This window comes from Mirounga leonina, unplaced genomic scaffold (genome assembly GCF_011800145.1).
Source record: "Mirounga leonina isolate KUSES-001 unplaced genomic scaffold, KU_Mleo_1.0 Mir_101664, whole genome shotgun sequence".
Lineage (NCBI taxonomy): Eukaryota > Metazoa > Chordata > Mammalia > Carnivora > Phocidae > Mirounga > Mirounga leonina.
In genome coordinates this window covers 1,248,632-1,391,511 of record NW_023270175.1, presented here as the reverse complement: position 1 = coordinate 1,391,511, position 142,880 = coordinate 1,248,632, and the positions used below count along the sequence as shown (strand labels likewise).

The window sequence follows — 142,880 nt, the reverse complement described above, 5'->3', positions numbered from 1 at the left end:
AGGAAAACGCAGATACACTCCCATTGCAGGGCATTCTACAAAATAGGTGGTCTGTACTCTTCAAAATTGACAATGTCATGAAACGCAGGACTGTAGAACTATTTCAAATGAAAAGAGACATGAAAGCTGAGTGCTACTCGTGAATCGAGATGTTCTGCTATAGAGGACATCATTGGGTCAACGCATTCAGCGACATCTGAATTAGGAATTAGATCTGTACATTAGTAAATATCGTATCAATGTTAATCTCCTGATTTTGATCATTGTGACTGGGTCATGTAAGACAATGTCCTTATTACTGGGAAATATACTCTGAAGTATTGAGGGGTAAATGGCATATGTCTGCAACTTACTCTCAAATGGTTCAGAACAAAAGAGGGTGTGTGTGTGTGAGAGAGAGAGAAAGAGAGAGAGAGAGAGAGAACCAGAGGTGGGGGAGGGAGTGGGGAGAAGGAAGGAGGAGGTGGGGGTGGGAGAAAAGGATGAAGCAAATGTGGTAAAAAATGTTAACATTTGGGGAATCTGGGTAAAAGGCAAAATGGGCTTTTCTTTAAGTCTTACTGCAAGTTTTCTGTAAGTCTGAAATTCGGTCAAAATGAAAAGTTAAAAGACAAAGAAGTGATTTTGAGATGAAGAAGTGGAGGCAGCCATGTCTTCTCTGCTAGTTTCACTTTACTTTCAACATGTCTGCCAGTGAAGGGAGCCCAGAGGAAGGACGTGGTGGTCACGGTGGCAGCCGCCGCTATGTTACAGCTGGGACAGATGTATGCCAGTTTAGAGCCTCAGGTGAAACATCGAGAAAAATAGAGTAAAGATACAGAAGAGAGGGGATGTTGCCAGCATGGGGCATGTTGGCGGAGCTTCACATCGATGCGGCATTAGCCTCAGGAGAATGGAGAGATCCCACTTAAGGAGGAAACCATGAAACTGTGCGTATGTAAGTTAGTTTGTATGGAAGGAGCTGGCATGAGAGATGTCCCTCCTGATGGCCTATTGTCTTCGAGAGTAGGAAGCAAAGTCACGTACAAAGTGTGAGGAGAGAGGTACATAATACAGTAAGTAGTACATGGTCAAAGGAGCTGTTCTGAGGAATGAGAGAGGGAGCTAATTAGGGAAATGGCGAATTCCCCAGTATCTCTGAGGGCCCAGCTGAGGTTAGAACCCAACCACAAAAACTGGCTTCTTTGCCAAAGAGCGAACACGCTGATGGACTCACACTGTGTAAATGCTGTTGCCTCCTACTCTGCCCAAAGTTATTCCTTCAGCATTCACATGGATGAACCACCCAGATTCTCAGTGCCTTGACCTATCCATCTCCCATGGTCTTTTTCCTCTACTCCAACTCAGCCACCTACTCCCATGGCTACCCCTGAACATTATCATCACCAAAATTCTATCACCTCTCCCATTTTTATTTGAAACATCCCACTCCTCTACCACCCACCCTCACTGCCGGTACACACACACACACACACACACACACAGCCTCTTCAAGCCCTCCAATCTGTTGGCCATCACTCTTCTCAATATCCATCAACCGCCATTCTGACTTTATTTCATTCCTCAGCCAGTCCCAAATCCATGTTTCATCCTTGCAAATACAGTCAATTCCCTTGGCCCTCTCTCCCTCTGTTGACTCTTCTGGCAAAACTCCAATCCCAAATGAACTTAAACCTCCGGAGGGCACCCAGTCCCTACATTGTGCTCTGAATTCTATCCCTTTTCTTTACGTCAAGGAATCTTCTCTCCAGGTATCTCCTTTCTCTTCTGCAACATCAATCCTTCCCTCTCCTTTGGATCATTTCTGTCAGGGCTCAAGCATGCTCTAGTTCTACTGATCTTAAAAATAAGCATTCTCCCTTGAGCGTATATCCAACTTCCATCCCATTCATCTATTCCTGTTTATAGCCAACTTTTCACATATACAGCCCTCCACATATGCTGTCTCCACTTCCTGCCTTCCCATTCAATCCTCAATCCATTGAGATCAGATCTCCACCTCTACCATCCTACCAAAACAGCTCTTGTCGCCAATGAGCTAGATATTGCCAAACGTAACGGGCACTTATCTGTCCTCATTGTACTCACGCCATCAGCAACATTCAGCACTGTTGACCACTCCTTCCCCTGGAAATCACTTCTCTCTTGCCTTTGTTGACACCACAGTCCCGTGGTTTTCCTCTTAACTTCTTAGCCACTACTCATTCCCTTTTGCTATCTGCTCTTCCTTTAGCTAATTTTTAAGTATTGGTATTCTTCAGCAATCTGTCCTATACCCTCTTCCCGTTTCATTTCTACATTCTTTCATTGGCTAATCTCAGCCATTCCCATAAATTTAAGTGCCATTTTTCCTGCTGATCCCCAAATAAATCTCCCAGAGTTCTCTTCTGAGTTCCAGTTGTCCACTTGACACCTGTATAGAGAGATCACACGCATATATCACGATTCACATATCCAAAACTGAAGTCTGGATTCCCCAAATCATTTCCTTACTTTCAGCAGAGAGCACCACCATCAATCCTATTGCCTAAGCCAGAAATCTACGTGATCTTTGATTCTTCCTTTTCCCTTATCCTGTTCTTCACATCGTACTCATCAAGCGGGCTGTATCTTCAAAACATATCTTAAAGTTAGCCACACTTCTCTATCTTCATCACTCTAACCTGGCCACTTTCAGTTTTAGCTTAGATTGCAATATGACCTGATTTCTCCACTTGCATCCCCCCCCCCATCCTTTCTCCCACAGCAGTAAAAATGACCCTTTCAAAATGAAAGATCACATCACCATCACTCCATTGTTTAAAACCCTTCAGTGCACCTAGGGAAAACAAAAACAAAAACAAAAACAAATTCTTGACCAACTGGCTAGACCTTGTGGAATCTAGTCTCTGTCTGCCTCTCTGGCCTCATCTTCCTTGTTTTAGCTTCCCCGTTTGAAGCTAAACAGTGTTTGAAATACACTAAGCTCTCTTTCGAGTCAAGGTCTTTGCACTTGGTCTTCCTTCTGCATAGTACACTTTTACCACTATTCCTCTGTGTCCTTCAAGTCTGAACTCAAATGTCAACTCCTTAGAGATGATTTCCCTGGCCAGTGCATCTAAAGTATGTCCCTTGTGTTATTCTTCTTAGGCTGTTGTTTGTTCCCTTTGTAGAATCTACTATAATTTATAATTATTCTATAGATTTTACTTTATTTATTTATTTATTTATTTATTTTTTGCCTGTCTCCTCTTCGGGCAGAATTCAGTAAGGAAGTCTCATTTTTGTTCCACATGGTGTCAGATTGGACAGCTTGACAGGGCCTGGAGGATCCAAGATGGCCCCACTCACATGACTGGAGCCTTGGCGCTGGCTGCCAACTGGGACTACTTAATTCTTTCCCTCATGGTCTCTTTTTTCCAGCCAGAGAGTCTGGACTTCTCTAAATAACAACCACGTTCTAAGAAGTTAACTGCAAAAACAAAAGTTGCAGGATCTCTTAAGGCCTAGCATTGACAGCTTTATAAATAATTCCTATTCCATTCTATTAGTCAGAGCAAGTTGCAGCCCAGATTTGAGAAGGGGGGGCTGGAAACTCCATTTCTTGATTGGAGGGGTAGCAAAGTCACATTATAAAAAGAATATGCTGGGGCGCCTGGGTGGCTCAGATGGTTAAGCATCCGCCTTCAGCTCAGGTCATGATCCCAGGGTCCTGGGATCGAGTCCCTCGTCGGGCTCCCTGCTGGGCGGGGAGCCTGCTTCTCCCTCTGCCTCCGCCTTTCTCTCTCTCTCTCTCTCTGACTCTCATGAATAAATAAATAAAAAACATCAAAAAAAAAAAAAAAAAGAATATGCTGGAGGCACCTGGGTGGCTTGGTCGATTAAGCACCCGACTCTTGGTTTCAGCTCAGGTCCTGATCTCAGGGTCATGAAATTGAGCCCCACATCGAGTCCCATGTCAGCTCTGCACTCAGTGTGGAGACTGCTTGAGTTTCTTTCTTCCTCTCCCTCTGCTCCTCCCCCCCCCCATGCTTGCTTACTCTCCCTCCCTCGCTCCCTATCTCTCCCTCTCTCTGAAATAAATAAATAAATAAATAAATAAATAAATAAATAAATAAATAAATAAATAAATCTTTTAAAAGAATAAACATAGCATTACATATCTGTTCCCGTTATTCCTGGATCTAGATCAGAAATTGGCCCAGTGCCTTATCCTTACCCAGACAAACAGATAGTTCCTCTAGGACAGAATACAGCAAAGAATCCAAATATCTGACTAACTATACATTCCCTGTCCCCACCTTCCTTTGTGGGGGACAAGGGAATGTATAGTTAGTCAGATATTTGGATGGGGGAAAACCCATCAAGGAACATGAATTGAAAGAAAATGGGTTGGCGAAAGTAGGGTTGTAGGGAAGGCAAGTGTTCTGTGAGAAATTTTAACAGAAGAAAGCCTTCGATCTTACCAGAAAAGACACAGATAGAATAGCCTGCCTCTTCCTTTCTCTGCCCACCTCCAATAAGCTTTTTGTTCAGCATGATTTTTAACAGCTTTATTGAGATATGTCACATACCATACAATTCATCCATTTACAGCTTTTAGTATATTCACAGAGTTGTGCAACCATCACTATAATCAATTTTAAAGCATTTTTGCCACCCCAAAGTGAAACCTCGTACCCATTAACAATCACTTTCCCCATTTCTCCCCAGATCCTGGTATTAATCTACTTTCTGTCTTTATGGATTTACCTACTGTGGACATTCTATATCTGTGAAATCATACAATCTGTGGTCCCTTTTGACTGGTTTCTTTCAGTTAGCATAATGTTTTCAAAGTTCATTTGTAATGGAGCATGCACAGTTCTTCATTCCTTTTTACGGCCAAATAATATTCCATTGTAAGGATATGCCACATTTGTTTATACAGTCATCGGTAAATGGACTTTGGGCTGGTTTCCACATTTTGGCTATTATAATTTATGGTACTATGAACACTCGTGTACAAGTTTTTGTGTGGACATATGTTTTCATTTCTTTTGGGTATATACTTAAGGGTAGAATTGCTGGGTCATATGGCAACTCTTTATTTAACATCTCAAGGAACTCTTTCAGAAGCAGCCACACCACTTTATATTCCTATCGGCAACATACAAAGGTTTCAATGTCTACGTTCTTACCAATGCTTGTTATTACCTGACTTTTTGGTTATAGCTGTCTTAGTGTTTGGGAAGTAGCATCACATTGTGGTTTTGATTTGCTTTTGCCTGATGGCTACTGATGCTGGGCATCTCTTCACGTGCTTATTGACTATGTGTATTTCTTCTTTGGAGAAACGTCCATTTAGATCCTTTGCCCATTTGTAAGTTGGGTTATTTGTCTATTATTGTTCACTGTAAGACTTCTTTATATATTCTAGGTACAAGTCCCTTATCAGACATATAATTTGCAAAATGTTTCTCCCATTATTTGTATTGTCTTTCTACTTTCTTACTGGTGTCCCCTGAAGCACAAAAGTCTTTAATTTTGATGATATTGAAGTTATCTATTTTTTTCCTTTGGCTATTCATGCTTTTTGGTGTCATATCTAAGAAACCATTGCCTAACCCAAGGTCTTAAAGATTTATGTCTATGTTTTCTTCTAAGATTATTAGTTTTAGCTCGTTAAGTCTTTAACCATTTTAAGTTAATTTTTGTATATGGTGTGTGGTAAGGGTTCACCTTCATTCTTTTGCATGTGGATATCCACGCGTCCCAGCATCATTTGTTTAAAAGGCTATTCTTCATGTAGTGCAATTGCTGGATCATAGAGTAGTTCTATTTTTAACTTTCTGAGGAACCTCCATACTATAAGAGTGGTTGCACCAGTTTGCATTCCCACCAACAGTGTAGGAGGGTTCCCCTTTCTCTGCATCCTCGTCAACACCTCTTGTTTCTTATGTTGATTTTAGCCATTTTGATGGGTGTGATGTGGTACCTCATCCTGGTTTTGATTTGTATTTCGCTGATGATCAGTGATGTTGAGCATCTTTTCATGTGTCCGTTGGCCATCTGGATGTCTTCTTCTCCCCTTCCCTACCTCCCCCCTGATGACCATCAGTTTGTTCTCTGTAGTTGAGTCTGTTTCTTGCTTTGCCTCTCTCTCTCTCTTTTTTCCCTTTGCTCATTTGTTTTGTTTCTTAAATTCCACATATGAGTGAAATCATATGGTGTTTGTCTTTCTCTGACTGGCTTATTTCACTTAGCGTAATACTCTTTAGCTCCATCCATGTCATTGCAAATGGCAAGATTTCATTCTTTTTGATGGCTGAGTAACATTCCATTGTTATATATATACCACATCTTCTTTATCCATTCATCAGTTGATGGACACTTGGGCTATTTCCATAATTTGGCTATGGTAGATAATGCTGCTATAAACACTGGGGTGCATGTATCCCTCTGAATTAGTATGTATTCTTTGGGTAAATACCTAGTAGTGCAACAAACTGATTGTTACCAGAGGGGAGGTAGGGGGGGGAGGATGGGTTAAATAAGTAATGGGCATTAAGGAAGGCACTTGTGATGAGCACCGGGTGTTGTATGAAGTGCTGAATCACTATATTGAGCACGTGAAATTAATATTATGCTGTATGCTAACTAACTGACATTTAAATAAAAACTGAAAAAAATAAAAGGCTATTCTTTCTCCACTGAATCGTCTTGGTACCCTTGTCAAAAATAATTTGACTGTAAATGTGAGCATTTACTTCTATACTCTCAATTCTATTCCATTGATGTATGTCTACCCTTACGCCAGTACAACACTGTCTTTTTTTAAAAAGATTTTTATTTAATTATTCATGAGAGACAGAGAGAAAGGCAGAGGCAGAGGGAGAAGCAGGCTCCCCGAAGAGCAGGGAGCTTGGTGCGGGACTTGATCCCAGGACCCTGGGATCACGATCTGAGCCGAAGGCAGACACCCAACCAACTGAGCCGCCCAAGTGCCCAACACTGTCTTATTTACTATATATATACACTTTGTAGTAACTTCTGAAATCAAGAAGTGTGAGGTTTCCAACTTTGTTCTTCTCTTTTAAGATTGTTCTGGCTATTTTATTACATTTCCATATGAATTTGGCGGTCAGTTCTTCGGTTTCAAAAAAAAAAAAGACGTCTGGGATTTTTGAAAGGAATTGCATTGAATCTATAGATCAATTTGGGAGTTATTGCCCTCTTACCAATATTAATAAGTCTTCCAATCCATGAACCACAGGATATCTTTCCATTTATTTCCATTTATATCTTTCCATTTATTTAATTTCTTTCAACGTTTTGCAGTTTTCAGAGTATAAGTTTAGCACTTTGTTATATTTTCACCTAAATATTGTCTTCTTTCTGATGCTCTTGGAAATGAAATTACTTTGTTACTTTCATTTTGGATTTTTTTTTAAAGATTTTATTTATTTGTCAGAGACAGAGAGCATAAGCAGGGACAGCGGCAGCCAGAGGGAGAAGCAGGCTCCCCGCTGAGCAGGGAGCCCGATATGGGACTCAATCCCAGGACCCTGGGATCAAGACCAGAGCCGAAGGCAGATGCTTAACTGACTGAGCCACCCAGGCGCCCCTCATTTTGGATTTTTTAATTGATGGTTCATAGAAGTGTGATTGATTTTTGTATTTCAATTTTGTATCCTGCAACTTTGCTGAACTATTAGCCCTAATAGCTTTTTTTTCGTGGACTCCTTCTGATTGTCTTTATACAAGATCATATGACCTGTAAACAAAAATATTTTTATGTATTCTTTTCCAATCTAGATGTCCTTTGTTTTATTTTCTTGCTTAATTGTCCTAGCTTGAAACCTCTAGTACAATATGGAATAAAAGTGTCTTGTTCCTGATCTTAGGGGTAAAGCGTTCAGTCTTTCAACACTGAGTATGATGTTAGCTGTGGGGTTTTCATAGATGTCCTTTATCGGAGTGAGGAAGCTCTGTTCTATTCCTAGTTTGTTGAGCATTTTTACCATGAAAAGGGTATTGAATTTTTTCAAATGCTTTTTCTGTGCCTATTGAGATGATCATGTGATTTTCATCCTTTGTTCTATTGATATATTCAGTGTGATTTTGAAGAACATGGTATATTGTAAGAACTACTGGAGGACTCTTCTAGCCATACAGTATGAAAGTTTCTTTACTTAACCAAAAGCATGTTTCACAAGACATTGTTAAATGCTTTTTCTGAGCCTAGGAAAAGACATCCTTGGGAGCAATCCAAGTGGGGAGCCACTAGGAGGAGCGGTTGAGAGATATGCCAAGATGCTCCTCCAGAAACATTTTGTAATTAAAATTCAATTTTTAATCCCATGACTTTAAACATATCTTCTTCTATTTTAGGGAAGTTGCAAAGGGGGAGATCCTAAAAAGTTAGTGAACTCCATTACTGTATACAGACTAATCTAAATTGGCCAGAAATGCATGTCAAATGCTCCTTTTTCTCCCAGGGAGTAAAGATACATATGGCTGGGTGGTATTAGTGTTGAGCCTGAGTGATATTGGATGTCAAGGCAGAAAGAACAACGCACTCCAGAAGCTTGCTTGGGGCTGGCGGGGCGGGGGGGGGGGGGGGGGGGCGTGGAGAGAGAGCTCAGATACGATGTACTCAGTGGGATAATTTCCAGAGAAAAAGGAACCTCAAAGAGAGGTTTGGACCTAGTGACCTGACTGAAGGTAAGGGAACGAGACAAAAGAGTCCCCTGATTAGGGGCACCAGTTTTGACATAGACTCCCTTGCTCTGGACCCCAGCTCTACCATCTACTACTTGGTGACCGTACTTCCCTGATCATCAGTATCCTCACCCATGTCACAGGTACAGAGCTATTCAGAGTAAATGAGATTGTGTTTTAAAGCCTCTAGCAAAGTGCCCAGCCCATAATAGCCATTCTATAAAAACTGACATCCCCTTTTCCTCTCTTATTCAGGAAAGAATGTTACTGACCAGAGAGGATGACCTCGGGTCAGAGTGAAGGAGTCAGGAGCAAGAAGCTGATTTTTATCTAACTTCCCAGATGTAAGGTCGCGAACCCTGGAGATATATGTTTGGGCTCACAAGGGAGCAACTTAAATCACTTACACAAGAATATAATTAAGAAAAAGTATTTGGTGGGGCGCCTGGGTGGCTCAGTTGGTGAAGCGTCAGACTCTTGATTTCGGCTCAGGTCATGATCTCGGGGTCGTGAGATTGAGCCCCTGCATCCGCTCTCGGTACTGGGAGTCGAGCTTGTTTAAGATACTCTCTCTCTGACTCCCTCGGCGCCCCCCCTCCCCACTCAGCCCCCACTGCGCAGGTGCACTTGCACGTGCACTCTCACTCTCCCTCTCTTTAAAAAAAAAAAGAAAAAGTATTTGGTATCAGAGTGCTTTCAGGTACATGTTAACAAGCTGGCTTACACAATAAAATAATGTCTTACCTCACACAATAGAACCCTGAGAGTGTGTGCGGCAAGGTTAGTTGATTTCAGCAGCTGCACAATTTCATGAAGGGCTCAGTTTCATTGGCCCCTCCTTTAAAGTGTCCAATTCAGCCTAGGGCTGGTTTCTCCTGTGATTGTAAGAAGGCTGCTTGTAGCAATCACTATGTACAGACTTATTCACATCCAATGGGAAAGACATAAACTAAAAATCCTTCATTTCAGTCTTGCTGGCGTCCCCATTGGTCATCGTTTGCCCCTGAACTTATGAATAACTATCATCACAGGGTCTGTCAACTGTGATCGGCTTAAGCCTGGATTCCTAAACCAATCGCCAGCAAGAGGGAGGTTAATTGCCGTAACTGATTTACACTAATAATGGTGACTATGCAGTCTGGGCCCTAGAAGGAGGATGATCACTGAGGTGTGGAGAAGAACCCCCCAGGCAATCGGCAATGGAAATGTAGTGTGAGGATCAGACTTTAGTGACTGTAAGCCACTAAGGGTTTTGGGGATTATTTGTTACTGCAGTATAGCCTACCTTATGTAACAATAGAAAACATAAAGTGTTGTAAACTATATTGAGAGGATGGAGAGAAGTGAAAATGTGGGTGTAAGTGAACTAAATCTTCATCTATGAAAGCAGGAAGTCAGATGATTTTTAAAATGAAAATAAATAGTATATGCAGTCATGTTATTTAGAAATATGGAGGAAACTACCAGTAAAGGAACCCCCCCAAAAAAAACTTGTCAAAAAAATTAAGGGGCGCCTGGCCGGTTCAGTCAGAAGAGCATTTGACTCTTGATCTCATGGTTGTGAGTTTGAGTCCCATGTTGCATGTAGAGATGACTTAAAAATAAAATCTTAAGGGGCATGTGGGTGGCCCAGTCCGGGAAGCCTCTGCCTTCGGCTCAGGTCATGATCCCAGTGTCCTAGGATTGAGCCCCACATCGGGCTCCTTGCCGGGTGGGGAGCCTGCTTCTCCCTCTCCCTCTGCCTGCCACTTCCCCTGCTTGTGCTCTTTCTCTCTCTGTCAAATAAATAAAAAAATCTTTAAAAAAATAAAAATAAAATCTTAAAAAAAATTAAAAGTTATTGCCTAGGGAGTAGACCTGGGGTAGAAATTGGTGTGGCAAGAGAATTTTTGTTTCATTATAAACTCTTCCAGATTTTTAAATTTTTTTATGTTTTTTTATGTTAAAATAATGTGCCTTTATTCCTTTGATAATTGTTTTAATTTCCATTGATTTGACTTTATTTTATGCAAGCTCTTAGAAAAATCATTTCAGGCCCTGGAACCATGACCATAAAATCTTCCTGAAATGGTAGTCATGCTTTGGTTGACCCAGATACCTAATTTACACCGAATTTAGTCCTAACGAACCCTTCACTTTTGACTACTGGACCGCCAAACTGGTAACCTGACAACCAGCTTCAAAATTAAGACAAGAGCAAAAGAATGTTTTTGTTTGTGCCATTTAATAACATTTCAGAGAGGAAAAATACAACGAAAGGGTCTCTGCTCAGCATATAAAGTAATTTCAACTTGTTACAAAATGGATTATTTGCTGACCTGGTGTTGTTCCTTAATAGACTTTTCCAGGGGCCAGAGCTGCAGGTTTTTCACTAATGGATTCCTCTTCTATCACGGGCCTGAGCCTGTTTTCCAGAGCCACCTCTACCAACATCAAAATCTTCACAAAAAGCGTTTCTTACTTGGCCCTCAGGTCGGTGGCCATACTGTCTGCGCTCTCTAAAGCCTAGATCCCAATCTGTGTGGATAATACGATCATCTAGGCGGGTCCCTTTAGGAACCACATGGCATTTTCGGCATCAACTCTGTTATAGTACTCTACAAAACAGAAACCACATGCCTTTTTCTTAATTTTATCCAGGCCCATAAATACATGCTTGATAGCACCACATCTACTAAAGAGCTCATATATTTGCTCTTCAGTAGTATGAAAGGAAAGATTCCCCACGTAGAGTGTGGAGCTTTCCTTCAGTAATTTCTCCTGATCATCATTATCCCCATCAAACTGCCAGTCCCAGTACTCGCTCAGCTCCAGGGAGGAATTGCCTTGCAGAATTCTCAGATCGTTGGACACGGTGCCCAGTGGACACCGTGAGGGCAGCTGTTTGCGATCCATCTTAGCAGCAATGACACCACCAACAAACCCTAAATTAAATTTTACAAAAAATTAAAGTTACAGGGAAGGAAGCAGAAACACATACCTGTGTATATTTAAGAGGTTTGTGCCCTGATGCATAGACACCTTAGCTCTTGACTATGAGGATCATGTCAAGGCAAACCCAAAATGGAAAGTTCCAGGCCCCAGGAACATGGTCGTAAAATGCAACTTTGCAAGTCTTCTCGCAAGGGAACCTATGCTGTCTTCGATTGACTCAGCTCTTACATACCTAATTATTACCAAAGAACACATTTAATAACAGAATGCTCTTGGAAAGTATGGCATAAAACAGTAAAATGGATCAAGTTTTCATGGAGAATGAGCACTACCATCATTCCTAATGTAGGCCAGCTGATAAATCAGGTATATATATAATCAGGGTCAAAGCACAAATACAGTTGTAGTATACCCTCCCATAACTTAAAATAACAAATTTACGATTCAAGTCTATAATATGGAAATCGATATATCGCACTGTCAGGTTAGACAAAAAGTCCCTATATCTACACTATCAAGTGTACTTGGAGCTCTGTAAAAGAGAAAACTTTCCGGCGTCATAAATTTGCCCTAAATTGAGATTAGATTTTACTAGCAATAAATCTACTTTTCATCTTAGACTTTAGAAGGCCTTAGATGTAATGACTTGAATATTCCATCTATTTAAAAAACCTCCCCAGAGAATTTTAACTAATGCCCTTTTCCCCCCTTTACTAAATTTTCCTGCCGCGGTCAGAGGCATTAAAAATGATTCAGTCGGTTTTAGCTGCACTTTTCAAAAATAGGCATTAGTTCTACCCCCCTCTCCTGTTTTGTAACAGTTCCCAAATTTTAGTGTGCAAGAAATATCTGGAGAACTAGATGGAAATGCAGACTCTTGCAGCCCGCCCTTCAGAGATTCTGACTCAGTAGCTCTAGAGTGAGATCCAGGAACTCACGTTCAACATCTAACCTGCACCCCTCAGCCCTCCGTGATCCAGATGCAAGTGGTACAAGGACCACACTTGGAGGAACCCGGATGAGGACATGCTTTCTCTTAAACACTTAATGAACACTCTTTATTTGCCAGGCGCTACGCAAGGTGCTATGAATCCAACAACGAAAAAGACATGGCAGAAGTACAATGTTCAGAAATTATTTGTATCCCCAGCTCTAAGCATGAACAACGATCTGCACACACACAGTAGACATTGCAATAAATATCTGTCAAATGAATGCATGCATGAGTTCAGAATTGAGGGATGAAGCCAGACAAGTAAACAAGAAAATACAATATGGTGTGATCGACACCGGCGTAGAGATATCCATGGGGGAAAGGGAAGAAGGGAAGGAACATTTACTGGGGATCTACTCTGTGATGGGCACTGTGGGCACTTTCCACTACATTACACAGAAGGAGGAGAAGCAGTTACCCAGTGTGGGGGCATCAGAGAAGGCTTCCAAGGAGGGGCTGTAATGCACTGACTCTCAATGGACAAGGAGGGTGTGTGTGTGTGTGTGTGTGTGTGTGTGCGCGTGTCTGTTTGTGCACAAGCGCGCACATGCACGTGCAACACGCGTGTGTTTGGAAGGAGGATGTAGAAATTTCGGGAATGAACCAGACACAGAAAATATGTGCAAGAGCAGAACACAGTCAAAGAAAAATTAAATAGAAAACTGAAATAGAAGCCTAAATAAAACCAGGTGCAAACAACAGTGCTGTGCAATTCAAAGCAATGAAAATGGGGGAGCTCTGCCTATTTAGACGTCATTTGAAGAGCAGTAGGAAGCCCACTGCCCAAAAACCATCTTCCTGATGGCTTGTCAATGATGGCTGAAAGTCTGCCGCTAGAAACTCATTACTTTGAGTCATTGACAAATTGCCCCGTTAAAAAACAAATATCCCTCCCAGACTTCATTTCCTTTTTTTTTTTTTTTAATCTGGTTACTAGATTGGCAGATCAAAGAATGTGATAGCTAGAGTGGATTTCATTTCACCCAGGCATTGGACAAAGTTTCCCATTATTTTCTTGTAGACGAGATGGCAGGGTATAGGCTGGATGCTCCTATACCATTGAGATGTTGAGATGAGCCTGTAAACTAGTTGAATAAACGGAAGGGTTTGGTGTCAGACCAGAAGGGAAGTTCTAGCAGTGAGCCAAAGACTATTCCTGGCTGTGTCTTGTTCAGCTCGTTTATAATTTTGGCTTACCACAAACAAGAGCTTTTAAAATGGTCAAAACTGCCTAAGATGGGATGGGCTGCCTGGGGGAGCAGTGAGCACTAGGCACTGAGGATTTCAAGCCAACTTTGGAGAGCCCCTTGCAGAATAGTCAAAGCAGTGGAGAGGCCCCCTTTCCTTCAGTGTTGTGTATGAATCAAGCACGAATTTTGAAGTCCAAAGACTTCAGTTCAAATCTCAGCCTCACCACTTACTAGAAACGTGACCCTGGGCAAAGTGCTTAACCATACTAGTTTCAATTTCCACATCTGTAAACTGGGGATCAAAATATCTACCTTGCAGCATATGCTGCGACAGTGTCATGTATAAAAAAAAAAAAAAAAAGAAAAGAAAAGAAAAGCACCTAGCACAGTGGTTAACCCGTGTGGGTATTCAATAAATGGCAGGTATTAGACAAATTATTCCATTCTGTGATTCAGTGACTCAGAATAAGACATAAAAATACCTATCAACTCTTCCAGTGACTTGAGGTAGGAGGGACTTTGAATGGATCTGGGCAGCCTTGGGTGATGCTAAATCCAAACTGACAAGGTGATGGATAATAATAAATGTCAGTTATTACTTTTAGATTTGACACATGGCAAAGGGACAGAGGGAGAGAGATCTGGAAAGAACACAGGCTTGGGAGCCCTGTTTTATCATTGGGGCATCCCATACTTCATTTTTCCACTCATTTCTTCATTGGATAAACAGTCATGGATCACTGTGCTAGATCCTGGGGAAATAACAAGAGATAAGATACGCTTCTGCCCTCAAGGAGCTCACAGGCTGGGGGCCCAGACAGCTTAAAAGAGAAATAACAACCAACGTGATTATTTTACTTCCAGGAGCACATAGGAGGCCCAGAGGTAGCACAAAGAAGGGCAGGGGGGAATTACAGAAGGTACTGAAGGAAAGAATGGCGGGGGGACAACTTTCTAGAGAACATGACCCCTAGGTCTTTTTTTTTTTTTTTTTTTAACGATCACATTGTATTTATGTTTCAAGTAAGCAATTCAGATGTCTGGTACAAAGTACAATACATGCAAAAGGATGCGAAATGGAAGTGGCAAGCTGGCCTTCCACCTCTGCCCCAGCCACCCAGTTCTCTGCAGAGGCAAATTACTGTTACTAGTTTCTTGTGTAATTCTCCCGACCTACTCCAAGCTCAATTTTGAAAGTTGAATAAGAGTTTGGCGGGAGGACAAGGGGTCATTCTAGGCAGAGAGAACAGTGTGTCCAAAGGCATGGAGGCATTGTGGGGTGTTTGGTTTGCTATTCTCTGGGCACGAGGATAAGGAAAGCATTATAGGTCATCAGGAGGAGATAAGACTGGACGGGTAGGCAGGGCCAGGTTGTGAAAGCCCTTGTAAGGCATAAAGAGCAGCTTGGACTCTACCAGTAAACAGTGGGGAGTCATATCAGGCTTGAAGCAGAGAGGAGTGATGTGATGTGATTCGCATTACAGAAAACTTATTTTAGCCCCCAGTGTGGAGAACAGATTAAAAGGGGGAGTAGGCCAAGAGGCAGAAGACTAGTTGAGAAGCTATTTAAATAGTTTAAAGAAAGAAGATGGAGAGTCTGGATTAGCATGCTGTAGTAATATAAAGAAAAGACATACCGGGGCGCCTGGGTGGCTCAGTCGGTGAAACATCTGCCTTCGGGCTCAGGTCATGATCCCAGGCGCCTGGGATCGAGCCCCGCTTCAGGCAACCTGCTCAGCAGGGAGCCTGCTTCTCCCTCTCTTCCCTGCTCATGCTCTCTTTCACTATCTCTCTCTCTCTCTCTCAAATAAATAAATAATCTTAAAAGAAAAAAAGAAAAAGAAAAGACATACCAGAGACTTAGAAGACAGACTTAAAAGTCTTGGCAACTGCTTGAATGAAGAGTCTAGGGTGACTCCCAAGTTTCAGGCCTGGACAACTGTGTGGATAGAGGTCTGCATCACCAAGATGGCGGTAGTGATGTAGAGAGAGGATAGGGGGCAGATTTGAGTAAGGAAGATGAATTTGTGACACACGGAGCTTGGGTCTGAGGTACCTGTGGGACATACATGTCCCCACATGTTTAGTCACAATTGAGTGTTCAGGTTTGGAGCTCCCAAGAGAGGTCTGAGACTATAACTGTGGAGTAGGGAGTCATCAGCACGGTAGATAAGACCATAGGGATGGATAAGATGATCTGGGGGAAAGGTATAGAATGACAAAAATCCTGGCAAAGACCAACATTTAAGGGGTGGCAGAGGAAAAGTCCACAAAGAGGCACAGGAAGGAGTAACCAAGAGGAATGAGGAGAATCAGGAGAGGAACAGCATGACCAAAGCCAAGGAGTAGGCACTTTCAAGAGAGGCATGAGGACAGAAGTGGAGTGAGGGCAATCCTTTATGTTATCTGCAGCAGAGAGAGTTCCAGGAAAATCAAGACTTCAGATTGTTCGTTAGGTTTAGCAATCAGGATGTCATTGGTTTCCTTAACAAGAGCAGTTAACAGTGGTGTTCTGGGGTCAGAAAAGCCAGACTGGGTGGGGGAAAGGGCAGGGCTGAGTTTTGAATGGGAGGTGAGGAAATGAAGACAGCAAGTGTAGACTGCTCACTTTTGATAAAGCTTCCTTGACGATGGAAGGCAAGAAATAGGGTGAGTGCCAGTTGGGAACAGAGTCAAAGAAGAGTTTTGTTTGTTTGTTTAATGGGAGAAAGTCGAGCAGATCTAAATGCTGATGGGAAGCAGCCAATAAAAAAGAGAGAGAGAGTGGTTGAGGATATAGATGAGAAAGGGGATAACCAATGGAGAAAAGTCCCCAAGAGGTAGGAGAGAATGGGCTCCGAAGCATAAATAGATGGATTAGCCTTGAACTGGACAAGCTATGTCTATTCATGTAAGACAAAACAACAACAACAACAACAACAACCCAAAAAAGGAGATTAGGAGCTACGTGGCAGGGCGGGGTAAGGGCAGGAAAATGAAAGTGAGCATCTGATGGCCTTGATTCGCATAATGGAATACATGATGAGGTTATCTGTTGAAAACAAAGTAGATCACGGGAATGGGTTGGTGAAGTGGATTGGAGGTGAAGATGATTGAAAGAATAAAGTTTGTAGATGAGTCATTAAAATCACTCGGGATGGTAGCCAGAGTTGGGGAGACCATAAGTGAGGTGCTGACATCCTCACTAAGTGAGAGACCCGGAGGGCAGTAGGCAACAGGAAGTATGGGAAGAGGGTAGCTATACTATCTCCTGGCCCCACGGGGTCAGAGAGAACAGAGACCCTCCACCACTGAACCTTTGGAGAGGTCGCTTAGTAGATCTTAGGTACTGTAACTGACCCAAAGTAGGTGCTCAGTACATGTGAAGAGATGACTTCCTTTTTGCTTAAGCCAACAGAATCATAAAATCATATTAGAAGATCATAGGAAGGAAACGTCCTAATGTACTCAACACAGGTCAAACCACACAGGGAGCAGTATGTCCATTTCCAGGTGCCTGATTTTAAGATGAGGGTCAAGAAACCACTGCAGACTGAGGGCACCTGGGTGGCTCAGTCGGTTTAAGTGACTGACTCTTGGTTTCAGTTCAGGTCATTATCTCAGGGTCATGAGATCAAGGCCCATGTCAGGCTCCATGCTCAGAGGGGAGTCTGCTTGAGATTCTCTCTCCCTCGCCCTCTCCCACTCCCCCTCAACCCCCACTCCCCACACTCTCACTCTCTCAAAAATAAATAATTAAATCCTTAAAAAATATTGGGGTGCCTGGGTGGCTCAGTCGGTGAAGCTTCTGCCTTCAGCTCAGGTCATGATCCCAGGGTCCTGGGATGGAGCCCCACATCGGGCTCCCTGCTTGGCAAGGAGCCTGCTTCTCCCTCTCCCTCTGCTGCTCCCCCTGCTTGTGCTCTCTCACTCTCGCTCTCTCAAATAAATAAATACATAAAACCTTTTTTAAAAAGGAAGAAAAGAAACCACTGCAGACTGATTGGGAACTGGACATGTTTAGTCTCACAAAGAGATGGTTAAAAGAAGACAGGACAGCCGTCACGAAACATTCGAAGGATTCTTTCTGCTCCATATGGTAAAAGTAAGATTAATGGATAGAAGTCACAAAGGGAAGATTGCAAGTCCTTTTCAGTACAGTTTTTCATTTATCCAATCATGAAATGTGAACTTATCCAGTGTATTTGAGTGGAGGCTGGGCGAACACCTACCTGCAACAGGAGTTAGAAAGGCCACAGTTAGAGAAAGAGAAGATGGAAAAGCAATCCAGTCATTGTGCGCCACAGACCGTCAAGTTGATTTGTAGACACTGAGAGACTATTTCCTACTTTAGAAAGTAGAGCTTGGCTAGAATAGAAGGCCCTCCCTGACTTTGGCTATTGGGGAAGAATGAGTCAGAGACTCTAAAAATAGAAGAAAAACTTGAAGAATGGCTCAGAATGATCACGATCAAAATCCTGGGGGTGGGGGGAAGAGTAGGTGGCAAGGTAAAGCAAATAACCTTCCAGGAAACAAATTTTACTGGCCTTCTGGAATTGGCAGGAGGGCCCTGTGAAGAGCCTTTCCAATAGCTGCCTTAAACCAATGCTTGGTATTATTTCAACTATGCAGAAGAAATAAGCCAGGCTGTTTCCTACTACAGATGAGGGCAGCAGCTCTGAGAAAGGGAATTAGAAAGAGCTGGGATGTCAGGGTTACATGCTTTACCTTTATACAACTGTTCCTAGTGGAAGAGAGCTGGGAGCAGCTGTTGAGGCCTGGAACCCCATGGCCAGAGATCTAGCTTGTGCCAAGAGAAACTAATGCCTGATTAAGGCTGCTTAGAGCTCAGAGTGGCAGAAGATGCTCATATGTCTTTAATACCTGTATTTCAAAGAGCAGCTGAAGGGCACCTGGGTGGCGCGGTCAGTTAAGCGACCGACTCTTGGTTTCGGCTCAGGTCCTGATCTCAGGGTCAAGAGATCGAGCCCCACATCGGGCTCTGTGCTCAGCGTGGAGTCTAAATCTCTCTCCCTCTCCCTCTGCCCCTCCCTTCTAGGCTCACTGCCTCTCAAATACATCAATCTTTAAAAAAAATAAAGAGCAGTTGAGCATATGCTGCATCAGACGGGCAGACCCAAAGCAAGACAATGGCCTGGGGCCACCTACAGGAGAAAAGAGAGTCATAAAGTGGCTGTTCAGTGTAGCAGCTGATCCTGATTAAGTTAAGAAAGGGGTATTAATGACGTTTGATTGTTTTATTTATCGTTTGCACTCTGTGGCCTTGCAATTCAGTGTTGCCCTGGGCCCCAACAGGAGCGCATCACCTGGGAGCCTGTTAGGAAAGCAGGAAGCTCAGGGCTCCTCCCCAGGCCTGCTGAAGAGAAATCTGCATCGCTCCCATCCAATGGTTTGTATGCACAGTTAACAGTTTGAGAAGCACTTCTCCGTGCCTGAGTTCTTAGTTGAACTTTTGCCTTGCAAAACACTTTCCCTTCCTCCCTTCACCTCTCTTGATTGCTCCATTCTTTGTTTCCTTTGTGAGCTAACCAACAACTCTAACCATGGGTGATAGCCCTCGGTGTTCCGTGCTCCCTGTACCTCCTGATAAGGGAAAGAAAAGCCTGGCCAGGTACATATGGTAAAAGCCTGGGTTTGGGGAGTGGGAAATGACTGACCTGCTCTCCAACTGTACCTAGTAACCTTCATCAAGCTCACTGACCTTCCCGAGCCTCAGTCTCCTGGTCTGTAAAATAACACTGGTCATCACAGCGTTTACTTCGGATTGCTTGTGTGAGAATCCTCACACAGGAGGAGCCCAGGATATGGTAGTTATGATTACTGAAAACCGTCAGTTTTGAAGCGAGATTAGAAAAAACTAGTGTTGTGACCCCCGGCAGCCTCACAAAGTTGTCAGAAATGGCCCTAGAGTACTTCCATGAAAGGCTCATCTACCTCATCCAACTCGACTTCCTTGACTCCAGCTCCAGCCGTCAGTCCAGGCTGAAGCATGTCTTATTCCCTTGGATTGTCTTCCTGTTTTGGCTGAATGACCAAGATTTTCAACCTTTTCCTTGCAAATGGCCCACACCTCTAGTACATTAAATGTGTGTGTGTGTGTATGTGTGTGTTTATAGTGGTGGGCTAGCCTGGAAATCTAACTACCATTTATAACAATATTTTCTTCTCTCTTTTTTAAATTTTATTTCTCTGAGGGGGGGGGAGGGAGAGTACAGAGGGAGAGGGAGAAGTAAACTCCCTGCCTAGCAGAGAGCCCAACATGGGGCTCGATCCCAGGACCCTGAGATCAGGACCCAAGCTGAAGGCAGGTACCCAACCGACTGAGCCACCCAAGCGCCCCGATAATATTTTCTTCCATGGGAAAATGCATGTCACCTTGCAAACAATCGACTTCAGAATGAACTTTGAGATCTCAGCCTCTGTAGGAGTTGGAGTCTGCCTTTAGGTCAATATATGGAGTGGGGACAAAGGACTAGATAAACCAGGTCCAGAATTCCAGAGGTGGCTGGAAGGTAAATGAGAATGCCCCATGGAGTGGAAAGTAGGGCTAAGAGATCAATCTGAGTGCACAGTATCGGGATTCAGAAAGCTAATACAGGAAGGGAGATACACGTCGGGAAGGATATTAAAAACCAGCAACAACAACACAAACCATTTTTCTACTATATTAGGTCAGGGGCCCCTAATCAGTAGCTTGAGATCTACAAATGATGTCGAAGCCTTACAAGTTATCTCTGCAAGATAGTTACCCTCCTCCTGCCCTGCTCTCTGTAATGTGCCTGGGTTCTCAGCTCAGAGAGGAAGACAGAAAGCAATGTCCAAGGCTCCCCCACAACTCTCCTCACCCCCGCACCCTGACAGGCAGCCCCCAGGTTCATTCAGCCTCCTTCTACCCTTAACCTCCCTCTTGCCAGAGGAGATCAAAAGTTTCAGTAAAGTACACAGTTTTTCCTCACAGAAAGGCAGAGGAGTCCTGGATTGGGTAAAACGAGATGACTGCTAAAAACAGGCTCCCCAGGCTGGAGGGGCAGAAAACTAGTTCACAAAGGACCATGGAAAAAGCAAAGGACTTGGGGTGCCTGGGTGGCTCAGGCGGTTAAGTGTGTGACTCTTGATTTTGGTTCAGGTCATCATCTCAGGGTCGTGAGATCGAGACCCCACTTGGGCTCCCAGCTCAGTGGGGAGCCTGCTTCCTCCTTCTCCCTCTGCCACATGCCCCCTCCCTCTGGCACATGCTCTCTCTCTCTTTCTCTCCCTCTCTCTCAAATAAATCAATAAATAAATCTCTTAAAAAAAGAAAAAGCAAAGGACTTTTGTGCCTTCTTACTGAAGTCTTCCCTAAGAAGATTGATTATATCTGGGGCACTCTGGGTTAATAGGGCAGCAAGCTAGCAATCTCCAATATCCACCAGTTATAAATGCCCATTAGAATTCCCATGAAGCTCTGCAAAAACCGGAAGAGTTGCCCTGGCTAGGGAAACTGGAGAAAAAGTGACCACCAGCTGCTGGTGAGGAAGGAGTTGCTCTTGGCTTTTGTGGGGAGATGGGGTTGGAGTGAGGAGCATACTGGTGGCCTATGTACACCCTGCCCTCTGATCCAGAAAAATGAGCGTGCCTAGAAAAGATGGGGAAGGCTTTCGATTCACTTCTACCAGCTGTCTTCAGCAATACAGGGGCTGTACTCATCAGAAAACCGGAGACTATCTCTTTACTCCACAGAAAATATTTTCTGAGGCAACCAGGAGGCGACCACTTCTTCTCCCGTCAGCTCCGCTATGTTCTATACGCTTCTGGAGACTACAACATGAGCACACCGCATGGCTGGTGATGGTGGCAGTGGTGGTTGGGCCAGTGGTTGGGTTTTCTTAAAGATTTTATTTATTTATTTGAGAGAGAGAGCACAAGTGGGGGAGGCAGAGGGAGAGGGAGAAGCAGACTCCCCGCTGAGCAGGGAGCCTGACGTGGGGTTCAATCCCGGGACTCCAGGATCATGACCTGAGTCGAAGACAGATGCTTCACCGACTGAACCACCCAGGTGCCCCGAGCTGGTGGTTGTTATGAGGAAAAGTTTCCAAGGAAAAGCTCCGAACATAAGCATGCTTGGAGACATCATATCTGAAATAATGTAACCGGACAAACTGTGAAGTCAGACAACCCAGAAGATCAGAGACAGAAGATTCCATCTCAGTCTGGTAGATCCCCAAAATAATAAAACCACTACCAACAACCCTATCAACCCCCACCATGTACGGTGCATTTAATAGGTGCCTGGCACCATCTTTGGTACTCTACGTGCATTATCTCATTTATTCCTCATAGTGAACACAAAGTTGTCATTCAAATTTGTTTGAAAGGGTCAGGTAATAATGATATCTACTATTTATTCCTATGTGCTGGGCACTAAGTATTTTATTTTATTTTTTTAAGATTTTATTTATTTATTTGACAGAGAGAGAGAGACAGCAAGAGAGGGAACACAAGCAGGGGGAGTGGGAGAGGGAGAAGCAGACTCCCCACTGAGCAGGGAGCCCGATGCAGGGCTCGATCCCAAGACTCCGGGATCATGACCTGAGCCGAAGGCAGACGCTTAACGACTGAGCCACCCAGGTGCCCCATAGGCACTAAGTATTTTATTTTATTTTATTTTATTTTTTAAAGATTTTATTTATTTATTTATTTGTCAGAGAGAGAGAGAGAGCACAAGCAGGGAGAGAGGCAGGCAGAGGGAGAAGCAGGCTCCCCGCTGGAGCAAGGAGCCCGATGCAGGACTCGATCCCAGAACCCTGGGATCATGGCCCGGGCGAAGGCAGACACCCAACCGACCGAGCCACCCAGGCGTCCCTTATTTTATTATTTTTAAAAGATTTTATTTATTTATTTGGCAGAGAGATATATAGCGAGAAAGGGAACACAAGCAGGGGGAGTGGGAGAGGGAGAAGCAGGCTTCCCGCTGAGCAGGGAGCCTGATGCGGGGCTCGATCCCAGGACCCTGGGATCATGACCTGAGCTGAAGGCAGACTCTTAACGACTGAGCCACCCAGGCACCCCGGCACTAAGTATTTTAAATCCACTATCACATTAGGTAAACGCTTCCTGGGCACTAGAAAATGGGCTCAGCCTTCCCGATTCATCTTTAAGGCATCACCTCTTCCAGGAAGCCTTCCTTGACCTTTCCAATCTGGCTTAGGTATGCCCAACCTGTGTTCCTTCAATCACCACCCTGTGCTTCCATCTATCACACCCTCACTTCCTCTCTCCCTCTATCTCTCTCTCTCAGCTCCAGAAGAAAACACTGTAGATATTAGGATGCAATAATATATGACCTCCATGAAATAGTTCTATAAAGAGGGAGGCTAAGATAAAAGTTGTTCTCGGCTTGCAGAATTGTGGCTGAATTTTGAGGCTTCTTCATACCATCCTGCACCAACAGTTTCCTAAAATAATCTTGTATTACTTTAATAACACAAGTATTTAACTTATATAAGTACAACGTACTAATTTTTTGGCAAATGATAACACTAGAAAGTCCCTCTCCTTTACTCCTTTCCCCCCACACCTAATCCCACCCCCCCCCTTAGAGATCACCACTGTCAACAGTTTAGCTAGAATCCTTCCACAGGGGGATATATTTTAATTTCAGCAAGAGAAAAAAATGCGTCTATTTTGAATAGAGCAAATCCCAGCTGTAATAGGGGGATGGAAAACCAAGCTATAGTAAAATAAATCAGTATTTGAAGAATATCTAGAAAAACTAGAGATTCTTGAGTACCAGGGCTTTATATTACTACTACTTTTTTAAAATTATTAAAATGGGTTACCATTTATTGAGCTCTATGCAGAAGAGTAAAGTGGCCCTCAAGTGAGATTAAGAAACCATATATATGGGGGGACCTGGGTGGCTCAGTCAGTTAAGTGTCTATCTTCAGCTCAGGTTATGATCCCAGGGTCGTAGGATCGAGCCCTGCGTTGGGCTCTCTGCTCAGCAGGAGAGTTTGCTTCTCCCACTCACTCTCCCTCTGTTGTCCCTCTCAAATAAACAAAATCTTAAAAAAAAAAAAAAAAAAACTAAAAAGAAACCTGATACAAGTGCCCATTCACATACCCTTCTATATAAATCCTCACTCATATACAACCATATGCCAACATCCCCCACACGCATGCGCACGCACAATATCAACACTAGGCAAAGCTCCAGGTAGAAGTAAATACACAATCACAAAGACTCAAATATCCTACATATGTAGGATCTTACTTTTGTTTTCTTGTTAACTCTATCCCATTCACATCAGTTCTTAGTTCATGTTTTCTTGACACTTGCATATAAATTTGCACCTCGTCCTTTTTGATTATAAAAAACTAAAAGTAAGAAGGGATGGACATTGGGTTCATCAGGTCCAGCTCCCTATCTGCAAACAGAGGTGTCTATTTGAGACCTCTAACTATCTAACTTCTACTTGATGATCCTTAAGGACACTTTAAAAGTTCCCTCACTTGCTCATCTCCATATTTTATTTCCTCTTGGTCAATCAACAAATATTTATTGAGCATCAACCATGCCCAAGCACTGTGCTAAGAAAGTTTGTGGTTGGGAAAATAATAGCTCCTAAACCTGGCTGCCTATAAAAATCCCCTGGGGGGAGGAGGGGCACCTGGGTGGCTCACTCGGTTAAGCGTCAGACTCTCTTTTTTTTTTTTTTGAGGTGAATTTTTTTTATTATTATGTTCAGTTAGCCACTGTACAGTACATAATTAGTCCTTGATGCAGTGTTCAATGATTCATTAGTTAAGTATAACACCCAGTGCTCATCACAGCACGTGTCCTCCTCAATACCCGATTTTAGCTCAGGTCACAATCTCAGGGTTGTAAGATCAAGCCCTGCCACAGGCTCTGCTCTGGGCTTGAAGCCTGCTTAAGATTCTCTCTCTCCCTCTCTCTAAAAAAAAACCCAAAGCAAAAACAAAAACAAAAACATCTGGGGACCTATTAAAACTATAAACCCCTGGGGGCGCCTGGGTGGCTCAGTCGGTTAAGCGGCTACCTTCGGCTCGGGTCATGATCCTGGGGTCCTGGGATCGAGCCCCGCGTCGGGCTCCCTGCTCAGTGGAGAGTCTGCTTCTCCCTCTCCCTCTGCCTGCCTCTCTGCCTACTTGTGCTCTCTCTCTATCTCTCTGTCAAAAAATAGATAAAATCTTAAAAAAAAAAAAACAACAACCTATAAACCCCTGGTCCCCACTCCAGACCTACTAAATCTGAGTCCTTGTGGTTGGGATCTGCGATGCGCTATACTATATCCTCCCCCTAATCCAATATGTTGAAGTCCTAACCCTCCAGGACCTCAGAATCTGACCATATTTGGAGATGGGGGTCTTTGAAGAGGTAATTAAGTTAAAATGAGTTCATTAAGGTGAGCCCTAACCCAGTATGACTGATGTCCTTACAAGACAAGGAAATTTGGATTACGGACACAGACAGAGGAAAGACCATGCAAAGACACAGAGAGAAGGTGTCCACGTACAAGGCAAGGAGAGAGGCCTCACAACGCCTTGATCTCAGACTTCTAGCCTCTGGAACTGTGAGAAAATACATTTCTGTCATTCTCTTCCACTTGCCAGCTGTGTAACCTTGGAAAATTAATTCCATTTCTCTCAGAGCTATAAAACAAGGCTACCTCATAGGCTTGCTATGAGGGATAAATGGGAAATGGCTGTAAAGACCCAGCACAGTAGCTCACATGTACTCAAGGCTCGTTCGTGCTAGCTATTGTTTTAATATTATAAGGTGGTTGGTCTAGAGCAAGGATTCTTAAAAATTCAGAGGATAAATAAACTTCAGTGGAAAATGTTACATCTCCCTTTTCAGCAACCTCTAACTGAAATTCAGATTTCCTGCGATTACGGATGCGGAGAACAGATCACGGTAGCATTAGTAGCAGCTGTGACGTCATCGCTGGTGGCAATCACAGTTTTAGGTCACGTTACTGTTATTACAGGTGTCCTTCAAGACTTGTTACACTCATTACTTGGAAGTTACCATGGTTATCATAGCTGCAGCTAGATCTTGGCATTTACTACATGAATAACAAGCACTTTATAACTATATCACAACTTCCTGTTTTTGATCTTTGGATAATGGCATAACAATATAAGATTGATTTTATTTATTTATTTATTTATTTATTTATTTATTTATTTGAGAGAGAGAGAGAGAGAGCACTAGCAGGTGGAGTGGCAGAGGGAGAAGCAGACTCCCGGCTGAGCAGGGAGCCCGATGCGGGGCTCGATCCCAGGACTCCAGGATCATGATCTGAGCCGAAGGCAGATGCTTAACCGACTGAGCCACCCAGGCACCCTGGATAATGGTATAATTATGTAATTGATTTCCTTTGTAATCCCACATATTCTATTTTATGTATCTAAAGACATTGTTCTGAGAAAGGGTCCACAGGCTTCACTATACCATCAAAGTTGTCCTTGGCACAAATAAGTTTAAGAACCCCTGATCCAGGTTTTAAAACCCTTGCTGGCTATAACAATCTACAAATCTGTGATGAACAATTGTGAAAAGTTTCAGGAAGGGCAATCTGCTTTCTCAGTGAAGAAAGGTGAACAAAATTGAATTTCGAGGGTAGGGAAACGGGATTGCCTGAAAATCACTGTTTGTGTGCCTTACCTTGAACCTAGCTAGACTTCAAATGCCTAGATATGCTGGATAACCTCTCTGTGCCTCAGTTTCCCCGTCCCTTAAGTGAGGATGGTAGTATCTAATTCGCAGGATCGTTGTGATATATGAAACTAGATGGCGCCACGTAAAGCACTTAGCAAGGTGCCTGGCACATGGGAGGTGATCAAAAATTCAGCTATTAGAGTATTAATTATTATACCAGATTTGCCAGTATCCTTCCTGGCTCTCCACAATACAAATACAAATCCTTAAATATGTTAGTAAATTGTTCATGGCACCTTTTTTTTTTGAGGGTGCAATCTTCTTAAAAACAGCTGTCATACTTTGTAAATGTTTGATAAACCCATCATTACAAAGTCACCTAATAATTAACGACACAAGCTTCCAAATCAGAAGCTGTGGTGGGTTCAAATTCGAATGTCTGCCTTATGACGTATGTGACCTGAGAGCTTTTTTAACTTTCCCAAGCCCATTTCATCACCGGAATTTAGTACCTGCTTCACAGGGTTGTCATGAGGCTTAAACGAGATAATATATGTACAGTGCCTGGCATGGGATGCCTGGGTGGCTCAGTCCCTTGAGCGTCTGCCTTCGGCTCAGGTCATGATCCCAGGGTCATGAGAAGGAGCCCTGTGTGGGGCAGGTTCCTTGCTCAGCGGGGAGCCTGCTTCCCCCTCTGCCTGCCGCTCTCCCTGCTTGTGCACTCTCTCTCTCTGACAAATAAATAAATACAACCTTTAAAAAAAAGGAAATAGAAAAAGCTTTAAAAAATAAAAAATAAATAAAGTGCCTGGCACATAGCAGAGACTAAATAAATGATACCTATCCTTTTTTAAAAGGATATTTATTTATTTATTTATCTGAGAGAGAGAGAGTGCAAGCAGCGGGGGGAGCCTAGGGAGAGAAGCAGCAGAGGGGTAGGAAGAGCAGAGGGGGAGGGAGAGGGAAAGAATCTCAAGGAGACTCTGCGCTGAGCTCGGAGCCCGCCCCACACTGGGCTCCTTCTCATGACCCTGAGATCTTGACCTGAGCTGAAACCAAGAATCGGACGCTTAACCCTTAACCCACTGAGCCACCCAGGCACCCCCTATCCTTTTTAACACCTGCCAAATGCATGGCCAACTTGTGAAGTGAGAGGACCCCCTTCACGTCTCACGAACCCCTCTAAGACCTGGTCTCTCATCCTTTTCCAGCCTAACCTCTCACTATTCCATCTCTCATCTTGTTCTCCCAGGACACTGACCTGTTTTGTAATCCACACCCCTCACCCCACCCCACCCCAGCATACCTGCTGCCCTCAACAGTGTTCCCCGGCCCCTGTTCTCTGCTCTCTCCACCTAGATTGCCCCTCCCTCCTTCCAGAGCTGACACCTTCTCCATGCTCCCATGGCACTTGGTCCCACCACACACCAGGCCTTAATCATTACTGCCCATTTGTACTGTTTTTGTCTGTTGATGTATCTGTTTTGCCAGTGAGGCCATGAGTTCTTTGAGGGCCTGGGCTGTGTTTTATTTACCTGGGAATCTCCACTAACACTATGCCAGGCTTAGGCCAAGTGCAGAGCAAGTGACTCTTGAATGACCCCATCTGAGAACGAGATGCCCCTTGTCTTCCCTTCCTGCTCCACCCAGAAATCCACCATCAGCTCCATGTAGAACTGCCCCCTGCCCCACCTCTGCTCGCTGGGTTTACGCAAGAGCGTTTTGCAGCTTGGAGTGTCTCCATCCAACAGGGTATCTGTGAGCAAAGGGAGGCCTCACAGAGAGGAGCTGAGGGGGTCCTGTCCAGTCAGCCTTCCCGTGGAGGTATATTATGTGTCAATTCAAGCTGGACCTGTATGCAAACACACGGTAGCTTTCTGACCCTCTCCCTAAACTATCCAGATTTTTCTATATCTAAGTTATATTTGCTCTTGATCAGCCTGGATATAGTATGCAAAGCTGCACTGAATTATTAACAACACTGCTAGAGAGCAAGGACTACAACAAGGGAAATGTCAAGGGGACAAAATCTTGAGTTTAATGGTGCCAAATGCCAAGAAGGAAATACTTCCACCAGGGCCTCGTCCCAAGGTTATGCACAAAGATAAGAGGACTCAGGCAAGTAGAGAAGCAAAAGGCCCCAGCAGTTCTCAAAACACAACTTAAGTAAACATTTATGGAGCTAATATATTTTGTTATAATGTTTAACATAAAATAATTATAAACAAGAGGGAAAATCATAAACGCTGTAATTAAAAAACAATTCAGTAGGCTATAAGTCTGCACAATGCATATGAAATTTCATATTCTACTACCTCCTCTGGCTTTTACCCAAGAACACTAAAAAAAAAAAAGACAGGGAAGAAGAAGAAAAGGGGGGGGGGCGATTAACGCATCTGAAGCATTGGCTTTTGAGAGACCAAACTGAATCCTCAGCAGTCTGTGAGAGCATAAGGACCATGCTCTCAGTTCTGCAGGTCTGGTCAGTGACCTCCAAAAGCCTCTTTATTTCTGATCCTGGGATCTTGTCGGGAGCTAGAGATACAGCTAATTTCTGGTTTTCTGGCCCCTACAGCACAGAGAGCACTGCCCTCCCTTCTTCCCTCGGTCCCTCCATTTCCGCAAGTTGTGGGGCCCCCACACAAGACCCACAGGGCCCTGGGAACGGGAGTTATTTGGCTGCCCTTTGCTCCTAGTCACAGGGCTGCTGCTTGTGGCACCCAGAAGGAATTTCAAATGTGTGGAAAGCCCAATCTGCAGGGACTCAGGCAAGTGAAGCTCCACGAGAAAGAGGGTGGCTCTGGCCCTGACTGGTGTCCGGGTGTTCAGGTCGGTCATGGGGGCCCCCTTTTCGCGTAATGGATCTGCCTCCGTTTTCCTCCCGCTCACAGAACCAATGCAGTGTGGATTCCACTAGGAGGCACCTCTGCGGTCTCCCAGAGATTGAACTCCGTGACCGAGGCACGGAATGTTCCAGGGCTGAAACACAAGGTGGCAGTATACGCTACTCTATTGCGAGGGCCACGGGCTTGTGGAAAAAAAAAAAAAAGCGAGCCGGAGGGGGGGTGGGGAGCGCTGAGTGAAACTGAAATCCATTTGAGTTTTATGTGAAAACTGAACATCATGAATATTTGGAATTTTTTTCCAGGAGCCAATAATTATTGAATCCTCCCCATTTCAGAGTATTCCAATTCCCCGAGTCCTGAGCCACCCTGAAAGCCTACACTTGCCCACCCAGCCCTTGCCCACATCTCGCAAAGCCCGCGGGGGTATGACCCGAGGAACCATCCTGCCTTGCTCTCCACGGATTTGACCTTTCACCTTTCCTCGGCCCCAGAATCACCCTCTCCTCGGAGCCAAAAACCCCTCGGCTCGCAGTTTCACGCCACCCCCAGTGCCATGAGCATTTCCTCACCACAGCTCTCGAAAGGGTGAGGACAGAGACGAATTAAGGTGGCAGGCGGGGATCGGAAAAAGGGGGGCAGCGAGCTTGGGAAAGTAGGGGAAGATAAGTGAAGTGAGGAGAAAGGGACAGACCTGAGGAGAGAGCGGGGGTGCTGAGGCGAAGGACGCGCGGGGGGAAATCGAACGGGGGAAATGAAGGGGGGAGAAGACGGGGAATGGGGGAGAAGAGCGGGGAACTGGGGAAATGCAGAGAAAGAGAAAAAAGAAATAAGGAAAGGGGTGGCAAGAAAGAAAAGGAAGAAGAACGGAAACGGGTAAAGAAAGAAATACGGAAAAGAAAGAAAATGAAAGAAAGGGAAAAGAGTGGAGGAGAAGCGCCCAGAGACGGAAGGGCAAACGGAGACGCGAGCCCAGGCAGGGAGAAGGGGCAAGGCAGCGGGAAGCCGCCCGGGGAGCTGGCATTCCCGGAAGCCCGGGCAGAGATCGCCTCAGATGGGGTTCAGGGAAGAGAGGAGAGCGCGCGTGGGGGAAAGAGGGGACGATCAGTGAGAAGAAGGGGGGCAGAAGCCGAGGCGAGTTTGAGCGTGCTTCCGTGAGTTTCGTTTAAGGCATTGCCCCGGGCACCTCGAGAGCGTGCCGGGCACTCTCAGACTCCCCGCGGGGGTAACCGCTCTCTCTGTCGGCAGACCCCCCCCCCCCCCCCCCAAACGGGCGGGGGGGGGGGCGGCGGTTTAAGGCAGGGACGAGACGGGCCCGTGCGGGCGGCGTCTCTCCTGCAGGGGGACCCGTCCTCGGTGGGACGCCGAACATCTGCCCTCCCGCGGAGCTCGAGAACGGCGTGGCGCGGCGTCCCCGGCGGCCGCGAGTAGATTTCTGACGGAGGATGCGCCCTGAGCGGCCAGAGAGCCCGAGCGGCGGCGGCGGGCGCGCGGACGGGGGGAGAGCCGGGCCGGGTTCCCGGGAGCGCGGGCGAGGGTGCGAGCGGCCGTGTGGGCGCGAGGGTGCGGGCGGCGGGGGCGGGGGCGGGGGCTTGGGGGGGCAGGACCCAGGCGGCCGCCGGGGAAGCGGCGGAGCAGCGTTCTCCGCCGGCCCCCCTGGGGTAATTTACATGCTGTCACAGCCCCGTGCTGACTTCTGGCTCACTGGCTCCCTCGCTCCCTCGCTCTCGGCTCCTGCCACCGCTCAGCCGGCACAGCCCAGGGGAGCCCGAGAGCGGGAGAGCCAGCGAGCCGGGGAGGGAGGGAGCAAAGGAGGGAGGGAGCGAGGGCGCGCCCCGGCTCTCCCTCTGCCCTGCTGCCCGCCCTTCCTGCTGCCACAGGTCCGCCGAGCCCCGCTCACACTTGGGAAACTTGGGACTGCGCTAGGGCCGCGTGTGGCACCTGGGGGGGGGGGGGGGGGGGGGCAGCCCCAGCCTCTGGAGGAGGGGGAGGAGGAGGAGGAAGAGGAGGAAGTGAGCCCGAAGGATCCGCTCCGAGCTGTTTGTCCAGCTGTTTCTATTCGCACCCAGAGCAGCACAGCCAGGAGGGGGCCGAGCCGAAGGTGGCTGGCTTTGGGCGCTAATTTCCAACTCTTCTCACAGCTTGTGTTTTCCAGACACCCTGGAGTCCCCTCAGGCTAGCCCGGCGGGCGCGCACCTGCCAGCCGACCCTGACCTCGAGGGCCAAGCGGCCCCCGAGCCTGAGAAGATGGCCCAGCCCAAGACCGACTGCCGCTCACCTGTCGGTCTCGACTGCTGCAACTGCTGCCTGGACCTGGCCCACCGGAGCGGGCTCCAGCGCGACAGCAGCGGAGAGAACAACAACCCGGGCAGCCCCACCGTGAGCAACTTTCGGCAGCTGCAGGAGAAGCTAATCTTCGAGAACCTCAACACCGACAAGCTCAACAGCATAATGCGGCAGGATTCGCTAGAGCCCGTGCTGCGGGACCCCTGCTACCTGATCAATGAGGGCATCTGTAACCGCAACATCGACCAGACCATGCTCTCCATCCTGCTCTTCTTCCACAGGTGGGTAGCTGGGCATACGGGTGGGCACGCGGTCCCGGCTGGCGCCGGCCTCTGCTGGACCCTCACCTCTGACGGAAGGGGCGACCGGGTCGTTCACGGGGTGGCGGGGGGAGGAGAGCGCTGGGGAGGCGGGGCTCCCGGTGGCCGAGACCTGACTCGGACCCTTAGGCTACCTGGAGTCCGGTGGGGCAGAGGGGAAGCCCGGCACGTGGGAGCCCTATTTTGAAGGGTGCCCGCAGAGACTTGCCTAGGGAAATACTGGAGTCCAGGAGGTGGGCAGAGCCCTGGATCGGTTTGGGGGTAGCCGGCGGCACCCCCTCCTCAAATGCGCGCGTTTCCGCCGCCGTTTTGGAGATTCTGCCACAGGATGCTCCTGGGATCCGAGTTCCACCCTTCTCAGAAGCCCATTTCTAAATATGCAAACTCGGATTGAAATTGCAAGGGCTTTCAAATTACCGAGTGGCCCTGACGGCCAGCGAGGGCAAGCAAAATGTCAAGACAAATTAAGCTGCTGCTGATATGGGGGAGGGTGAAGAATAAGAAAAATTAGACATGTGTGAGAATTTTTTGAGACTCTGGATGGGGGTACCCCCACCTCCTCCATGGATCACGGCCTTCAATTTCCAGTGATGGCTAAAAGCAGCCCCAGAGAGAGCATCCTGGGACCGGTGGGTGGATGAACCCCTGTCTCCGCAGCTCTTTGTTGGAGTGCGGGTCAGACTTTCTAGAAATCCTGCCGAAGGGCAAGGGAGGGAGGGGGAGGGGAGAAACACAGTGGGAAGACCCGAGGTGGCTGCTGTCCTCCAGTCTGAGACCCTGGTGAAAGCCAACTGAGGCAGTTTTGAGGCAGAGGAAGCAGGACACCCAGCCCTGGGTTTGGTGTTCTTAGAACCATCAGGACAGGACAGTGTGTGTGTGTGTGTGTGTGTGTGTATGTGTGTCCACACGCGCGTCTGTGTGTGCGCGCGCGTGTGTGTGTGTGTGTAAGCGCGCGTGTATGGGGTGGATCTTATTCTCTCAACAACAAAGGTTATGTAAGAGAAGGAGAACCCTGCTGTGGGAGACCAGGGTTTTGGTACAAGTTACGGTTCTACCTCCGTGTGCGAACCTGAGCAAGTTCCCTGATCTTTCTGGTCTCTTAAGTTTCCTTGTAGTTCTGAGATTCCAGGTCGCGGGCAGGTGGTGTGTTGAGCCAAGGTAGTAAGAAATTTTGAGCACCCACAGACTCTTTGAATCATTGGGTGGCTTTGTGAAGCACGCGTAGGAAATTTTCAAAGCAATCCCATTGGCAGGAACTGCCTTCACTTGGTGCTAAGACCAGGTTTGCCTCCGAAGCCCCACAAGCAGGGCTGCCAACTTCGTTAGCATTATCCGAACAAGGCATTTTCCAGGCCATCAAAGCCCTTTCTCATTTATTGTTTCTCATGAGGCAGCAATTGTCTCAAAGAAACCAGGCCGCATACGGAACAGGTTTCCAGGGAATCTTTCTGGTGAAAGATTACTACAAGTGTATTCACACCACAGACACTGGCAGCTCCTGCCCAGCTAAAGCCCTAACAGGCTCCTAACAATCCTGCTCCGCATGGTAGGAGAGTGGTGGTGGGGGAGGGGTGCAGAAAAACCTGGAAAGAGCGCCTGTAGCATTTGTACTCTTTCTATGGGGAGAGAAACTGCCCTGAAATGGCCTTGCTGAAGTTTAAGAGGGGACGCTTTCTCAGCTCTGGTTCCTAGGTTCAGGGCCTAGGAGGGTTGGACCTCGGTGAGTGAGGTAAGAGGCTGAGAGCCTGAGATCAGTGTTGGCTTGCCCCACACCTTGGGATGCTTTCTGGTTGTCTGGGTTTCTTGAATAGAAAAACCTCCTTCGTCACCTACTCCCATTGACACCTCCCTGTTGACGCTTGGTTCTTGGCAAAGCCTGGAAATATTATGGGTTGGGGGTGGGGGTGCTGAGGGCATTGGTCGAGGGAGCAGGGTGAATGGTTGAGAAGGTGTACCTGAGTCCTGTGCCTCCTGGAACCAGAGCAATTCAGTGTCCCAGACAGCTGAGCAGCAGACCAGCAAGCCCTCAGGCTTCTGTGAGGCTGAGGAGTGACAGGGTCCTGTGGTAACAACCTTAGAGTTCTAGAAGGATGAAGCATTGTCTCAGTTTCCTTGACCTTCCCTGGGACCTTAGAGATTGGAGATTCTGAATGTGGTTTAGGTTTTGCCCAGAATGACATGGTCCTTGGCAAAGTAGAAGACCATTATTGCTGGTCATAGGACTTCTCTGGTATCTGAGCTGGACAGCCTTCTCCAAAGTGAAAATTTCCTCTTTCTTACTTCTTTATTCCTTGGGCATCTGTCTTCAAAACTCAGCCATCGCTTTTACTTCGGTTCCATTTAATGATTTGATATTTTAGATTCCCGCCTGGGTGTCCTTTTCCTTTAATTTATTGACTTTCAAGGCTGCTTCTTCTAGAAAAGCAACTCTCCTGCCTCTCCTCCTGCAGCCCACTCCCCTGCTGCCAGGGCTCCTGTATTCCAGGGAGGAAGGGCGGGGCACATTCTTCATTTCTGTCTGGTTTGTCTACTTTGACCTGCCCCTGGCTCCTGGCTTAGTTCTTGGAATCCTTGGATCACAAGAGTGTAAGCAATTTGAGGGTAGGACCGTGTTTTACAGTCACTTGGTTTTCCTTCGGCTTCTTGTTAGACAGCCAGTACTCAATAACTGTTTTTGTTTTTTTTTTTTTTAACCAGATGACTGCTTAATTACTGGTGTGGTCCTCTGTAAAGATTTTACAACTTTAAACTAGTCTTGGAAAATCCTTATTAATACTTAAGTGTGATTTCTGTTGTTTGAACCACATGCATTTACTCCTAGCCTGGTAGAAGTCCCAATGGACAGTGCTGTGTATATACCTATGAATCAGTGGTAGTGGGCACACAGCTTGTTCGTATATAAAGGTGCCTCTAAAATACTGGGTGAGGGGAAGATGTGTTTTATTTTTTTAAAGATTTTATTTATTTGAGATTGAGAGAGAGAGTTCACAAGCAGGGAGGAGGGGCAGAGAGAAAAGCAGACTCCCAGCTGAGCAGGTAGGAAGATGTGTTTTAAATATCATCCCTTAGGGGTGCCTCAGTCAGTTACAGGGCTGCCTTTGGCTCAGGTCATGATCTCAGGGTCCTGGGATGGAGCCCCACATCCTCAGGGGGGCCCTGCTCAGCGGGGAGCCTGCTTCTCCCTCTCCCTCTGCCCCTACCCTCCACTCATGCTCTCTTTCTCTCGCAAATGAGTAAAATCTTTAAAATAAATAAATAAATAAATAAATACAATCCCTTCAATCTTGTGTTAGGTAACTAACAACAATAGATTAATAGCTAACATTTACTGAACGTTTACAATATGTACTAAGCATTCTATCTGCATAATCTCACTTAATACTTACACCAACCCAATGAAATGGGTACTGTTGTCACCCTTCTTTCTTTTATAATAAAGGAAATTGAAGCTTGGGAAAATTAAGTAACTTGCCTGATACCTCACAGCAAAGAGCAAAGCCCAAAACTCCGCCTAAGATCAATCAGACACTATAGAGAATTGTCTGTGAAGAAAGAATTGTTAAGCAGAGGTAAATATTAGCCCAGAAACTAATCAAGTGGTTAAAATGTCCTTACTAGGTAGGGTGACCAACCCTCCAGTCTGGGGAAACAAGACTTTCAATGTTCAAACCAGGACAGTCCCAGGGAAACTGGGATGGTTGGTCACCCTTTTATTCAGGAACACTGCCTTATCATTTGAATATGCTTCTAAAACTGGAAAACTTAGGAGGCAGATAGAATATACTGGGCAAACAGCTAAAATTTCCAATTTAAATGTAGCCTATGAGGGGCACCTGGCTGGCTCAGCCGGTAGAACATGCGACCCTTGATCTCAGGGTCGTGAGTTCAAGCTCCAAATTTTTTTACAAAAAATTGTAAAAAAATAAAATAAAATATGGGGCACCCAAGCGGCTCAGTCAGTTAAGTGTCCAACTCTTTTTTTTTTTTTTAAGATTTTATTTATTTGAGAGAGAATGAGAGAGAGAGAAAGCACATGAGAGGGGGGAGGGTCAGAGGGGGAAGCAGACTCCCCGCTGAGCAGGGAGCCTGATGCGGGACTCGATCCCAGGACTCCAGGATCATGACCTGAGCTGAAGGCAGTTGCTTAACCAACTGAGCCACCCAGGCACCCCAAGCGTCCAAACTCTTGATTTCAGCTCAGGTCATGATCTCAGGGTCCTGAGATGGAGCCCCATGTCGGGCTCCGAGCTGGGCATGGAGCCTGCTTGAGATTCTCTCTCTCCCTCTGCCCCTCCCCTTCTCCTGTTCTCTCTCCCTCTCTCTCTCTCAAATAAATAAATAAATCTTTTTAGAAAATTAAAATAAGTGTAGCCTATGAAAAAAACTTGTAAAGTTGACATTTGAGGGGCCTTAATTCTCTGATTTGTAAGGTGTAGCGAGCTGGAATGAGAGCTTTTGCCATAGTCTGTTATTGTCATTGATGTTGTAACCTCAAATATATTTCTAAGATTTTATCCAGAGCGTCTCAATCAGCTCTGTTCTGCCTGTGGCCCCCAAGTACACCTGCCCAGTGTGGTCTGAGACACTCTGAATCGAAGTTTGCTTCTGGCTCTAAAAGCCCTCTTGTCTAACTTTAATAAGCTTCTAGCTGGCAACAACTGGTTCCCACACTTAGATGCTCAGAAAATAATAATAGCAGGGGCGCCTGAGTGGCTCAGATGGTTAAGTGTCTGCCTTCAGCTCAGGTCATGATCTCCAGGTCCTGGGATCGAGCCCTGCATCAGGCTCCCAACTCAGCAGGGAGTCTGCTTCTCCCTCTCCCTCTGCCTCTCCCCCTGCTTGTGCTCTCTCTGTCTCTCTCTCACTTAAATGAATAAATAAAATCTTTTTTTAAAAAAGAAAATAATAATAGCAAAAATGTCAAATTGCTTTCCGTGTACTAATTCCTTTAACTTTCCCTATTGAGTTGATATATAGCAGCAAGGGGAAAGATAGGAGATTCAGAGATCAGACTTCCAAGAAAAATTCGCATACAAATGATTTGGGCTTCTCTAAGTGAGTCTTAGAACTAATGATTTTAATAAGTGTATGTTCCTGGATTTGACCTCCGAGGGCGTAGCCACTTACATGGTGTGATTTGAGGCGCAAAACGACTCTCCTACCTGCCTGCAGTAGTGTCTAAATTCATACTCTAATACCAGTTTGACATCCGTGTACCGTCTAAAACTCCTCTTCCAGGGCACCAGTGGTATGCAGACCACACCGTGAGAAACCCCGAATTCGAGATTGCAACCCTTTGTCAACTAATTTGCCATTTGATTTTGAGGATGGAGTTGTTTTTTTTTTTTTTCCTGTAGTGAGGTTTTGGGTTTCTATGTGGTTAAGCCTGTCATTCTTTGCCTTTGTGATTTTTTTCACTTTTGGTATCAAGCTTCGAAAGTCCTTCCCTTGCCCAAGGTAATTTAAAATAACTATTTCCTGAGTACCTAGTGGTCTGACAAAGAATAGGCACTCTTGGATTAAGGCACATTCCCTGTTAACAACTCAAATGCATCTGCAAACTTAACAGTCATGGGCTGAATGCCTCATGAGAATCTCAGCATGTAAGAAGTTGTCTTTTTCTTGAGGCACAGATGTGAATTCCATGTGCTAAGAGGCTTTCGCCGGTGTATGTATGTGATATATGTATGTATGATATATATGTGTTTTATGTATGTATATGAAGTAGGTAAGTAACATATACATATATAGCTGTAAAATGTATATAACATAAAATTTGCCATTTTAACCACTTGGAAGCAGCCAATTCAGTGGTATTAGGTACATTCACGAACTTGCGCAACCATCACCACCATCCATCTCCAGAACTCTGTCATCGCCCCAACAGAAACTCTGTACCTATTAAACACTGACTCCCCATCCTCCCCGCACCCCCCGGTAACCTCTCTTCTACTTTCGGTCTCTATGAACTTGTCAGCTCTAGGGATTTTGTGTAAGTGGAACCATACCCTATGTGGCCTTTTGGGTCTGGCTTCTTTAACTTAGCATAAGGTTTTCAAGGTTCACCCACATTGTGGCATGTGACAGTACTTCATTCCTTCTTAATGACCGAATAATATTCCATTGTGTGGATCAACCACATTTTGTTTGATCACTCACCCGTCCACGGACACTTGGGTCGCCTCCACCTCTTGGCTGTGGTGGAAAATGCTGCCGTGCACACTAGCGTACAGGCATCTTTTTGAGCCCCTCTCTCTCTGGGGAGAACACCCCCCTCCCTGAGTCAGCAGCTAGGGCTGGTGATTACAACGAAAAGAACTCTAAAAAGTTTAACGAAATGATGGAAATAGAAGTTTTATAGGGGAAACAATGGGCTTTTGGGATGCTCATGAATCAGGGGCTGGCAAAGGTTTTAGGGTGCCCCTTTCATGAATGGCCAGGGGCTACCATACCTTTTAGCCACATTTGACATCATTACTTATCTTTGACTACTTCGTGTGGATTTATTTATCAGACCTTCTTTCAGGGAGGCGACTCACTGGGAGTAGGGTTCTATGGGAGTGACACATGGGAAGGCCAAGTTTGGAGAAGAGAGGTCGAGAGGCAAGGCTGGCGTCCATGGAAGGCCCACTGCAGCATGGGGCTCTGGGCAGCATGGGAGCTGGGGAGGTGTAGCTGGAGGGTTTGTGCTCTTAAAGAAAAAGGGGGGCGGGCACCTGGGTGGTTCAGTCAGTTAAGCATCTGCGTTTGGCTCAGGTCATGATCCCAGGGTCCTGGGATAGAGCCCTGACTCAGGCTCCCTGCTCAGTAGGGAGTCTGCTTCTCTCTCTCCCTCTGCCCCTTCCCCCTTGCTTGTGTGCGCTCTCTCTCTCATAAATAAATAAATAAGATCTTTAAAAAAAAAGAAAAATGGTAAGAACAGAGCATGAATTTCACCCACTGCTCCAGTTTGCCAGGAATGGACCCATGTGAGCCCACACCTCAGAAAAGAACTCTTTCCAGGGTGACCTTATTTTCCCTCCCTGCCTAAAGAGAAGGTTAACACTCCTGCTTGTATTTGCACTTCTAAAGATAAACTAACAAGCTCTCAATTCCAGGTAGAGTGTTGGCTCCTTTCCAGGACAGGTCCTGAAGGCCAGGGAGTCTGGGTAAATGGAGATAGATGCGTCTGGCCAAGCCTGCCAGGGTCTCCCGTCCTCTGAGTGATGGAGCCCAGCAGAGCACTTGCCCCCACCTTGTGGACTGGTGGAGGGGAGCCAGGCCAGCCCTGTCTGTCTGCACCTGGTGGTGGCCATTGCACTGTTTGCTCATCGTGATGCTGCTCCTACCTGAACTTTCTCCTCTTATGTAAGGCATCCCTCAAGATAACTACAAAGGCATAATCTGCCATGGCTGGCTGGGTTTACATAATAAATTGGTTGGTGTCATGCAATCGCCTCTCAAGCCCTAGAGAAGCCAACATGCTGAGTGGGACTGAAGCTGGGGCCCATTTAGTGGAGCACTCTGTGTGCTCTGTGCACTCAAGGGAAGGCATTCTATGACCACAGGGGTCAAAAAGACGAAATTTCCCTTTTAGATGAAGACAGCAATAATGGCCTAGGACATGTTGTGCTGTTCCAATGCCTGCAATAATGGGACAAGGGTTAGGGCTTCACTGTAAGACCACAGCTTTGGCAGAGCAGGCCTTCTGTAGAACCCTGTGGGCTAACAGAAGCTGCTTGAATCCAAAAGCCTAGATCCCAGCCTCAAAGCGGGTTTCATGAGGAGTCATGGCAGTGGCTTAGGGTGGCCACTGTCTACCATGCCGACCCCGAGCTGGGCGAAGGAGTTGGACTGGGAATAAGATAGGGGTCTGGGAGAGTAGAAAGCAAGCTTTTCCAAATGCTAATCGAGGCAGGAGAGACTCTTATCAGAGCAAGGCAAATTCACTTGTACCTTCTAGCTGGAAATCCCTGCCCCAAAGTGGCTGTTGCCCTTTTGGAGACGGTGTAAATGCGGTGAGATCCCAGCCTGCATGGGAGACCAAATGGGAAGCTCCCCATGGCGCAGACACTAGCCAGAAGAGAAACAAGAGCTGGAAGCAGGCTTGGTCAGTGATGCCCCAGGCACACTGTCAGCCTTCCTCTTCTGGGAGCCGCTTTCCTCAGATAGGCCCAGCCTGAAATCAGGGCCCTGCTTGTGGACGGAGCCCCACAGGGACCTTCTCCATCCTTCCTCGAAGGAAGAATTTACTCACGAAATAGCCTTGGGTATTCAACCCACTTCCTCTTGTCTTCTCTTCAGGGGAGATGGAGAGCAGCTGCTCACAGCTTAGGGGTCTGGCCGGGATTCCTGTCAGAGCAGTCTAGGCCGTTGGTTGGCTATGCCTGCTATCCCTGAGGAAGAAGGGGGTGAGAAGAAGGGAAGTGGTTCCAGCAGCTCCTTCCTGGCTTACCCACCCCCCCCCCCCCCCTCCCTCACCTTGCTTAGCCTCACTCCTAGACTAGGCTGGGCCTAGGCCAGCCTGAGGGCCCTGACTCATTATCTCGCATAGTGCCTTATGTAACTGAGCCAGGTTACTGAGGCATCAAGCTTCTGCTTGCTCAGTGGCAGGCTTCCCTGGGGCCAGGCATTCAGAAGCCTGCTTGGGGTCTACAGAGCTCATCCTATTTCCAAAGGAAAAGCCTGCTGTCCCTATCATGTCAGGCAAGCAGTGTGCTCAGAGGCAAGTACCAGGTTGCAAAGGTGATCCTCCCCCTGAGCCCCCACACTCAGCAGCACATGTAAGCAAGCAGGTGAGCTGCTGTGGACTTAGTGTGATTTGGGGCATTTGGCGGGGGTGGGGTTGGGGGGTATGGAGGGCGACTTCTTCTATCACCCAATCCTACACTGCTAAAGAGACAGCCTGGTGCATCTGGAGGGGCCCTAGGACACGTCTTAGAAGTCCCTCTTCCTTTTGTATCTGCTTGTTGGTTCAGGGACTGCTCTAGGACCCCACGCAGAAGGGTTTACTACAAGCTGGAGGAGCTTTTAAAAGAAGGCCAATTCCCAGTCCATTCTCCATGAAGCCTCAAAGTCCCCAGGCTGGCCTGAACAATGACTCTTAGCTTTCTTCCTGGCCTATTCTGAAAATTACATTACCTGGCTTGGTGCAACTGAGCCCCCAGCAAAGTCAGGCTTACTGGATTCTCTGACATATTTCTCTAATTAAAGTTCATTTGACTATCTACAACACAGAGTAGGCCAATCAATCTAATACTTCCTTGGCTCCGAGTTTGTGACTAAACCAAGAGTTCCTCTTCTTCTTTTCCCTTGTCTTTGCCTGAGCCCATCATTGTGCTGCCAGTGGGTAAATGGCTCGCAGGCTGAGGGTAGTTGGGGACACTGCTCTCTGGTTAGAGAAAAAGAGGAAGAAACAGGGAAACAAAGTAAAAAGAAAAGTGGTGTGGAAATTACCAGCAGACATGGTCGTATCCAGAGCTCAGACTCAGGAATCCTGACAGACTCCAGATCATCATCTCAGGGCTCAGGCGAGCTGGGTCCCGGAAGTCCCCCAGATCCCAGCCAGAATCTAGTCAATATTGGGGAGCCTGAGGTGGAGGTGCAGAATTTCCCTTTCTTGAGACCACCTGGGCTTTGAGCCCCTCGCTCTTCCCTATCCCCCCTACCCTTCCAGTTCAGAGTCCATTGCAATAAAAAAAAGATGGACAGACAGACAGACTAAGAAAAAGCCCTGCTCTGTCTGAAGGCAACATACTCTGCTAACCCAGGTGCACAGAGAAATGAATGATGGCAGCCCCTCATTGGGCCTTGGACTGAGTGATCAAGCACTTCAGTCAATCAAGCCATCAGTTATTGACCAAGGACCCACTGTTGCTCAAGCACCCACTGGGGAATTATTGAGTGCCTACCCTGCCTAGCCCTGAAGAAGACAGGCAAGGCGGCAGAAGTCAGGATGGGGCGTTGGGAGCTAAGGGTGTAGCTGGAGGGGTGGAGAAGCTGTCCCCAAGGCCAGCAGGGAACAAAGCAGTTCCCCTAAGGCAACTGCAGGCCCAGTAGGGACTCCTGCTCCTTGCGGGAAAGGCCTTAAGCTTGCTGAGCCCTGGGTCCGCAGGTCTGGAGCTTGGGCGTTGCCAAAGCAAACTAGGAAGGGAGAGTCTCTCCATGGATGCGGCTTCCAGCAGGGCCGTAAGAATGGGTTGGCTTTGGCATGGTGGGAAGCAGCTGCAGGGCTCTCTGGTTGAGACAGGGAAGGGGATCCTTGCCAGTTGAGCAGGGATCATGGGTAGGAAGGGGCTGGCCTGGAGTGGGGACAGAAGCCAAGAACACTTTCTATTCTTCCTGGACTGAAACCCAGAGTCACCAAGCTTCAGGAACTAGAGGAGGGCCCACTCTGGTCCTCCTCTCATTGCTCTTATTTGACTCTAGGCGAGCTGGCCCCCAGTCCCCTCTCCTCGGGGACCTAGGCTAGCCCTGGGTAGGTGAAGGCCTTTGGGGCCTGAGAGCAGGAAGGCACCTCGCTTTTCTGCCTGGAGAAAGCTCATGGCAACCAGGTGGGTTGAGCTTGGGAGGGCAGTCCAGGGTGGGCACCAGAGGAGCCTGAGGGGGGCGGTGGGGAGCTTCATATCTCAGCACCCTTGGCCTTGATCTCCACCAGGCCCCTTCTGAGGTAGATCACAGGACCAGGGACAAGTCAGGGTGCTGCCATGAGAATATATACACAATTTTCCCAAATATCTTTGAAGAAAAGTTGCTGGCAGCCCTGCAGGAGGCCATTTTATTAGCTTTGTTTGCACCTTGCTCAAATCCTTCTTTCCCAGATGTCCTACCAGTGAAGGCCCTGGGGTAAGGCGAAGGAAGGAGGGAAGCCTCAAGCTGATAGGAGAGGGAGCTGGGGTAGCAAAAGGAGCCAGCCTCAAGTCACCTGGGGAAGGAAGTCACCTGACCATAGCAGCACTCCGCCCTTGCTTTCTGGGACCCTCTCCCCCAGCTAGTATGCTGGGCAGTCACACTCATACCCTTTCCCACCAGTGCTCTGGAGAATTCACATGTACACTCAGGAATAGATTCAGTCAACAAAACATATTTCTTGCACACCTTCCCTGGGCCAGGCTCAGTGTTAGACACAGGGAATAGAATGGGAAACTCACAAGAGACATGGTCACAGCCATCATGGAATAATCAGCAGAGTGGGAGGGATAGACAGACATTAACCAAACAGTCACAGTAATGAATGTATAATTACAAACTGAGTAAGTGCCAAGAGGGAAAAGGAACAAGCTTCTGTCAGAGAGTTTAATGAAGGATCAGACAAGGCTACCTGAGGAAGTAATATCTGAGCTAAAGAAATGCATCTCTAATACTGAAATCATCAGCCCTGGTCTCATTCCAATCAGCGGGACCAGGCCTAAGGAGACATTTTGGGCAGAGGACTTGCTAAGGAGCCTCTGGAGTTGTACCATTAGATAGCTCCTTACACCCTTGGAAATATCTCTAGGCCGTGAGTGGCTGTCAGGTCCAAAAGAGGAGGACTAACAGCATTCTGACAAGAGGAAGAGATGAGTTTGAAGCCCACGGGGCGACTAGTACTTAATGTCATCCTTTGCTAAAAATAGTCCATGACAGTATGGAAATGTGTAAAGGCTGGTCCTGGGGACCGGTGATAAAGTGGGTATAGCCTGTGGGGAGGAAAATTTGGTTTTGTAAATTATTCACTGTAAAGAAAAAAGAAAGGGGAGGGTCGTCTGGGTTTTCCTTTCTCTTTGTGGGCCTCCTTCTGAGTTATGAATGCTTCTCATTGTACAGAGGCAGTGGGACACAGAGCTTCAGGCTGCACTCCTTTCTGGAGCCCAAGGTGTAAATTTTCTGGGCTGCAAATATCAGATATTCATCCAGCTGAAAAACAACCTGAATGCAGAAGGGAAAGGAGGCTACACCTCGGAGACGGGCAAAGAAATTGATCAGGGGCCTCCAAACAGCTTTCATTTGAGAGCGGCTGGTCCCCACCATAATGGCAAGGCGGGTGACAGCTGAAAGCTCAGCATGATCCAAGGGATTCTAATTGTGAAGGGTCTAGATAAGGCCAGCAAGACTTATTTAGCCAGCAGGAGATAAACCTGGGACTTCAGGGGGCTGTGGGGCCAGGCTAAAGGAATGAAGATGATAGATCTAAGAGGAGTTTAAGGGTGGAATGGAGGGTGGTGAAGAGAGAGAAGAGAGGTTGATCTTCAAATATAAGAAAAGTCACAACTCAGAGATGGTGACTAGCTGCTTCCAAACCACACCAGGAACAGAACAAGAGGAAACAGGCCTCTACTGTAGCATGAAGAACTGAGATTAGATAATAGGAAGAACTTCCTGACAACAAGCATTCAGAGAAGCTAAATGAAAGTACCGTGGCATGTTCTAATAATGTATAAATGTGGGGAAGGTGGTGGCCGTAAAAATAAAGAACTGGATAAAGGTGTAAGAGGGCCAGTTATAAGGACCAGGGACAGGAGGGGACAGGCAGGCAAAGGAGGCAGAAGCAGGTGCTCCTGAGTCAGAACAAAGTGCGTGTGTGGTATATAGCAGTGTTTTCACAAAAACACTTTCATAATAAAAATGCCTGTGAAATTTCCACAGGAGGTCAGTCATTAAAGCTAGCACGCACTCTCCTGGGCCTGGGATGGGGTGGGGGAATGGACTCGAGAGCTGTTATTGGGGGAGCACTCCTGTGCTGGGCGTTTTGGAGGAAGACTGCCCACCCCAGCTACTTGTAGAGGAAGAGGATTCCTCCTTCCACGCACCCAAGGAAGATTGGACACTAGGGATACGGCAGCAGCCAGCAAACCAGGCAGGATCCCTGTAGCAGGTGACTTACAATCCAGTGCCAGTGACAGACATTAAATAATAATTACATAAATAACTGTACCGTTACAATTGACCGTAACAAAGGAAAGGCGCAGGAAGCCATGAGAACACAAGCTAAGGGGGCTCCCCCTGGGATTAGGAGATCTGCAAAAGGAAGTCACCTTGTTAAAACTCTGGGCACTGCGGGTACCCCTCAGTGAGCGATTCTTACTCCAAGTCAGTAGTGAGGAAAGGCAGAACGGCCCCAGTCACTAAGATGCCCTAAGATGTGGATTGTGGAGTTCATCTGGCTCACTGGGGCCTTCGTGGAGAAGCAAGCCCCTAAGGACATTGTCTCATTGCCTAGATCAAGCAGCCTTCATTTAGGTAGGATGATTCTCTAAGGGCCATAATAGCCTATCAGCCGAAAATCAGGATCAGGAAGGCTTTGAAAAGCTCACTTGTCAGATGAAGAGGATGAAGGTCAGTGAAGAGAATAAAGAACTGATGCACTGAAAGTGATACTTGAAATTGGCCCCCAGAAATCCTGGGTCTCCAAAATGCTGTGTCTTTCCTCTCCTATTCAAATGCAGGAGCCTTTGCTAGTATATACTAGTATTTTCTGTGAGGTGTGCCCAGGGCCATTGAGTCTCGGGGAGCCAGGATCCTAGAGAAGCAGGGTCCTCCTCTGTTTTTCCCTGTCCCTCTACCAGAGGAGTGGGAGGTGCTGGCCTCTGTAGGGAGCTGGGATGGGCTCCACCCCCCCCCACCCCCGCGGAAGACCCTGGAGGGGCGACCAAGAAGCAGAGAAAGACATTGTATGTCTTCATGTGTGCTCATGAAGCACAGGGGCTTCACATCTGATAAACTACCATTGACAGACTCTGTGACCTTGACAAGTGACTTCCCCGGACCTTAGTTTCCTCATCTAAAGAATAGGGCGACTGGAAAGGTTAAGTGAGAGGATGCTCCCAGGAAGCCTTCAGTAGAGGGAAGCCAGCCTTCAGTACCTTAGGCCAGTCTTATACAGAACCAGAACAACACCTTCTCTGCCTTGCCTTGCCTTCTTCTCTCACCAGTCCCCTCACGGACCCCTCCCCTTGCTCCATCAGTCCCACACCCTCTCCTGCCCAGAGCTGGCTAACACCTGCAACCCAGTCTGGCAGGCTGTCTCCTGGTCAAGGCTTGCTTTCTAAACCTTCTTCATTCACACTCAGATATAAATGACTGAGAAGGCTTTTGGCTTTCCTCCTTTGGAGAGAGTGGGGTGTGAGTGGGCAGGGCAAGCTGCCGGGAGGTTTGAAATTTGTACCAGAAATCAAAACCTACGGAAGGATGAGGGCACTCTATGGGCATTGCTAACAAATGAACAAGGATTTCAGAGGGCAGTAAAGCTGGGGACTGCCTCTTCAACACCCCGAGTCTCCGCCTCCCCAGAGTCGGGGGCCAGCACCTTCTGCTTCCACACACATCTTAGACAGAGACCCGGAGGCTCAGAAGGAGCAGGGCTTTCGCAGCCCTTTGGTCCGATCCCCTCCCATTACAGATGAGGAAACTAAGGCCCAGAAGAGGCTGCCTACCTGCCCCAAAACAAACAGCCAATTAGTGACCAGCTGAAAAGAGAAACCATGTCTCCTGATTCTCTGACCCAATGGTCTTCCGACTTTTCGTCTCTAGACAGCTGTGCACATCCCATCCCAGTAGGTACACAATAACTCCATGCCAGGAGACCAGCTTTGGGTCCACCTGATGCCAAAAACGGTGTTTTTTTATTTGATTTTATTTAACAGAATTGACCAGTGGTTTGGGTGTTATGGAACCCCAGCCCTGGAATCCTGCTTCTGCTCAGGCTGGGGCTGCATGCCACAGCCACAGTCATGCAAGAGGGACAGAAAGGCCTGCTGTTCGGGTTGGAAAAGAAATCAGTTGCTGAAACATTGGTCTTTTTGAAAGTTCCAACCACAGGGGCTGGCTGGCAGAGCCGCCGTCTGGGCTCCCCCGGAGGATCCGGCCCTCCCCTTCAGTCTGGGAGTTAGTTTAGGAAGCTGGCCCGGCCTCTGCAGAAGATCCGGAGGGCAGCGCTCGCCCCAGGAGCTCCAGCCTTCCCTCAGAGCCTAGGAGCCCCCAAGGCACTCAGGGCTGGGAACTTCCTCCTGCCTCCACAGCCCAGCCAGCCCAGGCTGGCCCTGAGACTCCCTGAGCACTTTTCTTTTGAGCCTGAGAAAGAGTTTCCAGTTGCTCCTGCCCTAGCCCAGCAGCTACAGAAAGAGCAATTGAGAGAGATACGGAAGGAAAGGGAGAGAGGGAGGAAGGAAGGGAAGGAGGCGCGGGGGGGGGGGGGGGGGGGCAGAGCGGGAGGGGAGAGGAACTAACCCCAGCCAGGCAATCAAGGCTTTCCTGGGCAGTGGTGAGATGAAAGGGGAAAGGCTAGAAGAGCCCCAGCTCGTGGAGGAGCCTCAGCTTGGGGAGGACCCTGAACTCGTGGAGGAGGCACAGTTCCTGGAGGAGCTACAGCTCGAGGTGGTGGAAAGTGGGTCAGATTTAGATCCAGAAGATCTGGGTTCCAGTCCCGACTTTGCCACCAATCTGATGCTTGAGCTTGAGTAAGTAACTCCCTGCCCTTCTGTGGGCTGCTTTCCCTACTAACGAAACGGGGGAGGGGAGAGCCAAGCCGGTGTCTAGAGTCTCTTCCAACTCAGATATTCAGGAAAATGCCTTGTAAATCCTGATGTGCATGGATGGGATGCACAGACACTTTGGATAAGTCATTGGACTCCTGAATGTTAGAATGCTGGGGTCGGGGAGAAGGAGTTCACATGAACAAGAAAAGGGAAGGAAAAGGTGGTAAATGTGTAAAGAGTCGTGACCGCAAGAGGGGGTCCAGATTGAATAGAACATTGGGGTTGATTTTCAAAACTCAAAGGATGATGGGCTTGGAATGAGCTAGTTAAGGAGAACTAGGATGTTTGGGGGTGTAGTCAATGCGAAGTTGCTAATGAGCCTCTCCACTAAATGTCTCCCAGTGGCCCTGTAAGCCCCAAAACTCAGGTACTCAACCCAGAACGTGTTTCTTGTGTTCTTCATATGTGTCTTTGTGGAAACTCTCAATTGAATTAGGAGTATTTTCTGGTCTTGGGTGTTTACATCCAGATCTAAGAGTGCCTAAGAGAGACTAGACTGACCCCTTGTCTTAGAAACCTGCTTTCTTGGTAAATCCCCCACTTTCACCAGACCCACTGCTACAGGGCCCTTTGAGAATTTGACATTCACTATATGCAGCTATTCTCCCCCCCCCCCACTAATGCACAGATGAGCTACCAGAAACCAATCTGCTTGGTGAGTGTTGGTGTTTGGTACATTGCACTGCATTCAGATTCCTTCAGAGTCGCTTGCCCCTCCCTGGGTTATATGGTGAGAGTCTGTAAGTCATGGTAGGTGACATTTCACTAACCAGAGAGCTCCTTGTGGGGCCAGGCATGAGAGCGCAGGGCTCCCTGGATAGCAGGTCATCTCCAATATCCTCTACCAACTGTGTCCCCATCAGCACCTCCACTGCCGGGGAAGCTGCAGTAGGGAGAGTGAGTAGAAGAGGAACACCCCCCCAACACCTGTCCAGACACCTGCTCACTGCCCTAGCGCCCCCATCCACGCCACCGCACGCTCTGCTCCCTTGCGACTAGTCCTCATTCTTCGTGGTTCAGTACCTTCAACAATCATTTCTTGCCACTCAGTTAATCAATCTTAGATTCCTAAGGTTGGAAGGGATCTTGGAATTCCTGCAGGAGACAGTGCTGCACTATATGGAGCCCTGTGTCTTCCTTGGTGCCTTAGGGGCTGCCCCAGGGGGAGAAGGAAGAAAGGGAAGAGAGAGTTGAGGGGAAGGGAGGAGAGACCAGGTAGAAGGTGAATTTGAGGGAGGGAAGGGGAAGAGGAGAGAGTTCAGAGGACAAAAAGAAAGAGGGGAGGTAGATTGTGCCATGCCTGACCAAATAGAGGTTAACACCTCCAAACAGACAAGGTCACAAAGAAGAATCTTATGCATGTCCTTTAAAGCTGTAGGGTCTGGGTCCTCACCTGGCTTGCTTTTCCTCACCACAGGGTTTTCAAGCTGGGTTCCCCTGAATTAGAAGACATCTTGAGAAGGCATCCCGCTTGGGTGGTGGAAGTTAGGAGGCTCTGGGTGCCCCCCCCCCGCCCCTCCCCAGCCCAGGGGGCGGAGCTTCCAGCCTGGGGCAGTTCTGCTGTTCTAAGGACTTTGTATCCAGAGACCCTGAGTGGCCAGGTTAGATTGGGGGTGGGGGTGGTGAGGGATGGGGGATGATTATCTGTTTTATCTGTTTAACAAGAACAACAAAAGTTGTAAGTCACTGAAAGACCTGAGCACTCCCTGGCCGAAACAGGAATCTCTTGTAAAGCATCCCGGGGTGGGAGGCTGGGGGAGTGGGGGTTGAACACCCTGCCTGGGCTTGAAGGCCTCTCAGCCCTGATTGTTAGAAAGTCCTCAGGTTGAGCTAACATCAGCACACATCTTTCTGGCCGGCAGAATGCTTGGGCCCCTTCTCTCATGTTCCTGCTGCGGGCCTGCTTTGTCTCCCGCCGACCACCCGAGGAGCAGGCTCGGGAGAGGGCGGGTCGCTGGCTTCCCAGTGACGACGGTGTTCCCAGCTAGGGGCACCATGTGCTCCCCGGGCGGCCAGCCCCAGCCGGAGGTCGCCGAGGCCTGTGTGAGCGCCTGGCCTGATAGGCAGGCTACTGATGTGGGCTTGGGGCACTCCAGCCGATGCAGCCCCTGGGGCCAAGGCTGAAGAAGTCCACTCCAGAGAGGGCACTGTCCGAGCTAAGTGAGGTCTAGTGTGGAATTCTCAGCAGGGGAAATAGCCGGAGGGAAGGAACACTTGACTGAGAATAAGGGCCCTGTGTTCTGGTGCAAACTCCAGCCTTGGCTGGTGCTGGCACCTGAAAGGAGACAAATAAGAAGGGCCAGGCCCTCGCCCTGAGAGGAAGGCACGAGGGAGGCGGGCTCAGGAACGGTATTCCGGGCCAGGCGGGCATTCTCAAGCCCTGCTGGCTTTACATTGGAGGAGGATATAAAGCCTTGCTTGTTGGTGGTGGGGACCATCTGCGTGCACTATACAGAGAGTACTGTTCCCCCGAGCGTGGTAAACATATGCTGGTGGTATGCAAGATGATTTTAGGTGCTATGTGGACTAACTTTGTTTTTCTATTTTTATGGCTATTTGTTTATTTGACAGGTAGTAGGGGGGAGAATGTGTCTAACGGGTACACCCTGCGATTTCACAAATATTCCTAAGGCGGGGGCATTTTTAAGAAGTGAATCTGCTTTAAGTTATTTTGTTGTTGTTGTTGTTTTAAGATTTATTTATTTGAGAGAGAGAAAGAGCGAGAGAGCAGTAGGGAGAGGCAGAGGGAAAGAGAGAGTCCCAAGCGGACTCCATGTTGAGTGCAGAACCCAAGGCGGGGCTCGATCTCACAACCCCGAGGTCATGACCTGAGACAAAACCAAGAGTCGGTTGCTGACCCGACTGCACCACCCAGGCGCCCCTAAGGACAATACTGGTGGTACTCAGATGTGGCTAATATCTTGACAGTGGTAAGCAGATCACTGCATTTGGGGCCCCTCTACCACACAGTGTTAGCAGAGGTGGGCAAGAGGAGCCAGAGGATAGTAGGGGCCATCCAGTAGGGTTTGAGATCATCTCGTCCATGTACACCTAGCTTGAAGGCCTCCTCTGACAGCCCTAGTCCAAGTGTAAGAACACCCTGCTATTTTTATATCCCTGGTGTCCTGCGCTGCCCCATGACACTCAACACTCCAGATTACCGGCAGGCCTTTCCCTTGCTCCGGGGCACTGTCTCTACCACACTCCAGAACATACGGGGGGAGGGGGTGGAAAGCTTCAGGAAAGTTAGTGGGGCTGTCCTCACCAGCTTCCACTGATTTCTTCTCAGCATTGTTCGTTGGCAATTTCAACTCAGATGTAAGGAGGTATTTCCAGGAAGCAGGTCAAAGAGGTTACGATCTTTCTCTGAACGCACAAAGCCACAGTAGGACAGGAAGTATGTGGCGGTGGCAATTTACATGGACTGGAGCCGATTTCCGGACAGATTTGGACAAGATTTGGTGGGAAATTCATAGAAAATCAAACTGGAGAACAGGGTTCCCATTTCTGCTGGGAGTCTGTGATGAGCTCTATCCATGTAAATAAGTTTGGTCCACTTCCTCCTTCACTTGCCCTGAGATAGGGAATGTGATTGTTAGCCCTGCTTCCTCCCAGGGCTCACCTTGCAGATTATGGGGATGAACCCCGGGAAGGAAGCAGAAAAGTGATGAAGTTATGGGCCTGGTCTCCCACCTTCCAGCTGGGTTGCACCTCAGAACCTTGCATCTCTTTCCTGTGTTGTTTGGTCCCTGGAACCGTCTTTAGCAAAAGGCCCAGGCTGAGACAGTTGAGCAGCAAACACCTCGAAGAAAGGGAATACCACAATATCCTTTGGTGGTACATTCCAATGTTTCACAGCCTTTGCTCTCCGAGACCATTCCTCTTAAATTCTGTCCTCCAGCTTTCTTATACAGCACTTCATGTGCTTAAATGGTAGTTATTCCGTCCCTTTTCAGCCCCCTTTGCCAGATTAGCTGTATCTATTTTTTAAAAAACACTTTGAACCAGTTTGTATTTCCCCATTGCCAGATTAGCTGTATCTATTTTTTAAAAAACACTTTGAACCAGTTTGTATTTCCCCATCCTCTAGACACTGTCCAAATTCTCCACCCGAGATTTCATTCTGTCCTGTGTAACAGCTGAGAATGTAAGAGGCACACCTTTGCCTTTAGCCAACCCCCGCCATCTCTCCTCTGACCACTGACACACATTTGGAAGATGGTAAGGTAGGAAAGGAGCAAAAGTAACTGAACCTTGGAGGGCCCAACCGCCTGCCCTAACCCCCTGAGCTAGCTGTCGGACAGGAGACGGGAGCAGTGTAGAGTTTCATTAGTGGCCCATGGCCATGGAGTAGAAAGGAAGATGACCTCATAGTCCCTGCGTGTTTCTTTCCTATTTAGAGCATCCAGGATCATGCTTGTTCCTTAATGCTACTAAATTGTGTGCTAACGATTCATTGCAGCCTCCACATTTAACCGCTCTACCCACATAGCCCCATTCTTTTTATCTGGGTAGAGTCACATTTTGATTATTCCTATATTCATTATCCACTTTGTGGAATATCCATGGCAGTCACTGACTCTCACATTGTCTCCCCCTTTTCCCCCCGCCTTCTAGCGAGTCTCTACGTACTCAGGCATGTGGGGTCAGTTCGACACCAGTCTAAGTTGAGCACAAATAAAGAAGGTTCTTGTGAAAATAAGTTATCCACTCATACATGGATTCCAAAGACAATCATAGTTAAATTTAACGTGGCTGGGTAATTAACATCAGACGTGGCAATGGATAACCCAAAATAAAAGGTATCTGACAAAAAAATCACGTATCGCTCGCTTTGAAATTACGCTGTGGGTCTAATTTTTTTTTTTTTTTTCAGTAGTTCTGCCTTCCTCATTATTTGGGCTGCTATGAAAATGAGTTTGCATCCCTGGAGTCTACAGAAACTAGGAGGAGAAAGTGGGTGTAGGGGGAAGCTAAGCCGAGACCAGGTATTGCCATGGACATTTCGCAAAGTGGGAGAAGGCACCCAGAAATACTTGGTAGTTAACTTCCTGTCAGACAGAAGTCTTTCCTGTGTGTCTTTGGAATATGTTGTATGGTCGTTTATGCCATGGATTTGTCCAGGAAGTTCTAAGAGGCCTGTCCACTGGAGCCTGGCTTGACCTGGGGAGATACAGGGCCACGTTGCTGACAGGAAATCATAGCCTCCTTCTCCCTCTTCACCATGGCCCGATGGCTGTATCACTGTGCCGGGTCTGGTCGTCTGACCCATGCAAGTCTGAAGGAGGTGGTGCAATTCATCTGAAGAAAATCACGTCTGAGACAGGAAGGGGCACGGCAGCCTCTTCAGCAAAGGATTTATGTATCTGTCACAGGAGGGAAGTGTGAACTGAGAAATGACTCCCAGAAGTGCTAGAATTGGAAGAGGCAGCGCTCTACCTTTCCTGGTCTATAGTGGAATCATTCGGAATCTCTGCCGCCTCAGGAGGCCAGCATCCTGGCCCTTCCTCCCTCGCTCGAGTCCATCCCCCCTCCCTTGCTACTCTCTGGCTCAGCCCACACTTAAGAAAACAGAGCAGAGCTGGCCAGGTGCGCCCTGCCAGAGGCTGAGCTGGAGGTGAAGGACAGTGAGCAGAAGCTGGTGCTGCTTTTTGCGTGGCAGTGACAAGCCAAGACCCTTGAACCAGCCACAGCAGTGTGCAGCTGCCGCCATGTGGCCGTGGCTGGCCCTGTGGCAATGGGGTGGATGGGGTTCCTCCAGTCCCTGCAGCCCACAGAGGCCCAGGGTGAGGTGGAGGGGAGGGGGCGGGGCGGGGGGAGGGACTCACTGCGTAGGGCTAGAGCTAGACTTAATTCTTGCTGTCTTTGCGAATTGATTTTTGCATTTTTGCCTGCCCTGCATATCTTGGCTCTGGGCCCTCTGTTGAGCCCGGGACTGCGTCTTTGCTCCACGTCCCGTCCCCTGATGCGAGGCTGCCAGACCCGCTCCCTTGGCAACCTCATTAGGCTTCCATGGTGTCTCTGGGGAATCTAAGCTGGGTAGCGGTGCTCCATCTTGAGGGCTCTAGTTGTCCAGATGGCTTCTAACCTCTGCAATGCAAGGGGACCCCAGCAAATTCCAGCCCAGCTGTCTTTGGGAGCACCCACCCCACTCAGGTCTGTGCCCGGCACTAGTGGAGACAGACTCCAGGCCTCCAGGTGCAAGGCTTCGTGCATTCCCTCCTTATACTTTGTCCCTGAGGGCAGGGGCTTGGCCAAGGGATCACGTATCCCCCCCCCACACACACACACCCCGCCATGACCAAGAACCAGTGACTGTTTTCATGCTCCTCAGGAAGCAAGGGGTGGCTCATGCCAGGCCTGAAGCCCAGTAGGGAAGGTGAATGGCACCCCGGCTCCAGACCTCACCAGCACCTGGTCCCTGCATTAAGTGGGCAGAGATGAGAATGAATTCTGGGGAAATGCCTCTTTCTGGAGAGGAGATGGTGTCTCCCTTGTTGTAAACCTCGCTGCCAAAACCTGAAACATTTTCAGCCGGGGTAGAGGAAGCAGGCCCATCTATTGGGAAAATGGTGAACTGGGTAGGATTTGTCTTTGACACTCTCTTTTCTTCCCCAGTCTCCCTTCTAGCACAAGCTCCCTCCAACTACCCTCAGCTGCTCAGGGCTCTCAACTCCATCTTCCAGAACTTTCCTGACTTCCTGACCTCTGAGCCATCCATCCCCCTGGCGGAGACCTGCTTTCTGCTACCGCTAACGGGATACAGTGGCTCCAGCTAAGGTATAAACAGCTGGCGGTCGCTGAATGTGCTTTCCCCTCCTAAGTCACAATTCTGTTTAAACCGGGACCTTCCAAAGGAGCAAGCAGTGAGAACTGCAGGTTCAGCTGTGGGCTGGTGGAGCTGACCTTTCTGGGCAAGATTGTTCTGACCTTTAACCCCTCAAATCATACTAAGCAGGCAGCCACCCTCTCCACCCATGCGTCAGGCTGTCCCTGGGGACGCGGCTGCCTTTCACAGAGGTAACTGGGAGAGTTCTGGCTGTGTCCCCACCCCACCCCCAAGAGAAGCCCAGACACAAGGGGCTGGGTATCAGGGCGAAGGCTCCAGCTTAGCCTGAAGATCAGGAGTGGGGGGGTTGAATTGGGCCTATTAGGCCTCTGTGCCCTCCCCCCACCCAGCCAGGCACGAGCTTTTGAAAGATGCAGGGAAGAAACTGGAAAAACCCCGTATGTGTACCTGACTCAGTTGACTTTTTAAATATCTGAGAAAGCAGGAGTGAGGCAATTACTTGTAATAGCAAAACCATTCTCGCTTGAAGGGAGGAGCTCTAACCACTTACGGAACAAGGGTTACAGTCCTTCAGAGGGGTCTGTTGCTAAGCTATTTTGGGCTTGTTTGCTCTTCTTTCCTCCTTGCGTTCTGTTCCTCTCCAGGGCCCTTAGGAGCCCCCCTCTCCACCTCCTTCCCCGTGTCTGTGCTCACACAGGCTTATGCAGGGGAAGTAACCCCTCGCCAAGTGATTCTCTCATCCAACACATTTTCCGAGATGGTCCCACTGCTCCCTTCCAGAGGAGCAGGGACAAAGACTGTCTGGACCAATGTAACGACCTCTTCCCCTCCGCCCAAGCACACCGGAATTCCACATGTTCTCGTTTCCTTCAAGCACAAATAGCTTTTGCTGCTAATCCTCTGCTCTGGGTTACCCATTTCCTGCTCAGCCCTGGCACAACAAACGTGTCTCTGCAGCAGCTACCTCAGGGTAATTTGAGAAGGAGCTCTAGGCCACCACATGTGGAAAAGGAATCAGGGGAAGACACATGTGGAATAAGAATCTCCTACAGAAAAGATGCTGGGCTCTTTGGAAAGGGCCTGAATAATATAGAAATACCAGCACCGGATGTTTCTAGGATGCCAGCATCATTTACTCTAAGGTGATTTTTTAAATTATTATTATATCCTCCCCATTGCAGGGACTTTAATGAAATCCCTGACACTGTTCCATCTGCCTCCGAGTCAGCAACCACCCATGTTCTGCCTGTGTGGAAGTCCTGGGCACACATACCCCTATCTGGCCTGGATCCTTCAGCTTGTACCTGCAGTATCTGATCGGTTTCTGCCTAGTCAGTCAGCTGTGCCCTGTTGCTGAGCCTGTTTGGGTGGGGAGGGTGGGAAAATGGAGCAAGTGCTCCAGGAGGGAACTGTTCTCCATTTTCCCACCCGCCCCCCCGACTGCCCAGTTCTCTCTCCTCGTTCTGTGACACTGCTTCTGGGCGCCGGTCCTGACCAGGCCCAAGACCCCCTGCCTGGATTGCTGGGTCCTGAGTTGTCCTCGCCAGCACTTCCCACACTCCTCCTCTGCTCAGCTCCTGGGCTGGTGGCAGGTTTCTGTCTGCCTGGCTGGCCACTGACCCTACCTCAAGATGCCTGACCAGTTCCTTCTGGCCTTTTCCTCCTCCCCATTCCAGGGTTGCTCGTTCATGGTGGGGCCACAGGTTAGAAGGAGCCACTTCAGTGGACTCACCCTGGGGAGTAGCTCCTTCCACCTCAAAGCTAAATGGGAGAGCAGGAGCACTCTTCACATTCATTTCTCCTGGGCCTTTGTTTTACCCATTTCTAGATCGCATTTTTTTTTTTTTAAGATTTTATTTATTTGCAAGAGAGAGAATGAGAGACAGAGAGCATGAGAGGGAAGAGGGTCAGAGGGAGAAGCAGACTCCCTGCTGAGCAGGGAGCCCGATGTGGGACTCAAACCCGGGACTCCAGGATCATGATCTGAGCCGAAGGCAGTCTCTTAACCAACTGAGCCACCCAGGCGCCCCAAGATCCACATTTTTTATAGGCCGTCTGCACTTATAGCCAAAGCTACAGCCCCATTCTAGGGTAACCCGAGAACACAGGCCTGGGGCCCCCGGACAAGGCTGCTGAGTAGACAAAAAGTGTTGCACCCAACTCTGTCTACCTTTCTGCAGCATTCTCTAACCCCTCCCCTTCTCTGTGCCCTATACCCCTATCTCTACCTAGTGCTCTCTGTGCCCTATACCCCTATCCCTACCTAGTGGCTGTCCTCTGGATGCTCAGAGCACTGGGCATGAGCTCCTGCTCTATACTTTCAGTTTTCCAGTGTGTTCCTTTGGAGCCCTAGGGATCCATCAGAGTGATCTTAAGGGCCAGCAGAGGGCCCAGCCAGTGAGGCTCCTTGCCCTTCACCCCAACCTCAACTATTCAACTACGATGGCAGCTCTATTTTTTTTGTTTGTTTGTTTTGTTACATAAATTAGGTCTTCCCTTGAGACTCTGTTTGAAAGAAAGGGTCTACTTTAAAAATTTTTTTAATTTTGAGGCACTCTAAGCCTTTCTCTTCTCCATGCCCAAATTAACCTACTCCTTCCTTGTCCTCTTTCCTCTGGTCCTGAGCTCTGCTAGGGGAAAATGGGGGGTAACGCCAAGCAAAACGCCATCCCTTACTGATGTGTTGGCTGGCCACAGGCTGGCTGGCAGTGTCGGCGCCTTCACCCAGCTAAGATGGTGAGGAGAGCAGGCAAGTTGGCACGCTGCTCATTGAATCCATGGCTGCCTCCCCACCCATCGTTAATAATAATCCTTCGCATTTGCATAACACTTGACAATTTCCAAAGCGCTTTCACAGACTTTATCTTATTTGATCCTTTGGAAAGCCCGCGAAGGCCACCAGGGCAGGGGCTGTTATTTACATTTTACGGACTTGGGAGACTCACGAGACCATTTAATCATTGGCGTCTCTGAAGAGCTTGCTAGAGGGAACTAGCGCCATGAGCGAAAGGGCTGGTTAAAATGAACAAGAGTTGGAACAATGGTTATACAAGGCATGACGGGGGAGGGAGATGAGATAGAAGCGAACAGCAGAGCCCACATTTGCCTCCAATCCACCAGCCTGGTTTGTGAACTGTTTGGGAAGTAGTATGGACCTTTGGGCAGGGCTGACCCAAGGAAGCAGAGAGATTTCCCTTTCTCCATGATGGTGACTGTTCAGGCCCCTGAGCCAGCTGCTGCCCCTACAAACCTGACCTGACCACACAGCTCCTCTGAGGCTCAGGAAGCAGAATGTCAAGTCCCAGGGCTAGAAAGGCCATAGCGATCTAGTCCCACCCTCATTTGATAAGCAAGGAAGCAGAAGCCCAGAGACAGTGTTGCCCAAGGTCACACAGAAAAGAGGAGGCAGAGCTGGTTGACACCAAGATCTCCTGACTCGTGGTTCAGAGCGCTTTCTACTATACCCCACTGCTGCCGCTGTGTGCGCGTGTGTATGTGTGTGTGTGTAGGGAAATGCGTATAGAGATGTGAAGGAAGACTGTGTGCGGTGCCTGAATGCCTGTCTGGTGAACTTCTGTGGCCCAGACTTTGTACCCATGTGCAATGACTGGGGGTGAAAGCCATTTATGGGGCCTGGGGTATGATAGGGTGTGAGAAAGACAGGGTTTAGGGTTTCTCTCCCAAGGGGATTCACCCATATAAACTGGTCCAGGTAATTAAGATCCCAAAAGAATTGGCAGCTGCTTGCTGAACAAATTAGACTCTGCCTTTATGGGCATGTTCTGTGCTGGAGATCAGAGGGCCCTCCCTGATGTTTGGTTCATTAGTCATTGTTCCCTGTCAGAGCAAGCACTCAGAAAATTGGATGTCTGGCAACAGCCTGTATTCAGAAATTCAATAGCAGGAGCAGAGACAGCAAGAGCTGAGTGTCTGGGACAGTGCTCCATGCACAGTAGGTGCTTGGAAAATGCTTGTTAGCTAACTAATGAACTAAGTAAAGAAAGCCTTTAGTCCTCCATGCTATTCAGAATGAAACAGTGTCAATAACAGATCTGATTGCTTTTTAGCTGAGCCACATTGGAACTTTCTAATGGGCGGGCTGGCAGGACTTGGATAAAAACTCACTGGACCCTAGATTTCCGATGCAGAAGGCCCTACGTAGGTCACGGTGCCTAGCGCTTGGATCTTAGATCTAATAGATTCCCTCTCAGTTTGCCCATGACCTCCTTCTAGTCAAATCCAAAAGTCTTTTCCAAGTTCTAGTCTTCTTTGGCCAGAGAAGATTAAGCCTGGCAGGGGACAAGATGAAGACCCAGGGAAGGTGGGCTTTAGAATGAATTTTTCCTTCTTTGCCATCTTGCCGCAGGCCAGACCTGCCAGGTGAATTTGTGCAGACACTTTAGTATTGTTCTTAAATGTCAGGGAAAGATTTTGTTTTTGTTTTGTTTTGTTTTATATCTTATACTGAATGTCCCTAGTTTATAATACCCATGATTCCTTGCAAAGGTCAGCTAGCATAGCAGGACTAAGAGAGTCTTAGAAGCTTTTGGCAGTCGCTAAAGGTTACCGCTGGTGTCTTGTTTATAGGCCAAGGGAGTGAACTCTGTGAGGGATTTCAAATGTCCTTGATGGACTTTTCCACCATACTAAGAGCCATTAGAATAAGTACTTCTCAAATTCACCTAGCTATCCAGGCACTCCTTCAGATCTCCTCTACCAAGGAAGAAAGCACTAGGTTTTACTGAGCATGGACTCCTTTTGCCTTTGTTAGGAAGGAGGACATGTGTGTGTGTGTGTGTGTATCTGTGCACATGTGTTAGGACTTGAGTGTGTGGAGGGGATTTGGGTAGTAATGTAGATATGCATAAAAAACAGATTTCAAATGTATGCAAAAAAGGTATGAAAAAAGTAGGTGATAAATATATTTATGTGGGTGGGGGGGAGAGGGATACCTGTGTTTGTGAAGGGACAGCTGGAAGGATAGCATCTGGGAGAGCTGGTGTTCTTGTGTGTGTGACGTATGTGTGTAACTCCATCTGAGTCTATTCCTGTATATGGAACTTGAGAGTCATGGTGAGGAAGTGTATGTGAAAGAGGTGTGTGTGTGTCTGTCTGGTGAGGGTTTGTGAGGGTGTGTATGTCTGGACTACCCTCAAGTCTTAGGCTTGCCTGGGAGAACCATCTCGGCCTCTAGTCCCTATTCTTTACCCCAGACCTCCTTAAATTCTCTGCCTCTGCTTCCTCCTCCTTAGGGAGATATTTTCTACCGTGAAGTCCTCCACCTCCTTGCTTCATGATCTCTAGCACTGCCCAGCCCCCACCCCCCACCCCTGTCCCCTTTCTCTGGCCGCCTGCAGTTTCTACCAACAAAGTGGGGGTGACTCTACGGTTGAGAAGGGCAGGGTTTAATGACTGGGAAACAATCTCTGAGCCAATGAAATGTCTGCCTAAAGATTGTTCTTGGATCAATGGGAATCCTGTGGGTCACCCTTGGACAGATTAACATCATTAAGAAATGTAATATAGATATCCAATCCTAGAATTTGATGAATTAATTAAAGCCTTGTTTTTAGTTCTGTTGAGAAGGAAAATCATTTATTATCTTTAGTCTGACCCTGTGCCTTCAAGAGAACTCTTATTCTGTGAAAATAAGGGCTGAGGTAGGCAATTCACACATACTTGTGAAATCTAAGCAGATTATCTCACCAGTGGCTATAACTGTAATAAACTAAAGTGACCTCGGTTTAAACAAACAGATGTTTGGAGCTGACAATTGAAGTGCAAACATGACCCTAATTAATGACTTGGTTAATAGTAAGTAGTTCATTCTTTAGAGATATTAGCTAAATTCTCAGTCTTAGCTGTAACATAGGTCTCTGGACAACTTTTGTATTCTTCCTGTTAGAAATGAGAGATTTCTAGCTACTTAGCCTAGGAGGCCACTTATGAAATAAGAGGGAAGGAAAATCCAGAGACAGTTCTGATTGGAATGAGTATTTTAGGGAAAGTATTCATAAATACGCTGGGTTCCCATCCATAGATGTGTCCCCACCATCAAAAACCAGTCCCCTTATATCTTCTCCTAGGTAAACCCATAAACAAGGTGTATGTGAATACCCATAAATGAACAAACATGTTCTCTAATTTCAATAATCTTCTATCAATAACTCACTCTAGATCCGGTGTAGTCATGCGGCTAGATTCGGGGAGACTGCCACTTCTGAAGACGAACCTAGAAAGCAGCCTAACACCCTGTTGCCAAAGAGATGGATGAAACAGAGTAGGGGATGCTGGGAAATAGAATGTCCAGCTTCTGGGCTTAATGGCCACTTGGGGCAAGGCACCCTACCCTTCTCCCAACTGCTTATTTGTTATTTCATGAAGATGGCACGGGGAGGGGGTGGTTAAATCAACTGACGTGTTGGCTTTGGGTGGCCCTCCCTTCAAGAATAGCTCTTTCTTTGCAGCAACGGATACATCCAGCTGCAGATTTCCATCATTGCTGAATACAGATGAATTCAGAAATTATACTGGCCTCCTCAATTGTTGCTACTGAGTTGAACAAGCACTATTGAGAGAATCCTCTTGGCCACACCACTGTCCCGAATGCCATGGGGGGAGGGAGGAAGGGAGAAAAAAATCACCCAAGACCTGCTTCTCGCCCTTCAGGAGCTTTGGGTCAAGTTGGCGGGGGGTGGAATATGTGCAGAGAAATAACTCAAGAACCATCATAAAGATACATGTCCACAGATGCAAAAGAACACATACCAAAATGTCTTATAAAACGATGGGCTCTATACAGTGATAGGTGGAATGAAGTGGCGGCTGCAACCTTCTGGAATCTTGGAGCAGAACCTCATGAGCGGAAAGTCAAGAAGGACCTTGTTCTGTTGCTTGTACACCACGGCCCTCAGCAAGAACAAGGACAGTGGAAGTGGTCAGAGTAGCTTCCAAAGTGTGTGTTCAAGTACTGAAAGTAGTGGGCATGATTGTCTTCCGTGCTGAGCTCTTTGTTTTAATGGAATTGCTCCCAGATATCCAGGTCACCCTGTCTCAGAAAACAGCATGTGCTATTTCCACACTGGCCATAGTAAAGGGTTAGCAGCTTCTAGTATTGCAGGGCTGGCCGTGTCGGAGAGGGTAGGGCCAACTCAGCTTCGGCCCCAGCCCATGGCTTGAGCACAGACCCAATCGAATTCATTTTGGCCTGAGCATGCCAGGGTCAGCCTTGTGGACTTTGACATTTGCCTACAGTCTGGCCCCAGAGCTTGCTCAAAGTTGAGGAGGATATCCATGATTTATCGCTTTCTTAAAGTTGGTAGGCACTCCCACCCACCCACTTCTGGGCTAGGAAGGAGCAGATGGGCTTTGCATCCCCAAGGAGTGGTAAAGGCTGTATATCTGGGTTCCCACCCACCACTACCAGTGGAAAACTTAGGGCTGGGCTTCTATCCCATTACAGACCTTGAAACCTCAGTATAAAAAATATTCTAGGGGCACCTGGGTAGCTCAGTCGTTAAGCGTCTGCCTTCGGCTCAGGTCATGATCCCAGGATTCTGGGATCGAGCCCCGCATCGGCCCCCTGCTCCACAGGAAGCCTGCTTCTCCCTCTCCCACTCCCCCTGCTTGTGTTTCCTCTCTCGCTGTGTCTCTCTCTGTCAAATAAATAAATAAAGTCTTAAAAAAATATATTCTAGAAAGGGTAGGGATGCCTGGGTGGCTCAGTTGGTTAGGTGTCTGCCTTTGGCTCAGGTCATGATCCTAGGGTCCCGCAGATCGAGTCCCACATCAGGCTCCTTGCTCTGAGGGGAGCCTGCTTCTCCCTCTGCCTGCCACTCCCTCTCTTTGTGCTTGCTCTCTCTCTCTCTCTCTGACTAATAAATAAAATCTTTAAAAGATATATTCTAGAAAGGGTGAAGGCAAGGAAGAGCAGGGGTTCCCAACTCAACTCAGGCTTGACACTGAGCCCCAGTATGATGCCCATCTGGCCCAGCAGTGTCAACGGTCATGACTCTAGGCAGGTGAAAGGGACCTAGAGTGCTCAGAGTCCCACACCACCCTCATGGCCACCCTCAGCTCATCGGGCTACACTGTCCACTTAGAGTTGGGTCTATAACGTCTGGGTCCCAAAATACCTGTTTGGGCCTCAGGTTGGTATATCTTCTTTCAACCATGGCCAGGACCCAGAAGTCTTTGGGATAGCACCCTGACTTCCAATGCCAGTTGTTCGGCTAACCAGCAGAAGTCTCTGCCTCACTCTGGGCCTCAGTTTCCCCCATGTAAGATGAAGTGGTTGGACTAGATGATTCCTAAAGTGCCTTCTGGCTCTGCTGTCCTGTGAGTCTCAATGTCCTCCCTTTCTTCAGGAGGTAAATGCTTTTTATGGAGGGGGGTGAGGGACAAGGGACACTTGAGGACCTTTGAGTTTGGAAGCTGGTCCAAAGCTCCCAGGCTGTGTTTGTTTCCGTTTCTCCCATTGCAAAGAGCCAAGGGCCACTCTGGTTTGGGCCACAGGCACAGTGGGGCAGCGACCAGTGGCTCACGGTCACCCTAAGCTGCTTCAAGTGGGGCGGCCGCCTCCCCCTTGGGCTGCAGAGGAGGTTCTGTTGCTCCTGCTGGGCTGGGCTGGGCAGGGCCCCCTCCCTGGGGGGTGGCAGCCTTGCGACTGAGCCCCGAGAGGTTGCCTCAGAGACCCGGCCTCCCGTGCCTCCGCGGGGCTGGCCGGGTGTGGGAGTGAGCTCTGTGCTTGGGGGTCCCAAGGAGCGGGGACTTCTGGGGACGATGTGAAGAGCCCGTGCGGGCCCCTGGGCCAGATCAAGTTCCCCTCGGGAATCTGGGAAACCGGGAACCCAGTGGACGCCCTGTGGGAGCTGGTCAGAGTGGGGGCATTTTGTCATTAGGCTCGTTTACAGCCTGGCAGGGGGCTCTGTGACACTCCACGCTCTGCTTCCTCCAGGGAATCCTGGAGGCCTTCAAGCCCGGCTCCTCACTTCACGAGGGAGGAAAGAGACAGGCTTCCATGAAGCCACAGGACCAGGGAACGGAGGGAGGGCTTGTTGGTCTGCGTGATCACGTGACCCTGGGACTTCCCCTATTTCCCAGTCCTTTCCGGGGAGACATCAGGGAGCTGGAACGAGCCTAGGCGGGGAGACCAGTGATGATGTGCCACACAGAAGGCAGTGTCGGCCACAACAAACAAGCACAGCCTCTCAGACACAAACACACACAGTCTCCCCCTCCCTCCCTCCTTCTGTCTCTCCGTCACACACAGACACACACAGACACACACACACACACACGCCTAGGCCTCACTGCACACCCGTCTCAGGCCCGCCAGTGTGGCTCCGTGGCACTGAATTTCTGTGAAGACACGCCGGTGGCCCAGCCCACATCACCTGTTGGTACAACTTCACTTTGCCCGGGTGTGGGGAGGGGTGAGGTTCCTTGGAAGGGGAGGGGCATTTTGCAAATCTTAAAAAAAAGAAAAGAGAGAGAGAGAGAAGGAAAGAAAGAAAACAAAGCAAGGCTGAAGTCCTCCCACAGGCAGGCTCGTGCTCTGGGTGTGCTTTTGCAGGCCAGAAACTACAGAACTGGGAGTACTGCCAAGTGCTTTATCAAAGGAAACAGCCCGCCCAACAGCTGGAGATGGGCTCCTGCCAGCTGTGTGTGTCTCTCCGTCGTCTCTCCTTCTCCTTTTCTCTCCCTTTCTCCTATCTCCATCCATCCATCTCCTGCAGCCTTGCACTTTGCGTCGGGAGAGCCCGCAGACGGAGATCCTTGGACCACAGAGTACCCTTGATGCTGAGTAACTGAGCAGATTGCAGCCCCAGCTAGAGGGGGGAGGCTGTCCTTGCAAGGGGATGGGCTGCCCCGAAGTGGGTCTCCTGGCATTGGGCATGGGCCTGCTGGGTGGTGGGCACGGCTGCTGCAGCTGGAGCCTAGGGGAGACACAGTCAAGTAGTCCCTCTATAGCCTCCCCCTCGCCCACGGTGGGAGGCGGGTGCCTGGCTGGGCTGTGTGTGTTGGCGGCAACAGGGTGTTTTCCAGCAACCTCAGCAACTTTGCCATCCATATTCATTAATTAGTTAATTGCTTGGATTCATTTCTCTAAGCCTTGGGCTTCCCAGGGAGGGGCGGAGACGATGTGCGGGTGGGGGAGAGCTCCGAAAAAGGGTGCTCTCCCCTTCCTGGTGGTGGGAGGTCCACTGGCAGATGCTAGGGAGAGCGAGGGTGAGGGTAACCTCCTGTGGTTTCACTCCCTTCTCCCAGCCCTCACCCAACTCAGGCTCTCTGCTTTGCCAGTTAAAGTGGCCGGCACTGTCCTAAAAAGACTGCTCTGAGCTGCCTTTGTAGAAGCAACCCGATGAAGAATGGTTCCAGTGGGGGCTGCCTCGCTCTGACGATGGAGCTGAAGGTGACAGCCCCAACCCCAGAGGGGCTTAGCTCTGTTCCCTGACTGTGCACAGCCTGCCCCCTCACCTCACTTGACCCCTCGAGGTGGCTCGAGGCAAATCTAACATCTCCCCACCCCCCACCCCCCCGCCAGCCTGGCCACACCTCAAGGCTAGGGTCCCTACTGCTTTCGTCTCTTTATTCCCAATGCCCGCCACATGCTGGGAGCTTAAGTAATGTCTGGTGACCCAGCCTCTGCGGAGGCCACTTTAAAGCGTGCTTCTTGGGGACACCTGGGTGGCTCAGTTGGTGAAGCGTCTGCCTTTGGTTCAGGTCATGATCCCAGGGTCCAGGGTCCCGGGATCGAGCCCCACGTTGGGCTCCCTGCTCAGCAGCGAGCCTGCTTCTCCTCCCTCTGCCCCTCCCCCTTTCAAGCTCTCTTTCTCTCTCAAATAAATAAATAAAATCTTAAAAAAAAAAAAAAAAAGCTTGGGTCTTACCAAATGGAAGGCAGCAGCCCAGTCTATAGGTATTTCCCAAGGTTGCCATGTTTGGGCTTATTTGTGCTTCGGCAGTTTTACTGAGTACCAGTGTCGTGACAGGCACCATGCGGGGGGCTGTGGGGGTCACCGAGGGGCTGCAGACTTAGATGATCTTAGCTCTGGTGCCTGGTGGACATTCCGCCGCCTAGCCTCCCTCTTTCACACCATCACCCACCATCTCTCCCATCATTGTGGTTCTTTTCCCAAGGCCAAGCTCTTGTATCTTCCCTCTGACCCTTCTCTTCTTTCCTTCCCCAAGGCTTTTTGTACAAACGGACAGGTAGGCTGAGTCACAAGGACCCTGGAGTGTAATGAGTACGGGCTTTGGAGCCAGACAGAGCTCGATTTGAATCCTTATGCAGCCCACTCACTCTACCTGGTGGGACTTGGAGTAAGTTGTTTTGTCCTGCCTGAGCCTCAGACTCCCCCTCTGTACATGGAGAATGATTCAAATAATATTGACCCTATAGGGTTTGGGGAGGGTTAATTGAGATGATGGTCATACTGTATAGGAAGTGCTTTGAACTATGTTTGGTGCAAAGTAGGCACTCAATGAATGTTTACTGCTGGTGTTCGTTACTATTGCAGTGTGTGTGCGTGCGTGTGTATAGAAGGTGTCTATCATGCATAGCTCGGCTGATAGGGCTGACTACTTGGTAAACCATTGACAAACCAGAGGCCCTGACCAGGATGCTCAGATCAGTTCGTTTGTCCAGCCCTGGCCACCACAAACCTGGGTGGAAGTCAAGAGCCTGAGGCAGAGTTCAACCCTTTAGCTTTGATCCCGTCCCTCCCAAGTAAGGCTTCCCCTCAGGCCATAGGCCAGACTAGACTGGCTGCTGGGCATGAATGGGGCCAAATCCTTCTGGAAAGTTCCACCTTCCCCACAACTTCTCTGGACTCTGGCTTCCTGGCTTCCTTCATTTGGGATCTTCTTTGTCTCACCTGCCCACCCCACCCTGCACTCTAACACACATGTCCTTGCTACATTTTCCCCAGCCTGAGGATATCTGAAAGGACCAAGCCAGGACTCGAAAGGACCATTTTTATCATGGCCTGTTGATGGCCATCTCCCTGAGGGTATGGGTGTAGTGTGTGTGTGTGTGTGTGTGTGTGTGTGTGTGTGTGTGTAAAGCCTGCAGCAGACTTACTTGGGGTACCAGTTCTTCTGCATGTTTAGACCTTGTGGCATCAAGATTTCTCCTTCCTACTCCAAATACGGACTGCCTGACCTCAGCAGCAGCAGCCTCGGGGAGCTGGGCAGGCAGAAGGGTACCGACGTGAGCATGCACACGATCTGTGATCTAGGTCTTCACGAATGGGGGTTTGTGGGGCTTGCCCCCTCCAGTTCCCTCAGAGGGGCACTTCCGATGGTTGGCACCAGCAGCACGTCAGCTGCAGGGAGCAAATGGTGTGAGGGAAGAGATTCCAGGTCTTCTTTGGCTACGGCTGATTCCTTATTTCCTCTCCTTTCCCAGTTTGGGAGCATTTGTTGCTGTCTGAAGGGCCGGGCAGTGCCAAGACCACAATAAACAGCTTGTCCAGTACACACAAGCTCTTTGGACCCTGAAATGTCAGCTGGCCAACTGGCTCACAGCTCGACCCTGCTGCGTGCCGTTTGCATCCGGCCCCTACAATGCCGCTCAGCACTTGTAGAACCATGTGTCATAGCAACAAGCCTGGGAGTGGGGGCCCCACGGTGACTTGGTCCTAGCTCCGGGATGCCAAGTTTAGGGGCTACATTTAGGGTCCCTGATTAAAAAAAAATGACTGGCTTAGGGACCTAGCTTTACAGATCTCAGACAGCAAAGTGGCCTGTCCTCCCCTCCCCACCAGGCCTGGCCCCATGGGCAGTGGCCCGCCAGATTCCCTATGCCCCATATGGCTGAACTGCTGAGTGGTGTTGGGCAGAAACATCTCACCCAGTAAACGCTAGTGGGAGTGTGGGGCGCACGTCTCCAGAGGGTGCAGACAGAGCACAAAGGGCAAGAGATGAGAGGGAGAGGTTGCGGGGTCTGGTGGCAAAAAGTGCCAGGCCAGGATCCAGGAAAGCTGGGCTCTGCTCCCAGCCCCTGCCACAAACTCCCTTGGCATCCTTGAGCAAGATCACCCAGAGGGCAGGGTTGGGGGAGCAGGCACAGGGCCAAGGCCTTGCCTAGGAGAAGGTGAGCTGTGAAACCTGGTTCATGCGTTATGGGGTTGGGGGTGGGGTGTTTAACCAGGAAAACTTTCCACTGAAAGAGGCACCTAGTTGTCTTTAAATGCCTTGGGTACATCTTGACCAACAAAGGAGCCAAACTTAGTGTCCCAAGGACATATCAGAAAGAGAGAACCACTTCTTCCAAAATGTCTTGTCCTTTGCCTTGCTTGGGAAGCCAACAGCCAAGGATCCTTGCTGTGGGGACTGAGGGCAGAAGGCACAGTTGTGCCGTGGGATTGGCCTGACATCTGCCTCTTGCGGCCACCCAAGACAACTCCTCTGGGGTGTGTCTGTCCCTGGTCCTCCGAGTTTGTATGGAAGAGGCATCTCTCACTTCATCACCCTAGGCACCCATGCCTCGATGTTCCCAGTGTCCAGGCACCCACGCCCTGGAACACACTCACTCTCAGGACCCGCCTTCATATCTCATCCCCAAGCTTCCTTTGCCGGGGAGCAAGAAATGTGCTATCTCATCAAAGGGAAGTCATGAGGCACGACCGTCTTCATAGCACGAAACACAGTTGCTCAAAGCTACCAGTGTCTGACACAGAGTAGGTGCTCGGTAACTATTTGTCAAATGAATCCAGGCTGGAATAAACTCACAATACTTTCATACGAAGGACTGTATTTGATAGTAGGAATTTCAGGCTCTGTGGTAAAACCAGTTTAGGGACAGGAGGAAGAAGCCTGTTTGTGACCATGCGAAGAACAGCACAGGGGCAACCACCCTCTGTGCGCATGGAGGGAAGGTAGGATACACCCACTGGAGGCGGGGGAAGGATGTCTGGGAAAAGAGCCAACATCCACTCCAGTCTGAGGGCCTCAGACACTTCCCAGCGCAGGAAGGCCCCATGGTGTTGTCTAATTGGCTTTCTAGTTGTTCTCTTCTTTAGTGAAGGTCCAGTGTGGTAAAGCTAGGGTAGGGCTGAGCTTCCAGAATCTCTCCTGGAGTTCTGAGCAGCTTCTGGTTATACCCAGCCAGGAACCAGTTGCCAGGGAGGGCCTTGGATCTGATGAGCATCGCCTGAGGGAGCCAGGAGGGCCTTGGGGTAGGGGTGGTCTTCACAAGCCATTCAGACCTCAACATGCCCCCTCTCTCCCTGAGGTTCAGGGGCTCTGTTTGGTGGGAGCCGGCCTTCAGAGATTCCTGGCTTCACTTGGCAGATTCCTTTGTCGTCTATGCCTTCACAGCAGGGTGGGTGAGAAAGAGCAGCTCAGGAGGAAAAAACAAACAGAGGAAAGGTCTCTGGGTCTGTTGACGTTATAAGTGCTATTGATTTTACAAGATTTTTCCATTGGGAGGACAGTGAACTGACCTCGTTTTGCAGCCGGCTCGGGCTTTGACGCCACCGTCTAGGCCATGAACCGAGAATCCGAGAGGCTATGGCTTTATGTCAACACATACTTGATAGTCACCACTCTCGGCAAGGCCAGACCAGGGCCTCCCGGGGTGGGATGTGGGAGGATGGGAGTGGTTCCCAGCTCTGCTCCTTCTACCTTTCACCAGGGATGCCTTAGGACCCTGGGCCCAAGCACTCTCAGATCTTGTTGGACCTGGATGGCAGGGGCAGGGGGGATCTTCAAGGAAGAAAGACTCTAGACATCAAGCTCATAAGGGAAGAGGGTGGTTGAAAGAGCACTGAACTTAGAGTTGGGGACCTGTGCCTGTGTCCCAGCTGGGTCACTAATTAGCTGTCCAGTTTCAAGCCAATGACTTCCCATCTTCTGTTGTCAGTCTTCTCCTTTGTTAAGTGATGAGTGGAACTAAATGATCCCCGAGGTCCCTTCCGGCTCTGAAATCCCACAGATTTGTGAAAAAGACAGAGGTTAGGAAGGAGGAGAAGATAAGGAAGAGAGGAAGAGGCAAGAATGAAACATTTTAGGGGCGCCTGGGTGGCTCAGTCGTTAAGCGTCTGCCTTCGGCTCAGGTCATGATCCCAGGGTCCTGGGATCAAGTCCCACATTGGGCTCCCTGCTCCGCGGGAAGCCTGCTTCTCCCTCTCCCACTCCCCCTGCTTGTGTTCCTGCTCTCACTGTCTCTCTCAGTCAAATAAATAAAATCTTTAAAAAAAAAAAAAAAGAATGAAACATTTCAGTAGAGGACAGAAGGGGGAAAATGGGAGAGCCACAGAGGTACACTGCATCATGATGTAGTGGAAACGGCCCCAAGTGGAGACTAGGAGGCCCAGATCCTGGTCCCACATCTACCACTAATGAGCTGTATGACCTTAAGCAGGTCGTTTCCCTGCTTTTTCCCTCATTGAAGTAGGAGTTAGTTGGCTCCCTGCCCCCCTAGACTACTTTTCTGTTGGGAAACCTAGATATACACATGGAAAGCAATCAGGAGTGGTGTGACATTTGGAGATGGGGAGGGAAGTGGTGGTTGGTGGGCTGGTGGGCCAAGGCCTTACCTAAAGAGCAAAGAGAGTAAGAGCAGCAGCCCCCAAATCAGTCAGATGAAGTATTAGTTCTGTCCCTGCCTAGCTCTATCACCCTGGGCAAGTCGTTTACTCTATCCAAATTTCACTGTCCTCCCTGCCAGAAAAGGTGGGAATGGAACTAATTGATCCTCAAGTCTCCTTCCATCTCTCTGAATATGTAGGAAAACAAAACACAACAAAAAAGAGGCCAGAAGATACCAAGTAGGCCAAAGGGGAGGATTGCGCATTCAAGGAGGAAGCCAGCTGGTGTGCGTCAGACGTGTTTGCCAGGAGGAAAGAAGGATGGTGTTCCCAGAGCAATAGTGGGCTGAAGGGGGAGGAGGAGAGGAAGAAGAGGAGGAAAAGGCAAGTCAAGGTCATCTCAAAGTAGTGATAAGAAGGGACGCCAATGCATGTTCATGTAGAGAGGGCTTGGTGGGTAAGGAGCCATCTCCTGGCATGGAGGTATGAGTGGCTCCCAGACCCATGTTGAGGGTGGCGGTGAGTGTTAGAGGGTAAGCCCCGAGTGGACAGTGGGGGAGTTGGAGCACTTTCAAACTGGCAGGATTTCTTCCACAGAGGAGAAGGTGGTTAGGGGCCCATCCTGAAGAATTTGATACTCTTTAGATTTTATGCATGACTGATCTCTGTCTGGGAGCAGAGATAAAGTCTGGGCAGGTATGGAAACTGAGGGCCTAAAAGAGGATTCACCCTGCCTGGGGTCACGTGACAATTTCATGGCAGAGCCCAGAGCAAAAGTTGGTCTCTTTCTCGATTCAGAGCACCGTCCTCTTGTGTGACCCCTGTCCCATCCATTGGATGCTCTTAAAAGAATCCCTGACTGAAATTGTTAGTCTCTTCGGGGGGGAAAAAGTGGGGTGAAGAAAAGTCAATTCCAGGAAATGAAGGCTCTCAGGGTGTTGGGAGGCCCAACCCTGCTGGAGGGTACCTGGTGGGCCCTTCAGCCAGCGGGCCAAGGCTTGGGGCAGGAACAGTGAGGGCAGGCTTAGGGGTGAAGAGTGTGGGTTCCAGAGTCAATGAGGTCCTCAAATCCCAGCTCTAGGTGTGTGACATTGGGCTGGTCACAACCTCCCTGAGCTGCTATTCCCTCATGTGTCATCTGTTAAAACAAAACAAAAAAATTACCTAGTGTTGTTATGAGAAACAAATGAAATAATGCATGAAATGCGCTTGGCACAGTGCCTGGTACATAATAAGCTCTCAATAAGTAGTACCTGTTAGCATCATTATTCTTTCCATTACTGGTTTAACAAATGTGAGAGTTCCTGATCTTTCTTACAGACCTCCCACTGCCACCAAAGACCTCGACTCTGCTCTTCGGACTCCCCTCTTCCTTCACTTATCTCAGAGGCCTACCACTTCTTTTTTTTTTTTTTTTTAAGATTTTATTTATTTATTTGACGGAGAGAGACAGCGAGAGAGGGAACACAAGCAGGGGGAGTGGGGGAGAAGCAGGCTTCCCACTGAGCAGGGAGCCCGACGCGGGGCTCGATCCCAGGACCCTGGGATCATGACCTGAGCCAAAGGCAGACGCTTAACGACTGAGCCACCCAGGCGCCCCAGGCCTACCACTTCTTAAGCTGCTTCACCTTTGGGCCTCTGAGACCGCCCCCCCCCCCCCCGCCTTTGCCATCTCTGTTACGGGACCAGCCTTCTCGGTGGCCTCCAGAGAGTCCCACCTCTCGGGGGCCTGGCAGCAGGCAGAGGGAGGAAGGCAGGTGGCGAGGGCCAACAGAATGAAGCCATGCATTGCCAGTCCTGTCACCAGTCCATGGCAAGGCCTGGCAAGGTCACCTTTTGCTTCTGATTTCCTCCTTTGGGGAAGGGTGTGTTGAAATGAAGCCCGGAGGGAGCATTCGGGGGGAAAGCAAACGCTTTGCCCCCACAATCTGGGGAGAAGCCTTCTTTCCGGTATTTGCCAGACTGAGAGACATTCCAGCCTAGGGGACTGCCATGGCCGAGTACAGGAGCAGAGCTACTACATCTCTGGTGGGCGTCACTCTCTAGGCTCTAGGAAAAGCTCAGGGGTCCCTCATTCTGGGGACGGAAACCCAGATTTTCTCAGGTAAAGAGACTCGTGGGTGAGGTCCTTCAGAGGGAGCTGATTGCTTATGCTGGGATATTCGGAGGGTGCCCCAAACTGCTCCCAGCCTCTTGTCCCTGGGGAAAAGGTGGGGTCACCAGAGAAGCTCTGTGGCACTAGGCCAGGGAAGCCCGAGATCAGATTCTAGCGCGCGTGCAGGTCTTGGAGATAAAAGAGCCCAGCCCATGGTCGGGGTTGAGAGGTGAAGGGGAAGATGCGCAGGAAGAGCAGGTGGGCAGGGCCTAGCGAACCCAGAGGTGGAGAAGACAATTGCCTAGCTGGCATGATTTCAGGGGCCCCAAAGCAGACTCCACCCCCAAATCTCCCCCCCACCCAACACACACATGTAACCAAACAATGGTGTGTTTCTTGAGCACATGCTGGGTGTTCTGCACTGTGTTCACCCTCTGTAGGAAATTGTCAAGTTCAGTCAATATCACACCCAACCCCCCACCCCCGAATCCTTCCTCTTCAAAGCTTTTGATGGGGATGGCCTGAAGTCAGGGCTGAAAGAGCGGTCATTTGGCACACCAATGGCCATGACCGTGACCGGAGAGGGAGAGAGAATGGCTAGAGGCTCTTAGATGGTAAACAAAGGCCTGTGGGTAAAGTGGTGGGTGGTGAAGGGGACAGGGGCAGGGCAGGAGATGTTCTTAAAGCAGAGCCGAGGTGCACAGGAGACCAACCCTGGCTAAGGGCCAAAGCCTGGAGGAGAGACAGGACAGGAGAGAGGAAAGGGGCCGGAGGCACACTGGCATTTTTTTGTAAGGGAGACATAATAATTCCTGATATTTATCCAGGACCTTGCCATTTAAAAAGCTCACTCTCTTTCTCTCTTTCTCTCCCCTCCCCCCAACACACACACACACACGCTGTCCTTTCATTTTCATAACAGCTCTGGCAAGGTGGGTAGGGCATGGGGTAATGACTCCCATTTGACAGATGAAGAAACCAAGACTCAGATTACCTGATTTGCCCAAGGTCACACAGACAGTTTAAATGGCAGTGATGGAACCAGACCTTTGGCCTCCCAACTCCCTGGGAAAGCAAAGGCCAGAATTGGCCTAATGAGCATTCAGAGCAGAGTATGGAGGTAACCACTGCCATAGTGTTATCTCGGGAATTCTGGGAAGGGCCCCCTGCCCCATAAATACCTCACACTCTGCTCGCTAGTACCTGAAATGTCACTCTTAAAGACTCATTCTATTGGATTGAAACTGTGGCCCCTGTTAAAATGTGAAGGGTGCTGGAGGAAAGAGTGGGGCCATGGGAGAAAATCTCAGTGCCTCTGAATTATGCCTGAGTGTTCCTGGGAGAGGGCCCTGGCCATGGAGTGGGAGAGGGGAAGCAGGGGGTATGTTCAGAGGGGAGGCTGTGCTGGCAAAGCTCCCCCTTTTGCGTAAGAAGGGGAGGAATTGCGTCAGGGTGTGAATGCGGGCGACACTGAGATGAGGGGCAGGTCTGCCCAGAAGTGGGCCTCTCAGAGCTCTGATGGGTGACTGCACTGGAGTCCTTGGAGGGAGGCCGGGGGAGGAGTGCATGTGGCCCTGGGGGAGGGGGAGGGCAGCAGGCGGCTGGACAAGGAAGCAGGTTGGCCTCAGAAGCTGGAATTGTGGAGGGGCGGGTGGGGGTGGGGGAGCTATTCAGGGAGCTGGCCTGGAGCCAGGGGTAGTCCCATGGGGGTGAGCAGAGGCCTGAGAGCTCTGGGCCCCATTCCAGCTCCTGACCTTGAGTCACCATGCAACTCGGCACTTTTCCTACCTCAGCCCAGACACCCATCAGGTCTCTGTTATCACGGCTTCCCGTTTTACAGAAAACTGTGTAAAAGTTACTCTCCTGACTCCTCTTGACCGACCCTGCCCTTCCTATAGCCCTTACCACCCTCCTATCCAGCATCCTGGAGGCCTCCTCAGGGAAGCTCTTGCCTGCTACCTATGGTCCCAGAGGCTGCCCCTGCACCCCATGGTCCCGAGCAAGAGGGCCTGAAGGCTTCACCCAGCCCTTGGCCTGGGCCTCTCCACCCAGAGGCACAGCTGCATCTGACGAGGTCAAGGCTGAGAGACTATTAGAACTGGCAGCAACCTCAGAAGTCACTTTTGCCATTCATTCTTTCATTTCATTTCATTCATTCATTCGTTCATTCATTCATTCTGTCATTCCATTTGTTGAGCATTGCTATGTGCCAGACACTGTTATAGACCCTTGGCATATGGCTTCATGGAGCTCCCGGTCTAAGTAGGGGTATCATTCACCAAATAAGCATCCGAGTAAATATCAATTTGCAGCCCCGATCCTCTCATTTTACATGTAGGGGAAACTGGGGCCCAGAATGGTTACGGGATTTTCCAAGTTTGTTCTGGTAGCCAGGGGCAAAACCAGGCCAGAACCCAGGTCTCCTGATTACTATTCCAGTGCTCTTTCCACCATGTTCTGGAAAGAATACAGCATGAGTATAAGGACACGGTATTTATCCTTCTCTGTAGAGCCAGGCTTACCTATAGTCAGAGTAGCATGTGGCTTACTTGGCAAGATTTGAAGAGCCCTGAAAAACAATCTCCCCCACTCCCACGGCCGCCCCCCCCTCCAAGCTTGTTCCCTTCCCACCCCCACGCCACACCCATGCCTAAAATACCGCTGACTGAAATCTGTGGGTTAAAGCCCCTGTGATCTGACTGAGGAAAACCTATTAAGCCATTACCTGCCATTGACACAAATACATTTCTCTGATTTGTCCTCTAGGATTGGCCCCAAAACCAGGTACGTTGGATTTGGGGGAGGGAGACTGAGAGTCTCTCTTAAAGTGGGCACTGCTAGGGAGGGCAGGGCACCCCAGATGGTAGTAAAGGACCCCACAAAACTCCCAGTAGCAGGAGGGCACAGGTTGCCCGAGGGGACAGGCAGGAGGAAGAAGGTACTTGAAAAAGGAAGCAGGAAGGTTCTGGAGGTAGACTCCTACTTCACAGTTGGGCCCCAGGGGCCAGCCCTGCGCTGACAGCTTGATCTGTGACATTTTGTTTCAAAATACATGTTTACATTTGGTCTTTCCTTATACTAGATTATACTAAGTCTTTTGTCCCTTCCCCAGCCGGGTGTCTGAGCAGTTTGTACTTACTCACAGTTCCGAGGGGCCTTCCCTGAGTCCGGTCAAGCGGTTGCCCTTAAATGGTCTGCCAGGCCCTGAGTTGAAATGTGGATCTCTCCCATCCTGACATGCTAAGGGGGCTCCCCGCTCCCAGGGGACTGCGATGGGAATCCTTTAATCAGTGGAAAGAACCAGCCCCCACCCTAGGGCTCCCCACCCTGACCCTGATAAAGTTTCCAGTTCCCCTGCAGCTATGATGCAGGGGGTTCAGTGGGAAGGAACATTCGTGCCTAGAAGGCAGCCCGGCCTGGAAATCTCCTCAAAACAAAGCAAAATGCCTAGCTAGAGACAGCCCGGAGCTTTAGAATCACACACCAGGGGTTTATATTGGGCCTCTGCCACATACTAGCCGGGTGACCCTGGGCAAGTCACTGAACCTCCCTGGGCCTCTGTTTCCTCATCCACAAAATGGGCCTAATGATAATATGATACCCATCCCCTACTATCAACAATCCCAACTGTTGACAAGGTTCCAAAGGCTAACGTATATATAATGCTCTTTGCACAGAGCCTGCTAAACTATCAGTACATGGGAGCTACTGCTGTTCTTATTTGGACCAGACGTGGCTTTGAGATCTCCTGGTGATAGGTCAAGACCTAACAGCTGTCCATCCCTGCCCCCCTTGTTGAATCGAGGCTTTCCTATGTCAGGTTTGCTTCAAGAGAGGCCCACCTGCAGGGCAATCCCCACGCTGGTGATTCATGGGTGGGATGCATTCCACCCACCTATTTTAAGCCGTTCAACATTTTCTTCCCCCTGACATGGACATGTTTACACAGGGGAGGACAGTCCCAGTCAAAACAAGATGAAAATACACTGCTGGCTAGGAGCCCCACGCTAACTGGTTTCAGGTCCTCTCCCAGCTGTCAGCGCCTCACAAGGCCATGGGGGGCAGTGGGGGGCTGCCCGGCCCTACTCCCCAGCCTCCCTTCCGTGGACCCGGCTCTGCTTGGTGTGAAGCAGTTGGCCATCACCTGGTCACGCTAGAGCAGGGTTTTAGGGCCGAGGTTTTGCCAGGGTTTTACAAGAGCAAGAAGGAGGGGTGCCGAGGGGCGAGGGCTGCCCTGGCGAACTCTGGTGTGAGGACTGCGTCTGCCGCCAGAGCTGCCTGGGGCACAGGCAAAGAAGGTGACTGCCAATGGAGAGTGGCGGAAAATGGCCAAAGAAAGCTCCCCCAGCAACCTGCCTTTCTGCCTGGCACTTCCCCCGCTGGACTCATTCCTCTGGGTTAATGGGAGGCCCTTGGTACAAAGAAAAGACCCCAGGGGAGGGGAACCCAGCAACCCCTTATCAGCCACAAGGCCTTCCTGGGAGTCCATTTGTCACCTATGCCAGCTTAGAAATGAGTAAGTCGAACTTAGGGGGGTAGACCCAGGGAGGTTGCCTTGACGAGCAAGCAAACGAGATCCCCTGGATAGGGAACGCTGAAGATAAATGTCCCCCGTAGAGCTTCGGCACATCCCTGCTCTTCACAGCTTCTTCAAAGCCGGTGCCCCTGAGAAGAGCCAGAGAAAACCATCTCCTACATCATAAACTCTACTGCTCTTAGAGCTACCCACTCAGGCACTTTGGTCACTTGACAGCGAGCCCAGGAATACTTGGGCACATCTGCCTGTCCCCCCCCGAGAGCCCAAGGCCACCAGCTAGCCAGGACCCTTGTGATGCCCCTTCCCAGGCCGCATTCCACACGTCTCTACCCAGCCAGCCTGGGGCAGGTCTCCCAGAAGCCCCCCACTATTCGGACCACACTAGGCAGGCCATCGTGTTCCTGCCCTGAGAAAAACTGAACTGTTCCCCTTCTGAGAGACTTTTCATTTTAACAGGGATCCTCAACACTTCAAACCCCATGTGATACGAACAGTGAGAATTCCCTTTATCTTGGCGGGTATCGGGGTATTTTTGGTCAGGACAGGGTGGTTTTTTTTTTTTTTTTTGTCCGCCCCCCCCACACACACACAGCGTTCCAGTTATATGGCTGTCACTCGCTCAGAATCAGGCCTGCTAGCCCCAAATCCCTCTTTGATGTTGCTGCCAGCTGAGTCTTGGCTGCCCTGCTCCCGGGCTTCATCACCCTCCACTGCTCCCTGTGGGTGCCCTGTTCCCAGCTGACCCAGCCCCTCCAGCTAAAGATGGAAATGGACCAAAGTCCCAGTGCTTGTGGAGAACGAGGAGCACACACACGGGTGAATTATCCCTTTTATTGAAGAGGTCGGGCCTTGGTTCCAAGTCATTAGTGGCCACTTACTCAATTAAACTGTGTTTGGGTTGGATTTCCCAAGTATGTTTGATTTTCACTAGTCTTTCATGTTTTTAACTGCAGAATTGCCCTCAGTGATTGTCCCCAAATTCAAGTATTAACAGAAGGTGAATTCATGAATTTGCCTATATAGTTCTACCCCACAGAGGCCATTAGCAAAGTTCTTTTCTTTAATTGTTTTAAATTTAAATTCAATTAATTAGCATATAACGTATTATTGGTTTCAGAGGTAGAAGTCAGTGATTCATCAGTCTTATATAATACTCAGTGCTCATTACATCATGCTCCCTCCTTAATGTCCATCACCCAGTTACCCCATCCCTCCACCTCCCTCCCCTCCAACAACCCTCAAGTTTGTTTCCTATGGTTAAGAGTCTCTTATGGTTTGCCTCCCTCTCTGATTTCACCTTGTTTTATTTGTTCCTCTCTTCCCTTACAATCCTGTTTTGTTTCTTAAATTCCACATATCAGTGAGATCATATAATTGTCTTTCTCTGATTGACTTACTTCGCTTAGCATAATACCCTCTAGCTCCATCCATGTCGTTGCAAATGGCAAGATTTCATTTTTTGATGGCTGAGTAGAATTCTATATATATATAAGCAATACCAGTGACTTGTGACACTGTGGAAATAAAACTTGGAACCGGACAAAAAGTTCGAAATGCCAGACTTGGAAATAGCGCTGATAGGGCTGCTCACCCAGTAAGCCATTGTGCCAGCCGCATTTGGGGACCGAGACCCTTACTCATCATAGGGCATATATATATATATATATATATATATATGTCATCTGTCAATGGACATCTGGGCTCTTTCCATAGTTTGGCTATTATGGACATTGCTGCTATATAAACATCGGGGTGCAGGTGCCCCTTCAGATCACTATATTTGTATCACAGTAGTACAATTGCTGGGTCATAGGGTAGCTCTATTTTCAACTTTTTGAGGAACTTCCATACTGTTTTCCAGAGTGGCTGCACCAGTTTGCATTCCCACCAACACTGTAAGAGGGTTCCCCGTCCTCCCCATTAGCAAAGTTCTAACACTTGTCCGAGCCTGTTAGTTATTTATTAAGCACATATTTACCATGTTGAGACTGTGTGCCAGACACAGGTCCAGACTCTGGTGGTACAGTGGTGAATAAGATAAGCCCTTACACCCGCAGAGCTTGTATTCTAATCTAGGAAGCTAATCCATGCTCACTGGAGACCTTGTGCGTCGCCCACTTCCGGTCATGATCTTATCTGGCTGTGCCTTCAGTCCTGCTTGAAAGACTATCGGTCTTGCTGATTACTGACTGCTTGTGCCATCAAAGAGGCCTTCGAGGCCAGAACATTCTGTAAGTTACAAGCCCTGAGTACAGGGACAGATGGCTAAAGACCTTCAAGAGACTGAATTTATTTTTTTTAAGATTCTATTTATTTATTTGAGATAGAAAGAGAGAGAGAGTGAGAGAGAGAGCGCACACAGGTGGGGGTTAGGGGCAGAGGGAGAGGGAGAAGCAGGCTCTCCACTGAGCAAGGAGCCCAATGCGGGGCTCAATCCCAAGACCTTGGGATCATGACCTGAGCCAAAGGCAGACGCTTAACAGACTGAGCCACCCAGGCACTCCCAAGAGACTGAATTTAAATGTTGATTCCGCTTTCACATCAGTCCCTCACGCTACCCTCGTTCCCATAAGCAATACCAGTGACTTGTGACACTGTGGAAATAAAACTTGGAACCAGACAAAAAGTTCGAAATGCCAGACTTGGAAATAGCACTGATAGAGCTGCTCACCCAGTAAGCCGTTGCGCCAGCAACATTTGGGGACTGAGACCCTTACTCATCATAGGGCATGTCACATTCACGTGGCCCTTCTTACTTGCCAAAGAACACAGGTATGCCACCTACAGGATGTCTGCAAAGTCTGGAACCATAGGCAAATATATGTACATATTGTTGTCAAGACATCATCAGTCTGGGGCACCCGGGTGGCTCAGATGGTTGAACGTCTGCCTTCGGCTCTGGTCATGATCCCGGGATCCTGGGATCGAGCCCCACGTCAGGCTCTTGGCTCAGCAGGGAGCCTGCTTCTCCCTCTCCCTCTGCCTCTCCCCATGCTCATGCTGTCTCTCCCTCTGTATCTCTGTGTCTCAAATGAATAAATAAAATCTTTTTTTTTAAAAAAAAAAGATATCATCAGTCTGCAAAAAATAATACGATGATATTATCTCTGTTTCCAGACTTTGGGGTGTCTGTCCACATAGCCACCTCGTGTGGCGTATATGTTGGGGAAGGAAGCATCATTCCCATTTCATGAATAAGGAGCTGGCGGCACAGGGGGTTTAGAGCCTCCTGAGCAGTCCGCCAGCTGGCTAGTGGCCAAGGTGGAAAAAACTCTGGCCTCTTGACGTAGTTTCTTCCTGCTTAACCAAGTTCATGTCGAATGGGTGCTAAAGCTGCTTTTCTCGGGGAGCACCTCCCCTGGCCTGTGCACTAGGGCAGCCCCTCTCGATTCTTACCATTATTCGCTGTCTAAGCTCTCAGGACCCAGCTCCATGGGCCAAGCCCATTATCACAGCAACCTATTGTTGGAGAGAAATCACCCAGTGATGTCACCAGTGCCTCTAGGATTATCTCCCAACCGTGCTGGGACCCCAGTGCCCCAAGATGCCCAAGGACTATCTGTGAAACTCCCTTCCTCTCAACTGCTGAGCTAGTAACTGTCTATACTTGGCCATTCCTCAGTTTCCATATTTACTTTAGCTCTTCTGCAAGTCTGTCAACAAACTCCACAGTATTATTAGTTTTTGCAAATAACAGGATGTCAGAACTGTTGACCAGGATTCGTTACTTTGCTGTTAGAGCTCTATCCCAGGACATAGGGGCCAGTGTTCCTCTTATTTTTTAAGGTGTATGAGCTTTGGCAGGGAGCCTTTCCCGGGCAGGCCCACCGTGCACTGCCCCGTCCATGGGCGTGTAAGGCCACTCTGCCTACAAAGACCTGAGCCCTTCTGTCTTTGCTTGGTGGTACAAAGACGTCCAAAGGTGGATTTCCCCTCCCCCAAAATCAATACAAATACTCTGAATTTTCCATGTTTGTGCTTTACCCTTACACTCCTGCTGTGGCCTTTAAAACAAGTCTGTACTTGGTAAGGTGGCTTCAGGACTTAACATTCATGTTGTTGAGAAGGGCGGGGCTGGGGGTGGTATTTTAAGCTGGCACTAAGAATTTCCAAGCTTTGGACCCAAAATATCCTTCTCTTCCAACCCTACCCCCCTGCACCGCCTGTCTCAAAGAGCAAGAGAAGAGGTTAAAAGGGTCACTCTGTTGCTGACAGTCAACCAGGAAGTCCAGGCCTTGGGGGAAGCATAGCCTTTGTTTATTTAAGCCCCAAACCTAGCAGGCAGTGTAAATTAAACATAAAAATAAAATAAAATACCAAAACACAGGCCGGATGCATGCCACAGAGAGCATCGAATTCCCCTTCTGCCCTCCCTTGGGAGAGCGGAGTCAGCGAGCAGTGGGGGCAGCCTTCTTGCCAGGGAGGAGCTCACAAGCCACGGGAGGGGTGAGGACAGTAGGGGCAGGGGAGCTGAGGTTTGGATCAGGGTGGGGATGAGCATATTACAGAGATCCTGGTGACTCTTTGTAGTCAGCCCCAGCAGGCTCCTTAAGGGGGGAATGAGTCACACCCCTCCAGCCAACGTCCAAACGAACGGACCCACGTTTGACCTCGTGGTGACAGCCACAAGGCAGGCAGAGAGCTGGCTCTTAGAGAAGGGAGGCAAGGCTGGGTTAATTGACCAAACTATGCTGCTACAGAAAAATCAGCCCTTCCCTCTTCTCTCCCTCTCCCCGGGGTTCTTCTCCCTTCCTGCCCTTGGATGCCCACCCTCCGTGTACCCAGCCTCCCAGGCCAAGGGTTCCCACCAACAGGTGTGAAGTGTCTCAGAAGCAAGCTGTTCCTCCTAACAGGCAAAATTAGCCAGGGATTGATTTATAAATCAGAGCAGGTTCGGGTTAGACTGCTCATAGCAACTCTCATTTGTGTTCTGATCAAGTTTTCAGGAGTGAAAGGGAAAGAGAGTGAACAGCCCACAGCCACGAGGCCTGAAATATGCTGAACCCCGTCGCAGTGTATCATCCAAAGTAGATCTTAGTGACCCTGACACTCTGGGGACTCTTTCGGTTGAGCCTGTCTTGGCTGTCACCTTTAGGCCATTGGTTCCCAAAAGCAGTCCCAGGGACCAGGGACAGAAGAGCTGCCTCCAACCCATCTGAAAACACCCTTCCCAAGCCACATACCATCCCACTGGATTATCTAGGGCTGGAGCTCAGGACGTCCGGATTCTCCACAAGCTTCCCCAGGCGATCCTGATGTTAAGAACCTCATGAAGACCCATTTCTTTCCCTCTGCAGCCCACCAGCAAGGTCTCCCTGCTGTGTGTCCACTCGCCTTCCAGTGCTGATCTGACCACTGACGACCACCCTGTTGAAAGTAATATGAAAATTGACTTCCTCCTTGAGTATTCGTGATAGTGGCAGACGGTGGCCCTTTCCCAGGGCTTTTGACATGGAGAAAAAAAAAAAAAAAACGTTCCTAATTCCTCAAATTATAAAGAGGTCCCGGGATGATCGTGAGAACCCAGGAGTCTGACTCGGACAGTGACGTGTGTAGGCACTACAGTAGTCGGGCCGGGCAAACCGCTTGTGCCGAGAGGACTTTTTCTTAGTGTAGCCAGTCACACATGGCATTGATGCCGGGGCCGGCTCTAGTTAGAACTGTCCTCCTGAGGAGCCTGTGAGAGCCATTTCTTAGGCGTTCATATGATTGTTTACACGTAGTGCTTGATTTTTTTTATTTCTCTGTTATTTTCATGTGTGATTGACATCTTTGAAACCTGTGGACCCAGCGGCACCAGGGCTTCCTGTTCCTGGTGTGCGGTGTGAGGCTTGAGCTGGTTCCCCACCCCCCTCCCCCCATCACCTATGACGTCTGCCCTGAGCGCAGCCAGCTCTGGATGGCAGAGAGAGCCGGGCTGTGTCTTTTGATACTCTGGCTTGGTCTAGAGTGTCCTGCCTTGCCATCTTGCCATGTCCTGTTGCCTTTCCACTTCTTTCGGGTCAGGAAGAAGCTGGCAACAGCGAGAGAGACTCGGAGACAGGGAGGCAGAGAGGGAGGATAGGCATGATGCCTTGCTCCTGCCTGTCTCTGTGAATGGGACTTGGTGAAAAGCTGAGAGAATGTTTACATAAATGTGTGTGTGTGTGTCTGTGCTCCTCTTTCCTCCCGAGGAGGTGTGCGTATTCCTTGTCAGCAACTCTCTAACCAGGCCAGGAGCCTTTCCTTAACCCTCCCAAGACTCCTTTGAGATCCCTGGCACTGTTCCCGTGGCTGGGGGGGGAGGGGCTGCCCAGGGAGCAGCTTGCCTCGTGCCTCTTCTTCCTTTCTGTTCGGCCAAGTAGTGTGTCCCCAGTGCCCTCCCACCCCTGCCCTCACCCCAGCTAGGCTGCCTTCTTTCCATCCAGGAAGCTCCAGGATGGGGGTGGGGGGGGTGGCTGGAGAGTGGGAGGCCCTTCGCAATCGGCAGAGCCCCTCTTCACCGGTCAGAGTCCCACCACGGAGGATCAAGGAGCTACCTCAAGGGAGCCCTTGGTGAATAGCTCTGCTGTGAGGTAAGCGAGGGCCTGGGGCGTACAATGCAAGAGCCCGGGGAGGCTCATAACGCTTGGCCATCATGGCCCAGGAGCCCAGGGGCCTAAAGAGGCTGGCATTATTACCGTCCTGCTGTTCCCCAGGAAACTTGTACCACTACAAAGGTCACCCATTCTCTCGCAGGGCCCACAATGGAGCCGGGTGCTCCACCTTGGCCTCTTCGTGGGCCTCTTTTCTGCTGGCTCCACAGCCCCAACAAGATCCTCCTGGTTCTTGTCTTCCAAGCATTGCCAATAGCCTCAAGTCCTTCACATACCACTCAAAGTAGCCCTGGCAACTGCCAGGGAAAAAAATGGCTTGGAATTTTAGCTCTTGGGGCTGCTCCATAGAGCAGAAGGGATGGGGAGAGGCCCTGCCAGTGTCTCCCTGGCTCAGATAGGCTGGTGTAGGGCTGGGGCAAACAGGAAGAGCGGCCATGTTCTTGCGGCTTTCTTTCCTTGCCCCTGGGCAGGCTGCAGTGCACCGGGATTCCCAGAGGGTGGGAACGTGACCCTTACGGGGGAGGGGAGGCCACTGGCCTGCCTGAAGATGGTGCAGGTCTGGGAGGTTGAAGTGGAATGAAGGTTAAGACCAAGAGGAGCCAACCAAGGAAGGAAGGCTGAGAGGTTGGCAGGTAGAGGTGACCCCCACCCGAAACATGGACACCTGTCTCAGAGAGCAAAGATCTATGATTTGTTTACAAACAAGGTTTACAAACCCCTCGGTTCCCAAACTCTGAAGTTTCAGGAAGAGAATCAGAGTGAGACTTCCTGTGGGCCACAATGTCAGAGGAGCCTTCGGTCCCATAGAAACTCCAAACTTTGTGGCTGCTGTGTTATCCCCGTCGAGATGGGCATGGGCCAAAGGCCAGGGTGGGAAGAAAAAAAGCACAGCCAATTCTGAGGACTTAAGGGATGCCTAGGGATGGCAGGGGTGCGGCCCTCCTGAACCCAGAGCTACCCTTACCCCACTCTCAAGCCCTAGGCTTTTTCCCCAAAGTAGACATTTCACTGAGATCAAACCCAGGTTATTCTGGAAGGAAGCACAATTTTTGACTTGTACTACCAGTTGGTTTGTTTGCTTGGTTGAATTTCCCCGAAACGGGCCTTGCACTTTGAATGGGCATTCAGTCAATCTTGAACTGAATCGAGCTGAACCGACTTAAATGATCAGGGCGATGTGGAGAAGGAGGAGGATGAGGTGATCCCATTCACCGAGGTTAATTTTGCAGTCTCTTCTTCAGGAATACCTATTTCCGGCCAGAAGCTGGGTAGTGGGGAGGGTGGAAAATGAGAAGAGGGCTTGGAAAAAGTATGGAGGTAAAGTTTCCCAGCTGCGAGGCATAAGGCGAAGGGAGACAGGCATAAATATTGACACAAGGTTCATGAGATTTAAGATCCACTGAGCTAAACAGCATTCCTGGATCACGTTGCCAGTACTTCCAGTCTCGCCTAGACACCAGGACAAACTGCCTCCCCTTCATGCATGGTTTGCCACCAAAGTTGGGGTGACGAAAATGGTTCGGACAAGAGCACTTTTTGAACCTCTCTGAATGAGGGGGAGGGGCGGACTGCCCTGTCAGAATGGGGTTTGGTTCTGCCTGCCATCCCTCGCGTCACTCGGAGATTGTTTGTGAAGCTCACATGGGACCCTGTCCGCGAGGGAGCTGAAAGGCACGATTCATTGCTCCTGTCGTCATTTGGTGTCAGGGTTTGGCCCAAATCGGTTGTTGGAGCTGCTTCTCCAAGACAGTGGCCATCTCCACCAGGGTTCTCCCCGGGTCCCTCCCCCCATCGCCTTCTGCATCTGTATCCGAATCCTCCTCCCTGTTTTCCTGCCCCCCCCGCCAGATTCGGGGGTTCTGGGCCTTGGCCATGCGGGGCAGTTCACATGACCCACAGAGGACAAGGCGCTTTCTCTGTCACCGTCTTTCCTTCTTGCTTCCCTCCTTCTGGACTTTGGGGATTTTCCATGAAGCCAGAGTAACAATGTAAGTGGCAGTGGCCTTCCTGTCTCTGGTCTTCCACACTGGAGGGGAACCAGAGGGAAAGAGAGAAGATAAGACAGAAGCAAGGACAAATTAAGCGATGGCATTTCAGCCTCCTTATTCCCCCAGCCTCTTCAGAAAAAGGGACAAGTAAGTAAGTAGCAGTAGACAGAGCTTCAGCCGAAGGGGGCCGGGGTGGAGGAGTCAGTGGGGAGGGCTGGTTTTCAGCCGTCCCATTAACTGCTCATGCCCCGATGCTCAATATCCTTTTTGATTTCCTTTTCCAGCTTCTAACCCTGTGTTTGCTTTGTGGCTTGTCCCGCACCTCTCACATCGTGTCTTTTTCCGCTTCTCCTGACACAAGACCCTGTGTTTTGCTGGCAACATCGCCAAAATCTTTGGGTGGAACATTCCCTGTAGAAAATAAGGAAGACTTGCCTATAAAGAGTTTCCTTTGGGCTGCGTGGTACACAATGCTTCAAGTGTGACAAAAAGGGAAGTGAGATGTTCCCCCTTATCGCCACCCCCAACCCTGCCGCACCCACCCGGAGTCTGCTCCCCACCCCTCAGCAGCGTGCCGAGATCCGGCCCCCGCATTCTGTGGCCCAGACTGCCCAGTCTCTGTCCTGCTGTCCCGTGGGAAGCCGAAGTAGGAAGCGCTCTTGTCCTAGAGAGTCTGGCTTTCGAAGTGGAGCAGACCGGTAGGAATGCTGAGACACTTCTTCCAGCTCAAACAAGTCGGATTCCAGGGCCTCCTAAAACCGAGGGACTTGGCCCTGTCCTCATGATGCCACCCTGCTTCTAGAAGGTCGCCCCTGAGAGAGGGTGGGGCGGCTGTGTCTGTTTAATTGCAGAATCCTGTGGCCAGAGGGCTAGACCTGAGTGCCAGCGAAGGACCTGGCTCATCAGCCCTGGGCGCTGTTGCTAGGCTGGCTTTGGGTCCAGCCCAGTTTGTCGGGTATAGGATGGAAGAAAGGGAATTTGGATACATTCACACAAGGTTGGCCGGGCTGTTGAATCCCTAGCCCACTGTTTCCTGCGTGGGGCCCACCTCCACGGGACATAGGGACACGGAGAGCCCCATGGACCTGCACTTTACTCAGAAAAGTTAGATCAGAACATAGATACCTTGTACAGCACAAACTTGCACTCGCTTGCTGCAAGGTTTGGCGCAGATATTCTGGGCAGAGGAATTTTCTAGTGTGCCAGGGGTTAAGCAGAAAACCTTTCAGATTCCTCCTCCTTCTTCCCTCTCCCTTTCCTCCCGGCCCTTGTTTGAAAAATCCCTCTACAGGGACATTTAAGTCCATTGTCTTGCCTTAGCGAGCTCTGGGATCGAGCTCTGGGATCCTGGGATCCAGCCATCATTTCGTTTGCTAATGGTGGATCCTAAGGCCTCAAGGTGATCACTTCTCACTTGGCTGGCAGCTGACAAACTAGAGGTGTAGAGGGAATGAGAGACTGACTGAGTGTGGGCTGAATCTGGGACATCCTTCTGAAGTTGTTTTTTAAAACTAAATCCCTGATAGGAGCTTGTTTTCTTGTGGTTGGCTTCATTCTCCTAAAAGCTGAGCATAGCAGGAAAGGGGGGGCATTAAGGATGCCAGTTAGTGGGGCCCTAGGAACTGGAGGTTTGACTGGACTATGATTATTATTCTGAGACTACTCCCTTATTTGGGGTATCATCTACCCCAGGGCTACATATTTCCATTGTGGGAGCCACCCAGTTGGATTAATAACTCCTATTTTCTAGACGGAGCGAGCTTTCTTTGAGGACTGTGGGGCTGCCTTTTGAAATGATGTGGGCGAGCCCAGCCCTCCTATAGTGTTCACTTGGACACTTTGGATATGCTTCTGGTCCCTGATGCTGCTCTCCCCTGCCGTGAGTGTCAGAAAACTCGGCCTCTGGACCACTTATCCTGCCCTTATCCTTGCTTCTTCCTCACTACTTTCCTTGCACCTCTAACCCAGCCCCCCACTGCATTAATTTACTTACTCAACACACCTACCCCCTACCCCACTACTAAGTGTGGTGGGAAAGAACTTGGTTTCTGTGGAGTCCCAGCTCTATAATGTATTAGCTGTGCTACCTTGGGCAAGGTAGCCTCTCAGACCCATGGTTTCTTCATCTGTAAAATGATGGTGACAGGGCGTACAGCACAGGCTTTGTTGGGGCAGCTGGCACAAATGTCTGGCCCATAGCTGATGCTCGCTTAATGGTAGCCATTGTTGTCAGTGGGTCTCAAACTCAGCTTTTTTTTAGAAAAATATTTTATTTATTTTTAGAGGGAGAGAACATGCATGCGCGACCGGGGCGGGGGGGGGGGGTTACAATGGGGGAGGGAGAGAAGCTCCAGTAGATTCTGCACCGAGTGCAGAGCCCATGGGGCTCAACGTGGAGCTCAGTCTCACAACCCTGAGATCATGACCTGAGCTGAAACCAAGATTCAGAAGTTTAACGGACCGAGCCCCCCAGGCACCCCATCAAACTCAGCTTATTTGTAATTGAAGTATCATTAAGTTACAGTTCAAACACAGCCTTGCTTGCAGACTTGACTTCTCTTCCTTTCCTTTCCCAAACTACCTTGATTTCTCTGTCTCTGCCTCCATATAAGGGAGTCCCCCTGGAAGGAGCTAGGTTTTTTTCTGTCCTATACCTTGTCTCCCAGGGGGTGGTTTTTTTCTCTGCCAACCCAGCTTATTTATCTCTCTTTCTTTTCATCATCTCCCTTGGAATCTTGGGGGTGGGTAGCAATAGTTAGTTCAAGAAAGATTTACAGGCCAGTGGCAGGTCTGAGACTCTTCCTGGGGCCGAAAGCTCTGTGTGGCACAGAGGGCAGATTAATATATCAGGGAATTCCAGTATCAGTTAAGCTTCTGATTTAAGAAAGTTTTTGTTGTTTTTTTTTTCTCAGCCAGTATTCTCAATGACCTATAAATAGAGTCTGCCCTTTGTTCTGCCTACTACACACAGCTGCGTGCAAATAAACACCTTGTTGGGAGGGCTTGTGACCTAAAGGCAACATAGTATCCTGAGATTGGGAGGGTCTCCCACCTCACCTAGGGTGAAAAAAAACACGGCACTGGGCTGCTGGGGTAGGTGTGCTTAGGTAGTTCTCTTGTCAGTGCTTTGCCGATTCTTCCCAGGGGGAGCCCTGCGTCATGGGGGCCAATATTGGCTGTTCCTTGGCGTAAGTGCGCGGGTAGCCTGGAGAAAAGCAAGGCCTTAAGACTGGGCCTAAGTGGGGCTTCGGCCAGGGTGCCAGTGTCAGGCACCTGGTTAGGAGAAATATCCTGAGGCAAATAATAACTACCGTCTTTGCTGATAAGAGGCCCTAGTACTTTTCCAGTAGCATGATTGCATTAGGGTATTTCTTTGGACCACAGCCTGAATCACAAACTGATTCATGGGCACTGGCCCTAGCTTCATCCAGACTATTGTATGTGTGGTGGAACCCAATGTTCTCCGTATGGCCCTGAGTTGGTGTAAATAATACTTGCAGTTGCATCATCACCTGTCCCTTCTTCAGGCGAGGTTGCTCCTTCTGGCTGCAATTCCGCCTCTGTCCACCAGGTGGCCTCACTTAGGACAGTAGAAGCAAAGCTCCTAAAGCCTCTGCTGCCTTTTATTTTTTAAGCTTGAAGCTGAAAAGAAGGAAAATGTATTTTGATGGAAACGTATGTAACTCTTAGTAGGCAACAATCACCTCATTTTCCTTGTAACTCGGAATTGGTGTGTTCCTGAAGTAGCCTCTTAACCCTACCTATGGCTGGACCCATCATGGGGCAGATATTTTCTTGGGATGGTTTGTAAGTAGCCTTGTTTTGTAGTTTTGTTGTCATTTGCTCTTTATAGGAAAGTGACAAAATCTTGTTTTTAACAATACGGACATGAAATCCTGGATAATGTTGAATGTATTTTCTCTGCAGAGTAGGGTGCGGCGACCAAAGAAAAAGGGGCTGGCATCTTGTAGTCACTCCAGCACTCTTTTCCCTGCTGTCTCCCCTCACCTCCTCTGTCACCCACCTGGCCGCCAGCTTCCCCCTCGTACATGTTCCCCCACTCATCTGACTTCTTGGGACACTCTCTTGTCCCGAGCATGTCACAGATCTGTGCATGTGTCAGCACACAGAGGGGTACATCCAAAGGAGGGGGTCAGTGGATAGTTGCTGGGCTTGGGGGCAGACCAGCAGGCCAGCTGGCTGGGTGATGGGACATGCAGGTGACAAAGTATGCGTGCAGAAGAGAAGGCTGAAAGGCAGGCGGTGGGAAGGAGGTGAGTCTCCTGATGGTGAAGGTGGGTACCCAGGGCGTGTGGCGTGCAATGGCATTGCAAAGCCCTGGGGAGTATGCCGGCTGACACCTGAAGAAGAGCTTTGAAAACCAGCGTCCCCCTTTACTGAGCGCTCTCTTCTCTGGTTAGGGCGTTCGTACTTATTTCTCGAAGAATCCGCTCCACTTTGGTTTTTACCAATCTCCAGAGCCCTCTTTGGAGATGCCAGCTGGCACAGGAAAGTGCTGAACTGTTTACAGTCCTAGCCTAAGGTTCAGGGAGGGGATGTGGTTTAACTGGACCACAAAGCCCGGTACAGGACTCATTTGCATGGCCCCTGACGCCATGTGACGCAGCCGGCTCCTCCTATATAAAGAAGCAGGAGCCGAAATATCTCCGAGTCTGGGTTGGACTGGCGGCTGTGGAGTTTGTGACACACTAGGTGACACCCCTCGAGTCACTTCCCCTCGACCCTGAAGCGCCTGCCTGGCTTCGGGTCCGATCGGCAGCCTTCGCCCCCCTCGTAGCCCCCGGGGCCCGACTCGCAAGAGCCCAGCCCGGTGCAGCGCGCCAGCGCCCGGCAGCCGCCCAGCCCGCCCAGCCCGCCCAGCCCGGCCAGAGCTCCGCGGCCGCCCGAGCCATGAACGCCGAAATGTATCAGACCCCCATGGAGGTGGCGGTCTATCAGCTGCACAATTTCAACATCTCCTTCTTCTCTTCCCTGCTTGGAGGGGATGTGGTTTCCGTTAAGCTGGATAACAGGTAAACCCCTGGCCTCAGCTCCCGAATCCGAGGCGCCGGCGGGGGCTGGGCTGCGAGCGGGATCTCCGAGCGAGCCGTGCGCCGCCGGTCCCCGTTCCCCGCGGTGCAGCATCCTGGGAAGGGGCGGGGGTAGGGGACGCAGGGAAGGGGGTCACCGCCGCGCTGGGAGCCGCCGTCGGAGCGTCCCTGCGGCCGCCGCGCCGTGAGGAGGAGCTGCTCCAGCCCGAGGCAGAGGGGCGGCGGGGCCGGGCTGGGCCGGGCTGGGCCGGGCTGGGCAGGGGCTGGCCGCGCGCCGTGCGCCGCCGGGGAGCAGGCCGGAAGCGTTCGAGCCGAGAAGGAATTCCTAGCTAGCTTCGGAGCGCGGTAGGTCCGCTCGGGGCCCTTCTGGGCCGGCGTCGGAATGGGCCGCCGGAGGGGGGGGGGGACTCCCTGCGCCGCACGCCCCCATTGTTTGCCTGTCGCCCGGGCCGGCCGAGCAGGCCACGCTCGCCCGTGCGCCCCGGGACCCGCGCGCGGCTCCGCGCGGAGCTCTGGGCGGCTGCGGCGGGGAGCCAGCGGGTTGGGGAGGTGCAGCTGCAGCTTCCTGCCGGGGCGGCCTGGGGGACAAAGTGCCCGGGACATCGGGCCAGGGAGGCAAGGAGGCGGGAGAGAGGAAGAACCGGGGCAGATGGAGGACTTTGGCCACAGCTGCCAGGTGCTCAGAGTGGAACCAAGTGGGTAACGCGGTCGCTTTGCTTTTTTTGTCTTGGCAGTGCGTCTGGAGCCAGCGTGGTGGCCATAGACAACAAGATCGAGCAGGCCATGGTGAGTGGCATCACTACGTCATTCCCATCCCCAGACCTAGCCGCTGCTTATGTAACTTGGGACAGGACTGAGGGGGTGGGTGCAAAAGCCATTTATGCCAGAGCCTGAGGAAGCTGACAGGCTGCTTCCCCTCGTCTTGGAGGTCCTAGGTAGTGTCCGGTCAGAGGGGCACCTTTTTAGGGCATTTGCAGTCTGCCCTGGCTGGACCCCCTCCTCTCCTCCTCCCTCTCTTTGCTGCAGCCTCTGGCTCGCCCCTGGGCCGGTGGCAGGGCAGGGAGCTCAGACATTTGCATTTGTCTGCAGCCCGCATCTGGCAGGGGCCGGAGCTCATTGGATCAGGCGCACTGCAGTGCCTCTGCAGAGCCTGGGCTGGGGTCAGGAGTTGGGAGGAAACAGGAAGCAAAGCACCCCACCCCTTCTCCCTCTCCTTCCCAGGTGGAGGTCAGACTCCACGGAGCAGCCAAAATGGCTGCAGGGGCTTGGGGCATCCAGCCGTTAGCAACCACTTCTCTGTGCCCTGGCGTCCAGGGACAGCACTCCCTGCTCTCTGCGCGGTCCTCAGGTTCGGAGCAGAGGCGCCCATCCAGGCACCTTCCCCCAGGGCCGGTGTCCTGTCAGGCCAGGCCACGCCGCAGGCGCAACTCCAGCTTGGTGTGCTGGGTCGTGTGGAGGGGAGGAGGCTCCAGAAGAGCCAGCTTTGTTCTCTTGGGGAAGTTGTGTCCAGCAGACAGACTGGGGTGGCCCGCAGGTCCTCCCTGGGAGGTGGGCCAGCAACAGGACCTGAGGTGGCAGTGAGGCTAGAGCCAAGCGCCCGCCGCAACCAACCTGCAGAGGACTCCTAAGCTTCCAGCTTTGAAAGCCGCTAGAAACTTGCAGAGGGGGATCCTCTGCAGCTCAAAGCTGGGCTCCCAGCTCGGGCATGACCCAGTCGTGCAGCTCTCCTGGGTGAGGCCAAAGCGTTTTGGAGGAACAAGGCCTCGGGGCCAGCGTGCTGAGGGGAGGTCGGGGCTCTGTGGCCCAGGGGATGCCCCGACGGCGGGGTGACGGTGCCGCAGAGAGCCCGCGATGGCTACTGGATGGCTTTGTTGTGATTCCCCCTGTGGTAGGATCTGGTGAAGAATCATCTGATGTACGCAGTCAGAGAGGAGGTGGAGATCCTGAAGGAGCAGATCCGAGAGCTGGTGGAGAAGAACTCCCAGCTGGAGCGTGAGAACACCCTCTTGAAGACCCTGGCGAGCCCAGAGCAGCTGGAGAAGTTCCAGTCCCGTCTGAGCCCCGAGGAGCCGGTTCCCGAAACCCCGCAAGCGCCCGAAGCCCCCGGTGGTTCTGCGGTGTAAGTGGCTCTGTCCTCAGGGTGGGCAGAGCCACTAAACTTGTTCTACCTAGTTCTTTCCAGTTTGTTTTTGGTTCCCCAAGCGTCATCTCACGTGGAGAACTTTACACCTAGCATAGCTGGTGCCAAGAGATGTCCTAAGGACATGGCCACCTGGGTCCACTCCAGTGACAGACCCCTGACAAAGAGCAGGTCTCTGGAGGCTGAGTTGCATGGGGCCTCGTCACCCCCCCCCCCCCCCCCGCCAGTGAGCCTCTCATGCCACCGTGCCCTGGGGGCTCCCAGGGCCTGGGCAACTTAGCTGCAACTGGCAAAGGAGAAAGGTAGTGTGAGATGTGACGCCAGTTTACTCCAGAAAGCATAAGGGGTCTGTTTTTTTCATTTCCATGGACATCTTCAGCAGCTTCGCCTGACAACGACTGTTCGTATGAAGAAGCCACTTGTGTTTTGAGCAGAGGCAACCTCTCTCTTCTCCCCTGCCTGGCCAAGGCAGGGCCACAGATAGGAGAGATTGAGCCAAGTCCGCCTTCTGTTGGTTAATATGGTCTAATGCATGGCTTTGTGCACAGCCCAGTGTGGGATTACGGCTTTGGGATGACCGCTTACAAAGTTCTGTTTGGTTAGTGTCGGCATAGGTTTTCTATATAGCCATACATGCGTATATAAACCCATAGGGCTAGATCTGTATCTTAGTGTAGCGACGTATACACACACACACACTGATGTGTTGAAGGGCCTAACCGGCTTTGGGGGTATCAACTGGTCCCTTATCTCTTCAGGCTAATTCTTTGACTGTGTTCATTTACCAAGTTGATGCAGTTCGTCCTTTATGTTCAGTAAGACTACAGAGTAAAGGCGGGGAGGGGCCGGCCTCTGAACGCAGCCGCCGCGGAAGCCTTGCTGCTGCAGCCCTCGCCCCATCTGCCCCCGAAGACATGGGAGGCCCCCTTTCGAATGCCAAACCCACCATTCACTGGTGCTGACTACATAGAATGGGGTTGAGAGAAGATCAGCCGGGGGCCTTCACATTGTCATGCAGAAACTTTTGTTCTTTACGTTTGTGGAAAATTCTCAAGTGAACGGAATGATTGGCTTGCTGGTGTCCCCTTGTGGACAAGGGATGGACAAGGGGGTGGCTTTGACCCAACTGGTGCCTGGGTGATGTGCTCAGGGAGCTTGTGTCTGGGGGGGGGGTTCTGAGGCAGCGAACACTTTCCACTTTCTGACACCTTATCCTGATATGTCTCCAGGATTTGGATTTTGATTTTTCAAATGTAGCTTGAAATTTCAATAAACTTTGCTTTTTTTTTTTTTCTAAAAATAAACCTGGTGTCTGAGTATAAATGGAGTGGGTGGTCGGGGGCGCTGTTTCTCCGACTCCCTGAACATTAGTGACCATCTCCTAAGTGGCAGGCCAGGGCTACATCCTTTTTTTTTTTTTTTTTTAAAGATTTTATTTATTTATTCATGAGAGACCGAGAGAGGCAGAGGGAGAAGCAGGCTCCCCGCTGAGCAGGGAGCCCGATGCGGGACTCAATCCCAGGACCCTGGGATCATGACCTGAGCCGAAGGCAGACGCTTAACCATCTGAGCTACCCAGGCGCCCCAGGGCTACGTCCTTAATCCAGCGTAAATACCCCCGTTGTACGGGTGAGGAGACTGAGGCTCAGCCCGTGTGTGACTTGTCCAGAGTCACATGGCTATTAGGCGAATTGAGACTCCACCCTACATCTGTCGCTCGTCCTGCTCCTGCTTTCCTAAGACGGCTTCAGAGTGAGTGGCAAGGTGACCGGTAACACATAACCTCAGCTTGAGGGGCCGATTTGGGAGGAAGGAGACCTCCCAAGGAGGCCCAGAAGAAAAGGGCATGATATCCATGTGAGGGGACCAAATAAACACGAGTGGGCCTCTTCCCTCTTCTGAAAACATCGGGATCACTTCGTGCATCCTCCTTAATACCATTCCACGGGAGGAGCTATGAGGACCGTCGTGAGAAAGGGACACAGAATGTATGCAGTGCCCAAGTCGATTCCCCTCCCCCCAGAAAAGATGCCCTGAATTCGTGCGGGTGTACCTGTCACTGCTGAGAGTTAGCTCGCAAACCCCACCAGCTGTGTGGCCATGGCCGGGTCTAAGGATCCTGACTCCACTTCTTCCTCTGGCTCCCTTTGGGGTCCGTTCTCACCCATCACCCTTTCCCTGGCCCCAAGCCTCTGGCGTCCAGAGTCCTGCCGTTACTCTGATTCTGTTGATGGGTTGATGGGTATTCCATGCACCGCCCCCCACCACACCCCTCACCTGGAGCCACCTTGGACCCTGTGCTGTGTACTGAGCCCTGCCGTGTTCCCGGGGGGACGATCTCCTTCCGTCTCAGCCTCCTATAGCATCTACGCCTATCCCTTCGCCACTCGAAATTTAGCAGAACTCCCTGATTTTCCTGAGCCACAAACCTCAAGAACCCAGAGGCCTCAGCCCCCTCCCTTGTACCAGTCGCTGCCCAAATATATTCAAAATGCCACTCTTCCTTCGCTGTAGAGGTCAGACGTGATGGATGACCTGTTCTTTTCCAGTTGCCAGAACTCTCCTTCAGAACATGACAAACCCCAGCTCGCTGGCCTCTCAAATCCCAATTGCCCCACCTGCTCCTAACCTCCGTACTCCTGACACCAAGGTCATTGTCCAGGCCGGCCGATTTGACCAGGGCATGCACATTTCACAGCTGCCAGGACAAGCTTTGGACCAGGCGGCCGCCCACACACGGCTCTCCCCAGCCCACGAGCCCCTCCCCCTTCCATGAAGCGCTGAGGGACTTTTCGGCTCTTCAGTTCAGCTGGAGACTTCCCACACCCACTTTGCAGCCAAACAAGAACCCACAGTTGCAAAAAACAAAACAAAACAAAACACCAACCCAGAAGATGGCTCAGCAAACCCACGGCCCTCTCTGGTCATCCAGCCCTTCCTTACAAGAAAGGGGAAAAAACTGGCCCGCGGTCCCATAGTGGGAAAGAGAGAACAGCTTTGTTTCCTAGGCAACCGCGACTAAACAGAGACAAACACTACAGCTTCTGAGGTACAGCGGTTGCTAGACTAGATAAGAGGAACTTTGTGGCTGTTGGTCACATCCAGGAGCAGAGCTGTGTTGTTGTTCCCCAGAAAACCCAGTAGGGGTGGGGAAAGGCAAAAAGAACACGCTGCTCCTTGGAAGGACCTTCACGGGCTTTGGGGTTCTGGGCTCAGCTGATCCAGCTGCACCCAGAACAAGGACAAGAACCAGAAGAACAGCAACATTGATGCTCCCCTGCCTGGGCTTGCCTCCTCCCTCAAGAACCCTCCTATCTCTTGTCTCACCTGATCCCCATGGCGGCCACCTTCCCCACGCTGCTCCATGCACCTCCTCGTGAATGCGGAACATTTGGTTTCTTGACCTTAGGAAAAGAGGCAATTGTGATTTACCTCCATTTGACAGACAGGGAAACTGAGAGCCCGCGAGCTTGGTGCTCCTCCCACGTCTCCCACGTACCCCATGGGGCAGTGGTTCCCAGCCTCTGTGACAGCAAAGGGCCCTTGGAAAATGTCAAAAATATACTCAGACTTCCCCCAACCCAACAGTAGTTGAATTTTTGTGTTCACTGGGGAGGGGGGGACACATAATGAATTCAGTGGTGCTTTTAAAGGAATTAATTGTATTTGCCACAAAAGCAGAGAGGTGGATTTGAAAAGTAGAACAGAAATGTGGGCGGTAGATTATTTACAGATAAGGACTACTGGGGTACAAGGTGCAAAGCTCTTGGGCTAGGAAGTACCTCAGGGAAAGGCTTTCCTGCTTGGGCTCCCAGAAGGAACCCAGGGGTCAAGCAGATCAGGAAGCTGGGTGGTTGGGACTGTAGTGTAGGGAGAAGGAGTCTAGAAAGATCATAGGAAAAAAGGCCCACAGCCCCCAGTCCCTTCAGGGTATTTTGAAGTGGCCCTAACATCATCGTGCGTATTCTGGAAAAATCTCTTGCTTTCAAATCTCACCCTCTCTCCTCCTAGTCAGTTAGAAATTAATGAACATAATTAGAGCTTTGTAGACAGCCCAGTTCCTCAGGTTGTCTCATGCAGAGAAGCTCATTGGAACCCAAATACTTAATATTTAACCACCTCTGCTAGATCAGGCAAGGTTTGACAGAGAACTCCTTTGGGTAGCTATTCCAAGCAGAAGTGGTTTCCCGGGGCGGGGCGGGGGGGGGAAGCTGGCTGGAAGGGGCCATAATCACAATACTTAGGAATAACAGCCAACACCTCCATGGCCCGCACTTTGGGTCAGACACCGTTCTAAGTCCTTTTACATGTATTGCCCCTTCGAATCCTTTCCACAAACCTAGGAGGATGTACCATTAAGATCCCCATTTTGCAGATGGGAAAATGAAAACTCTAAGGCAGGAAAAGGGGAAGCAGCTTGCCGGAGGACATCCCGGAGCTAGTGATGGCAGAACCAGGATTGGTGGGGAGGGGAGACAGATACACTGAGAAACGGGCCAGAGAATCTCCACAGTTTTCGGAATTCCTCCTGTGTCAGCAGAAGTGTCTTGGGGACGGGTAGAAAGGAGACCACCCCAAACTAGCGGAGGGGCCGCTGTAAGATTAAACATGACCATCGGACCTCCGGACCTCCGTGGGGGATGGAAGTGAACAGGGAAGGGGGAAAGACGGAGGATGGGAGGCCAAGTTGGCTGGATCCCAGCCAAGTGAATTGAGCTAGGATCTAATAGGTCTGAGGGAGCCATGGTAGGCTTCTAAGCAGGGCAGTGATGTGATGCCAGACATATTTGCAGAAGATGGGTGCTGGCAGCTGGAGAGGCCGGGGTGGAGAAAGGCAGGTGTGAGGTGATGAGGGCCAGCCGGGGGGCAGGCACAGGGCGGGGCAGGGGGCAGGGGGTCCATGGAAAGGAGACAAAGGGACAAAACCAAGAGACACCGAAAGGGCGCCTTTCTCTAAGCGTGGTCTGCGATCCATCCGCAGGAGGTAGGTGGGGAAGTTCCTTTAAATGCAGATTCCAGGCCCCACTCCCAGACTAAAGAGGGGAGTGGGGCTCCGGAGCTGATCACTCTCCTGGTGATGCTGGAGGATATGAACCTTTGAAGCGCAAAGTGAAAAATCAGCACGACGCAGTCACAGAGCGAGTCCGGGAGGAGAGAGCGAAGGAGCCATGAGTCAAGGATCACTCGAGAGTTTGTTTGGTTTGGTTCTGTTGTTTTTAATCGTGGCACCACCATCCGTCTCCGGACTTTTTCAGCTTCCCAGACTGAAACTCTGGCCCCGTTAAACACCGAGTCCCCACTCCCGCCCCCTTCCACCCCGGCCTCTGGTGACCTGACAGATCTGGGTCTGGAGGACTGAGAGACTCCAGACGGACGCACAGAAGGGAACGGGTGTTGGAACAGGGCTGCAGATTTTCAGAGGGAAGGTGAATGCCAAATCTGATTTGCAGCCGGGCTCAACATATTCACATATGGAAATAGCCTAGAACGAGCTGTGGAGCGTAATGCGAAGTCCAGGGCTAGAGCGCCAGGTGCAGGATTGTCCGCGGGTCACAAGAGCTGCAGTGATGATGTGAGTGGACCTGCGCCCCCGGAAGTGGGTGCAGAGGAGGCCAAGCTGAGGCCCAGAGCCACACCGTGGAGGCCGCCCCCAGAGAGGCCCCGTGAGGGAGGAGGAAGGGCCGGCGGGGGTGGTGTCACAGAAAGAGACAGGAAAACCCCCCTGGGAACATTGAGGTTTGTGATGACTCCGTTTTTATCCTTTGGTCCTTTTTTTTTTTTTTTTTTTTCTTTTTTGGGCATTTCCTCTTCCGAGTCCTCATCAAGGCCCCACCATCTAGCAGAATAGACCAGTCCCTAAAGGTCTCTTTGGGGTAGCTGAGGTACTCTAAAAAGAAGAGTCGGGAGTCCTGGGGTATAGTCCTAGTCTTTGGCCAACAAGTTGTGTGACTTTGGGCAAGTCATTGGTGTCACCAGACCTGTTTTCCCGTGTGCAAAACAAAATGATTACCCAGGATCACTTCTAAGCCCGCTGCTTAGTAAGTACCCAGGCCAGGAAGGGCCCATTAGCCGTGAGACTTCTACACATTACCTTTTTGCTCTAGGCCTCAGTTTTCCTTCCAGCCCCCAGATTCTGTTCATCCTCATATTGAGTTCTGATTAGGTTGTTGGAGAAATATCCACCTTTAAAAATCAACCCATGGCAGGGCACCTAGCTGCGTCAGTCGGTAAAGCATGTGACTCTTAGTCTCAGGGTCACGAGTTCAAGCCCCATGTTGGGCATGGGACCAACGTAAAAAAAAAAAAAAAAGATTGTAAAAATCAACCCATGGCTCAGCGCCCCAATACCCCATGTGATTTAGTAGAGCCAGGAGCCACCTACAGCCTTATCCCAGCCTTTCTCATTTCACGAAGCCCTTCTGGTTGTCCATATTGTGACCACACATAAGCTCTGAGTCACCAAACTCAAATGGGAGAGGGTGGGTGAGTTGCAGGGGAGGACGTCTTTAGATCGGCAGAGGGATAGGGTCGCCTCTGAAAGACTTGTGTTTGATGCAGATAACTGGAGAGAGCAGGAAGGGAAGGAAAAAGACATAAGTCGGAGTGGGTGGGCGAAGGAAAACAAGAACTAGAAGAGGAGGATTGTGAATGAACAAGAAGGGTGGCCCCAGCCCATTGGACCTTCCTCAGCTGGGCTCCTCTGCTGTTCTGTTCTTGTTCCCCTGATGAGCTTCCTGCCGCCACCACCTAAGGGAAAACCGAACAAATTCTCTACCAAAGACTGGCTCTGTAGGTCCTGAACTGTCCCAAACATCTCAGCTTGCTGGCTACTGCCATCCAGAACCCAGTCATTTCGGGTGTGAAACTAACCTACTCATCATGCAGAAGCATCTCGAGGCAGCAAGTGATGGCCCAGCGAGTTCAGTAACACCTGGGATAAGAGAATAGAGTAATACACCTTTAGGGCTGGAGGGAGCTGTCCCAACTTCCTCACCCCTAGAGGAGGACCCGGAAGCCCATAGAGAGAAACTTGTCCCAGCTACTCACACGGTCAACAGCAGGGTCAGGACGAGTCCCCTGGTGTTACAGATGGACCCTCTCGCTCTGGGCCTCCGTATCCCCATCTGTAAAATGAGGAATTGGACCAGAGCAATAGTTCTTTTTTTTTTTTTTTAAGATTTATTTATTTTATTTTAGAGAGAGAGAAAGCACGAGCAGGAGTGGCAGAGGAGAATGAGAGAGAGAATCTCAAGCAGACTCCCTGCTGAGCATGGAGCCCGACGTGGGGCTCGATCCCATGAGATCCCACAACTGTGAGATCATGACCTGAGCCGAAACCAAGAGTCGGACGTTTAACCCACTGAGCCACCCAGGTGCCCCATCAGAGCAATAGTTCTTAACCTTGGCTGTACATTGGAGTCACCTGGCAAGAGTTTAATGCAACCCAATGCCTCAGCCTCATCCCCAGAAATGTCAAGAAAATCGGTCTGGGATTAGAACTTGTGCATGGGCAGTTTAAAGCTCCCCAGGTAATTCTTGGATGATCGGTGAAGATCGTTTCAATCTTGACATCTGGATCCATTCATTCAACAAACATTGGTACCCACTGTGTGCCAGGTACTCTGCTAGGCACAGACCAGGTCAGACATGGAGCTCATTTCATGTTTCCGTATGGAGAGAGCCGATGAGACAGGCTGCTTCATGCTTAATAAAGGCGATATTCTTCTGTCTGACTTGTGCGTGTGTGTGTGTCAACTGATTCTGATTGCAGGCAGAAGAGAAGGGGTGCTATTCACCAGCCTCCTCAAACTCTAAAACATTCTGTTGGGGAAGATGGGTAGCACACAGATAATTCTACCTTTCCTTCTCAATCACCTCTGCACGCCTCTCCTCCTCTAACTGCTGGAGAGCCTCTGGGCTCCGTTCTGCCCCCTCTGCACTCTGTCTCTGGTCGGGGCCATCCACTCCCAAGGTCTAAAGCAACATTACCGCTCTAGTGACTCTGAAATTTACACTTCCAGTCCTAAGCATTTCCCTGGGCTCCAGCCTCCAATATCCAGCTGTCCCCTGCACAGCTCCATGTGTATGTTTCACCAGCTGCGCTTGTATGTTTCAAGAGTATATCAAGATCCACTGGATCAAAATCAAAGTCTGAACTCCCAGCTCCCCTAGTGGCACCACCATCCACACAGCTGTTCAAACCAGAACCCTAGATTCCTCCCTCCCCCTCAGCTCCCACATCCAGTCCATTGCCCGTTTGGTCCACTCGACCTTCGACAGTTTTGCACCCCCAATCCCCTCTACTTCTTTCCAGCCCTGTTGCCACTACCCGGTGTAAGCCACCCTCATCTTTCACATGGGCTCCCTGTCTCGTATGGGCACAAGTCTCGCGCATCGGGCTCCCTGCTTGCCCGGTGGACCTTGTCCCATTCCACACAGCAGCCGGAGTGGCTTCCTTAATGCAAAATCAGATCCCGGTGTTCCCTTGCTTGGAGCTTATCAAAGGCTTATCACGGCACTTAGGATAGAGTCCAGATTCCCTCCCCTGGCCAGCAAGTGCCTACGTGATCTGGCCTCCGCTGACCTCTCCAGGCTCTCCGCGTGTGACTCCCTTGCTCTGACCAAGCTCCCGCCCTACCGAGCTTCTTTCATTCCTTGAACACCCTCGGAGCCTTTGTGCATGTGAGTCCCTCAGAGCAGAACGCTCCCACCGGCACGGTCACCCCACTCTCCGCACGGCCAAGTTTGTTCCTATCCGCTTTCGCCCATAACCCTGTCTAAAGAAGTTGCCCTCGTTATTGTTTCCTCAACTGCATTTATCCCAGATTGTAATGACTAATTCACATATTTTTGTTTGTTGCTTCTACCTCACTGCACTGGAAGCTCCCCAAGGGCAGGACCCACACCTGTTTTGCTCACCGCTCCAACCCCAGGATCGAACACAGTACCTGACACAGACTGATTAATAGATAAATTTATAAGAGTTTCAGATATTGTGGCAGGTGATGGTGGGTTGCGGAAGAAATCTGTGGATGGGGACAGGCGGAGGGAAATTTCCCAAAGTCTTTCAAATCATACAAGCCAATGGCCTATTGATTACATCGATTATGAAAGCGATGACTTATTTATTCTCTTAATAATTTTTTTAAAGATTTTTATTTATTTATTTAACAGAGACAGAGAGAGAGCACAAGTAGGAAGAGCGGCAGACAGAGGGAGAGGGAGAAGCAGGCTCTCCGCCGAGCAGGGAGCCCGATGTGGGACTCGATCCCAGGACTCCAGGATCATGACCTGAGCCGAAGGCAGACGCTTAACCGACTGAGCCACCCAGGCGCCCCTCTCTTAACAATTTCTTAATTGAACCTGTTCTATGTGTCAGGCACTGGGCTAAGCACTAAGAATACTGGGGCAAATCTGAGAGATGTGATGTGGGTTTTCATGGGGCTTGTTGTGAAGGGAAAATGCATACAGCCCAGTGGTGTTTCTATGCCTCTTGACTAAGAAAATCCCCACTGTTGGGCCGCCTGGGTGACTCAGTCGGTTAAGCGTCTGACTCCTGATTTCGACTCAGGTCATGATCTCAGGGTTGTGAGATGGAGCCCCCCATCAGGCTCTGCACTCAGCATGGAATCTGCTTGAGATTCTTTCTCTCTCTCCCTCTGCCCCTCCCCATCGCTCACAGGCTCTCTAAAGTAATTAATTAATTAAAAAGAAAATCCCCACTGTTTTCCTTTAAGTTATTCTACAGAAGCTCACTCTTCTCCATATCCATATTTTAACCCATAAAACTCCACCCCATTATCTGGAGTGGCTTGTCAAGCTACAGTCTCATTTTAGGGAGTGGGTACCATGTTAGGATCAGCTCTGATTCTCATAACAAAAAAAAATACTAACAGTTGCTTTAAAAAGATAGAAGTTTATGCCTCCCATAAGAGAAGTCTGAAGGCAGGCAGTCCAGGGTTGACAGGCTGACTCTGTAAAGTCAGCAGAGACCTAAATTTCTTCCAACCTGCCATCCCACCCTATTTAGCGTGTTGCCTCATTGCTCATTAGGGCTGCTCAAGCTCTGGCCATTGTATCCACAATCCAGACAGCAGAAAGGAGAAAGGGGAAGAAAAATCACTCCTTCCTTTTGAGGAAGCTTCTGAGAAATACTGCACAACACTTCTGCTTAACATCTCCTTGGCCAACACTCAGTCTTGTCACTCCTCCTGAGGCCGGCTTTCTTTAAATGGGTACATTGCCATCCCCAAACAAATCCAAGTTTCTGTTTTTAAGGAAGAGAAGAACGGATGTTGGAGTAAGCAACCAGCAGTTTCTTCCCTAGGAGTTTGGATGTATTGAGAGGTGAGAAGGAGGGAGAAGAAAAGAGGAGGAGAGCATAGAAAAGCATCATAGAAGGGTCTGTCACTGTTGACTTCCACAAAGGGGGATGTGCCTACTCTGTGGGCCAGAGCTGGCACACGTGTGGCCATCTGCCCTGAGAACAGAGCAAGCAGAGTATACCCTTGGTTGGGTGGTGGTGGGGTGGGGGGGTCTCTGCTGCTGCATAACATTTTCCCAGAATTGCTCATCCAAGGGGGCCTCAGGAGGTGACCCAAAAGGCCGCTCACCACCAGAGAGATTCTAGAAACTGGGAGCCCAGACTAACCTCTTAAATGTCTTTATGGAGGTAAAAAGGATAGTGATCCCTAAAATGGGCAGCTGCAGGTCAAAATCCGGGGCTCCGATATCCAAAGTCAAAATTCCAGAGAATCCCCTCTCAGATTTTGTTGGCTGTAAAAGTAACATCCACATGGAACTGTCGAGTCTCGGGGCTGCAGGAGGCCTTGCAAGGCCTCCAGTCCGGCCTCATCCCACTAATCACCACCATCCCCCACCCTTCCACCTCACATCAAGACAGGCTACATCAAGATGTTAATTTGAAGGGATTATTTTCTATGGAAATGTAGCTTTTTGCAGACCTCAAAGATCTTTGTTGGTAAAAATTACCCAATTACATCCAGTTCCCCAAACCTGAGAATATAGGATCTGTTCCAACAGTCTTCAAACTTGCTGAAGAGCAGTTGCTAGCCTTATGAAGAATGACATAGACCACTAAGTGTCACAGAAGGACAGATTGCTCGCTCTAAGTCCCTTCTTCTCACCCCAAAGGCATCCATAACATCTCAGCAGCTTCTGCCTTGCAGAGGATCAAGGAATGGGTTTCTCCTGGCAAAAGGCAAGGGGTCCTTTGGAACTTTGGTCCTAGGGGCTCCCAACTGAATTCTTCAACAAGAGTTTCCTTAGAAGGTCCTACAGCTTAATTGCCTTCAATTCCGCCCCCCCCCCCCCCCCACCGCAAGTCTGTGAAATGGGACAGCAGGGCACCGTTCCAAATTGCTAGGGCAAACTAAGACTTGAAACACTTTTCCTGAAATTGGACAGGGCCCATTCGGGTGCCAGGCCGAGCTATGGAAGTCCGTCACCTGACCCTGCCCATCCAGTGAGCAAGAATTCCTCAAGCAGAACATAACTCCTGCCCCTCCCACAAATGCTGAGCATTCTGGTTTTTGCCCTTAGGAAGAAACCGGTACTCTCTTTCTCTTCTCCCCGTTACACAGCCCCTTCTTTGCAAAACCGAGGAACTGGGTCGCATTACCCAAGTCTATGTGGCTTTGGAGGGCTCAGGATCAAGCCCCCAATTGTGGTCAGACAAATGTCGGAGCACAGCCCATGCCCTCCTGGGGTGACACAAAACGAAGCCGCTGTGTTCCAGAGTTTGGTAAGTTGTTTTCCCATATACTTCTGATCATCTTAACCCATATGACCTATTTGCGTTTCTCTCCTAGACAGGCCTTAAGCTCTCTTAGGAGGACATAAAACAAGCCCAGACAGGCACCCCATTAGGGTATGGGAAGGGGAAAGTTCCCAGAAATCCCTGCCATCGAAGTACCAAGGCAAACCCCCTTCTTTTGTAGATTCAGTCATTTGTTCATTCAACAAGCAAGAATCTATTGCATGCTGGGCTCTCTGACAAGGGTTGCTGATCTCATGGAGTCTAGATTCTAGGAGAGGGAGGGGGGAGGCTGTAAAGAAACAAACAAGAACTGGGGCACCTGGGTGGCTCAGTCGGTTAAGCATCTGACTCTTGATCTCAGCTCAGGTCTTGATCTCAGGAGCATGAGTTCAAGCCCCACGCTGGGCGTGGAGCCTACTTAAAAGAAAAACAAGACAAACCAAAACAAAACAAAACAAAACAAAACAAGAACAACATCAGAGAGGAAGCTGAGACTGGGAGAGAGGAAGGAACTTGCCCAAGATCACATGGCCTCGGTCTTCTGACTCCCTGTCCTTCATTTTTTCATTGAATATGCATTCAGTGTCGAGCACCTACCATGTGCCAGGCACAGAGCTAGGCACTGAAGATATAAGATGAAGAAGACAGGAAAGGTTCCTGTACTGACAGAGCTTACAGTATATGCAGGGAGACAAAACACAAATAAACACACAGAGAAAAACCACAGTCACTTTTGGTTTCCAGTCCAGCATGTAAGGAGCTTAGAGGTCACCACTCCATCAAATAACGAGTAAAAAGCTTAGATCCATAAGAGAGGTGAGACACATGACAAACTTCTGTCTCCAGAATTGGGGAGAGAGACAAGGAGATACAAAGAATCACAACCTGAAGCCAAAGCCCGGAAGCAGAAACCTCCATGGAACCAGGGCTGGGGTAGGAAAACCTAAACTCTAACTGAAGAATTTCTGGTGGCTCAGTGTAGATAAGCCTTAGATTTAAAATTAAAAAATCTAAGCTTCCACTTTAGGAAACTAGAAAAAGAAGAGCAAATTAAATACAAAGTATGCAGAAGAAAATAAGTAATAAAAAAACAGAGCAGAAATTAATGAAATTGAAAACAGGAAATCAGAGATAATCAACAAAACCAAAAGCTGGTTCTTTGAAAAGATCATTAAAGGAGCGCCTGGGTGGCTCAGTCGGTTAAGCATCGGCCTTCAGCTCAGGTCATGATCCCAGAGTCCTGGGATCTATTGGGCCTCCTGCTCAGCGGGGAGTCTGCTTCTTCTTCTCCCTCTGCCCCTCCTCCCACTCGTGCACTCTCTCTCAAATAAATAGATAGAAATATAAATTAAAAAAATTTTTTAATAAAAATAAATTAAGAAAAGGTCATTAAAGGGAGAAGATATTTGCAAATGACACTACAGATAAAGGGCTGGTATCCAAGATCTATAAAGAACTTCTCAAACTCAACACCCAAAAAACAAATAATCAAGTCAAAAAGTGGGCAGAAGATATGAACAGACACTTCTCTGAAGAAGACATACAAATGGCTAACAGACACATGAAAAAATGTTCATCATCATTAGCCATCAGGGAAATCCAAATCAAAACCACACTGAGATAGCACCTTACACCAGTTAGAATGGCAAAAATGGACAGGGAAAGAAACAACAAATGTTGGAGAGGTTGTGGAGAAAGGGGAACCCTCTTACACTGTTGGTGGGAATGCAAGTTGGCACAGCCACTTTGGAAAACAGTGTGGAGGTGCCTCAGAAATTTAAAAATAGAGCTACCCTATGACCCAGAAATTGCACTCCTGGGTATTTACCCCAAAGACACAGATGTAGTGAAAAGAAGGGCCATATGCACCCCAATGTTCATAGCAGCAATGTCCACAATAGCCAAACTGTGGAAAGAGCCAAGATGCTCTTCAACAGATGAATGGATAAAGAAGATGTGGTCCATATATACAATGGAATATTACTCAGCCATCAGAAAAGATGAATACCCAACTTTTACATCAACATGGATGGGACTGGAGGAGATTATGCTAAGTGAAATAAGTCAAGCAGAGAAAGTCAATTATCATATGGTTTCACTTATTTGTGGAACATAAGGAATAACATGGAGGACATTAGGAGAAGGAAGGGAAAAATGGGGGGGGAATTGGAGGGAGAGATGAAGCATGAGAGACTATGGACTCTGAGAAACAAACAGGGTTTTAGAGGGGAGGGGGGAGGGGGGATTGGTTAGCCCGGTGATGGGTATTAAGGAGGGCACGTACTGCATGGAGCACTGGGTGTTATACGAAAACAATGGATCATGGATCAACACATCAAAAACCAATGATGTATTTTATGGTGACTAACATAACATAATAAAATTTAAAAAAAAAAGAAAAGGTCATTAAAATCTATAGGTCTCTAACTAGGCTAAGAAAAAAAGAAGACATAAATTACTAATATCAGAAATGAAAGAGGAGCCACTGCTACAGATCCCATGGACATTAAAATGATATTATAGGGATATTATGAGCAATTTTGTGACCCAAATTTCATGACCTAGATAAATGGACAAATTCCTTAAAAGACAATCTTCCAAAATTCACACAAGATGAAATAGGCAATCTGAATAGGCCTATAGCTATTAAAGAAATTGAATCAATAATTAATAGCCTTCCAAAAACAAAGCACCAGGCCCAAATGGGTTCACTGGTGAATTCCATCAACTATTTAAGGAAGAAATAACTGATAAGATGAACTTCATTAAAATTAAAAACTTCTGAAAAAAATTTAAAACTTCCATTCTATGGAAGACACTGTCAAGATAATGAGAAGCTAAGCCACAAATTGGGAAAACATATTTGCAAAAGACACATCTGATAAAGGATAGTTACCCGAAATATACAAGGCACTCTTAAAACTCAACAATAAGAAAATGAACAACCTGGGGCACCTGGGTGTCTCAGTCGTTAAGCGTCTGCCTTCAGCTCAGGTCATGATTCCAGGGTCCTGGGATCCAGCCCCACATCGGGCTCCCTGCTCCGCGGGAAGCCTGCTTCTCCCTCTCCCCCTCCCCCTGCTTGTGTTCCCTCTCTCGCTGTGTCTCTGTCTCTGTCAAATAAATAAATAAAATCTTTAAGAAATAAAAAAAAAAGAAATTAAAAAAAAAAAAGAAAATGAACAACCTGATTTAAAATGGACAAAAGACCTGAACAGACGACATACAGATGGTAGGTTAGCATATGAAAAAATGGTCAACATCATATGTCATCAGGGAAATGCAAATGGAAACAACAATGGGATCCTACTACGTATCTTTTAAAATGGCCAAAGTTGAAAACTCTGACAACGCCAAATGCCGGTGAGGATGTGACGCCACAGGAAGGCTCATTCATTGCTGGTGAGGATGGAAAATGGTACAACCACCTCAGAAAACAGTTTGGCAGTTTTGTATAAAACAGCCAATACTTACCATACAGTCCAGCCTCACACTTCATGGTATTTCTCCGAATGAGATGAATCCTTATGTCCACATAAAAATTTTGCACACGGATATTTACAGCAGCTTTATTCATAACTGCCCAAACTTGGAAGCAACCAAGATGTCCTTCGGTAGATGAGTGGATAAATAAACTATGGTACATCCAGACAATGGGAGATTATTCAGTATTAAAAGGAAATGTGCTGTCGAGCCACGAAAAGACACGGAGGAACTTAGATGCATATTACGACGTGAAAGAAGCCAATCTGAAAAGGCCACATAGCTGTATGATTCCAATTATAGGACATTCTGGAAAAGCCAAAACTATGGAGACAGTCAAAAGATCAGTGGTTGCTAGGAGCTGAGGGGAGGGAGGGATGAATCGGTGCAGTACTGAGGCTTTTTTGGGTAGCGAAACTATTCTGTACGATACTAGGACGGGGGACACGTGTATTTGTCAAAACCCATAAAACATACAACTCGATGGACTTTGGGTGATTATGATATGTCAATGTAGATTCATCGATTGTAACAAATGTCACACTGGCAGAGGAAGTCCATAGGAGAGGAGGCTGGGGCCTTTCTCCCTGTCCTGTTCTCAGCCCTCCAGCTTTTGGCCAAAGTCCAAAGCAGGAAAGAACAATTGGCAAACCGATTAATGAGGTCTCGTACTCCTTTTTTAAGGGAGACTCTTTACCTTGATTATTATCGTAGGCCCTGGTGCGTATGTGCACCTGTGTTTGCATCCGAAGTGTGTACTGTTTGCAGTTCACAACGGGAAACCAGCAGCCCTGTGAGCACCATCCCCTCCAGATGCCCAGGCCTGCAGCCCAGGATCCTCCTGTTTGTGCAACACAGGGTGATGCCCACGCTCTGCAAGTTTGCAAAGAGCCCCAGTTCATGCGTGGATAAGTTGATCTTTGCTGCTTCCTTCACATTAAAAATGATTTCATGAGGGCCACCTGGGTGGCTCAGTCGGTTGAGCGTCTGCCTTGGGCTCAGGTCATGATCCCAGGGTCCTGGGATCGAGCCCTGCGTTGGGCTCTCTGCTCGGCGGGGAGCCTGCATCTCCCTCTCCCTCTGTCTGCCGCTCCCTCTGCTTGTGCACACGCGCTCTCTCTCTCTCTCTGTCAAATAAATATATAAAATCTTAAAAAAAAAAGAAAAAGAAAGAAAAGTCAATGACCAGACCCAATGGCCACTTTGCAGCCCCAGCCACTGCTGAGCACATGCCCCTGGCAACTGTCTTCCCCTGGGTCTTGGTGGCCCTCGGCTTTCCTAATTCTTCTGGTTTTTTAAATTGTATCTAAAATCCATGAATTAACATCGAGTGTATTATTAGTTTCAGGGGTAGAGTTTCGTGATTCATCAGTTGCGTATCACACCCAGCGCTCATTCCATCACGTGCCCTCCTTCACGCCCGTCACCCAGGTACCCCATTCCCCCCACCCCGCCCCCTCCAGCGACCCTCAGTTTGTTTCGGAGAGTTACGAGTCTCTTATGGTTTGCCTTCTGTTCCTAGTAACACTCCTTTTAGCTACCTTTGTGGGGTCTTCCTCTTCCCCCCGTTTCATGTCAGCGTCCCTAGGACTCTGTCCTCGGACCTCTTCTCTTCTCGCTGTAGTACCTACGCCCTCCTGTACTGGCCTCATCTTCTCCACCTCCATGCAGGTGGTCCCGCCCCTAGGGTCCGGGCCCTGACCTCCCCCCTGAGCCCCACCCCCATCCGTCCAGCTTCGGGCTGCCCCGCTGACACCTTACCCTCGACACTTCCAAGGTAACTTACCACCTTTCCCCACAAATTCTGCCCCTTCTCCTGCGTCCCCGTCTGGCAAAAGGGCCCCATCAGACACCCACCCAGTCGTTCAGGCCAGAAATCCGGGAATTATCGCAGACTCCTTCCTCTTTCTCCTTCACATGCAATCCGCCAATTTGTCCCACCAGCTGTACCTTCAAAATAATCCAGAGCAGGACCACTCTTTTCCACGTCTAGTGCTGCCGGCTTCCCTGTTTCCTCTCTCTCCCCTTCAGCCCATCCCCCACACCGTAGCCACAGGGACTGATGCAGCGTCAACTGGCCCAGATCATTCCTCAGCCCAGAATATTCTAGTGGCTTCTTGTCACTTGGAATAAAATTCAAACTGCCTACCACTGCATAAAAGGAAACCCATGTTCTGGTTCCCACCTGTCCCACCCGGCCTTCTCTCTCAGTTGTCACCCTCACACACACACACACACACACACACACACACACACACACACACACTTTACACCTTATTTTTTTTAAAGATTTTATTTATTTATTTGTCAGAGAGAGAGAGAGAGAGCACAAGCAGGGGGAGTGGCAGGCAGAGGGCAGAGGGAGAAGCAGAATCCCCGTGGAGCTGGAAGCCCGATGGAGGACTCGATCCCAAGACCCTGGGGTCATGACCTGAGCCGAAGGCAGACGCTTAACTGACTGAGCCACCCAGGCGTCCCACACTTTACACTTTAAATACCACGCTGTCTCCCCTTTCTGAATCTTTGCTCCTTTGGTCATACCCATCTTACCTACCTGGAACAATCTCCCCCGCAATCTCACCAGCCAACCTGGTGTCCACATACTCATCTTTCAAGGCAGCAACAGACCTTTCCTGCTACTCCAGGCTGAATCTACCATTCCTTCCGCTGTGTCCTCTATGTCAGAAATGCCTACAAAGCACCTATTATATTACGCTGTTCCTACCTGCTCTCGTAGGTCACAAATTCTATTAGTTTCCGGTTTATTCTTCTTGTGTACATGTGAACAGGAGCATCTGTATTTTCTTACTTTCCTTTTTTCTTACACAGAAGGAAGCATACTACAGATAGGTTGTTTTTTCATTTGGCTTTTTTCTACCCTCCCCCCAACATAGCCTAGAAATCACTCCCTATCAGTTCATAGAGAGCACCGCGACTCTTTTTTACAGGGGCATAGGACTCCATTCTGTTGGCTGTACCAAAGCCTACCCAACCACTCTGCTATGTATGGACACTTGGGTATGTTCTAAACACTTTGCAATTATAAACAACGCTATAATGAATAACCTCATGCATATGTATTTCCATATTGTTGGAGGTGCATCATCAGGATAAGTCCCTAAAAATGGGATTGGTAAGTCAAAAGGTAAAGGCATATCTACTTTTGTGAGATATTATCGAACTCCCCTCCAAAGGTCTGCATCAATTTCCTTGTCCGCCCGTAACGTATGAGTCACCCCGGTCATTTTTGGAAGAGAGTTTTCTCAGGACATGAGCTCCATTTCCCAGCTGACCTGTCTTTGTGACTGATCCATCCTGAAGGGCATGGAGGCACCTCAGCCCCTCAGCACACACCCCCTCCCCTTGACAATTCCCATCCTGGGTGGAGCAAGGGACAAACCCAAGCCCCACATTGCTGGAAACGCTCCTTGTCTTCTGCCTTTCACGGCCTTTGTTAAGGAGAAACAATCCGCATATTATCCTGGCTTCAAGTGCGCAAAGCAACAGACCCATCAGAAGGTTCTTTTTTTTTTTTTTTTTTTTTTAAGATTTTACTTATTTATTTGAAAGAGAGCGACACAGCGAGAGAGGGAACACAAGCAGGGCGAGTGGGGGAGGGAGAAGCAGACTTCCCGTGGAGCAGGGAGCCCGATGCGGGGCTCGATCCCAGGACCCTGGGACCATGACCTGAGCCGAAGGAAGATGCTTAATGACTGAGCCACCCAGGTGCCCCTACAGTTATTTTTTTTAATGTGATTAGTTTCTTTTTTCTTTCTTTTTTTTTTTAACGATTTATTTATTTATTCATTCATTTATTTATTTGAGAGAGAAAGAGGGAGAGAGCAAGCGTAGGAGGGGGAGGGGAAGAGGGAGAGGGAGAGAGAGAATCTCAAGCAGACTCCATGCTGAGTGCGGGGGCCTGACTCGGGGACCTGAAATCAAGACCTGAGCCAAAACCAAGAGTCAGGCGCTTATCCGCCTGTACCACACAGGTGCCCCCACGTTATAGTTATTAATCACAAGGATTTAACATTGATGCGATTCTTTTATCTAATCTGCTCTCTGTACTCAAATTTGTCAGTTGACCCAAAAACGTCCTTTTTTTGTTTAAGATTTTATTTATTTATTTGACAGAGAGAGACAGCGAGAGAGGGAACACAAGCAGGGGGAGTGGGAGAGGGAGAAGCAGGCTTCCCGTGGAGCAGGGAGCCCGATGTGGGGCTCGATCCCAGGACCCTGGGATCATGACCTGAGCCAAAGGCAGACGCTTAACGACTGAGCCACCCAGGCGCCTTAATCAAGTGTTAATTAGCTGGAGGAACACAAGAGGAAGTACAAGGAAAGTTTAGTACTTTTCCAGGCTCAACAAGTACCAATTTGGTTCATTCAAAGGCCCCTAATGAGGACCAGCATCCATCCTGTAAATAAATAAACCATCTTATTGAGAAAAAATAATAATAAAAGTAATTTACTGCACTTCAAGGATCACAGAGTGCTTTCTCTCTCTCTCACACACACACACACACACACCCATGTTATCTCATTTGATCCTTCCAATAGAAGCATCCACACTAGGACAATTGCTTCCTTGGCCAATCTTTGATGTACATTAAGTGGTTCGTGGACTTTAACTGTGATTTATCCACCCAGACTTCAAAGGGTTAATGAGAGCTGAACTCTGAACAACCTGAACTTATTAAAGGCATAGGGTTGGTGGAAGCCTGGGAGCAGGAAGTGGTCAGGAAGCCGAGTCAGCCCCAGGCTCGAATTTCCCTGACCGAGAGCTTCGGATGAATTATGGTGGAAAACCCCCAACTGCACTGTATCCTCTCCCTTTAATTTAGGCATTTAATAAACAGATCGCATCGTTCCTCCAGAAATGAGGAAGGTTAATAATTTCCTCGGACGGAGAGTTCCAAGCAGCCCTGGCGGCTTTGTGTGGACCTTCAAAAGAACTTCTGCAGACAGAGTCTGTGAAACTTTTTATACTGGTCTATTAAATTTTCACTAGGCTCCCCTGCCCTCATTAATATCATTAGAGTATAGGCCCGCGAACCTGTCCGGTATTTGTCAGACAACCCAGAACCCAAGGGAGCGGTCTGACGCTATATAGCAGGTGATGCCCTCATGAGGCGTGTCTCCTGCCAACTTTCCCAGGTGGCAGTGCCCTGCTGCTTCTCCCTGAGTGCCCAGGACCCCCCACCATGGCACCATTGCCGGGAACGAAGCAAAAGAGACCTTCTCTCGATGCCTCAGCTCACAGCAGCAAAGCATCCACCTGCTTCTACCAACACATCAGGCTAGCACTCAAAATGTAAACCGGGGGTGGGGGGGGGCGCCTGGGTGGTTCAGTCGGTGAAGCACCTGCCTTCGGCTCAGGTCATGATCCTGGGGTCCTGGGATCGAGCCCCGCATCCAGCTCCCTGCTCAGCCGGGAGCCTGCTTCTCCCTCTCCTTCCCCCACTGCTTGTACTGTCTCTCTCCCTCTCCCTGTCAAATAAATAAATAAAAATCTTTAAAAACAAACAAACAAAAAACACAAAGTGTAGACCAGGGAGGCAGAGTCATTTTCTCTCTCGGGCATTCCTAGCTTGTCAGGACTTCAAGGGCAATTTGGACGGCGTAGAGCCAGTGAAGTTGCTGCTTAAGGAAGCAGTTATGAGCGTAGGGTGTGGGGTGAGATGGACCTTAATTTTGATCCTGGCTTTGCCCTTTGCTAGCTGTGTGTTCTCGGATATGTCACTTAACATCTCTGAGTCTCATTTTCCTTACCTGTAAAGTCTACCTCCCAGGACTTGCTGTGGGGATTAAATGAGATGAGGAATGTAAAATTCTTCGCCTGGTATCTGGTGCATAACAGCTATTAAACTCCTGACATGTCACATCTAGAAGTGTTTTTTTTTTTTTTTTTAGTTTTTTAAAAAGCTTATTTATTTATTTATTTATTTATTTATTTGACACAAAGAGACAGAGAGCGGCTGTACAAGCAGGGGGAGCGGCAGGCAGAGGGAGAAGCAGACTCCCCTCCAAGCAGAGAGCCCGATGTGGGGCTCAGTCCCTGGACCCTGAGACCACTACCCGAGCCAAAGGCAGATGCTTAACCGACTGAGCCACCCAGGCGCCCCAGAAGTGCTTTTAAAGAGCATTTGCTCAGACCCCTCATTTTCTAGATGGGGGAATGGACCTAGAGGGAGGTTATCCAACTCGTTAATGAAAGAACCAAGATTAGAAAAGTTTTCCTGACCCTCTTCAATCCACTTGGCGTTTCTCTTGTCCTAGGAACGGCACTCCCAAAGCAGATGGGGTGGTGGTGAAGGGAGACCTGACCTGCTGGGGCCCAGGTAGAAGGGATGGCAAATGCTGTGCTGACTAGCAAGGGAGGACTTGGGAGATTCTTCCAGCCTAGGATGATGTTCATGATTATCTACACGCAAGGCTATTTCAGCAAAGCCTTGCTTGACCATCCCTTTGGTGTCGTTTCTCCCTAATTGGTCTTCAACAACGTCCTCCCCCCAGACGCAAACGTTTCCCTTTGGCCAGCAGAGCTTTCATCCTCCTTGGGCTGTGAGCAAAGCGCCTCTCCCTGAGGCCTTTTGGGCCGGGCGTGGGGCAAAGGAGGGAAGAAACTTCTCTCCCCAGCTCACTTTGCGGCGGGAAGCTCTGTGGCTTTCGCAAGGACAAGTGCGGGGGGGGGGGGGGAGGAGCAAGGGCGCTGTGGCTCTTGTGATTGGCCGTCCACGGAAGTGGTGTGTCAAAGAGCGGCCAATTCCACGCGAGCTCCGGCGGCAGGCCCCGCCCCCCTGACCTCACGTGGCCCCGCATGAGGTTGCTACTTGCCTGCTCAGAGACTGAGCACTGGGAGTTCTGCCCAGCTCAGCACTTGGTTATGCTGTGGAAGCAGGAAGGAACTGGCCCGTAAGTACTTAGCTCCTGGCTGAGCAAAGGCTAGACTAAACAGGGCTGGGATGCGCAACCCAAGGCTCCTCCCACCCCCAGGCACCCGAGCTACGGAGCCCTGCACTAACGGATCCCGGGTCATCGCTTCATTTCCTTCCCACTCCGAGCATCTGCATCGGCTTCCAGAACCCCAGATGTGCCACGAGGTATCAATGAACGCATCCAGCCCGAATCCACTTAGCATTCCCTGCTTGGTATTCTGTTAACCTCCCTCTTGTGGGGAAATGGGACCAGGAAGCAAGGTGATGTTGGGAAAGTCATCCCCCTTCTCTGGGCCTCAGTTTCCTAATCTGGAAAATGTGTGGGCTGAACGTGTACACCCAAGTCTCCACAGCTGCCTCCCGGGGCCAGCTTGCCATCCTAACTTCCTGATGTGTCTCTCTGTGCTTCCACTCGTGGCCCCCTTCAATCCATTACCAATGCAGCCACCAGGGGACCCTAAAACACATATCAGATCTCCTTGTCTTGAAACCCTCCCATCCCACTTTAAATAAAATTCAAACCCCTTACTGTGATGCCAAAGGCCCCTACCTAGCTAACCAAGTCTCAGCTCCTGCCTCCCCCCGCCCCCACTCCCTCTGTTCCAGCCACACCAGCTTTCTTGCACGTTCCATAAACATGCCAAGCTTGTACCTGCCTCAGGTCCTACCCCCTAGCTGAGATGTTTTCCCTCCGCTTTTTGCCTGCTTAAGTTCTGGTCCTGCCTGCGGTCTTGGCTCAAGGTCACTTCCTTGGGTCTAAACCCCCCTTGAAGAGTGTTCCCCCATCCATTCCTGCCAGGCTAATTCAAGTTCTGTTGCTATATACACTTTCACTGGACACTGTTCTTTTCTTTCATAGCACTTCTCAGAGCTGTAATTATTGAATGTCTGCCTTCCCCCTAAATTGTAAGCTCGGTGAGGGCGGGAGCCTTGTCTGTCCTGCTCACCATTTTCTTTTGGGGAATTTGTGCAGTGCCTGGTGCGTGGGAAGAGCTCATTAAAAATTGGTTGGTTGAGGGCACATGGGCGGCTCAGTTGGTTAAGGGTCTGATTTCGGTTCAGGTCATGATCCCAGGGTTCCTGAATAGAGCCCTGCATCGGGCTCCCTGCTCAGCGGGGAGTAGACTTCTCCCTCTCCCTCTGCCCCTCCTCCCCACTCGTGCTCTCTCTTTCTCAAAAAAATAAATAAAAATCTTTTAAAAATGTTTTAACAAAGTTGATTGCTTGAGGGGCACCTGGGTGGCTCAGTTGGTTAGGCGTCAGACTCTTGATCTCGGCTCGGGTCTTGATCTTAGGATGGTGAGTTTAGGCCCCGCACTGGGCTCCGTGCTGGGCGTGGAACCTACTTAAAAATTGGTTGGTTGAAGAATGAATGAATGAATGTCCCTGCCAGCTCTGCAGCTCTTTAGCCCCGGCACTGTGTTCCCACCTTCTTTGGGGCTCTAACATAGTGGTGTTGACCTACTGACCTCACTGTTAGGCAAGCCAGGAGGGCAAATCTGTCTCCTGAAGACTCGGAATGTGGTCACTCATGAAGCCAAATCCAAGACTTCGTTTATGTTATTCATGCCTCTTGCCTCCTTCATTAGTGATTCAGTACTCCAAGTAGCTACTGGGCACCTACTGTATACCTGGCCCTGTCCTAGATGCCGCTGGTCTAAAGGCACTCATCTGCCCAGACTTGGTCTGGGCTCTTTAAGAGCTTGCATATAAACAACCCATTCTTCTGCGCATCAGCCCATGCTGAGTGCCTGGGAGGACCAAGGAAAGAGCAATTGAGCACTGATTGTCCTGTGGAAATTTAGTGGGGGAAAGAGGAGGGGGGGCAGATTGTGCAACAGGGTAATCCGATTAGTGGTGGTGCTGGAGTGCCTTTTCTGATGGAAGGATGACTATCACAGACGGCCGCCCATGTTGTGGGGAGCACTTGGGGGAGGGCTCTCTTGTCCATCAAGTGGCCAGGCGGGGGTGCTGCATGCTGGAGTGGCAGGCTCACGAGCACCCCTAATCCACCTTCCGCCACAGTAGCTCTCAAATTCTCAGGTCTCTGAACCACCTGGGAACTTCTGGAACAGGCAGAACTTCCTTCCTCCTACCCAGCCCTGTAGATTCGGGCTGAGTGGGTCAGGTATGGGGGCTAGCCATCTGCATGTTTAATAAACACCCCCCCCCCGCATCGTTCTGAGGCAGGCATTCCCAAGAGTACACTCAGAGGGACGCTGGTCCGGTGCACTGACAGGTGGCCAATGCAAATGGGAACTTAGGTGGAAGCCCAGGACGCGCAAGGGCATCCTGAGGACTCCAGATGCCTCACTGATTGACAAGGGGGAGGGAGTGGGTTTGCAAGTGAGTGGCAGAGTCCAGGTAGGGGTGGGGATCACCCATGTGAGAATGGAGTCCTGAGCCCATGACAAGAGTCCTCAGAGCCTTGGTGGCCATCCGTTCCCAAGTCTTTCCCTCCCCACTTCAGACCAGAGGTCTCTTGTGTACCCAGAAGGGGGTTTCCTACAGGTGCATCCAGGAACAGCAGATTTCCCAGGTTCCTCCATGCCTCCAAATGGGTAGTGCTGAAAATAAGCACCCTGGGAGCCAGAGGACTAGCCTATGGGTGAGAGGGAGCCACAGAAGGAGAGGGGATGACACGAATGCACAAAGCACATCATTTCTTTATTCCGCAAACATGTGCTGAGGGTCAGGCTAAGCGCTGTGAGGTTTGCTGGTGCCACCAGCTGTCCAGCCGCCAAAGCCTGAATCCAGAGTGTCATCCTGGACTCTTCCGCCTTTCTCACTTATCCCCTCCGGGCAATCTGTTTCCCTGAACCTCACTGATTCGACCTCCTGCCTGTCTGTTGACACCAGCCCTCCTCCCTGGCCTCTCTGCCCCTCCAGAACTCACTGATTCTTGCCTGGACCTCTGCAGAAGTTTCTTCACTGCTCTGGCCACACCTAGGCTTGCCTCACCCCGATCCGTTTCCCACACTGTGGCCAGACTGATGATGGCCTCTTATTTTTAAACAGCTTTATCATGGTATAGTTTGCGTAACATAAAACTCACCTATTTTAAGTGCACAATTCAATGATTTTTGAATATTCATGGAGTTGTGTAACCGTTGCCACAATCCAATTTTAGAACCTTTCCATCACCCTGAAAAGGTCCCTCGTGCCCATTAGCAATCACTTCCTGTCCCCACCCCCAGTCTCCGACAACCACTAATCTACTTTCTGTCTCTATGGATTTGCCTTTTCTGGGCATTTCATATAAATGGAATCATGCAATGTGTGGTCTCTTGTGTTTGGCTTTGATCGCCTCTCTTAACACAGAAGTCTGCTCAGTTAAAACCTTGAGGGGCTCCTGGGTGGCTCAGTCGTTTAAGCGTCTGCCTTCGGCTCTGGTCATGATCCCAGGGTCCTGGGATCGAGCCCCGCGTCGGGCTCCCTGCTCGGCGGGGGGCCTGTTTCTCCCTCTCCCTCTGCCCCTGCTTGTGTTCCCGCTCTTGCTGTCTCTCTCTCTCTCTGTGTGTCAAGTAAATAAATAAAATCTTAAAAAAAAAAAAACAAAACCCTTGAAGGCCATGATAACTGGCTGATGGATGTGTTAACTAACCTTACTCTGGTCCTCATTTCACAATATATATATATATGTATCAAATCATCACACTGGGTACCTTCAATGCACACAACATTGTATGTCAACATTCCCTGTCAAACCCTCTTGAATGGCTCCCCATCAGTCATCCACCATCCAAACATCTCCTGTGACTGTTCAAGGTCTTTCTTGCCGGACCCTGCTTTGGAACTTCCTATGGTTCCCGAAGACACACCATGGTCTTTCTTGCCTCCACGCCTGTGTACCTGTGGTTCCCCCACCAGGAATACCTTCTGCCTCCCCCGAAGGAGGTGTAACCTCTGCTAGAATGTATCCAACATCCCATTTCCCAAATTCTTTTTCTAAAATTTTATTTATTTGAGAGAGAGAGCGCCAGGGGGAGGGGCAGAGGGAGAGGGAGAAGCAGACTCCCTGCTGAGCATGGAGCCTGATGTGGGGCTCAATCCCAGGACCTCTGGATTATGATCTGAGCGGAAGGCAGATGCTTAACCCACTGAGCCACCCAGGCCCCCCCCACCGTTTCCCAAATTCTGTTCATCCCTTCCACCTCTGAAAGCACGTCACACCCTGTACATGCTTTATTCATTGCACAACTCACGTTGTGCTGTAAGTACCCATACACACTGGAACTCCCTAGCTAGACTGTGAGTTCTGTGAGGGCATTGGAAACAGATATCCTTACCTTAGAAACAGATCCTGGCTCAGAATGGGTGCTCAATAAATGTGTGTTCAACCAATCAGAACTACGCGAGGTTCAGTCCAAAAAACTGCCCTTTAGGAGCCCCTCTGTCTGGTGAGAGAGTAAACGAACCATTGATCAGCCAACCTACGTTGACCGAGGCCCCACAACCCAATGGTGGGAGGAGGGAGAAAACGAAAAGGATCAGGCATCATGCCTCATGGGACAGTGGGGAAGACATGCTCTGCACAGATCAGCAGGTTGTCCTACGAAACATGACACCCCCAGATGTTAGGTGGTGCAATGGTGGGATGTGTCATGAGCCCAGAAAAGAAGGGAGTGACTGCTCTTGGGACACCAAGAGAAAGAGTCATGGAGGAAATTGAGGGCGGGCAAGGATTGGGACAGAGGTGGAAAATGTAAATCGCATATTGTTTTGCTTTGTTTTTTAAGTAGGCTCGATGCTCAGCTCACGACCCTGAGATCAAGACCTGAGCTGAGATCAAGAGTCAGACGCTTAACCGGCTGAGCTACCTGGGTGCCCCTGGAAATAGCATTATTGGATGGCAGTTGAGAGAATGGATGCTGGTGACTCCTTCCAGGAGATGGTAAGGACCTGGAGTACAGCTATTATCAGGAAGAATGGATACACAGCTGGAGTAGGGTTTCCAGATTTAGCAAAAAAAATTCAGGGCACAGTGCAAGAGACATACTTAAACTCAAATACTATTTGTTGGATATTTGAAGTTCACATCTAGCCAGGCATCCCTGCATTTTCTCTGGTATCTGCCCACTGGTGGAGAGCAAGTTTGAGCCAAATCACAAAGGCCTTGAATGCTGAGCCAGAATGTTTACCCTCTGCCCTGAGGGTAATGAGGAGCCACTGAAGGGGTTTAACTTGAGGACTGACATAATCTCCTATGCCTTTTAGAAAGATGGCTCAGGTTGTGGCAAGGAGAGTGGAATGGGGGGGGGGTTGGGGGGCGGCTAGAGGCTGTGACAACAATTCGGGGGACAGAGGATCAAGGCCTGAGTCAGGGCAGAGGCGGTGAGCATAGAGAAGAGGGTAGAGTCCAGGAGCAACCCAGCTCCAGTCAGATGATGCTACATTAATTCTAAGTACACATTGAGGGGTAAGGCATGGGGGTTGCGACCAAACGTCCAGGGCCAGTGGGAGAAGCAGCCTCCAAGTGGGGGGCAGGGCAGAGCAGCCTGTGACCTCTCCCACTGCCTCCTGCCACCCGAGGGAAGAAAGGGAGGCGTGCACTGGTGAAGCTTAGTTGGGGCAGTTGGAGTGGCTGCTATAGGAGAAACCGCTCCCAGTCTCTCCCTGGCTGGTCAGTCCTGTACACTTCCCTTTCCCCTTGGGCTCCGGCGCCCGTCCAGAGCACACAGTGTTCTCCCAAATAGATGCATGTGTTCTGCCCTGGGTGATTCACTGTCCCTGGCTAGAAGGGCCTGCCTGCTGGGGCAGCGACCAGGCAACCCCTAAGAACATTCCAAAGAGCCCCCTGTGCAAACCCTCACAGAAAGGTTCACACCAGGGCAAACAACAGGTGTCTAAACAGTGCTGCCTTTTCTGGGGCGACTTTTAGCACAGCTGATGAAAGAGATGCCCCACCTTAGCTCTCCTGGCCAGAAACATCTAGAACATTCTCCTAGCTCAAGCCTAGTGCTCCTTGGGGATTCGAGAGCCAAGAAGGCAGAGCCTGCTTCTGTGTGCTGATTCGTTCCCCTCTAGCCCAAGACACTTGCGCCAACAGCAAGTCCCACCCCTATCCCATGATCCTCGTGGCTGCATGTGGATCTGCACATGGCTCAGGTAGGGACCAGAGGCTAACAGCAGGGAAGGGCTCTTCTCCACAGGCTGCAAAGTTGGGCACAGAGGATGGGGTGAGAATTTTCCCATGATCCCTGCTGTCTTTCCCAGGCTCTGTGGGATGCAGTGGTCCCTCTGGGGCCTGGGGTGGAGTTGCCAGAACCTTCCTTGGTAACCTCAGAGGCCTTTATGCTATCAGTGGGGAGGCTGCCTAGCTAAGGGCAGTGGTTCTACACTCAGATGGAGCTGAGTTCTCAGCCTCACTCCTCCCTCTTACTAGCTGTGGACCTTGGACAAGTTACTCAACGTTCTCTGAGCCTGAATTTCCACTCCCAACGTGTAAAAATGGTGGTAATTAGGGCACTTGGGAGAGGGCTAAATGAGATTATCCATGTAAAGCATTTAGCTTTGTGTCTGGCACCTAGAAACCATTCGGTACATGTTAACTTGTATAATTATGCCCCTTGGATTATATGCCCTCTCTGTTCTCCCTGGCCCCTCATCAGATTTTTTCCCCCAAGGTCACAGCCCAGGACCGTCCCTTCAGGCCAACATTGCCTGGTGACAGCCCCCCCCCCCCCAAAGGATCCTTCTCTGAGGAACTCAGTCCTTGCTCCACAGATGGTGGTACTCCCGGGGCCTCTCATCCTAATTCAGAGCCACTTGCCCTCTACACCTCAGCCCTTTGCCTTTTATCTCCTGTGTCATTGTTAGAGCCAGAGGGCAAAGGGCAGGGGCGGAGCGCAGGCTGGCTAGGCCTGGTGGGGCTGGGGAGATGCTGACAATCTGTCCTGTCAGCTCTTTTTCCGTGTGGGGAGGCAGCGGCCGCCAAGGAACAGAGCTTTCTGAGAATATCCAACCCTGCTCCTGTCCAAAGCTGGCCTGCCCTGGGGACACAGCCCACCCCCCCACCCCCCACACCCCCACCCCCCGCAGCAGCAGGCTCTCTGATCTCTTGGGTGGAAGGCACAAGAAGCTCAAAGAACTCAAAAGATCACCTCCTACATGGCCTTGCCTGCAGCGCCTCAGCCCAGCCCGGCGCTGTCATCCTCCATTGCTCTGTTGCAGGCACCCGTGTGCCCCGATTCACACCGTACACAGAAAAGGCAAGGGGACCAAGCTAGTCTTGAAAGGAGAACGGGGCCCTGGAGAGCCGAGTAGTGAGGCATCTGTTTGTTCTCCGAACTCCAAGAGGCCCCCAAAGGCACTTGGGCGCCCCGGCGCCTCCAAGGAATTATAAAGAGCGAGTGTGAAAGTGTCCCCGGTGCTAGATCAATTAGGAGCGCCTCAGCAATCAAGCCTTCCTTTACACCAGCTTTTCCCGCACCTTCTAGGCAGAATCTCATTAAACCCTCTCCAATCGCTAGGGGGAAAAAAGGCAAGCAAGCCCTTGAGGAAAAAAAGGACACGAATAGCCACATTCAAGCGGACTGCAGAGGGCAAGTAAGTGGAGAGGGGGGGGAAACAAAGATGTGATGCTTAAAACATCTGGGAAGTGGTATCAGTCCTATAAAAGCAAGGCTGGCTGGGGGGGGGGGGCCTTTCCATTGGCCTTGCCCAGCTGCCTTCCTCCCACTCAGAACGAAATGTTCTGTCTTTCTGTGGTTATAACCTCTTTCCACTTGGAATGCCTTGCCCGCGTCTGGACCTCGCTCAGGACTGCCGCTCAGTGAGGCTCGCACGCAAGCGCGGATTACCCAGGGAGCCTCGGGGAAGGGCCCCGCCCCGTGCCCGCCCACTTTCTGCCCCGCCCTCATTCCTCGCTCCTCCGCCCACTAGGGGGCGGGGCGCCGCCGTGGGCTCTCGGGCGGCTTCCCAGCCCCGGCAGACCGGGCGCGCGCGCCTCTACTCACCCTCCCCTGCGAGCACATGTTTTCCCACGCGCTGCTGCCCGGGGAAGCGGGGAGCGGGCGGGCATGTGGGCTGCCATGCGGACGCCAGACAAGGGCGTGGCGGGGAGGCCGGCCCTGGCGGCGGCGGCGGCCGGGCAGCCCTGCCTGGGCTCCCGGGGAGTCCCGGTTTGCTTACCGGAGGCCCCTGGGAGGATCGGAGTTCTTTAGATTTTCCAAAAGCCTCCGACAAATGCCGTCACCCCAGCTCGCCCCGGGAAACAGAACCACAGTCACCGGCCAGGGACCTGGGGAGGGGTGGGGGGGGAAAGTTTGGGCTCCAGAAACCCAGAACTCCGGTGGGATTAAGGCGGGAGGGGGCGTGGCGCAGGGCCAGGCCGACCGGGCCGGGACTGAGAAGCCAAACTTGGGTGGCGGGGGAGAGGGTGGTTGGAGCCGAGCCGGGGTCAGATGCCTCGGGCGCACCCAGGCGCAGGTAACCGGAAAGGGGAAAGTGGCCAGGATGTAAGACAGTTGGTCCTCAGGTTTGGCTGCAAAGTAGAATCACCTGGGGGAGCTTCAGAAATCCTAATGCCCAGGGCCTCATCCCAGATTCCTGTTATAAGAATGGGGGGGGGGGGGGGCGGGTGAGGGTGGGATCCAGGCATGGGTAGTTTTAAAAACTCCCGAGGTGGTTCCAGTGTGCAGCAGAGGTTGTGAACCAGCGGTTGCACGGGTGGCACAGAGCTGGTCCCAGGACCAGCAAGTGTGGCAAGAACCTGGGTGCTTGTTAGAAATGTAGAATCTCCAGTCCCACCTCAGCCCTCGGGAATGAGCATCTGCATTTTTTAAAGGAACAGCTTTCTTAAGGTATACTTCACAGACCACGGAATTTACCCTTGTGAAGCGTACAATTCAGTGGTTTTTAACAATTTTGTGCAACTACCACCTCTATCTACCTGGTTTCATTTCCATCACCCCCAAAAGAAACCCCATGCCCATTAGCAGTATGAGTCCACATTCCCTCCTCCCTCCAGCTGTAGGCAACCACTACTTTCTGTCTCCCTGGATTTGACCATTCTGGATATTAGCGTCTGCCTTGGAACAGATTTCTTCAGCACGTGACAGTTTGAAGAGCACCAGCGTGAGAGACCTCCTAAGAGAAGCAGCCTTCCCTCCCCTCCCACACTTGTTGTCACGCAGACCTGTGGGGCCAGAGTTGCTAGATTTTTCTGCTTTTTCAAGAAACGCCAAAACTCTGGATTTTTATGTGAAATCTTCCACTTTTAAAAAAGGTTGGCAACTAATTCAGAATTTTGGAAAACACTGTTGGGGCCAAACAAATCCTGCCTAACAGCCTGTCAGCTGCCACTTTAGCCACTTCTGATGGTCACCAGGTTCTTACCCACCGCCACCCAAATCCTTCCTACTCCAGCCACAGTCCATTTCTCCTTGTTCCAGTTTCCATGGAACAACCATTTAGTAGCCTCATAAAATCTTCTCACATACTATTCTTCCCTTCCTCCAAACTGACAACTACGCATTTATTGAGGACCTACTGTGTGTTTGGTACTTTACACTTTCTGGAATCATTTAAATCTTCACAACAGTCTTTTTTTTTTTTTAAGTAGGCTCCACGCCCAGCGCATAGCCCAATGCGGGGCTCGAACTCAACGACCCTGAGATCAAAACCGGAGCTGAGATCAAGAGTTGGCCGCCTAACTGACTAAGCCACCCAGGTGCCCCCTTCACGACAGTCTATGGCAGATACTATTATTCTAGTTTTAAAGACCAGGAAACTGGAGCTCAGAGAGGTTACGTAGCTTTCCTGATGCTGTACCATCACTCAGGGTCCAGCTGCTGGACGTTTGTACCTGAGCCCTGTCTACCTCCTCGTGCTGCTTCTGCTTTCCCGATATTGGCCCCAATTTTTCATCTCTTTCTTCCTCTTCTGAACCTTCTCCATTTGCCCCCTATTCTGGACACAGCTCTCTGAGGACGATTAGATTAAAGAGAGCACAGTCTCAGTGAGCCTAGGACCTCGGTCTGCTGGGGAGAGTCTCAGTTGCAAATACTCAGGCTTGTTTCCCCATAAGTACACTCATTCTTGTCAAATTTGTGCCCTGATCTTTGGCTTGGAAAATGTGGCCAACATAAGTGAGCCATGCTCTATTTTGAGGCTGATTCATATTCAACTTGTGGTCAACTCCCTCCTTCGCTTGGTGTTTTTCTTGTTTATTTGTGTGGAGCTAAATTATGTTGTTAGGTTTTGTCACTAACAACCCCCTTGCACTTGTCGCTGCTGAATTTCATCCTGGTTTCACAGGACCTTCTTTCCCCAACCTGTCCGACTGGAAGTCCTCCCCCCCACCCCCCGCTGGCTGTGGGTTTGGCCCCCTCCCAATCTTTCATTTTCAAGTCACTTCAGGCTTCAGGGAACCATCTCCACCTTCCCCACATGTCCTATCTGCCTCGCTCCCTTCACTGCTCTGGAAATCCTAGGTAGGCCTCCTGCAGGATGGTGCAGACAGGTGGGGGGAGGCAGAATCCATCCCCCCAAATTGGTGGGGGGTGGGGAGGAGGAGGGTTTGGCTGTGGCCAGGAACGTCCCCTCATGGTGGCCTTGGGCCAGAAGCTCTATCCTGTGCCAGCTCCAGACCTAATCTGGCACCAGGAGTGGGGGGGTCAGGGGTCCGTGGACCTCTCTTCAGATCAGAGAGATCCTCAGTCCTGGGAGCCCCTCTGGTCAGTCCTGACCCCTTGGGACATCCCATTGTCTTGAGTGCGGTGGAACCCCAGGCCGGTTGCTAGGCACGGGGTGCACTCAAACAATGTAGTGTGACAGTTTCCGCAGCCCGCCCCAGGGGCCTCCCCAGCCCACAAGGGTGTGGATTGCAGTCTGGGTACATTCTGTACCCTCAATCCGGGGGCGGGTTTGTGGTTCCTGGTGCTGCAAAGCACGGCCCCGCCCAGGCCTTTCCTCTCCAGCTACAAAAACAAAGCTTCCACACCAAGAGGGGAGGAATTGAAACAGAGGCTGGTACTGTATAGCTGGTCCCCGAAGACTCCGAAGACTCCGAAGACCCCGGGGCGGACCTGCCCCCTTCCCTTCCCTGAAGGCCTCCCACCCGTGGAAGGCCAACAGTGGCGCCGGCCCTCTACCACTCGTTCTTCGCTTCCCTCCCCCTATGCCTCACTGAATGGCTGCCTGAGCCACTGAACAACCGCCTGGGGGGCGGGGGGTGCAGGACAGAACTCTCTGGGGACTGGCTGCCACTGTCTTCCCTAGAGACCCCAAACCGTGGCTTTCCGTTCTCTGGCGGGGCTCCGTGGCTCCACGGTCTTCTGACTGCCGAGGGTCCCCGGGCTTTGGTATTACCGTTATCATCATCATCATTATTGTTACTACTATAATTATTATTAGCTAGCCCCACTCACAGGCCCATGTGGTCCTGCGTGCTTTCAAACTGCTCTGTGTAATCAATCATCACAGCCCCTTTGGGGAGAGATTAGGAGCCGGTATCTCTTTCACACGCACTCTGAGCCGGCACTGGGGCAAGCACTCGGCGCATCTCGTCTAGTCCCCGCGACACTTTAAGATAGTCCCCGTGCTGTTGTTAATCACATTGTAAAGACAAGGGGACGGCGGCCCAGAGAGGTCCAATACCGTGCCCAGGGGTAGGATGGGGAACCGAACCCTGATCCTTTCGCTGGCCTGGGCCGCCTACACCCCCCCGCCCAGGACAATTCTGAGGACGGGACAGGTAGCGCCTCTGACAAGCCTCTCCACTGGAGAGCCAACTAGCTCGGGCCTCCGAGGGGAGGGAGCGTCCCCTGGAGAAGCTGGGAGAGGCAGGTGTGACCTCTGCTCAGTTGCAGGGATTCCCCAGGACTCCCTGCGAGTCCGACCACACCCAGCCGCCGCCTCTGCAGGCACGGTCCGCTGGGGAGCGGGGTAGGTGAGCGAGCGAGGGGGTGAGTGCGCGCGCGCAGGCGCGCACACGCAGACGGGAGTGGGGGTGGGGCGGGGCTGGCGGGGGAGGGGGAGGAGGGGACTGAAGAAACTCACCGTCCCAGAGCTCTCTGGCTCCCTCTTCAGGCAACGCGCGCTCACCGCCGCTGCTCTCCCAGGGACCAGTTTCTGCCACCCTCTCTGTTCAGGGATCTCAAAACCCACCACCCTTCCCTGTGGGCTGCAAGCTCTGTGGACCAGGCTGCTCCTGAGTCTGTTTTCATTTCATTCTCTTTTATTTTTATTTTTATTTTTATTTTACCATTTTAACCGTTTTTAAGTGCACAGTTCGGTGGCGGGAAGTCCACACACGTTGCTGTGCTACCATTGGCACTGTCCATCTCTAGAACTTTTCCATCATCCCAAACTGAGACTCTGTACCCAGTGAACAGGGACTCCCCATTCCTTCCTGCCCTCAGCCCCTGGTAAGCACCATGCCATTTTCTGTCTCCAGGAATTTGACTCTTCTCCATACCTCACGTAAATGGAATCTTACAGTATTTGTCCTTTTGTGTCCGGGCTTCTTTGACTCAGCATAATGTCGTCATGATGAGTTCATCCATGTTGTGGCATGTGTCAGAATTCCATTCTTTTTTTAAATTTATTTATTTTTATTTTTTTATTTAAATTCAATTAGCCAACATATAATACAGCGTTCGTTTTTGGTGTAGTGTTCAGCGATTCATCAGTTGCGTATAACACCCAGTGCTCATCCCAACACGTGCCCTCCTTAATGCCCATCACCCTGTTACCCCATCCCCCTGCCAACTTCCCTTTCCGTAACCCTCAGTTTGTTTCCCGGAGTCAAGAGTCTCTTGTGGTTCGTCTCCCTCTCTGATTTCTTCTCAGAATTCCATTCTTTTTTAAGGCTGAGTGAAACTCCACTGGATGTGTACACCACATTTTGTCTATCCATTCATCCTCTGAGAGACATTTGGATTTCCACCTTTTTGGCCATTGTGAATAATGCGGCGAACATGCATGTACAAGAATCTGTCTCAGTGCACGGGTCAGCACCTCTAGGAAAAGTTCCTCACTTGCCCCCACTCTGTTGCCAACGGTCCCCAGCACCAACTCTGGTGAACCTCTCTGGGCTTCACTGTCTATTTCTGCCCTGTGTAGTTATGGTCTTATTCTCTCTCCTTGAGGGTGTTGTGTGAGTCTCTGGCTACCATCTTTGTCAGCTCCCTGAGGAACGGAACCACAGCTCAATTGCCTTTGTACAACCAATGGGGGACAGCGTCGTGCAGCGGTTAAAGGCATGGGCCCCGAAACAAGACTGAATCCTGGCTTGCTCCTGTGTAACCTCAGGCAAGCTACTTGGCCTCACCGTGCCTCAGTTTCTCCATCTGCAAAACGAGAGCAGTGATAGTAGTATCCATCTCAAGAGATTATGAGGAACTGAGGAACTAAATGATACCATATACAGGGGCACACCTGGGTGGCTCAGTCGGTTAACCATCTGACTCTTGATTTCGGCTCAGGTCATGATTTCAGAGTCTTGGGATCGAGCCCCACCTTGGGCTCCACGCTCAGTGCAGAGTCTGTTTGTCCCTCTCCCTCTGCTCCCCCCCCCCCCGTGTTCTTTCTCTCTCTCTCAAATAAATAAATAAAATCCTTTAAAAAGATAAATGATACCATATACAGAAAATCATCAGTACAATCCCTGGTACACAGTAAATGCTAAATAAATAGGAGCTGTTATTTTTACATCCCCTTTTTCCCCCTCACGACCTTTTTGTAAACAAAACGAAACAAAACAAAACATCAAGGAGCTTAGTGGGAGCCACCTCAGTCTGTTTTCCAGGGAGGGTTTGTGTTGAATTTATAGACTTCCCTCTCCACCATCCCCCACCCCTTTCCCTGTGTTGATAGTCTGCTCAGGCTGGCGCCCCTCCACTAGTGTGAAATGCTTTTGTGAAGTTAGTGTAAACAATACAGAGACTACAGAAATTGTTCTCTTCACTCCTGCAGCCCAGCACATTGTAGCCATTGTGCGCTCGATAACCTGGAGGTCCTGTGGGGCTCCCACTCAGGCCAGATATGGCTCAGGAAAGCTGCCAACTGCAGCTGGCTTTCAGAAACCTCTTTCCCCCCCTCCGGAACCTGTGACAGAGGGGACACATTGTTTATGGCTTCCAGGCTAGGAGAGAAGAAATTAAGCCACCAGGCTCAGTTTATTTCATGCTTATCAGTAAAGATAGCCCTATCTAGTTAGTCCCGTTGCTTCAAGCGACATATTAATAGGGTCTATTAATAGAGTCCAAACCATCACTTGAGTCCACCCGGCCATTCTCCAAACATTGATTGGGCACCTGTTACAAACCAGGCACTGTGGCATCCAGAGATAAGCAGAGTAAGATCCCTGCCCTTGAGGCACCCAGGCCAAGAGCAAGCAACACTTGGAGTGCTCTGAGAGAGCTTGAAGAAGACCCCCCTAGGACCTCCTGGAGGAGCCAAGCCAGACTTCACAGAGACAGTGCTGACTTTTGCGTTGCCTCTTAAAAAGTAAGTTTGTCAGACTGAGAGGCATGGCAGGGAGGCGAGCACGTTCCCCCAGGGGACAAGACATCTGTGCATCGAGCACCGAAACTGCTGCGGGTGCCCAAGGACATGCTGCCAGTGGGCTGTGGCTGAAGCATAGAGACCAAGGTGGGGCGGCGGTCAGACCTGCGACGGGCAGGGGAGCAGGGCCCAGAGCACGGAGAGGTACTGTCTTATTGTTGGTGTTGTCTCTGTGTTGTAAGAGGGTGGGCTTTATCCTGCAGGTTTTCCAACTGTGGTTCCTGGAGTAGTAAAGCCCCACAGAGTGGCTTCCATGGGGTTAAGCCAGCGGCTGCTAGGGGGTGAGAAGGGAGGACAGTGGGAGGAGGACGCCAGGTGGCCAGAGCTGTTGGAGCTCTGCCCTCTCCAGCTAGAGTCGTTCCACATTGACTTGTGTTAAAAAGTTTGGTTTGTTGGTTTGTGGGTTTCAAAAATGATTTTTAAAGCACCACTTATTTATTTAAAAAAAATTTTTTTTTTAGGGAGTGAGGGAGGAGGGAGGAGCAGAGGGAGAGAGAGCATCTTAAGCAGGCTCCGCACCCAACATGGAGCCCGATGCACGGCTTGACGTCATGACCCCGAGATCATGACCTGAGCCAAAATGAAGAGTCGGACACTTAACCGACTGAGCCCCCCAGGTACCTTAAAGTGCCACTGTTTTTTTTAAAAAAAAAAAAAATACCACCGTGGCGCCTGGGTGGCTCAGTCGTTAAGTGTCTGCCTTTGGCTCAGGTCATGATCCCAGGGTCCTGGGATCGAGCCCCGCATCGGGCTCCCTGCTCAGCGGGAAGCCTGCTTCTCCCTCTCCCACTCCCCCTGCTTGTGTTCCCTCTCTTGCTGTCTCTCTCCTCTCTCTGTCAAATAAATAAATTCTTTAAAAAATAAAAAATAAAAAATAAAAAAAATACCTCCTACACACAAGTTTGAAAACTATTGCTGTGGACAATGGGCAGATATCAAAAGATTTGAAGTAGGGGAGTTGATGTATTTGATTTATCATATATATGTGTATATATATATTTAATATACCATATATATTTATCACATATATAAACCCTGAGCACTCCAATATTTTGAGATCACAAAGATGAGAAGGACCATGCAAAGCAGACTGAGAAGGAGCACCCTGTGAGGTAGGAAAAACCAAGAAAGTGTGGAGGAGTCCCAAAAAAGATGTGAGACAGAGTTTCAAGGAGTAAGTGATCAAGGCGACAACTGGTGATGAGAGGCCTAGTAGGTCAAGGACAGACAATTGACCATTGGAGTTGGTAACTTGGAGGGAACCAGGGACCTTGACAAGAACAATTTTGGTGAGTTGCTGGTGAGCCTCACAGCTGGCTGGGCCGGGGGCCACCATCTCCCAATAACACGCCATTAGCGGCTACAGCTGGGCCTTGCAGCCAGCCAGGCCAAGGGCCAGTGCTGCCCACCGGGGCACTTAAAGCAGTCACAGCCCTGCCACCAAAGGATAGTGGATACAGCCCACAGAGGGGACACCCCTGCAGCAGCTGCCTCTGGTGGCCAGGGGAGTATTGTGCTTCTGGGTCTCAAAAGGACATCTCCTACCTCTAAGGCTACCCCCTTCAAGACTAGGAGACCAAGCTGAACTATCTAATACATAGAAACAAGCACAGAGAGTTAGACAAAATGAGAAGACAGCTGAGTATGTTCCAAATGAAATAACAAGACAAAACTTCAGGAAACGAACTAAACGAAACAGAAATAAGCAATCTACCTGACTGAGAGTTCAAAGTAATGGTCATAAAGATGATTACTGAACTCAGGAGAAGAATGGGTGAACACAGTGAGGATTTCAACCAAGAAAGTAGTGATCAGAGCTAAAGAATACAATGACAGAAATGAAAAAAATACACTAGAGGGAATAAATAGCAGATTAGATGATACAGCTGAACGGATCAGCAATCTGGAAGACAGGGTGGTAGAGATCACCCAAACTGAACAGCAAACAGAAAAAAGAATGTTTACATGAGATTAGTTTAAGGGACCTTTAGGACAATGTCAAGCATATTAGCATTCACATTGTAAGGGTCCCAGAAGAAGAGACAGAGAAAGGGTGCAGAAAACTGATTTGAAGAAGTAACTTCTGAAAACTTCCCTAACCTGGAGAAGAAAACACACATCCAGGTCCAGAAATCACAGAGAGTCCCAAACAAGACAAACCCAAAGAGATCCATACAAAAACATATTATAATTAAAATATCAAAAATTAAAGAGAAAATCTTAAAAGCCTAGAGAGAAGAGTAATTATTTACACATGAGGGAACCCCATAAAACTTTCAGCAGATTTCTCAGCAGAAATTTTGCAGGCAGGAAGAAAGTAGCATGATATATTCAAAGTGCTGAAAGGAAAAAACTTTCAACAAAGAATACTCTACCTGGCAATGTAATCATTCACAACTGAAGGGGAGATAATGAGTTTCCCAGATAAGCAAAAGCTAAAAGAACTCATCACCACTAAACTGGCTTTATAAGAAATATTAAAGGGACTTCTTTAACTAGAAAAGAAAAGGCCAAAACCAGAAATAGGAAAATATATCAAAGAAAAAAATCCCACTGGTAAAGGCAAATATATAGTAAAGGGAGTAGATCAACCACTTATAAAGCTAATCTGAGGGAACGCCTGGGTGGCTCAGTCAGTTAAGTGGCTGCCTTCGACTCAGGTAATGATCCCAGGGTCCTGGGATTGAGCCCCACATCGGGCTCCTTGCTCAACGGGGAGCCTGCTTCTCCCTCTGCCTGCTGCTCCCCCTGCTTGTGCTTGTTCTTTCTCTGACAAATAAATAAAATCTTAAAAAAAAAAAAAAGCTAATCTGAAGGTTAAAAGATAGAAGTTGTAAAATCAACCATATCTACAATAATTTGTTAAGGGATACACACACAAAGATGTAAAATATGACATCAAAAACATAAAATGTGGGTATTGGGAATAAAAGTGTAGTGCTTTTAGAATGTGATCAAACTTAGGGGCTCCTGGGTGGCTTAGCCGGTTAAGTGTCTGCCTTCGGCTCAGGTCACAATCTCAGGGTCCTGGATTTGAGCCCCGCATCGGGCTCCCTGCTTAGCGGGGAGTCGGCTTCTCCCTCTCCCTCTTCCCCCCCCCCGCTCATGTTCTCTCTCTCACTCACTCTCTCTCTCAAATAAAAATAAATGAAATCTTTAAAAAAAGAGTGTTCAAACTTAAGGGATCACCAACTTTAAATAGACTGATATATATATATATATATATATATATATATATATATATATATGTTGTTAAATGTGAACTTCATGATAACCACACACCAACAACCTATAATAAATACACAAAAAATAAAGGGAAAGGAATCCAAACATAACACTAAAGAAAGTCATCAAATTGCAAGGGAAGAGAGCAAGAAAAGAACTACAAAAACCACCAGAAAACAAATTTTAAAATGGCAATAATTATTTAAAATGTAAATGAACTAATGGCTCCCATCAAACTAGGGTGGCTGAATGGATTAAAAAAAAAAGGCAACAAGATCCATTTATATGTTGCTTACAAGAGGTTCACTTCAAATCTAAGACATGCACAAACTGAAAGTGAAGGGATGGAAAAAGATACTCCATGCAAATGGCCACAGAAAGCTGGGGTAGCGATACTTATATCCGACCAGAATGACTTTAAATCACAGGCAGTAACAAGAGATGAAGAAGGGCATTACATACGTTAAAGAGATCAATCCAACAAGAAGGTAGAACACTTGCAGATATTTACGCACCCAACATAAGAGCACCTAAATGTATAAAGCCAATATTAACTGACACAAAGGGAGAAATGGACAGTAATACAATAACAATAGGAGCCTTTAATACCCCCACTTACATCAATAGATGGATCATCCAGACAGAAAATGAATATGGAAACATTGGCCTAAAACAATATATTAGACCAGATGGACGTAATAGGTATATACAGAATATTTCATTTAACAACAGCAGAGAACGTATGATTTTACTCATATGTGGAATTTAAGAAACAAAACCAACGAGACAAACTAAGAAACAGACTCTTCACTATAGAGAACAAACTGATGGTTACCAGAGGGGATGTGGCGGGGGGGGGGTGAAATAGGTGATGGGGATTAAGGAGTACACTTATTTTTTTAAGATTTTATTTATTTATTTGACAGAAAGAGAGAGAGCACAAGCAGGGGGAGTGGGAGAGGGAGAAGCAGGCTTCCCGTGGAGCAAGGAGCCCGATGTGGGGCTTGATCCCAGGACCCTGGGATCGTGACCTGAGCCAAAGGCAGATACTTAACCGGCTAAGCCACCCAGGCACTCCAAAGAGTACACTTATAATGAGTACCGAGTAATGGATAAAATTGTTGAATCACTATACAGTACACCTGAAACTAATATAACACTGTATGTTAATTATTAGATTTTTTTAAAATTAATTTTGTAATTTTAAAAACATCAGAGTACACATTCTTCTCAAGTGCCCATGGAACATTCTCCAGGGTAGAGCACATGTTAGGCAACCAAACAAGTCTCAGTAAATTTAAGACTGAAATCATATCAAGCATCTTTTCTGACCACAACACTATGAAACTAGAAATTAATTACAGGAAAAAACCTGGGAAAAAACACAAAATGTGAAGACTAAACAGCATGCTTCTAAATAACCAATGGGTCAATGAAGAAATTAAAGAGGAAATAAAGGGCGCCTGGATGGCTCAGTCAGTTAAGTGTTGCCTTCGGCTCAGGTCACGATCCCAGGGTCCTGGGATGGAGTCCTGCATCGGGCTCCCTGCTCGGCGGGAAGCTGCTTCTCCCTCTCCCACTCCCCCTGCTTGTGTTCCTTCTCTCGCTGTGTCTCTCTCTGTCAAGTAAATAAATAAAATCTTTAAAAAAATTACCTTGAGACAAATGAAAATGAAAACACAACATTCCAAAATCTTTAAGACACAGCAAAAGCAGTTCTAAGAGGGTAGTTTATAACAATACACATTCACCTCAAGAAACAAGAAAAATCTCAAATAAACAATCTAACCTTAGGCGTAAAGGAGCTAGAAAAAGAAAAAATAAAACCCAAAGTTAGTAGGAGAAAGGAAATAATAAAGATCAGATTGGAAATAAATGAAATAGAGAGGAAAAAATAGAAAAATCCAATAAAACTCAGAGCTGGTTCTTTGAAAAGATAGATGAAATTGATAAACCTTTAGCCAGACTCATCATGAGAAAAAAAGAGAGAGGGCCCAAATAAATTCATCAGAAATGAAAGAGGAGAAGTTACAACCAATAGCACAGAAAGGCAAAGGAACAAAACAAAACTGCATGATCAGATGGCTTCACAGGCAAATTCTACCAAACATTTAAAGAAGAGTTAATACCTGTCCTTCTCAAACTATGGCAAAAATTTTAAGGGGAAGGAATGTTTCTAAACTCATTCTATGAGGGCAGCATTACCTTGATACTTAAACCAGACAAAGACATTATGAAAGAAAGAAAGAGAGAAAGAGAGAGAGAGAGAAAGAAAGAAAGAAAAAGAAAGAAGAAAGAAAGAAAAAGGGAAAGAAAGAAGAAAGGAAGGAAGAAGGAAAGACAATTATAGGTCAATATATGTGATGAACATAGATGTAAAAATCTTCAACAGGATATTAGCAAACTGTGTTCAACAATACAGTAAAAGGATCATTCACAACAATCAAGGGGGATTTATTCCAGGGATGCAAAGATGGCTTAATACCCACAAACTAATCAACATTGATACAACACATTAGCAAAATAAAGGATAAAAATCATGATCCTCTCAATAGATGCAGAAAAAACATTTGAGGGGCGCCTGGGCGGCACAGTTGGTTAAGCGTCTGACTCTTGGTTTTGGCTCAGGTCGTGATCGCAGGGTCATGGTATCGAGTTCCTCATCAGGCTCCATGCTCAGCGAGGAGTCTGCTTGAGAGTCTCTCTTTCCCTCTTCCTCTATCCCTTCCCCCATTCACTCTCTCCCTCTCCCAAATAAATAAACTTAAAAAAGGCATTTGACAAAATCTAACATCCATTCATGATAACAACCCTCAACAAAGTGGGTGTACACGGAACTTACCTCAACATAATAAAGACCTGTATGACAAACCCACCGCTAACATCATACTTGATGAAGAAAAGCTCAAAGCTTTTTCTCTACAATTAGGAACAAGACAAGGATGCCCACCCTTGCCATTTTTATTCAACATAGTATTGGAAGTCCTAGGCACAGCAAGTAGGCAAGGAAAAGAAATAAAAGGCATCCAAATTTGTAAAGCACAAGTCAAACTTTCACTATTTGCAGGTGATATGACACTGTATAAAGCAAACCTAAAGATTCCACCAAAAAACTATTAGACCTGATAAATGAATTCAGTAAGTTTGCAGGATACAAAATCAATATACAGAAATCCCTTGCATTCCTGCATGCTAATAATGAAACAGCAGAAAGAGAAATTAAGAAAACAACCCCATTTACAATTGCATCAAAAAGAATAAAATACCTAGAAATAAACTTAACCAAGGAGGTGACAGACCTGTCCTCTGAAACTTGTGACATGTTGATGAAAGAAATTGAAGGTGACAAAATAAATGGGAAGATATAACATGCTCATGGATTGGAAGAATGAATACTGTTAAAATGCCCATACTGCTCAAAGCAATCTACAGATTCAATGCAACCCCTATCAAAATACCAATGACATTCTTTCCAGGACTATTACAACTCATCCTAAAACTTGTATGAAACCACAAAAGACCCTGAATAGACAAAGGAAGCTTGAGGAAAAAAAAAAAAAAAAAAGCTGGAGGTATCAAGTGCTCAGATTTCAAACTATACTACAAAGCTGTAGGGATCAAAACAGTATGGTATTGGTACAAAAACAGACAGATCAATGGAACAGAATAGAAAGCCCAGAAATAAACCCACACTTACATGGTCAATTAATCTATGACAAAAGGGGCAAGAATCTACAATGGGGAAAAGACAGTCTTTTCAGTAAGTGATATTGGGAAAACGGGACAGCTACCCACAAAAGAATGAAACTGGACCACTTTCTTAGACCATGCACAGAACTAAACTCAAAATAGATTAAAGACCTAAATGCGAGACCTGAAACCATAAAAATCCTAGAAGAAAACACAGGCAGTAAGCTCTTTGATGTTGGTTTCAGTGATATTTTTTACTCTGTCTCCTCAGGCAAGGACAAGACAAGCAAAAGTAAATAAATGAGACTAAATTGAACTAAAAAGCTTTTGCGGGGCACCTGGACAGCTCAGTCAGCTAAGCATCTGACTTCAGCTCAGGGCATAATCTCAGGGTCCTGGGATTGAGCCCTGCATCTGGCTCCGAGCTTAGTGGGGAACCTGCCTCTTCCTCTCCCTCTGCTCCTGCCCCCCCAAATAAGTAAATAAAATCTTTTTTTAAATTTTTTTATTTTTTATTTTTTTTAAAGATTTTATTTATTTATTTGAGACAGAGAGAATGAGAGAGACAGAGAGCACATGAGAGGGGGGAGGGTCAGAGGGAGAAGCAGGCTCCCTGCCAAGCAGGCTCCCTGCCGAGCAGGGAGCCCGAGGCGGGACTCGATCCCGGGACTCCGGGATCATGACCTGAGCCGAAGGCAGTCGCTTAACCAACTGAGCCACCCAGGCGCCCCAGTAAATAAAATCTTAAAAAAAATAAAAAGCTTTTGCATAGTGAAGGACACCATCAATAAAACAAAAAAGCAACATACTAAATGGGAGAATATATTTGCAAATAATATATTTGATAAGGGGTTAATATCTAAAATAAAGAACTCCTACAACTTAATATATATATATATATATAAACCAAAAGTCCAATTTAAAAATGGACAGAGTGGGGCACCTGGGTGGTTCAGTGGGTTAAGCATCTGTTTTTGGCTCCCAGGGTCCTGGGATTGAGCCCAGTGTCGGGCTCCCGGCTCAGCGGGGAGTCTGCTTCTCCCTCTGCCTGCTGCTCCCCCTGCTAGTGCTCTCTCTCTCTCTGACAAATAAATAAAATCCTTAAAAAAAAGATTAAAAAAAATAAAAAATAGACAGGACTTGAATAGACATTTTTCCAAAGAAGACATCCAGATGGCCAACAGACACATGAAAAGATGCTCCACATCACTCATCATCAGGGAAATGCCAATCAAAACTACAAGATATCACCTCACACGTCGAAATGACTATTATCAAAAAGACAAGAAATCACAAGCGTTCGCGAGGATGTGGAGACAAGGGAACCCTTATGCTGTGTTGGTGGAAATGTAAATTGGTGCAACTATTATGGAAAATAATATGAAGGTTCCTCCAAAAATTAAAGTAGAACTACCATAAGATTCAACAATTCCACTTTAGGTATTTATCACAAGAAAACAAAAACACAAATTTGGAAAGAGATGTGCATTCCTATGTTCAGCACAGCAGTATTTACAATAGCCAAGATGCGCAAGCAACCTAAATGTCCATTGACAGATAAAAAGATAAAGACGATGTGGTAAATAAATACAATGGAATATTACTCGGCCATAAAAAATGAAATCTTGCTATTAGCAACAACATGAATAGACCTAGAGGGCATTCTGCTAAGTGAAATAAACCAGACAGAGAAAGACAAGTACTATATGATTTCACTTATATGTGAAATCTAAAAAACAAAAACAAAAAAATGGAACAAACAAAATAGATAGAGATACAGGGAACAAACTGGAGGTTGCCAGAGAAGCAGAAGGTGGAGGGAGAGACGAAATCCTCTTGCAGGGGATTAAGAGATACATTCTTCCAGTCACAAAATAAATAAAGATACGGGGATGTAATGTACAGCATGGGGAATGTTATCAATAGTATTTTAACAACTTTGTATAATGACAGATGGTAACTAGACTTATTGTGGTGGCCATTTCATAATGTATATAAATAGTGAATCACTGTATCCTATACCTGAAACTAAAATTGTATGTCAATTTTTCTTCAATTTTGAAAAAAATTTTAAAAAAGAACGGTTTTGGTGCAGAGGTGAGAATGGAAGCTAGATGGGAATGAGTTCAGGACTGAATGGATTTAAAACACACGAGTGTATAGGAAGCGAGACATCAAAACCATGTGTATAGACACTTCTTCCAAGCGTTGTTTTTTTGTTTTAGAGAGGAAGGTGCAAATGAGTTCAGTCTGATGCAGGTTGAACCTGAGGTGCCTTTAAGACATCCAGACAAGAGTGTCCACTAGGACAAGGATGTACGGGCCTGGAGATCAGGCAAAAAGTCTGGCTGTATATATAGATTTGTCAACCACTCCACAGGTAATTACTGAAGCTCTAGGGACTGATGAAATTGATGGGAAGACCTCTCGAAGCCCAAGGCTGTGAAGGAATTAGGAGCCCTATGGTGAAGGAAAAGTCTAGATGGGCCCTAACGGTTGACATTGTAGCATCTGGAAACTACATGAACAAAGGCCATTCACAATAGCAAGGTACAAAACTAACCACTCAAATTTCACAAGGAAATGTGCAGGGATGCCTGGGTGGCTCAGTTGGTTGAGCATCTGCCTTTGGCTTGGGTCATGATCCCAGGGTCCTGGGCTCGAGCCCCGCATCGGGCTCCCTGCTCAGTGGGGAGGCTGCTTCTCCCTCTCCCTCTGCGGCTCCCCCTGCTTGTGCTCTCCCCCCCCCCTCAAATAAATAAACAAGTAAATAAATAAATAAAACCTTAAAAAGAGCAATTTAAAAAAAGTAAGTGTACGTGATGACACCATTTATGTAAAATTAAAAAACAGACATCCGTGTTACATCCTGTATGTGGATATACACTACGTAGGAAAAGCACAGAGACATAAATCCAACACACTCTCACCAACCATCAACTTTAGAACGATGACAGGCAATGGTCAGTGTTGGCTGTTTCGGTGATGTTTGAATTCTTTCAAAGGATCCAAAGTAAAAATGGCAAAAAAAGAACATTTGTTAACTCTCAGTCGTGGCTACATAGGTGTTCATTATAAAGGTCCCAACTTCATTGGGTTTTTATGAAGAATGAGTTCCTTCATTGAACGTGTTTTGAATAGAACTGGCCCCAGCCTGCACTCAAGAACGAAGTTTTAGAATCAGTGATTGTCTCTGTATGTTTTAAGCATTTCTGAATTTTAAAAATATCTGTTTAAGAAAAATAACCACTCCGTGGGAAAGAGCACCTATGAACTTCTGAGCACTGTCCGCTGTGATGGGGATGTCATTGTGTGAATCGAGAGCACAGTGAACAGCATCCATTATGGTCCAGACCATCCACTAGCTGCAGTGTGAAATGGACAGTCCTGCAGATGCATCAGATGGAAAATCAGCTAGCTAAGCAGCGGACCTCTTGGACCTTCTAGCTGGCTTTCCCTCGAACGTCTTACTGTGTTACATTTACGTTCAGGCTACCATAGTCTACAGGGGCATCTCTGCCAGTTTAGAAGATTAGTAATTGCAGGACCCTCCCTTCTCTGGCCGAGGACTATAAATGTCTTATTAGTGAGCCCAGTCCAGGCAAATTTGCAGCAGCAAGGGATGAGCACATCCTTCAGAAAGAGCAGAACCGAGTGATCTGCTGAGATTGCTGGGAAATGCCCGGGACGGGAGGGAGTGGATAGAGGTCATGAAAAGAGTGGTCAGAAGCATGTACCCAAGAACTGCCAAAGCTGGAAGAGCCCTTAAAGATCCTCTAATCTTTCTCTCTCTTTTTTTTTAATAGATTTTATTTATTTGAGAGAGAGAGAGCATGTGCATGAGAGAGCACGAGCGGGGGGAGGGGCAGAGGGAGAGGGAGAAGCAGGTTCCCTGCCGAGCAGGGAGCCCAATGGGGGACTCCATCCCAGGACCCTGGCTGGGATCATGACCTGAGCCGAAGCAGACGCTTAACCCACTGAGCCACCCAGGCACCCCTAAGATCCTCTAATCTTTTTATCTTTAGGGATTAGAAAACTAGGGTCCAGAGATGGGACAGGACTGGTCCAACATTGACCAGCCACTCAAGTAGCAGGTCTAGGAACAGAACTTGGGGCTCCTAAGTTTTCTGTAGGGTCTTCATGCTCTTTTCCAGAGATCACTCTGCCTTCCTGGGCCTTCAAACCCTTCACCTGGGAATCAAGGTTAGCTGGGATGCAGCTCCCTTCGAAAAGAATTCATCTCTTCTATGGAATCTTCTCTTGGTCCCAAGAGGTAACGTGAGCCTGGGATGGCCCTGTTCTTATAGCACATAATACTGACATTACCAAATGGCAGGCCCGGCTGGAATCTTGGATGGATGGAGAATGGTGTGGCCAGGCACCAGAGACTTCAGTCCTAGAATGATTGAATCAAGCATTGAAAGGCTGCCCACAATGCATACGGAGATGAGGACGGTGGTGAGGGGTGGGGATGGGGGCAATGACAAGCAAGAATGTTCCCTCCCACCCCGCAAGGCCCAACAGCAGTGGAGGCCATCTGGGATAGAAGGTTGGAGGGGAGAGTCATTGCTAAGCAGACGGGAGGGGAGCTCTGGGGAGCTTCTGGAAAGATATGATGGGAGATAAAGGAGGGGTAGGTGGGGGCCGGAGAGAGTGAGTAAAGCCAGGAGGTTATTTAATTATTCCAACTTCACCTTTTCTCAGAAAAGATATTCAGTCCGCTTACAAGGACACACAAGGTAAGTCAGGGCAGCAGAAATTAAAGCTGGCAAAACAAGGGTGGGCAGAAAGCAGAGCCAAGAATAAGGGTAGAAGTGCATACCATAAAAGCCTCTGCTCCCCCGAGGCGTGGGCCCCAAAGTTGGCTCTAAGCTTTCTAGCAGCCAACAGGAAAGGGGAAACCTTATCGTTACACAATTCACAATGTCCAGGAGATAAAAACAAACTCATTGCTCAGAAGGGCAACTGTTCTTAGTACTCAGATCAGACAGGAATTCCTCCCGGGGGTCCTCAGAGAGGATGCTGTGGGATACAATGAAAGACATCCTTGACAACATTCTTAAAACAGCGGTAGCAACGAGTTTCAAAGGGCTGTTTTTCATAAGGACCCTCAAGATCAACCGCCTGGATCCCACTGCAGCCAGGCAATTAGGAGCTAAAAATAGTGCTCGAAGGTGCACAACAGTACATCGAGTATGTTCACACTGGTGGGAAAAAAGAGGGTTATATATAGGCATGCATATGCATAGAATGCTTCTGGAAGGATACATTAGTAACAGCGGTTGCCTCTAGGGAGAGGAAGCGGAGGACTGTGGCCTGGGATAGGAGAGAGATTTCCTTTTCGTCGGAATACTGTTCTGTACCGCCCGGATTTGTGTTAACCATGTCTTATCTTTTTAAAAAAATTCAAGTCACTGAATTTTAGTTCCTACTTTCGTTACCGAAATAATAATGACATTCAGCGTCCAGAGGATCAGCTGGGTTTTATCTCAGAGCCACGGCCAGGCTGAGGATGTCCGAAAGTTCTTGATGTTTTGGGAAAGGATGAAAGTAACATTTTGGAGCAACTCCTGGGTGCGAAGGGCTTTCGTTTCCATGAGCTCGTTTAATCCACACAATAATCCTGGGCGAGAACTCTACCTCATGGACAGTCAACTCCGTTTCCTCGGAGGGGACGCATGAGTTAAACTGCTTATTTTTCTTCCCGCTATTGATTTGTAGGAGAAATAAAAAAACTGGTAAGAAAACGGTGGCTATGGGGAATTTGAGATAGCTGTTGCATGGGACATACTTACACTTTCAAATTAGTCCTTCTGTATCTGAAATTCAAATTTAGCTGCGTGTCCGGAATGTTTTTCAACTTTAAAAAAATTGAGATATAATTGGCATCCCACATTCTAGTAGTTTCTGGGGCACAACATTCAATACATGTGCATATACTGCAAAATGATCACCACACTAAGTCTAGTTAATATCAATCTGGTATACTTCCCCATGTTTCAAAAAAAAAATAGAAGATTTTTTAAATTTATGATTATTATTTTTAAAGATTTTATTTTTGGGGCGCCTGGGTGGCTCAGTTGGTGAAGCATCTGCCTTCGGCTCAGGTCGTGATCCCAGGGTTCTGGGATCGAGCCCCATGTCGGCCTCCCTGCTCAGTGGGGGGCCTGCTTCTCCCTCTCCCACTGCTGCTCCCCCTGCTTGTGCTTGCTTGTTCTCTAGGTGATTTTTTAAATTAAACCAATTTGACGTATAATTTTCATGTTTTTTAAATCCACTATGCCAATCTAAGGTTTTTAACTGGTGTATTTAGACCATATACATCAAATGTAATTATTTGCTAGTTATCCTGGAGATCAAGACCACCATTTTATTGTTGGTTTCCTGTTTGCTCTGTTTTTGTTTCTTTTCCCTAACTGCCTGTGTTTTGCTTTTACCATTTTTAGAATTATATTTTAATTACAGGCATATGTCAGAGGTATCGTGGGTTCGGTTCCAGACCACCACAAATAAAGCGACCATCACAATTCAAAACCCAAAGACAAAGAAAAAAAATCCCAAAAGTAGGGAGAGAGAAATGATACTTTACCTATAGGGGAAAAATTTCAAATGACAGCAGATTTCTCATCAGAAACCATGGGGCCAGAAGGAAGTGCTGACAGAAATATGAAGTGAGCCAAATGCGTTTTTTTTGGTTTCCTGGTGCATATAAAAGTTATGTTTACACCACACTGTAGTCTATTAAGTGTGTGACAGCATTATGTTTAAAAAAAAAGTATTTTTTTGGAAATATTGCAAGAATTACCAAACCGTGACACACAGACATGAAATGACCAAATGCTGTTGGGAAAATGGTACCAATAGACTTGCTTCATGTAAAGTCTCTATAAACCTTCAACATCCACAAAGCTGGGGCGCCTGGGTGGCTCAGTGGGATAAGCGTCTGCCTTCGGCTTGGGTCCTGCTCCCGCGTGGTGGGGAGCCTGCTTCTTCTCTCTCTGCCCCTTCCCCTGCTCATTCTCTCTCTCAAATAAATAAATAAATAAAATCTTTAAAAAAAAAAACCCTTAAAACACAATAAAGCAAGGTATGTTGTATCGACAGTGCTTTGGGATGCATCTCTTTGTACAACATTTTA

General features: G+C 48.9%; 2 protein-coding genes across 6 annotated transcripts; one reads left to right on the top strand and one right to left on the bottom strand.

Moving 5' to 3' along the window:
- Positions 1 to 10,736: 10,736 nt before the first annotated feature.
- Positions 10,737 to 11,672, bottom strand: NCBP2L (nuclear cap binding protein subunit 2 like). Its single transcript, XM_035005973.1, is given in 2 exon segments — positions 10,737 to 11,235; positions 11,238 to 11,672. Coding segments are annotated over 2 exon segments (522 nt in total). The 5' UTR covers positions 11,578 to 11,672; the 3' UTR covers positions 10,737 to 11,053.
- An 18,208-nt stretch (positions 11,673 to 29,880) lies between these two features.
- TSC22D3 (TSC22 domain family member 3) lies at positions 29,881 to 93,407 on the top strand. Of its 5 annotated transcripts, none has more exons than XM_035006803.1 (4): positions 29,881 to 29,895; positions 31,449 to 31,874; positions 90,711 to 90,762; positions 91,869 to 93,407. In XM_035006803.1, exons 2-4 carry the CDS (start codon positions 31,555 to 31,557, stop codon positions 92,097 to 92,099), a joined length of 603 nt encoding a protein of 200 aa, XP_034862694.1. In that variant the 5' UTR covers positions 29,881 to 29,895; positions 31,449 to 31,554; the 3' UTR covers positions 92,100 to 93,407. The 5 variants fall into 5 exon arrangements, with proteins under 5 accessions (XP_034862694.1, XP_034862686.1, XP_034862704.1 ...); XM_035006795.1 differs by lacking the exon at positions 29,881 to 29,895 and adding an exon at positions 30,830 to 30,844; XM_035006813.1 differs by lacking the exon at positions 29,881 to 29,895 and adding an exon at positions 30,983 to 31,187.
- The last annotated feature ends 49,473 nt before the right edge of the window (positions 93,408 to 142,880 follow it).

Excerpts from the sequence above, each read along its gene's own strand:
- TSC22D3 (XM_035006803.1), top strand. The coding sequence starts at position 31,555 with ATGGCCCAGCCCAAGACCGACTGCCGCTCACCTGTCGGTCTCGACTGC. Across the intron at positions 31,875-90,710 it reads ATCCTGCTCTTCTTCCACAG|TGCGTCTGGAGCCAGCGTGG; the intron begins GTGGGTAGCTGG and ends TTGTCTTGGCAG. Across the intron at positions 90,763-91,868 it reads ACAAGATCGAGCAGGCCATG|GATCTGGTGAAGAATCATCT; the intron begins GTGAGTGGCATC and ends CCCCTGTGGTAG.